The sequence below is a fragment of the Oreochromis aureus genome, linkage group 18 (genome assembly GCF_013358895.1).
Source record: "Oreochromis aureus strain Israel breed Guangdong linkage group 18, ZZ_aureus, whole genome shotgun sequence".
In the NCBI taxonomy this organism is placed as follows: domain Eukaryota; kingdom Metazoa; phylum Chordata; class Actinopteri; order Cichliformes; family Cichlidae; genus Oreochromis; species Oreochromis aureus.
The window spans coordinates 13,281,715-13,396,016 of record NC_052959.1 but is presented as its reverse complement, the minus strand read 5'-3'; the positions used below and the strand labels follow the sequence as shown (position 1 = coordinate 13,396,016).

Below are 114,302 nucleotides of genomic sequence, written 5' to 3'. Positions count from 1 at the left end.
GTCTTCACTTGCACTGCGTTGCCGCACAGTGATGTCTGTCCACCTTTTCATTTCCTGGCATACAGACGGATCGTAGTGGAGGAAAACGCACCAAAAAATGTGAAACCCAAAACTTTGTGCGTGACGTAAAGTCAAAGAGCTGTTTTGCAAAGAATTCTCCAAGTCCACACAGAAGTTAAGTTCAATCACAAGACCTGATTTTATTTTTACAGCCTGTCTTCTAAAAGGGTTTGACGTTTTATGAACGCCTGAGATGATGTTTGATTAATGCAGTGGTTTCCGAGCTGTGGTGCAGGCCTAACGGCCAGTCCTGGGGAAGCATGGACAAGCAGGGGGCAGGGGGGATGAGTGAAAATAAACCAGAAGAGTTTGTTAAAGCCACCATCCTGGAGTTTATTTCTCTATGATTCAACTTGGATTTGGGGTTTGTTTGTTTGTTTTTTTTTTACTTTAAATTATTGATTTTTAAAAAATATGTGGATATGAGAAGTTTTTCCATCTTCTGGAGCCGGTTGATCATCTAAAGGCTGGGATACGGTTTTGTTTTTCTTAATAGAATTTATCAGTTTTAAGCACCCAAACTGAAAAACTTTTAACTGAAAAATTGCAGTCCCACTGTATGAAGATAAATTTAATAGGTACCATCTTCTAGTTTACTTCTTGAGTAGGTTCAATAAACCTAACCATGATGGGTCACAGGTGACCTGAAGGTTAAGACATGCTTAACAGACAGACATGAATCTTACATTTGATTAATTTAAGGTTTAAGGTTATGATGTGAAAAACTACAGTATATGCATCCTTACGTAGGAGTGAGAACAGTGAATAGAAAATAGTCATTTCACATTAAACCTACTGCTGTACATAACCGCTGTATGTTTTAATAATATCTTTGCAGCACATGAAAAGTGTGAATGACATCAAGACCACAAGGGAAGTGAAGACCATCACCTGCTCAGACAAAAAGCCAACAAAAGGTCTCGTGTTTCAGGTGTGGTGAAAGCTGGGCACACTTTTAAAACCTCCTCATTTTGGTGAATGAGTTGCAGAAGATGTGAAAAGTGAAAATGTGTGCCTCAACATATACTCAAACCTCAGTACACAAAATTAAAAAGCTACATGGCCACTACTCAACACCTACAGCTCATCATTCACTCGGGATGATGAATTTGGAGCAGTTATTTTGAAAATCAGCCATCTGTCTTCTCTGCTGAGGTAAGACATGCATGTGAGGTAGGACATGAAGGCACACCGGGGGCAGAGGGAGACAGGGTTTTACTCTTCAGTGAGCAGCCAGCCTGCAGAGTCCTGCCACAGAGGGAGACAGACACACACATGCGCGCGCACGGTGGAGACTCCATTACATTTTTATCACCGTGATTACGCCAAACTTCATCTGCGTAACCTGATTAGAGAATAGGCAGTAATCATACACACGTTAGAAAGATCGTGTAACATCAGCGCAGTTTAAAATGTAAACTGGTGAGGACCCTACTAATGAAACCCCTAAAACATTGAAATGAACACTTAATTGGTGTCAGGCTGAGTTGGTTTAATAGATCAGTTTCTTATAGGTGGTTGTGTCAGATCGGCACGGCTGTAGACTCATTTTCCTCTTTACAGACGCTTAAATGGATTTTTACGCAAGTTGGAGAAAGGCCAGCAGGGTGGGAATCATGAATCCTTCAAAGCTTTTACAAATGAATTCACAGGAACAACAAACATCTGCGACTTGACTTTAAATTTATAACTTGTTTGATGTGAAAATGATCAAATAACTCCTTCTGTGCGCTAAATGTGTGCACGAATGTTAACTTGATGCGCAGTTGCCTTTGTCCGCGTTCAGAAAAAGCACGAAATTTCCACCCACGAACATGAGGTTAGGCAGCCTGACGCAGATACCGGCATTCATCGGAGACCCCCTTACGAAAGCTCATCTTTTCTCAATACATCATTTCTAATCAATCTGATCTCAGTACACCTACACCCACCCCCCTCTCTCCTTCTTTATTCCTTCGTGCACCGATGCCGCCGGGAGACTGTCTCCACCGGACGAGAAGGAGGAGGAGGTTACAGTGAGAAGTGAAAACTTTTGGGACGCTCTAGGTGTCTTGGACGTAGCTGCTGAAAGGAGCCATTTCCTGCCAAATAGTGAGCCCGCCTAATCGTGACTGCTGCTGCTACTTCCTGCATTGTTACAGTGCTTAATGAGGATTAAGTTGAAGCTGTCATGTCGTAACGGGCGGCCATTAGGCCTGCTCCACACGGAGAGAGGAGCTGCAGGCTGGCCTCGCCTCACTATGATTTCTGAGCTGAACCCTTTCCACCTGGACAGGACCTGTAAAAAAACCTGGCAGAGTGTACAATCCTAATCTTAATAAACACCATTTTACTAGCATATCAATTATATATATATACATATATATATATGTACACATATATATGTCAATAACATCTGGCTTGTTTAATAATCTTTATGAGCTATTTTGTTACTTAACAGGTCCAGCCTACTTAAACAAGCTATGTACACTTCTTACATAGATCACATGACAAGCATGTATGTAACCCAATACGCCTTATTAAGTCTCTGGCTTCACACTTTGTCGATAGTACTCACTTCAAGGTTGTGTTTGTTTGCTTAATTATCCACTTTGATTAAATGATGAATCAGCCAATTAGTGTGTGTGTGAGTGTGTGTGTGTGTGTAACACTGTCTACACGCTGCGAGAATAAAGCCCAACGACACCCAAAGTCTCCAAGATTTCACTCATTTATTGTCATAAAGCCCTCCTGTTGGAGGGGTAGTGAATCACTCATATATCTACCGGGATACAACGTTGTCATTAATATAAATGTACTGATTTGTTTGATGAAATCAGTCAGTCAGTCCAAGCCTGTCCCAAGTGAACTGTATTTTCTTTATTTTCTATATCCCAAAAGCAAATGTTCAGTAAATGTCAATAGCAGACATCTAATATCTTCAGTTTATGTATCCTAAAAAAAAAAAGAAAAAGTCTGGCAAGCCTTCCACCTTGTAGAAGTCTTCCAGAGGTGGACCGCTCCGCTTTGAAGTCTTTTCTTTCAAAGTGCTTTGACTTGTGGCTTGGAAAAACTTCCCCCAGGGGTTGCAGAAAGTGACCAGAAATAACACAGAAGAGATGACTTCAGTGTTCTCAAGTGCAACTCACAGCCCTGATTGTTTTTTAATAGAGCTGGGATAACGCAGTTCTTCTCCTTGGGTCTGCTGGAGGAGGAGGAGCAATATTTACAGAAAGATTCATCACAACCTGTAAACTCAAGACCGCCTTTTTCCCCCCTTCATCTTAATTTGATTTTTTTTTCTTTGTGCTGGGTGATTATGTGAAGATGGCTCCCTTGCTACAGATGTGATTGCTTTACACGAGACAATCTGTAGCCTCAGGAGATGGAACAGTGGGATGAGGGGACAGAAACAATCAGACCCGATGACACAGCAACATCTAGAGAGAGAGCTCTTTTTGTTGTCATTTAAAGAATGGGAGGGTGAGGCTGACAAAGCACTTCTAACCACCCCTCTCTCCACCCACCTGGAGGCTAGCACTCCCGCTCCCGCTCATTCTTTATGGACTTCTGTCGTACTTAGATCGCTGTATTCCAGGCACACACACGTTTACATATGGATGTCCATTTATATGCACGGTAGTGGACGAATGAGGATGAGTTCAGTTCACAGGGATGCTTTGAAGCGATGCAGGTCTTGTCATGAAAGAGCACGCCAGCTGGAGCTTTTACAGAAGGGACTCTGTCACTGGCATAGTATAACCCAGCTGACAGTGCTCTGGACTTGCATGTTTGGATCTGATTCTAACTGCAGGGCTGGCTGACCGCTCTTTAAAGCAACCCTCCTCTGTGCCCCCCCACCCACCACCACAACACACACACACCTTCTTCACTGTAAAGAGAGACACAAATAGCCTTAATGTTTGGGTTCAGGACTTGGATCTATTCTGAGTTGCATCACATGCTGCTGCACACAGTGACTCTGAATCAGGAGATAAGTGAGGATGGTTACCTTAGATCATAATTTGAGGTCAGGGAGACAAATGTGAAGCCGGATAATTACACGATGCTGAGGATGTGACGCTGATACACTTCTGCTGTAGAGACACTGAAGGTAAACATGGCGCTGACTTTGCTTGTGTAAGATCACAGTCTGAGCTCAGTAGATAACGTGTTTATGGAGTATTTATATGTATATTTACTGGAACTGCCCACATGGCAGGGAAAAAATTGCAGGTGCCGTCCCCTCATTAACCCCTGCAAACCATCATGTACAATGCAAACATTAAACTGCTGGGTTGCATGTTTACTATGCATCACTCACTGACTGTATGAATGTGAAAAATCTGAGCTTTAATCAGGCATGTAAAGACAACATGAACCACTAAGGTGATTAAACACGTGTCTATATGGACTACATCAGCACATCAGCACAACATAGCAAAAAAAATAAATAAAAAATAAGGGTTTGATAAATCGATTTAGTCACATTCGCCTCTGCCAGGCACAGATTCAACATTATGAAATAAAACAGGACCACCCCCATTAAGCTCATAACATACTTTAAGTAGAAATAAATCAGCATTTGCTTGCACTTTGGAGACCTTTAAGGGTCCGGACCCGGGTGCAGTTGAGCGGATTGTCTCCTCGCTCTTGCAGCTGCTGTCTGCCCTTTGTTTTGTGTGCAAATTGATTATTTGTCCACATGCTAAGTTTGAAGCGTTACTTGTGTCACCGTGCTCATCAGGCTGGCAATAAAGTGACTCTGGCATCTGAGAGCTGAGTCCTGACTTGGAGTTAGAGCCACAGTAGAAGCTGTGGTGATTCAAAGAGGATGCTAGTGAGTGTTTGGGATGAAATATGTGGTGTTTTACATATTCATGGGTCCCTACTGTAACAGTGTGTGTGCGTGTGTGAGTGTGTATTGGAGGGGATCGGTACACTTGCTGGTACACTCACGGGTCACTCCGGGACCCCGGGGGGGCCCTGACATTGTCGTCCCGCTTTGGCCCTCCGTGGTCAGTGACTTACATGATGTGATCCGGTCGCCCTGGTATGGCGAGGTGCGCATGCCCACTAAGAGGACGCAGCGGCTCCATGTGTGTTGAGGCGCATTATTTGGCAACAGACGCGGCAGCGGGGAGGGCCGAAAAAAGAGGATATCCCCTGGATTTCAAAAAAAGCAACGATTTATCGAGGTTAACTGCAGATTAAACATTCCTTGGTCGACCATCGGCGAAGAACGGGCGACAAAGCTACCGAGTAAGTTGACTTATGTGAAGCTGAAGTTTTTTTAGTGAGGGGATCGAGAGGAGCCTTTTATTCGGACTCGTCGAGAGGAGCCAGGTTTTCCTCCACCTATCTGTGACGATAAAGAAGCTGATGGGCTGTTGAAAAGTAACACTTCTCCGCAGAGCCAAAGGTTGAGCACTGGGGAGGAGAAGAGGGGGGGCTCGCTCAGCCAAAATTTCTTTTATTTAATGTTTCCTCGGGAGCACCGGCGAGTAAATGTGATGGCTGGACTTGATTTGGTGCGGTAGAAGTCGTTTAACGAGGTAAGGATTACAACGTTACATCGCCAGCGGCTCGACGGTCGTCGGCGGCGGCGGCGGCTCAGTCCGTGGGCCGGTCGATGAAATTTATGAGTTCCGACTCGAAGGTTTTTCCTCGGGAGGGGACAGACAGGTAAACCGTCCCGGTGAGCCTCCTAAAGCCGCACTTTTAGGGCAGTATCGCGAAAGTTTGGGGGTCCTTTTTGAGCTCGACGGCTGTCCCGCATCGGGGGTGCGAGCCAGGTCAACGATTCGGGCTCGGTTCTGGTTGTGTGTGGGGGTCATGTTGACGAGCGGCTTGCCCCGGCTCGGAGGACTTTCAGTAGTTTGGCTTGAAGTGTCCGGCAGCCGCTGGTGGTCACACACACCGAGTGCCTTTATCCGAGCTAAAAGTGGCTTCGTGTTTTTGTTTGTGCGATGTAGCTAATGTTAGCTCGCTAACTAATAACACGCACACCTCCTCCGAGGCGGTGTCAATAATAAAAAAGCCGGCTAGTTGCACATGTAAGTGTGGGCTGGGTTTAGTTTTTAAAGGGCTGAGTTTGGTTTTTTGGACTGTGTACTGGCGGCTGGAAACGTTAATGGTGGACGCCGCTGCCCGCTTTAAGCCCCGTGGCACCAGTATTGGTTCTGCTATCTGGTAGCTAATCTTCCTACTTCTCTCTGTGACAACCGTAGTCTTCCTCCTCTTAAAGCTGAACACACACACACACACACTCACTCTGACACACACCGCACACACTCCCCTCTCTGTCTCTTCCTCTCAGCCAGACAGGAGCACGCACGCACACACACAGGCGCGTGCACACATTTCCACAGCACGAGTTTTTGCAGCGCTTCGGGACAAAGCTGTGGGCTCAGGATTTCTGCCGTCACACCAGTTCGCCGCTAAATATGTGCCGTCCGTTCATGCGGACGCGCTGAGGTGGATTTAAAACGTGGGGATATCTAATGGCTGAACGTGACGGAAGCCGGCGTTGCTCATGGTGTGTGCAGCGAGCCACACGCGGACTGACGCCGTGTTGTGACGGCACTGGTTTCTCTTGCTGAGTCGTGATCGTGTAAGCCTTTAATTGGTTAATTAATTAATTAGTTTTGCAGTTAATTGATTTTCAGCGTCTTATTGCATACCGTCACCTGCAGAGGACATAGCTGTCTAATGTCTGCTGACTTGTATCAACTTGCTTTCCAAGTAGCATTAATGCCTGAAAGTGTGAGCCACAATCAGAGTTACTGCAGTGAAGTTCTTCTTGTTAAGCTAAATAATCGTCTATTATTCATTAAAAAATAATTATTATAAAATTAAGACGGCTTGTGAAAATGATCCAAAAAAACTACAAATATGTGGTTGATTGCTACTATTGTGAGACTAAGACAGCTGTAAAAAAAAAAAAAAAAAAATCTAGATTTTCTGTCCGATTCCTATCAGTTTTTGTTAGTTCGTACTTCTCATTGCAACACAATGCAGCCACTTAAAAGTCCCATGCGTGCCATGTAAGCTGGGGATGGCATTGTGGCAAAAGCGAGCTGCTACTTTTAGGAGACTTTTATTGCCTCTTTGTGGTGATCTGGAATGAACCCTCGCTTGTTTGTGTGAACAAAGGCCCTGTAAAGCGTTATTTACATGTCAACAGTGTGCAGGTTGCCTTTAGTGAAGGGGAGGTCAGAGGAGAGGGGAGCACTTTGGCTGTTGAGCTACCTGTCCTTCCTGATGGTGTAGAAACTGTGCATCTGCAGCGTGATGCAGTAGTAGTACTATCCACCCCAGAGTGATTGTGTTTTTTGTATTCAAATGACAAGACTGAGTGAGTCAGAAACAGCGCATGAATTTTCAGCCATTCCAGAAAGCACTGTTCCAGTGATGTCTCTCTCACACACACACAGACACACAAGGCTGGTTCAGGGCAGTTGTGCAATCAGCTACTGTTCTGTAAAGGGTCATCTGTTGGCCACATTTCGAGCTGCTCCACATAACTACTGGGGGTCACAGGGCGACCTGTTTGGTCAAGCATCAGAGACGTCATCAAATACATGTGGAGCAAGTTGCTCCCTAATTGCCTTTTCGGCCCGTTTCGTGTAGATGGTGACGCTGGCTGCCGTGTGAAGCTCTGAGCTCTCAAGAGCTGAAGTTATTTAACTGAGCAAGTCAGTGACCCACAAAAGTGAGCTTTGGCCATAACTAGCTCCAAAGCAACATTTTATTTAAGCATACACGCTCCGATGAAATTCTTCTATTGTGAGTGGCGCAGCGAAGGTTTTGCTTTTTAGTTAGTGCACGGAAACTATCATTGCTATCATTTGTTATTCTGACAGATGCAACCAGGTAATGGAAACGAATACTTTGCTGGTTCAGCAGTTTTCCAAGGCAGAGTGGCCGCATAGTTGCATGGTTTCCTGAAGCCCCCGTGTGATGTAGAAATATGTGTTCACAGGGTAAAAGGTCTCTCGGTGGGTAAATAAAGTGCTGAACACATACTGCATGTAAAGGTGGACATCAGTGATAATTGAGAGTGAGGCTGCTGGTGTGAGTGAAGGATGATTGACTGATAGCTGACAAGATCAATGTGATAAATAACTGCCTCATAGCAGGAGAAAAAGACAGAGAAGACAACACCCTGATAGTGGTAGGAACCTGATACGAGATTAAAGTATGTGTATTTTATGCTGGTGAAAGCCACACGTGCTAGAAAGTTAAGTACCTGCACTTTGCAACTTGATAATGTGGCAGTGATCACTGTGATTTAATTACACTGCAGTTGTTAATGAGATGATTGGGTTTGATTGGAGAAATGTCACAAAAGGAATCAAATGTTTATCAGGCATTTGAGACAGCTGACCAGAGTTGGATTGGGAACTTTCTGGACACTGAGTCAACTTGCATATGTGCCGTTCGTATTACTGTTGGACAGGCGTCTTACACGGATGTATGGGCCATGTCAATTCTCATTAATGGTCACGTCTTAAACAATATAGTGACAGGCGCAGGACTTGTTAGAGGACCAGTCTTGTGGTCATTCTCAGTGTGCACATGGAAACCTCCAAAACACAACTAAATGCTGGAAAGCACAGTGTGCACACGGCAACTTTATTGGAATAAAATCAAAATTGCCATCATTTTGGAAAATGTGTCTCTGAAAGCAGCAGTGATGCCGTGTTTTCCTACATTGTTGTGTCCCTGTAAAACTGGAAGACCAACTGAAGTCTAGTTTTACAATTACAGACTTGTGGCTTTAGAATGAAACTGCAAGACATTACATTTTGCAAAACCTACAGAATCTTCTTAACTTTGTTCTTCAATGTCATTAAATTACATCTATTCATGTTCCCCTTTTTTAAAAACACTGATAAAGAGTTTTAGTAATGCGACGACAGTGTTCATTCAGATGTTTTTGTGTAATATCTAATGGGCTTCAGTTGGGTGGCTCTTTTAGATTAGCACCTACTCTGCTCGACTCAAATCGGTTTCGGTCATTTTCCATTACAATTGAATGCCATCACACTGTGAGTATGCGACACAAAACAACACAACAATGGAGGACATGGTCTGCACCTCGTCGTTGGTGGACAGTGTCGGTTAATGTGGAGTCTTTTTCCTTGTAGCCGGGGTTCAAAAATGGCAAGCTTGATTCTTGTAAAGGAGTTTCTCTCATGACTCATCCAATGACATCACTTTCTGGCCAGTCAGTGGCATGCAGTCTGTTGACATTAACTTTTCAGCTCGCTTAGAACCCCGGCTAAGTAGATACTAACAAAGTACCAGGTACTACCACCTAAGTGTCGAGTAGAGTTGTGTCGAGTAGGTACTAGTGGGGGGGGAAAATGGTGTTATCATTCAAGGACAAATGTAGCTTCTATTCACCAGACACCAAAGGGACAGTGCAGCTTCTGGTCGAAGTCAAGTGAATGTTTCTACTTTGGGAAGAAATGCAGATGGTAAACTTTTGGTCTGGTGAAAATATGCTAAACAAGTGACAACCAACCAGTCAGCCCAGCCACCGTGAGAATTATGAGCGCTATCTCTCGCTGTGCTGTCGAGTCTTTGCAGTGTCGTTTAATGCTGTTCGAGGATTTCCATCTGATTTGAATATTTAACAGGATAATGTTGTATACAATGTGATTCAGATCATACCATGACACTAATCACTCCGCCTGCTGCTATAGCAAGTGTAATATTGAAGTGGGCAGTGTAGCTCTTCCTCTTAGTGTGTGTGTGTGTGTGTGTATGTGCGTGTGTGAAAAGTGAGCAGTTAAGTTTGGCTTTAAAGCCTGAATTTGTGAGACATGTAAAGTTCAGTTTTGCTTTCGGTTGCTTTCAGAGGTTTTGCACTGGTTGCATGTGATGTCAAGTTCTTGGGTGGGAGGTGGTATGCTCCACCGTGTGTGTGCGAAGAGGGTTTGAAGGAATTGTGTGTGTAAACTGCCATGGAGATGAAATGTGAAACCTGCCAGCCATTAAAGATCCCCCATTACAAAGATAGGGTCAGTGCCCGTGTAAGGTTGGGGTGGGTGTGGGGATGGGTGGCGTTCCCCATGTCTAATTCCTTCCAGCAGCATCATTTCACAGCTATATGCGCCAGAAATTAATAATGTCATCACAACACCCCACCCCCGCCACACCACACGTGCACACACACACATACGCACACACTGTATAATGGCCGTCAGTGTGGAAGCCCTGCGCCTGCTCCAGCACCTGAAGGGTTAAAACCAGCTTCAGCTTCTCTCTGTCATACACACACACTGACAGAGTCACACACACACACATACACACACATATACACACACACAAGCTAACCGGTTTAAACCGGTTCTCAGGAAAAGTGCTTTGTGTCCCCCACTGAATCCTGGGAAGGGTCATGTCATGTGTGTCTCAGTGATGTCAGAGTATTATAAAAACTTAGTCAGCTCTCTGCCATCAGATGATTGCACTGCATGCTGCATTGTCACCCTGCGTGCATTTTGTATGTGCGCATGATGGATACATTAAGTGCGCTTATTGCTCGCCGCCATAGCCGTTCTGAGAACAGGAAGGAGAGGAGGAGGGGGTGGAAGCGCATACGGTGTGTGTCACGGAGAAGTACTCCAGGTTGTAAGGGTTAATTGTAGCGAAACCCCCCCCCCCTCCTCCTTCCCACACCCTTCCAAAAAAACAAAACAAAAAAAAAGGAACGTAGCTTCCTGTGGCGCGTCGCTGGGCAGACTGAGGGCCTCCACAGTCCTGGGAGGACTGGCTCTCGATTCTGTAACATAAAGACATAAATATGCATAAGTACATAACTGCGGTGCGCTGCTGCTTCTTCATGCTCTTCCAGCAGAGAGCGAGATCTGTGTGCGTCTCTGAATGTGCTGTCTGTTTGAGATCCTGTGAACTTTGAGCACAGGTTGTCTCCTCTCTGTGTGTACCATGCCTTATGGATCAACATTTGCCTTTTTACACATTCAATAATAACCAATTCAATGAGTGTGTACACAGTGAACAATAGCGAGCCTTACCTGGCTTTTTGCTATTGCTCTGGATATAAAAATTTCTGAGTAAATCCTTCATGATCTTATCACCAGCATCATTCTTGTACCAAACTACAGTATGTAAGTCCGCGGCATAATCAGCACCACTAGTAATGGAAATTATGAGTCATATTCTGTCCTTATAATCTCACACTATACCTATATTTAGGCATATTGGTGTTCACTAGATAATACAGCATCATGTGTACTTGATGGGGCAGAAAACACCTCAGAGGCCAAATCCACAGAGTCATCAGTGGGATGATTGACCCTTTTGTAAGTCTTTTCTTAGTGCACAGGATGCTATTATGCATAAATGGGTCAATATCCACTGATATGGAAAGTGCATCAGAGATGTACAGCCAAACAGTTTGATAGGCCATTATCAAAACCATCAACATGTATTGACTGATGTGGAGTGTCTGCCGTCTTCCCGTGTGTCCGCTCTCGTTTCTGACCCGACTCCGAGCGATTCAGAAGAGCTACTGTAGGGATAATGTGTGACACTATGTACCATGTACTGGTGCACTTCTGTGAGGGCACAAGTGCACTCTGTAATGCTCGTCCGCCTGACAGAGCGAGCCGCTGTATGTCCTCATCTCCACTACCGCTGCCATGTCAACATCTGGTGGGGATTGAATCTGGTGTTCAGGGGATATTGGACAGTAATGGATCTGGTGCTCCACTCAGAGTTGTATACGCATCATGAGCTACTTGCAGCCAATGAAAAATCCCTCCATGTGAATACGTACATTTCTAAAATATGTGGATTCATGAGTTGTTATGAATATTTGAACAGAATTCATGCTCCAGTGACTTTTCGCGCTACCCCAAGTCCCTTTAACTCTGATTTGATTACGATGTTGTCATAGATGTTTTATCTCTCTGCAGCATTTTTTTCTTCTCTTTGCAGTCTTTCAAAAGACCTTTCTGCTTCACTCAAGTGCATATTTTGATTTTCTGTTTTGCCCTGAACACTTGAGCATTTTCTGAGTACGCCCATATTTTTCCTAGTGTCCCCCTTTCTCCTGGCTTTTAGTTTAGACTGAGATTTGGAGAATGGGATGTTTTGGAATTATACTTGAGTCAACATCTTGGCCATGTGACCGTGATAATCCAACATGTTTTGTCTGGGTGCCATTTTCAGAGCACGTCCCCTGCAGCTGGTTCAAGGTCAGTCTTGTCTGCGTCATTATTGAACGACACGAGGACGATCACAAATGCAGTTGGGGTAAAATAGACGCCTTAATTTATTATTGGGTAATAGACCTGCAAGTTTCTCCTACCGTGTTAGCCTTGCGAGAATGACATGTGACTCGGATTAGAGCCTAAATATAAGGGGCTCTGTTATTTTTCTTCTCACAGTTCATCATAACCTTTATCTGTCTTACTCTGTGCCTCAGTTCATCCACTGTCTGAAATAAGCTGTTTTATCACCTTTCCTTATAAGATGGCTTTCTTCTGATTGGCTGCCCCTCACTAACAGGAAGTTTGAAGAGCAGCTGGGTGAGGCTGCTGCGTACCTGAGATTACCACATTAGGGATATGCGATCAGAAGAAATTAAAGCTCCAGCAGCACTTATGTTGTTCAGAAAAACTTTATTAATTGGCCGACATATTTTACCTTATAGCTCGCATCAGGGTCACTGTAAAACATCAAACACTACACGCTCAATTGGATAAACACAGAGTAGACGAATTAGAAAACAACCAATCATGTACACTGACAGAACACTTTAATACAGCGGTCCCCAACCCCCGGGCCTCGGACCGGTACCGGTCCGTGACTCGTTTGGTACCGGGCCGCGAGAGTTGAGGCTCAGGTGTGAAATGTATGGTTTTCAGGGTTTTTATCGGTTTTCAGCGTTATTTTATTATAGTTTTTATCGTTAACTCGGTTTTCCTGGGTCTTTTCACGTGTGTTATGAATAAATCTTCTTTTTTTCGGTACCGGTACTAGTTTTATTTTGTTGTATTTATCCACGACACCTTAAAGGCCGGTCCGTGAAAATATTGTCGGGCATAAACCGGTCTGTGGCGCAAAAAAGGTTGGGGACCGCTGCTTTAATACAGCCAATTTGCTAGTATAGTCTGTCTGTCTTTTGCAAACATTGCTCAGAGATTTGGGGCCATACTGATGTGTCACACAGTTGCTGTAGATTTTTGTAGTTGCACATCCATGGTGTGTCCCTCCCGTTCAGTGAATTCATTGTCATGTTTAACCAGTCAGAAACCAGTTTGAGCTTTTATTTGAGCTTTATATAAGGGTACACTGATCATAAAATTAAGCGATGCTCAGCTAATACTGTGGGATCCAAAGCGTACCAAGAGAATATCCTCCACACCATTACTCTATGACCACTGTGAATCAGTGATATAAGGCAGGATGGTTCAATGCTTTCATGTTATTTAGTCTGATCCCACCATCTGATTGCTGCAACAGAAATCGAGGCTCATAGAACCAGGCAGTGTCCTGTTGTGCAGCCTCAGTTTACTGTTCTTAGATCCACCCGGTGTGGTCTTCTGCTGCTGTATCAAATCTGCTTGAAGGTTTGATATGTTGTGCATTCAGAGATCCTCTGCATACCTTGGTTGTAACAAGTGGTTATTTGAGTTAGTGTTGCTTTCCTGTCAGCTCAAAGCAGTCTGGCCATTCTCCTCTGACCTCTGGCATTAACAACGCATTTTTACTCCGAGAACTGCTGCCCACGGGATATTTTCTCTTTTTCGGACCATTCTCTGTAAACACTAGAAATGGTTGTGTAGGAAAATCCCAGCAGTTTCTGAAGTACTCAGGCCAACTCCTCTGGGAGCAACAGCAACGCTACGTTCAAAGTTACTTAAATCACCTTTCTTTCTCACTCTGAGTTTCAGTTTGAACTTCAGCAGATTGTCTTGACCATGTGTACATGCCTAAATAAACTGAGTCGCTGCCTCGTTGTTGAGTGATTAGATAACAGTGTTAATGAGAAGTTAAAAAGGTGTACCTAATAAAGTGGCTGGCAAGTGTAAAGCCACATCAAGATCTGCCAATGAGAAGGCAATATGGCTGTGCCTAATATCATACGATCATAGTCAGTCAAGGCAAAAAGGGAGTGTCCAGTGGAAAACAAGGTGGTATGTGACGCAGCCATGAGCTGGAAAAGTGCAGCCGAGGGGTGGTGTTTAAGTTTGCCTCACCCAACGTCAGACATATCCACTCAAAACACTTTTAGGTAGTTTATTCAGATTTTTTAAAGTTTTATTTTTAAAAATATATATTTATGTTGACCCTGATGTAGGCCATAAGCATGTGACTATAAATGGGTATTGTAAATTAAACACAAGGACTTTCATTTTCAGTTCTTTTAGAAATGGAAATATGATTTTAAAAGTTCTGTTTTTTCTTTTTTGAAAAGTTCTGTTTGTTTTTTTGAGTAGAATCTTAAGTATACCTAAGTGGTGTTTTCCAACTTCATACAATAAAAATGGACATTTCATTTTACTGGAGTTTTTATGCTCCCTATTTTCAATTTAAACTTTTTTTTGTTGTTGTTGTTCTTCGTGTCATTTTGGGATCCTGTTTGACTATTGAACACGTCACGTAACACTGTTATTCTTCTTCTTTCTATTTCCAGGGGATGTCTGAGGAGGCTGTCCGCCAGACACGCAGCCAGAAGAGGGCGCTGGAGAGGGAGGCTGCCCCACAGTCTGTAGAAACCTCCAATGCCGACAATGAAAGCAAAAAACCTAAACTGGACCCGTCTGAATCGCCAACACAGACACAAACTAAACCTAAGCCTGACCTTATTCTGGCACAGGATGGTCAGAGCCGGACTAGGCCCGGATTAGAGCATGACAAGGAGCAGGAGCAAGATCAGAGCCCTTTGCCATTATCTTTAGTGTTACCCTTGACCTCCCAGCCGGTGAAGGATGAACGAAATCGGTCCCAGAGACAGCAGGTGGTTGAACCCGGCTCAGACAATCGGACTGACTGCAATGACAAAGCAAGGGCAATGGACACAAGGAGCCGCGTCCGGCAGGCGGAGCCAAAGGCGTCCGGCGGCATGCTGGCCGCAGGGGAAGTAAAGGCCACTATTAAGGTTGAAGTTCAGACAGGAGAGCAGCCCGTGGACATGAGCACCTCCAAAGGGTGAGAAACGGTTCACAGTAAACTCTGTTCACTTCTGACAAGCACAAAAATAATAACGTGAAGGCGCCTTGTGGCTTTTCTGAGGGACTGCCGGCTCCTTGTCTAGACTTTTTGTTCTAAAAACCCACTTATGGGGTTTTAGAAAAGGACAAATGGCACCTTGTTTGAGTATGAACAGGCTAAAAATGTTTCAAAGTTACTTTTGTAATCCTGCTGCGTTAGAGGGAAGGGGAGCCGGGTGCGTGTGTGTGTGTGTGTGGCTCAGAGGTGATGCTGAACTTTTGCTCTACCTCCATTTTCCCCCCTCTCCACCACCTGAACCCTAAAAACTCCCCGAACACAAAATGAAGCCGTGTGTGTCACAAACTGGTTCCAGCCGGTTGTTGCCATGGTTTCCACAGTGGAAGGAACAGTGAGGGAGGGGGGGGGGGAGGGATGGGAGGAAAAGTGAACGTGTCACGTGATGATGACTTTGAGGTCACGTGACTTCTTTGGAAGAGAAGTGATTAATCCACAGGAAGTGATGATGGCGCTAAGCCCTCAGGAGAGACTAATACACACATGAATAAACACACAGACACACACACAAAAAGGACGGCGAGGAGAAGAGACGGGCCGCGTGTCGTCATTTGTTGACTTTACCAAATTCTTATGCTTCACAGAAATGCATAATCTGTGCAATCATAAGGCCTGTCTTATTTTAACAGGAGCATTCCTCCTGCCCTTCAGTTTTTGAGTGCCACTAGTCAAAGTATTTAGGTCATCTACTCTCACATATAGCCTGCAGCTCAACTAGTCACTTTGCAGTAGGAGCTATAAGTGTTTGGAGGGGAGGCCATGAGTAAAATGTGCATAACGATGTGGTTTTGTAGATAAAAGTGATGGCTGATCCCAAAATTCTCCAAGATTTCCTTAGTGTGCCTTGTGTGACGAGTTTACGCGAATGCAGGTCAACCCCAAATGCTTCAGACGCCTGCCCACAGTATCCTGTTTCAACAGGAAATGTGTGCTCTCAAGCAGCCGTTTCATTGTGACTTAAAGACCTTCACCGGAGCTTTAAGTCAGTCATACCTTGCCCCTCCTTGGCATTTAAGCCTGTTCCCCTTGTTGCTGGAAAAGCTTCGACATGAATAGAAGCTGTGCGGAGCGCTGTCTGGACTTGTTAGATTACAGCGAAGAGGATAAACCTGCGGTCATAAATTATATTTGTGGTTGAGGAGCAGACCTCCTTAAATACAGGCATTAGTAATGGCTGCCAATACTTGAAGCGGTCGAGTTGTGCTTTATCTTCCTTCAAACCGCCGTACATGTTTTGAAGCTTCTCAACCTAGCCGGATCTGCCACTGCAAACTCGAACGCCACAGCTAAATCCTGTCTGTAAACTCAAATCACATTTGTGATTTTTCACTGGGGATGCCGATGTTTCAAGAGTATACACATTCATGCACAACACATTCAAATGATGGATCTTTTGAATTTTGACTAGAATAGATGATATAGATGATAGAAAGAAGTAGTGAAATGGTCAAGCTGTGGAGTAGGATGATTATAACATCCCTCAAAGTACTGAAGGAACACACTGGATGTAATCCGTACAGAAACATCAATTTAAACACTGTTATTAACAGTTTTGTTTTGTTTTGTTTTGTCAAGGAGTATAAAAAGGGAGAAACGCCCTCCATCCCCTGAAGATGATGACGTCATCATTTTGTCAGATAATGACTCCCCTAGTCCACCGATGAACGGGCTGAGCCACTTTAAAGAGCTGGACACGGACTTGCTCATGGTGAGAGACCAAAGTCAGAAATCGTGCATTGGAAGAGAGAGCTCGAGACTCACTTAGCTGTGAGCTTTTATAGATTTTAGTACTGGGGATGCAAGCAAGTTCTGACCTCAGAGATGTTGCACTGTGTGGTTAGAGGTGGATTGAGGACTCAGAGGAATCAGGGGATGTTCAGTCACCTGAAGGGATTTCATTTTTTTTGTAACGTGCGTGGTGTAAGTGCCGCTGTGCTCTGTTGAATGTAGAAGAGCAGCCCAGCTGAGAGGGAGCGTATCATTAAGCAGCTGAAGGAGGAGCTGAGACTGGAGGAGGCCAAGCTCGTGCTGCTGAAGAAACTGCGGCAGAGCCAAATTCAGAGGGACACTCTGCAGAAGGTAACTAGCAGCTTTCGCCACATCAACACATCATTGCACTCTTCCACATGTAGGGATAGATATTGATGGGATAATATTACAAATCTGCCAACAGGTCATTGATCTTTAGTGATTCTCTTATAGTTCCTGCACAGTTTTCTATGGATTGTCAAGCATCCCAATGCTGTCACTAAAATCTCCCATAAATGTTACCATATTACAGTCAGTCTGTCTGCATTTGAATGGGTTCATGTTGGCAATTATATCTTTCTGATAATACAGCAATTAACAGTGATAAATCATTGAAAATCACATTTGTTGCCTGAGTTTAACTTACATTTGTGCTCAGCAGACTTCCTGTTCCTGAGTGTGCTCATTGACAAAACTTGTTCAGATTGATGCATGTATAAATCAGACAGCAGTTATTTGCCAACCTTCGACTCTCTGAGAGTTAGACTGCGACTGTTTGCAAAAAGGTTTGCCTCGTATCAGGTGACCTGTGCAATCACTTTGCGATCAAAAGTGGTCCTGGGTGTGCAACACAATCAAGCTCTTTTAATAACCCCAACTTGCAATTGGTAGCCTATGTGAAAATTCAATACACTCAGCAGAGGCAAGGGGGTTCCTGTCACTCATGTGACTGAGCCAGTTGGGAGGTCATAGGTGTGTTCAGTGTTGGATGATTTTTAGGTTGAGCCGATTTAATGTACGATCATTTGGCTAACACATATGAGATCAGCCCCCTAGTTCATTATATTCAGAGTATTTTAATTCATTAATTGAATGCTGTCAATTTGTGTTACACGCATCAGGTTAGAAAAATAAGTCAAATCTAAAAGACACCAACCCACAATGCAAGTTGGTAAGGGAGCAGCAGCAGCTACAAATTGGCCCTTAACATTAAAAGCCTCCCCTACAATCTCTCTCCTACAGCCTCAGATTATACGAGTCGTCTGCACATTTTCTTTTTTTATTTGATGATAATTTGTTGTAAATGACTAAAGTCAAACTCGTCAAAGGTGATGCACAGAAGGCAGAGAAAAGATGGGTTTAAAATGTGAAGCCAATGCAGAAGTGGCTAAAACCTGCATTCTTTCTAATGTCCAGCAGAGGGGCTGGGGGAGGAACACTGTGTTCGTTTTGTAATGTATACTTTAGGGTTGCTACTGCATGAGCGTGCAGTGTCTTTGATTTATGTGTTAAATCCATCCAAAATGAAATCGGATGAATCCAAAATGCTGAAAACAGCAGAGCACTGTCCAACGGCTCAAGTCACTGTGGTAGGAATCTGTTGTTTACATACAGGCTATGTGATTAAATACATTTATGAAAAACGTTGGTTACAGAAAAATGACACAACAAACCACACTAATCTGTGACTTCTATTAAGTAAAACTGACAGTAACCATGACAACAGCCTCATAATTATTACATAACAAAGTAAATAAACGATTTAAAAAAATGATAAGGACACTCGGTCAGTTTTTATTCAAATATATAGGTTAAAGCCATCATAACTGTTGAATAATGCAGGTGATGTCTTGATGGTGCAGATAAACCATGTGTTACATGCAGTTCATTTCGTTGACAGGGACGGCCGCTGTTTATATGTTGATTGATGGTGCGATTCAACATTTGGTTCATCTAAGCTTGTGCTGTTCAGCAGAGTGAAGCATCGTTTCTGTTTAATCTCTCTGTATGTTGTTTTTCAGCCCTCGGGTTTATCTGGCTCATCTGCTCCTCCTCCTCTAATTCGAGGAACAATTGCAAGCAGTAAAGGCTCTCCACAGGTTAGTACACTAATATCACACATGCACATTATTTGTTTGAAAGCACAGTCGCACTGTAGTTGATGCCACTTCTTATGGTGTGTTTTTTCTCCTTTTTTTTTTTTTTTTTTCCCTTCTTTAAACCAGATTTTGACAGGGAGGAGTTCGGGTACTGTCATCCCTCCACCCCTGGTGAGAGGAGGCCAGCAGGTATCGTCTAAACATGGCTCCCAGATCATCATGCCACCTCTGGTCAGAGGGGCACAGGTGAGTCATGGGAAAACTCATCCTTGTCAAGTTAATGATAGCCTGAAGGTGTTTCGTGGTAGTGTTGTCTTTTACTCTAAAGAGACAAACTTTCGGGAAAAGGTTATATTTAAACGTAGGACTTATGTTCTCTCTTTGCGCCTCTCTCTTTTTGTGTGTTCTTTGCTTTGGTGCTTTTTGATGTCCCTTCCTCGTCCTCCACTACCTTCGTGTCTGTGTTGCCCCTCTCATTGTCATGGTTAGCCCATCTCTGTGTCTCCACAGCAGATCCAGGCTCTCCGCCAGCAGCAGCAGCAACAGCTGGCTGCCTCTGGAGGCTCGGGGTCTGGTCCTCCTCCTCTGCTGTTGGGTCCCCGGAACTCTGACGCCCAGGGCCAGAGAGGAATGATCCAATCAGGCCTCATCAGAGTCGGCAGCACGCTGGTTAGTATGTCATCGGTCCCTCAATGTAAAAAAAAAAAACAATAAGAGTGGGCACAGATGTGATTCACTCTTCCAGGCTGGAAGCGTAGGATGTATTATACCATGAAGTTTTGTTACTTTGTCTAAATTTGATATGTGTAGAGTTCAAAATGCTCCTGATTATAACTGAGAAAGCTGTAGCCACTGCACGTTGGTGTATGTGTTGCCTTCAGCATTTAATATTACAAAGAATCCTAAATTTAACTGATGGGAATTCAGTCAAAAATCTTGAATGGTTCTGTCAATAACGACTTCTTTCACTGATTATCTATAATGCTGTGGTGCAATCAAGTGTGCAGAAAGCACAAAAAGTGATGTCTAAAATGTTGTTTAGCTCACATTTAGTTTTGAAAATAAAACCAATAAGAACCCTTATCTACCAGTCCATAGGAAGCCGGGCAGGTAATACAAACTGTTACTTGTAGGGGAAACGGGTTGACTAAGATGTACCGTCAGCCTGTAGATGTACAGTCATGTGAAAATGAAGTAGAATGTAGTAGCCTGATCAGATGCTCATCAGATGCACTTGGTTAATTGATCATCAGTAAACGTGAGCACCTTTATGAAAACGGGTTTTGGCAGTTTGCTGGTGTGGAGCATTCAGGTGTGTGTGAACACACACAATGTCACAATCTACTCAGGAGTGATCGTCCCAGCAAATTCAAGGTCAGACTGTGCAATGCTCAGAAACCTCAAAAAACAATAATGTCCTTTGGACAGACAAGGTCAAAGTGGAAATGTTTCACCACATTTAGTGAAAACCAAACACAGCATATCAGCATACCAACTGCGAAGCACGCTGGTGGAGGGGTGATGGTTTCCTGGTCACTGAGTGGATTGTGAACACCTCTGTATACCAAAGTATTCTACAGTTAAATGTGAGGCCGTCTATCTGACAGATAACGCTTGGTTCAAGTTGTGTCATGCAACAGAACAATGATCAAATCTACAACAGAATGAGTGAAAAAGAAAAGAATCAGGTGTTGCAATGGCCCAGTCAAAGTCCAGACCTCAGGCAGACTGTGAAATGCTGTGGTGGGACCTAAAGAGAGCTGTGCATAAATGAAAGTGTGGGACAGAATTCCTCCACAGCAATATGACAGACTGAGGAAGTCGTACAGAAAATGATTACTTCACGTTATTGCCGCTAAAGGAGGTTCTGCCAGCTTATTTTTCCACAGGGCTGCATTAGGTGGCAGACAGCAAGTTTTCCCAGTCCTCAAGTAAACTTTGAAGTAACTGATTAATGTATCGTTCCAATAAAACTCTGAAGCCTGTTGATGCTCAGGCTCACAAACTGTGCTCAGGCAGATGATGTGCTTCATCACTCGTTTGACTAGCTTAGCCTTGCTACTGAAGCAATAAATTTGAAACACAGATTAGGCTGAAATGTTCAGAATGTGTAGTAACTGCAATGGAGAGTTCATTTTGAGCCAGGCTAACCAATCGCAGAGAAGGGTCCTCTGGCCAGGACAGTTGGCCGTTATGTCGGTGCCTCTTAAACAGGACACTTCTGACTTCAGGAGAACATGGTACAGTCACCCATAACAGACTTTTTCTGGAGAACCGACAGGCAAAGAGTAAGCCTGGTAAAAGTCCTCATGGTCTTATTTTGGTAGCTGCTTTTATTGGGCTTTGTATTTGACATTGGCACAAATGTTAAATACATTGTCACAGAGCTTTAAGACAGTATTGTGGTCTGGGCTGAATATTTACACCATGTGTTTCTTCCTGTCTTTGCTTGTTTACGCAGGCCTCTTCATCCAGTTTGAAGGGCTCTTCCCTAGGAAGCGGTGTGTCTGTGGTGGGTCTGAATGACTCTCCAGCCAGCCGTCAGGCTGCAGCTAAACTCGCGCTGCGGAAGCAACTGGAGAAGACCCTCTTGGAGATCCCTCCACCCAAGCCACCTGCCCCAGAGTTCAACTTCCTGCCCTCTGCAGCCAATAATGAATTCATCTACCTGGTGGGACTGGAAGAAGTGGTGCAGAATCTGTTGGATACCATCCACAGAGGTATGTGTGGATTTTTAGCTTTTGGTGCTTTGCTTTGTTTTGTTGTTATAGGGGTGAACTGAGCTGTGGTTCAACAGAAAAATAATGAGACGTGATCACTAAAGGCATTCATAATCAGGAGTGCCAGTCGGTCTCCTTTTCCAGCAATTAGGTTGTAACAGTTTGTTCTTTTTATTTTGTATGGTAGTAAAACGAGTATCTCTGGCTACACAGCAATTTTGTGGCATCACGATCAGCTTTGGGAAATACTGATAGACATTTTGGGGCAAGCAACAGCAAGCAAGCAATTAACTGATTAATTAGGAAAATAACTGTCATGTTCCTCAGTAATGAAAATGAAAATGGCGATTAGTTGCTGTCCTCCCCCTGTTACTAATTGGCCTGCTTATTTTTGTTTCTATTGTTCCTTCCTAGTGAAGACATCTCCACTATTACCCAGGATTTAAATATCTGTCTGCTTGTGTCTGTTTTTCTTCAGTGCTTATTTGATGCCACACTGCTCTGTCTTTGCTCATTGCCTCTGGGCTTCCTGTCTCTGTTTCCAACCAGGAAAAACGGGTGTAGCCCTGCCCAAGCCCACCATCAGAGAACCTTTCATCTGCAGCCAGTGCAACACTGACTTCACCTGCCGTTGGAGGCAGGACAAGACGAAAGGCGGGGCGGTGCTCTGTGAAGACTGCATGTCATCCAACCAGAAAAAGGCTTTGAAAGCTGAGCATACCAATAGGCTGAAAGCCGCCTTTGTCAAAGCACTGCAGCAAGAGCAAGAAATAGAGCAGCGTATAATTCAGCAGACATCTTCACCAGTCTCCCACAGTACCTCATCCGCTTCATCTGCCTCTTCGTCACTGAAGGCAGAGCATCTGGTGGCTCAGCAGCTGAAGCAAGTTCAGGCCAGAGTGTCCTCCCTCCAGCACCACCACCAGGCCAGCCGAGGAAACCTCATTCATCATCACTCCATCAAGCAGGTTGGAATCAGGTTTTGTTCTCTCTTTTTCAGAGAACACCTGTAGAGTCAAAGCTTCCGTAGCTCAAACAGCCTTTTTGTGTCTCCCAACCTCCCTCAGAGCTCACAGGGCCACCTGTCCCACGGTGTCTCATCAGTGGGGGTGAGAGGCGTCCCCCACTCCTTTTCCTCCTCCTCCCAGCTGCAGAGCGCAGTGGCGGCGGCGGCTTTGGTCAGCCGGCCAGGTAAGCACGCCCATGTTTCCCACCGCTCTGTGCAGAGTTCAAAGGTGAGCAGCAGTGGAATCCGCGGCCACAGGATTATCAGCGGAGGTAGTGCCTCATCCACTGCATGGAAGAAGCAGAGCAGCAGCAACACAGGTAGACTCACATTAATACCAGCCCAACTCTGACGCCTGACATCTGCTCTCTCTCAAATTCCTGTCTGGTCCAAAAGCAATCCTTTGACACCCCAAATCCAACTTTTTTTTATTTTTATCATTAATTTATCTTCTTTCTAAAAAGAAAAAAATGTGATCACTGTAATCTTACACATTAGAAAGAAAATGATGAATAGGAAATGTTTTCGGACAAGGCACCCCCAACCCCACCCCACCCTCCACCCCTTCTGGAAATTAATCCGTTTTCCTGCTGTAATCCCTCAGTTTGGTGGTTTTAATACTTTTTCCTGGGTCTCACTACTGTGTGTTAGATTAGCGCATAACTCTCATTCGTTTTTCCTTGGTGTCTGTCCGTGCGTTATGGGGCCGTGGGTGGCTTTACATTCAGGTGTTACACAATCATACAGTGTTTTTCGAAATCATTAGACGTAACGCCGCAGTTCTTTTCCACGCCCTGACCTGACCTGCCGCTCTGCTGCATGTTCACAGGAGTGACCATGGCCTACGTGAACCCCAGCCTGACGGGTCACAAGACATCAGCCACAGTGGACGCTCGCCAGAGGGAGTACCTGCTGGACATGATCCCCTCTCGCTCGTCAATCTCGCAGACTGCAAACGCGTGGAAATAGTCGAAACCGTACTCCGCTACTCATTTACTAGTTTTTGTCCCAAGTTCCTCGGCTCCAATAATACGGTCCACAGCGCCCCCGCAGGACTTGTTAAGCAATTACAATCTCTCAAAGTGAAGAAACGTTCCTTAATTAATACCTTTGTATGATTCTTGTTTTAGTTTTCCTTATTTTCTAATGTTTTTTTTTCTTCTTTTGAGGTTCACTGTTATTTGATAATTGTGCAGAAACCTTTTTGATTTGACTAGGCAAAGAAGAAAATACTTGAAGGGCTTCCTCTGGGCTCTGTCCTCCAGACAGGGTCGTTTAAATGATGTGCGATAGGAGGTTATGTCTGCTGCGAGTACCTTTGATAAAAATAAGCGTTCTGTTTGAGGCTTGTGAGCCCTTTTCTGCCATGATGTGGGTGAAACGCACCCAATCTTTTGACACTTGAATAGTTGTATCACACCCAAGAGTTCACGTTTGACAAAATACACATTTATTTTAAGTAAAAGCAAAATAACCAAGTTGTAAAATTTTCATGACACCACCCATGTAGTTAAAGGTTTGAATTTATTTTGTATTTACCGTAAGTTATTTTTGTGTTTTTGTTTTTTTTTGTTGTTTTTTTTTTTTTTTCTTTATTTTTTTTTTGGACTGATGTTTAAGATCACTCAGTATAATGTGGTTTCCACAAATGAAGATTATTCTAGCTTTGTTTTTTCTTTTCTTTCTTTTTTTTCCTGTTTAACAGCATGCCTACCCTTAAGTCCATTTTGCACCTTAGCTGAAGAAGCGTGGTGTCATTGCTTAATTCATCTGTAATTACCATCTGTAATTTGCTTATTTTATATTGTCAACATTGTAAGATTATTTTGAGTGTTACATCATCACTGAGAAAATGCAAAACTCTGAAGGAGCTGAATTCGCCACACTGGAGCCAGAAATCTTGCCTCCGATATTTATCCATTGTCCACGTGAGACATAGGCTATACGTAGCCTTGACTCAGTCCTTAAAGGAAACATCTTCCAGCTTCCTGGATTACACAGTTACAGAGTTGTGTGATCACACAATTAAGATTAAGACTCTGGATTACACAAGACCATCGTTATCTTGTGCCCCTAACCATAATGCATAATTTCTCTGCTTTCCAGTAATCTTAATTGCAATGTACAAAGTTATGTTTAAATTTATTTGGTTTACTTTTTTCCTAGCTCCTGAAAGAAATAATAAAAAATATTACATTTTAAACTGCTGCTTTTGTTTGCTGTTTTGGGATATCACTGCCTCTGTGACATTTTTGCTCTTATGGATTTCAATTATAGGGCCATATGTAGGTTGTTAAAGTCACTGTGTCATCATGACATATCAGACACTTCATTAGGTCTGTTTAACTGGTTGTTAACAGATATCTAGTCATTCACATGGTAGCAACTATGCATGTAGATGTGGTCAGGATGACCTGCTGAAGTTTAATTTGAGCGTTAGAATGAGGAAGAAGGGTGATTTTAAGGGACTTTGAATGCAGCACAGTTGTTGGTGCCAAACTGGCTGATCTATTTCACAAACTGCTAATCTACTGGGATCCAGTGAGCCGCATTTCTGTTGAAGCAAATACTTTGATGTCAGATATCAGATGGAGTCCAGAGAATGGCCAGACGGCTTTAAGCACTCATTACAACAAAGGTCTACAGAAGAGCATCGCTGAACCACACCACTCCAACCTTGAAGCAGACAGGCTACAGCAGCAGGAGACCACATCAGGTATTATTCCTGTCAGATCAGAACAGGAAACTGAGGCTACAGGTTGCATGTGTCCATTAAAATTGGCCAATAGAAGATTAGAAAAATATTGCCTGGGCCGATGAGTCAAGATTTCTTAAGATGTTGGAGTCAGAACTTGGCATAAACACCATCAATTTATGAATCCATGCTACCTTGTATGAATACTTCAGGCTGATGTTGGTGCCTTGGTGTGGGGGGTGTATTCTCTGTGCTCTTTATGCTCCAATGTATCAACTGTGCATCATTTAAACACCACAGCCTACCTGAGTATTGCTGTTGACCATATCAGTACCTTTAAAACTACAGTGTGCCCGCCTTCTGATGGCTGCTTCCAACAGGGTAACACATCATGTCACAAAGCTCAGGTCATCTGTACTCAAATGACCTCTACAGTCACCAGATCTCAATCCAACAGAGCAGCTTTGGGATGTGGTGAAACACACCACATCCCATTTTATACTGTCATGTCAATATGGATCAAAATATCTGGGGAATGTTTCCAGCGCCTTGTTGAATCTGTGCCATGAAGAATTAAGGCAGTTCTTAAACTTGCTATGAGTGAGGTGTAGCTAATGGCCCCTCTGGTGTTTCAGTCCGAAATTAAACAGGTGAATCTAAAATCAAAGCCAGCAAGAAATCACATGATGAAATGGAAATATCAACAAGCAACAGTGATGCTTGTTGATATTTCAACATGATATTGATTTTTTTTTTTTTTTTTTTTTTTTTGCATTTTTTGCAACATGATGTTTTTAGGAAATCCATCTGTGCTTCTATACACTTTTACTCAGATTCAGGGCATTTCTTTGTTATAAAATATTTATGTATTTATTCTGTTATTTGCATTGTAGTTATAACTTTACCACATCAACAGAAAAAAATTAACAAGGCAAGGCAAGTTTATTTATATAGCACAATTCAACAACAAGGTGATTCAAAGTGCTTTACAGAGACATTAAAACAAAACAATAAAAAGCATGATTTAAATTTGATTAAAACAAGCAAACAAACAGACATACAAACAAACAAAACAGTATATAAAATCAAATATCAAAACAGTAGATAAAATCAGAACAGTAGATAAAATCAGTAGTTAAAAAGTAGGTTTTGAAATTTAAACTTAAGTGTGGATTTGGTGCTTTATTCAAATGCAGCTGAGAATAGGTGAGTCTTCAACCTGGATTTAAATAAACTGAGTGTTTCAGCTGATCTGAGGCTTTCTGGGAGTTTGTTCCAGATATATGGAGCATAAAAGCTGAATGCAGCTTCTCCGTGTCTGGTTCTGACTCTGGGGACTGATAACAGACCGGATCCAGATGACCTGAGGGATCTGGAAGGTTCATACTGGGTCAGGAGGTCACTGATGTATTTCGGTCCTAAACCATTCAGAGCTTTATAGACCAGCATCAGAACTTTAAAGTCTATCCTCTGACAGACAGGCAGCCAGTGTAAAGACCTCAGAGCTGGACTGATGTGGTCCACTTTTTGGTCTTAGTGAGGACTCTAGCAGCAGAGTTCTGAATGAGCTGTAGTTGTCTGACTGATTTTTTAGGTAGACCTGTAAAGATGCTGTTACAGTAATCAAGCCTACTAAAGATGAATGCATGGACTAGTTTTTCCAGGTCCTGTTGAGACATCAGATCTTTTATCCTTGAAATATTCTTGAGGTGATAGTAAGCTGATTTTGTTATTGTCTTAATGTGTGTTTTCTAAGTTTAGGTCTGCATCCATCACTACACCCAAATTTCTCGCCTGGTTTGTGGTTTTTAGGTGTATAGGTTGAAGTTCTCTGGTGACCTGTAATCGCTTTTTCTTTTGCACCAAAGACTATTACCTCAGTTTTATTTTTGTTTAGCTGGAGAAAATTGTGGCACAACCAGTCATTAATTTCCTCAATGCATTTACCAAGAGCCTGTACAGGGCCTCGGTCTCCTGGTGACATTGTGATATATATTTGTGTGTCATCTGCGTAGCTATGATAGTTTATTTTGTTGTTCTTTATAATCTGTGCCAGTGGGAGCATGTAAATGTTAAACAGAAGGGGTCCCAAGATGGAACCTTGGGGAACTCCACATGTGATACTTGTCTGCTCAGATGTGAAGTTACCTATTGATACAAAGTATTTCCTGTTTTCTAAGTATGTTTTGAACCAGTTTAGTACAGTTCCTGAAAGACCTGCCCAGTTCTCCAGTCGTTTGAGTAATATGTTGTGGTCAACTGTATCAAATGCTGCACTGAGATCCAGTAAAACTAAGACTGACTTTGTTCCACTGTCTGTGTTCAGACATATGTCATTAAACACTTTGGTCAGAGCGGTTTCAGTGCTGTGGTTCTGTCTAAAACCTGACTGGAAGGCATCATAGCAGTTATTCTGTTTTAAGAAGTAATTGAGCTGTTGAGAAACTGCTTTTTCAATAATCTTACTTAAAAATGGGAGATTTGAGATCGGCCTGTAGTTCTTCATTTGTGTCTTGTCAAGATTGTCCTTTTCAGTATAGGTTTAATTACAGCAGTTTTAGTGATTCTGGAAACACACCTGATATTAAAGAAAAGTTGACGATCTGTAACAGGTCTGACTCCAAAGTCTTTGTGACCTTTTTGAAAAACTTGTTGGCAGGACATCTAAACAGCAAGAGGAGGAGTTCAGTTGACCTAAGATGTCCTCCAGGTCTTTGCTGTTAATAGGGTGAAACTGTTTGATGGTGTTTAAACAGTTTTTCGGTGGACACAGTACATTTCCTGGATCTGCTGTTGATGTACCAATTGCTTGTCTAATCTTTTGGATTTTTTCTGTGAAGAATTTGGCAAAGTCATTGCAGGCCATGGTCGAATGAAGTTCAGCTGCCACTGACACAGGAGGGTTTGTTAGCCTGTCAACTGTAGAAAATAAGACCCGAGCGTTATGACTGTTTTTGGTGATGATGTCAGAGAAGTAGGACCTCCTTGCACTCCTCAGTTGTAAGTTATAATTGTGAAGTTTCTCTTTATAGAATGATACCTGGAGGTTTGTTTTTCTCCATCTGCGCTCAGCTTTCCTACACTCTCTTTTTTCATTTTTCACCAGTGTGGAGTTTCTCCATGGAGACTTTTTCCTTCCAGAGATAACCTTCACCTTAATGGGAGCAATAGTGTCCATTACATTTAACATTTTAGCTATGAAGCTATTGACGAGCTCATTGACTGAACCTCTGGACAGGTCAGGTGTTAATGGGAAGACCTGGTTAAAGATCTCACTACTGTGTTCAGTTATACACCGTTTTGTGATCACTGCTGTTGATATATTTGTGTGGGCTGAGATTTTACTTTCAAAGAAAACACAGTAATGATCAGACAGGCCCACATCAGACACAGTAACGTTTGAAATGCTCAGGCCCTTGGAGATCAGTAGGTCAAGAGTGTGTCCTCTATTATGTGTGGCCTCTGTTACATGCTGAGTCAGCCCAAAGTTGCCCAGAGTGTTACTCAGGTCTTTAGTCCCTTTGTCCTGAGGGTATGTAACATTTTATAAAATATAAATTAACATTACAGTTGGATACATTCAATATAATATAATATAATATAATATAATATAATATAATATAATATAATATAATATAATATAATATAATATAATATAATATAATATAATATAATATGTCCGAACATGTGGGGGCGCTGGAGCGCTGCTACAGTTTTTTTCTACCAGAGAAGAAGAGTGTCTTCAGGGACGTCACTGGCGTGTTTTGGAGGAGGTTGGAGGAAGATGGCGGGGTCCAAGGTGAAGCAGGACATGCCTCCTCCGGGAGGCTATGCTCCCTTTGATTATAAGAGGAATCTACCGAAACGAGGACTTTCGGGTACATACGCCACACGCTCACGTAGCCAGACATTTAGATTCATTCAGAAGTTGTTGAATTTTGGATAGTTTATGTGATATTTGCTGGTTATGCTAACCCGTTAGCATAAATACAAAGATCCAAGCTAGGATAAAATGTGTATGCGGGGTCTTACATTTATCCTTGTCATTAAAAGGAACATCTTCATTAGCAGCACGACAACAGCTGTACAAGTGTTTTTGCAGCAGAGCAACATTTTAATGTGAATTGTTATTGACAGGTTCAGAACGACATGCTAACTAGCTAACACAGGGAGTCGTTTAATTTGCAGGTTCAGTTCAACGTGATAATGCCTGCTGTTAAACGGAGGGTTATGTTTTATTTGACGAAACTATTCCAGCTGTTCTATCGTTTGCTGCTTGGTTAACAGTGTTAAAGTCTTAAAAACAACTAATTTAAATCAACTACTTGATTGTCTGCGCCTTGAAAAGTCAAACTAATGCTAATTTTGAGTTAATTGATTAAGATGATCTCCTAGGACAGCGTAGTTTGAAATGGTATTCAGGAATATTTCTCCAGACTTCTTGAAGGGCATTCAAAGCTCTTCTTTGGATGCTTCTGTCCCCTTTTGTTCTGTTCTCAGTCAACATGATCCCACACTGCTTCAGTAATGTTGAGGTCTGAGCTTTGGGGAGGCCAGTCCATGGCTGATAGTGTTCCACTGCTGTGTTTTTATATACAGGCATGCTTTTACAACACATACTAAAATACCAGATCGTGTTGCACGATGGATCAGAATCCAACCACACTTCTTTACTGTGTTCACAAGGTCCTTACCACTGGCTGAAATGCAGCTCCAAAACATGACAGAACCTATATCGTGTTTTACATATGGCTGTAGACACTCTAATGTACCTCTTTCATGGTCTCTTCTCTACACGTTGACTTGATTTGAAGCTAAAATTTCAAATCTGGATTTATCACTCCACAAGAGATGTTACCACTGATGATCAGTCCAGTTCTTGGGTAATCTGACATACCTGAGCCTTTCCTCCCGGTTTCCTTTCATTAGGAATGGCTTCTTGACAGCCAACCATTGAGACCTAACGTTTATGCCTCTGTTAACCTGTATTAAAAATGTCTGCTGACTCAATTTCTGATTAGGCTTCAGTAAACAGTAGATGGATTAGTCGAAGGGTCAGATCGATCTCTCAGATCCTGCATCAGGTCTTTGATTTCTTACAGGCGTGACTTTCAGATGTGGTTCATGAGCTGTAAATATTTTTTTTTTAGACTTGGCATCTCTGTTGTCCTCCACTTATCAAGTTTCCTGCATTTTTTTAGGGCACACTGCACATCATTCTACAATATGCCAAGCTTTCAGCTCTTTGGGAATTAGCTTGTTGGTGCAAAAATATTTGATGTTTATCAAACAGTGTTGTCTTTGGGAGTTTCTTGTACATTCAAGTAAAAGAATAGAAATGAAAAATTGGTTTTTGTTAAAGGATGCTAGTAACAAAATGCATAAAGATACAATTTAAAATGTGTTCTTTGGTAAGTTGTCTGTTATGTGCAGACACAGCACTGTTGCATCCCTTGAGTTAAGTGCATTTTTTTGTGTTTTGATTTATTCAAAAGCCAGTGTTAAGTGGCTTAACAAACACAAGAAACATTCCCTTGACAATGGTCAGGTACAAGGACTGAAAATGAGTGGAAAAAGCAGTCATGTCCAAAGAAAAACTTTGATAGACCTTCAGAAAGCCTGGAGAATGATCAGACTAGAATGGTCAGACTACTTTGCAAATTACAAGAAAGGCTTGGAAGAAAATATAAAGAGATCAGGTGTGCCTCAAAACTATTGCACAGCTCTTTATGTTGGGACACAATAATTGGTACAAAACTCTCTGCTGCCTCAGAAACTGTCACAGTAATCAGGTTGCGGACTGAGTGCAAGTTAGTGACAGTAACGTTATATAGACGATTTCAAATTAAGATGACTACGAATAAGTTATTTTAATGTGAACCCAAAAAGAGACTTTATGCCAACAAGACTACACAGCAGAATACAATGCAACTGAATAGCACTGCAAAGAGTTTCAGAGAGCAGCAGCTACAGAAACTGTGACATTTAGATGCTTTTATCTAAACTGTCCCACCTGCCTTTGAGTTGTAAAACCTTACTTGCTTGGCTTTTGGCTGGTAACTAAAAATATAAGGTGTAAAAAGTGTAAAAATGCATATAAACACTGTGTTAAAGTCCATGACTAGATAGTGGTTGCAGTAAGAATGCTATTCATATTAAGGTTAAGTGGTAAATTAAGTTTATTTCCTGTTTGTTACTCCAGCACCTGGATTAGTTTCGTCATGTGAATAATGAGTTAATCTGAAAAAACAGGAAAAGTGTTTTAATGGAACCTCATTAAGTCAGTATGTGAAATTTGCACACATTTTTCCTCCCTATACCAAAAAGTATGTGGTAATGCCCATTTTATGGTAAGATTATAAGGCTTTGTAGAGCAGTACAGGACACTGAGTTTTAGCACCACTTAATTGACAGTAACGAGAAAGACCTGAGTCTCAAAGAGGCATCAGTCAGCAGTAGCAGTCTGATGACTTTATATCACAGTGAAACTGCTTTAAAATGAAGAGTACTCAGGTTTTCCACATCTTCGACATGTAATGATGAATGATGGGAATTTATTCCCAAAGTTGTGGCCGAACGCAGGTGACACCGTATGTGAATGTCAGCTGCTCCAACAGGGTCTGATGTTGTTAAAAAGCAAATTCTCTGATGGATATTTCAATGAGTTCACCTGTATAATACCTTAGAACAGCATAAGCCTGTGCAGCTATTAATATAGTAAATGTTTTAATACATATGTAAACTTACTTAAGCTACTTAAAGATGTTAAAAATGTGCATTAATACTCAATAATGTTCTGTTACTTCATTCATTCTTTAACCTGCAGGATATAGTATGTTCGGCATTGGCATCGGCATCATGGTCTTTGGGTACTGGAGGCTATTCAAGTGGAACAGAGAGAGGAGGTAAGAAATGTCAAGGAATTGTGATGTGGTTTTGCTTACTGTCACACCTGTGTGCACTGCTCAGTCTCAAACTGTGTGTGTGTGTTTGTGTGTTGCAGGCGACTGCAGATTGAGGAGCTGGAAGCCAGGATAGCTCTGATGCCTCTGCTGCAGGCAGAGCATGACCGAAGGTGACAGAGCACTTTTGTGCATGCTTACTATGATTTTTTTTTTTCAGTGGTGTTTACAACAATAGACTGTATATAATAGTTAGCCAGCTAACCAACGTTTAGATCACCTAAATGTTGGTCTGTAACTTTCTGTTATGAAGCCTCAAACTGAGGTGTTTCTCTTTTCTGACTCCCAGATTGACTTTAATTTACAAAATGGCCTCAATGGTTTGTTTAGTACAAACACAAACTACAAACTGAGTCCCTAAACACATCAGGAAAGTGTTTAGAGGTCTCAGAGGAATTTGGGAATCCTTTGGTTTTTTTCAAGCACAGGAGTCGCCCCCTGCTGTCCATTAGAAAGAATGCAGATTGAAGGCCATTGACCTTTTCAGACACATGAACTATGTCCATCTTTTATACTGCCTAAGCTTGCAAACACAGGTCAGCTGTTTAATGCAGAGCTGAATGTTGTCTCTGTGCTAGAACCTTACGGATGCTGAGGGAAAACTTGGAAGAGGAGGCAATCATCATGAAGGATGTTCCAGGTTGGAAGGTAAGTTAAAAAAAAAAAAAGCATCTTTATGATATAATTATAGAGAAGAATTTTTCATGACCTGTCCAACATTATTTAATAGGTCTTTTCATTAGTTTTTAATATACTTGATGTTTTCATTTTTAAAACAGTTCAGAGACCAAAGAAGAATCATACTTTAAAATGTCATAAATATATAATTTGTTACACCAAATTTGGGGATGGGACTGAACACAATGGGATAAAAAAAAATTAATAGGGCTTTTCATGTGTGAAGAAGTGAATAAATGTAATTTACTCTTACTGCTATCAGCACCCTTTGTACATGTTACATTTAATTTAAAACATTTAATATTTTGCCCCCAAAATGTAAGAAAATTCCTTTGTACAAAAAGATTTATGCAATATACATTTTAAAACCTTCAAATGGTCTCTCTTATAGCAAACTACTATAAACTATTGCATTTTGTACAAATATTAGCCGAGGTATGTTCATACAGTCCAACAATTGACTTCTCCTCTTAAACACACTGACCGACTATTATTTTCAGCTTTGTTGTGTAAGCATAACACTTATCTAGATTTCCCACCTGCCTTACCTGCTGCGAGCCTGCTGAGATGCAAACGTTAACCTGAGACACAATTTAAACAACCCCGTACTACTGTAGCTGAAAGTAAAAAATAAACAAAGGAAACTGCAAAATTCTAAGTATTTTTTGTGTAAAAATGCAAAGAAAAAATACATAAAACTCAGTAAACAGGATAACAAAAAATATATATTTTAGTTCAGGTCTGTCACATTGATCAGCCCCAGATGTTGGTGAACTTCAGCGTTCCTGTGTTGATGCTGTGTATCTCTTTAACCCGTGCAGGTTGGCCAGAACGTCTTTCACACAGACCGCTGGGTCACCCCTCTGTCAGAGGAGCTGTTCAACCTCAGGCCCCGCGAAGAGCTTTTGCACAAGCGTTTCGGCTTCCTGTGGTACGTGTGAGCACCACCGAGACCACCAGCATCCCGAGCTCCTCCACCTTCCACAGGCGGTACCACCTGGACCTGTGTGGTTGTTCACTTCAGCTTGTAAATGTTCCAAATTAAAGTATGTTTTTCTGTACCTGATCTTTGCTTCTGTGTCAGTACTGTTTCAGATATTTATGGTCATACTTTTACTCCACTGCCTTTTACAGCCATGTAGTGTACTTTATTTCATGAAGTTTACTGGTTTTTTTTCCTACATGAACTAGCACATTACTTAACACACCTCAACCAGCTGTAACATCCAAATGCTTGATATTTATTTAAATTTATAGTTAAATATGAATATTGTTTTGTATTTTATTACATATAACTCAGTGCTCAAGCACAAAATCTACTAGTCTGAAGTTCTGCCTTTGTAAAATGTAACACCACACGTGTGCTGAGTACAGGAAGATGAGTTTGGTGAACCACAGTGTGGAGGTCAGTGCACACAGTAGATTCAGGTAGCTTTTATTTCACAGATCAAATTACTCTGAAGACAAAGTTGTCTGATTACCTTTTTAGATGAAGCCATTATTCCCCAACTCATCTTCATAATGAAACACCCGCAGAAAAAGTACAGCGGTGCATCCTGTTAAACTTGTTTGTCCTAATTTACAAGACAAACCAGAAGCCTTCATGTTATTTGCATAGTAAACAAACCTGTTGGCTGCATTTGCCACGTACGAGTCAGAAGTCAAAAGATTTGCATCTTATACTTTTCCCACGTCTGATGCATTGATCATATTTCAACTTCATATCACATTAAAAATGTTAACTTCTAATGATGTAATCCTTCAAATCTTACAAAGACCAAGTATTAGTTATTACCTCTACCAAGTAATAGCTTGGTAGCATCAGTGTGTCTAAACAATAGCTTGACAAGAGTGAGGTCATATTAATTAATTAAAATTGGCTTACATACACCAGAGTACTGTAAAGAGGAGGAGCTGGGTAATTAGTATGTTACACTTATTTACATAATTGTACCAGTGAGCCATTACCTTCCTACTCCTACAGGCTTAGACAGGAATGTCTCTGGCCCTTGTACATCTTCTTCCTTAAGATGACAATTAAACTTAAGGACACAATGTTTCCCCAACTACATTCCTTTCCCTCCTACTTTTCAACCATTCTGGCATTTCTCTTAATAAAAAGCCAATGTGAGTTTCAAAGTAAGCAATACCTCAGGCATGTGTTTACAAAGGATGAAAAACAGCAGCAAGGTCTTTTGTTTCAGATTTTATTCTGGTTTCGATCCAAAACAAAACTACATAGGTTTCTTGTCTATCAACTGCAGCTCTGTAATGCAGTTTTCCCAGTTTGCGACATTTACTGTAACATCAGGAAACGTGCTTCTCAGGAATTTGGAAGGTTCCTTCATGTTGACAGTCACCCCACTGCTCATTGGACCTGGAACAAAGAAGTGTTATTTAGCTTGACAATTTCAGTTTTGAGCCCAAAACAAAACAAAAAAAGCTTTGCGTAACAACATGTGCTTTACAACTTACCTGATACAACAAGTGCGTGAGATCTTGCAGCCTAAAAATCCAGCTACTTCAGCTGTGACGAGATCCACTGAAGCATCCAGTCAGTTTTCAGTCTAGAGGAGGAGAAATGAATGGATTAAACCTGCCAACTGATGCTTTAAGTCAAACTGCATGCAGTATTAATGACTCACCACTTATAAAGGTACAAAGGAAAAGTGAATGCAGTCTAGACACCTTACACATGAATTGGGGCTTGTGGACATTACAGGAGCAAATTTGTGGACTAGTGAACAAAGTGGACTGAGCACAAAACTACCCGACTTAAGGACCAATGCATTTTTTGGTGGACTCGAGGTGGAGCACTAATATCCCGGACAGAAACCCCACCTCCCAATGGACTTTAGAATCAGGTAAGTGGACTTGTGATGTTTGTAGGAGACATCTGAAGCAGAGGACTAAACAGCGGCTAACTTGAAGGTATTCATGGCAACAATGAGAACTTAGTTTCAAGGATGTGAGCAAAGCAAAAGGAGATTTTTACCTCACGTGCACTGGCCTACTTTCTTCACATTTGACTAGGCAAGAGCAGCTTTCATCTCTGAGGAGCACTTGTTGGTAGGCGCAACACTTCACTCTCCAAGGACTTGTAGGATATTGAAGGAGCTCTTGACCTCTCTTGAACGTAATGAAGCATGAACATGACCAGGCACCAACTTCCCCATATGCCACTTTGTTTGATCAGCACACTTAGTAGGTACAACATTCGGCTCATGGATCGTTTAACATGTACAGGATTCACTTGACTTAGCTGTGCTTTTCTCCCCCCTTAAACTATTGTTGACCTTTACAGAAACCCAACAACAGCTTTCCCTCCCCTCCCAGCTTGGAGAACTTTGACTAGCCTGCCAAATTGTTGATTTCAGTCCAGAGATGGGCACCATCTGATTGCATCAAGCAGATGATTTAGTTCTCAGGCAGCATTACATTAAATTGAGCCTACAGCGCTCAGCTTTAGTCCCCATGCGGTTGTTTTAAGAGGCAACAATCATGATCATTTTCCACAATTTGTTTAATAGGCTCCATGAAGCCAAACTGACAAAAAAAAAAAAGTTGATCATACAAAGAACAAAAAGTACAAAACTGTTCCCGGTTTGAGATATATATAGCTTTAGGGAAACAAAGTTACATTTCTCGATCACTTTAAACAAGATTAGTCCATTTTACAGCACATTAAAAATGCAGATGTTGAGCAGAGCACAGAAGATACCTTGGACAGACTGTAGCATGCTGCAATTTGCAACTTCATGAACAGCCGGCCACTTCGGATGTGTAGTTCACCAGTCTGAAAGGAATTCACTCTTTTGGGAAATTGAACAAACAGGAGCCTCAGTTAAACTAAGGTTTTTTTTCTTCTTGTTTAATATTAATTTGAATTTAGCATCAAGTCTCCCAAAAGTCTGTTTATGAGCATATATCTTTCCTCTCAGTTTAAAACCTGGCAGGAGGGTAGGTCAGTCAGAGACTGAGGGGGAAAATAAGGAACACAAACAAGCCCCAGATATTGCAATATATAAGAAAAGGAATCAAATCAGGAAGCACTTCAAGTGCTGGACAAAGTTTAGAGCAATGGTAGTGGCTGTTCAATGAAAAGCCATGTTGAGAACTGTTTTGATCCCCAAAATGGGACTTTACAGTATCAGATTACAGATGCCTTTTGTTGCACGATCTTTGAGAAATGAGTCCAATTAAGCATGGTTAAGATTCTTGAACTGTAATTTGTAACAGGTTTTGTAAGGAATGACCAGAACCCATTGCTACATTTTTCTTCTTTTTAAAGATGCTGAACTATTACAACAAAACTACAGAACTAAGGTCAGCAAACACGTGGACATTTTTCTTGAGGAGCGCATCTTTGAAAAACAGCCAGCCAAGTGAAGATCTTGAATCAGGGAGATGTTTACTCATGTGTAGCTGAGGATAAGAAGTGGGCACAGAGGTAAAGACACTGCAAGTTCGAACACTGGAGTTTTACAAATATTCCCCTTTCAACCCGCATGTCTAACAACCCTCCCTCTTTTTGCATAACGGGGTCCTTGCCTTCCTCGCAATTTGAGAACACGTGACATTCGGGGTTTGCTTTAAGTGGTTCTAATGGTTTCCAGCCTCTTTGTCAGAGAGGGGCACAAAAGAAATCTGGCAACCGTTTGGAAAGAGGCATCAAGTTGGGCACAAAACTGAGGGGCATACATGGTGATAGGCTTCACATGTTGGGGCTGTGAAATCTCAATTTACAGTGTTGATGAGTGTACAGCATCTCAACCTGCCACTTAAAGCAGGTATTCAAAAACTAGAGGGGTGCTGCGCAGAGTTTGTCTATGCCAAGTTACTGAGATGTGCTTTCAATGTTCCTTTAGATTTTGTACAGACAGCCCCAACATAAATGCACCCAAATACCTGAAATACATATTATTGATGCTTACCATAGCTGTCGTATCCATCGCGGTAGGATCCAGATCCTGAACGCTCACCATATCCACCCTGCCCCCTATACAAACAAGAAACTTTCATTTAGAACTCATTCGAAACAAATTGCATTCAAACAAACTTAAGCTCTGATTATTTACCTGTTTTCCCTGTAGCCGCCTGAGGAATATCCTCCACTCCTGTATCCACTGCCACCAAAGCTCCTGTCTCCACCACCAAAGCTTCTGTCACCATAACTCCTGTCTCCATACCCTCTGTCTCCACCATATCCACCTATTAAAGTCAAATCAGTTTTAATTTCGATATAGTTAGAATAAACCTTTGATTTCAACTTTTTAAAAATATTCCCACGTCGCACCTCGGGAATAACCACGCCCACCTCTCCCTCTGGAGCCGCTAAATCTGCCTCCTCGTGGGCCAGAGCCAAAACCTCCTCTGGAGCGCCCTCCCTTTCCAGCTTCATCCACCCGAATAGCACGTCCATCCAGCGTCTGCAATACAACAGGAAATGTAAGAACGTATAAATAAAATCAAAATTATTTTAAAAAAATTAAAATTCGATTATAAATGAAGCAGCATGATTTCTACCTTTCCATTCATGGCGTCCAGCGCGTCTTTAGCGTCCTCTGCATTGTCGTATTTCACGAAGCCAAACCCGCGAGATCTTCCGGTTTCTTTGTCTCTGATCACGTCCACTAATCAGAGAGAAATTCCGATTAGGCCACATATTTCGTAAAATACTGATGTCTAAAGTCATTTTAATCTATATACACTCAAGAGGAATAAAGAGTTTTAATTACCCTTTTCGATGGTTCCGTATTTGCCGAAGGCCGCAGCCAGGGAGTCCTCGTTGGTCTCGAAGCTCAGACCTCCGATGAATAATTTTCCCTCGTCCGACATTTTTGTTATAGCTACAAAAAATAAAATAAAATAAATAAATAAAGGCAATAAAAAAAAAAAAAGTCTCTCATAAAGTCCTTAAAACTAAGAAAGGGACCTTGATCGTCGAAAACCCGTCGACACACACGATCGCTAAACAGCCGCAATGAGAAAGTAGGTCACCGGAGCAGTTTCATAAAATGGCGATCATTGCTTGCGCAGTTATGACCTACATACCTCCCGACGTTTAACAGAGCATTAAATCTGAATTTATCATAAAACTACATCATATTTGACCGATAATCGTTGCTAAAACTCAAAAATGAGTCAGACTAGGCCTTGGGCCTGAAAACGTGACGCAGTTTCGTTAGCGGATTAGCTGGCGGTTTTTCTTCCAGCGCCATTTTGTAGCACCACGCTACACGCTTTTGTTTCAATGACCTACTTTGCGCCAGCTCGAGGGGCGGCCAACTGCCTTATTTTTCAGCTTATATAACTGCCCCAATTAATACAGAAAAAACACAATATATTAACATATTTCTGCAAATTGAAACGATTTACCATTTTAACATCGAAAAAACCCCCAATTCTAATACGATCAAATAAAAAAAGCGACAAAACGTATGCTAATTTTTTTTCAATTAATAGAAAAGGTCAACTTGGATAAAAAAAAATGCTTTTCATACTTTACAAAGACAGATGCACATGAATAAGATTATATTTCACAACCTGCACCGTGTAGAAACAACACCTAACAAAGAAAAAGCATTTACCTTTGTCTCTCACGGAGATTTAAGGGAAGTTGCTGGGAGCTGCGATGTAGGTCGAATGAGGGGGAAGAACGAGCGCGATCCGCTTTTCACTGCAATGCGCACTCACTTCTTCTTCTACTGCTGTTTGGGCGGCAGACCGTTAGAACAGCCGCAAACAGCGCCATCTTTTGTTTAGGGTGACGCAGCATAGTGCTGTTAGGTTGGGCCGCATTTAGATGTCTTTAATTCCTCTTCGTTTTCGGCTGATGCCTTTAGGGGTCGCCACAACGGATTATTTGCCTCCGCCTCACCTTATCTTTAGCATTCTCCACCATTACACAACCTATCTGCATTTCCTCTTTCACGAAGCTGCTCTGTCCTCCTGCCTGGTATCTCAGTATTCCCCGCAAAAAACGAGGTCCTCAGAGCCGATCCCTGATGCAATCTCAACCCTCACCTTGAACCCATCAGTCACTTCTGGGCCTTTTCATCTCCAAGTAGTTTCCCCAGCAGCACAGAATAACGTACTCTGATTTGAATAATAATTTGTATCTGATTTGACTTTGCAACCAAAAATATAAATTTAAAAATGTGCTCTTACCAGTGGCCTTCAAAGACATTAAACTGAAAGTATGCGTATATTTGTGTCTTAAACAGAAACCAGATTAATAATTAATCCAGAGATGCTTTGTTTTCAAGTACAATAAAATAACAGCGTGCTAGCACAATTACACAAACAATGAGTGTAATCAGATGAATGCCAGTCATAACTGCAAGTCGCTTTCATATGTAGTTAACGGAGAAAATGATTCAACTGTGTTTATTTTGCAAGCCTCTAGTGCTTTGTTTGCGTGAGTCACGATGGCGGTAAGGTGTGTGGGGCCGAAGTCCTGTTTGTCTGTGTGGGAGGAAGATTTATCTGCACATGGACGTCTAAGCGATGCAGTGTGTTTTAATGGTGTGTGTGGGGGAGGCAAAGAGAGAGAAAAGAACGACTGTGTAGGAGGCTCAAAAACCCATAGCTGTCATCTGCAGCGTCCTTGCAGCGCTTAAAGGAATAGATCAGCGTGCAGGGAAAGGGTTTCATCCTCTTTCTTGTAAATGATCGGATTGATACCGCCAAAACGAATTCATCCGGGCAGGCAGCAGTGTGTAGGCTACACTATCATGGCCGACTGTGCCTGCAGCGCCGAATCTGCAGCACAGGCGGTCTTTAGGATTCAGGACGAGCAGCCGTTGTGCTGTCTGATCTGTGGCGCTGGGCGTGCTGCTGCAGCTGCACACTCAGTGATCACAATCAACAGAGCTGCACCGAAAACAACGCCAGCATTCGTGCTGCAGTACCCAGCTGTGTGCTGATCGTCGTTTGATAGCCGAACGAGAGAGCTTCCACTCGCCTGTTTCTGCTCTCAGCTTGCAGATCACACAGGCTACACCTGAGCAAGGCTTCGTGTTTGTCTGCACGTCAGCAGCGAAAGCAGGCACAGATGTTTCAGCTCATCCCGAACAGTTTCATGTTGTGCCGCTGTGATTTGCATCCTGTGAGCTCAGCTTCAGACGCTGGCTACAGGGAGGCGAATGCTTTAGTTTATGGCATTTTTCACAGAGTACTCATTGGAGTGCCTCTAAAGAGTCATAGCATTAATAATACACATAGTTATACATGCAAATTCTGGTATCTCAAGCAAGGGATGGTGTCAGGTACAAGGCCAAACTGATCAGCATTAATAATGTTCCAGAGGTTCGACAAGATGTGCCAGGATTCCATGATGAAACTTAAGGGTAGGCATGCAAATTCTGGTATCTCAAGCATCACGTTTTAGACCCTTTGCTTGTCTTTAAAGGCCCACCGAAACAATCTGAAGTGTTCAGCTGTTGTCATGGAAGAAGTGTAAAGAATGCTGGTTGGCTGCACATCAGTGCTTCTACTTCCTGTGCTTTTACTGTCGAGGAGAACCAACATTTCATTATATCTTAGATCGTAACGCTCAGCTTTACTGCACCACTTAGATTTTCTTGAAACCTCTGCTCCACTAAGAGAGATGGCAACACCTCTCTGAAACTCATATGGCTCTTAATAATGAAAAGCAACAAAGCACAGAGGTTACAGAGTAACCTAGAAAGCTGCTTCTGTTGATCCAGACTCTGTTTTTTCAGTGGGAGAAACATTTCACCACTCATCCATTCAATGTGCTGACTGCAGGTGTTCCTAGCCTTATGGATGATTGAGCACATAGTATTTGAAAGGATCTAAGCATTTAATATTGAAATAGATCATTCATCTTCACCACATATATCTCCTGATCATAGATAAAAGATTAGCTGTGACAAACAAACAGAAAGGATGTTCAGTAAAATAAGGCTGAGACATTTTCATCTACAAAACGACAAAGACAACATTATATTCTTCATGTAAAAAGAAAAGGCTCCATTCATAAACGCTTTCAGATTTTTTATTGTTTCCCTTTATTATTTGCATATTTTTTTGCTTCTTTGTATTTCATAAATAAGATATTTTCAAGAAACATTGCTTGCATGGAACGAAACACAGTCTTACATTCAAAACATGTACAATTAAGGCATCAGAGTACATAGAGTAAAACACCAACAGGGAAATCTATGTGACACGTGCTACATACTGCAACAGCCGCAGCTGCCGTCACTGAAGGACAGACTCAGATTACACATCACACAGAGAAAGCCACAACATTTAGACGTATAGTTTCAGATAGTAGAAAAATACTAACAAAGGCTCATTTTTTTATAGCCCTGTACGGCAAGGTCAGCTCTGGTATCTATCATAGTGAGCGGGTCTTTTTACATTCAGAGACTAGGGGTGATGGTGGCGCTTCTGGTACGGATGAGAGCTTTGTGAGATGTGCGAGGTCTTGCGAGCCCTCCTGCGTAGACGCCTCTCGTGCATCAGGAGCTGGAGGTGCTCTAGCTTACAGTGCAGTGTTTGATTCTCCTCTGTGGACGAGTGTATGACGGGACCCTCGTGGCCTATGTCACCTACAGAGAAGAAGAAAGAAATCGATCAGGCACAGAAAACTAAGGTCTCCATGGGTGTTTATGGTGTGCTCTGCCATTAATTACTGCATAAGAAATACACTCAAAAGCCACTTTCTCAGGCTTAATTTGTATGTCTGCTCATTAATGCAAATATCCAATCAGCCAATAACATACAGACGTGGTCAAGACGACCTCCCGAAGCTCCGACCCAGAATCAGTTTGTTTCTCTGACGCAGTAAAAATACGACCAGTCGAATTTTCTAAAGCTGCAGCTGTCAAATGCTTCGTCTTGTTCTTCCACCTGTCAAAACCCTCAAAGTTAACTACGTAGAAGCGATTGACAGACAAGCTGTGAAGCAATTGTTCTGCTTGATTTCCTCATATTTTCAGCTCTAATCCAAACATAGAAATCCACAGGAAACCCCGTCAGCACGAGACAATCGGAGCCTAATAAAGAAGCGTAAACACTCGTGGATGAGCTGTCATTAACACTGCCTGTAAAGACTGTAATAGTCTTTATACTGACAAAGGCCTGTGTAACTGCTGCACAAGTGCTGCGTGACTAAATATGACACAGCAGAGAAACTCGTTTTATTTCAGCTGGGAGGAAACACGAGCGTGTTTTATTCTCTGGGGGCCTCAAACAGTCTCTTTTTTATTGTTTTTGTTTTCATTTCCCTGTCCTGATTTCTAAAATGCACACTATCCCAGGATTTGCATGCATTTACATGCACGTTATGATGACATGCTCTCCAAGTTTCCAAAATAATATTCGCTTGAGCTGACCTGGAGCTCCGCAGAGGGCCTCTGTCCTCTGCATCGCTGGTGGTCTGGGCTCTTCTGCTGTGAGCAGCGGGCTGACTTCAGCGCCTGGAGCAGGACAGCGGTGTAGAGGAAGAGGAACTGGAGCCCCCTGGTGGTGGTAGGCGGCTTTGAGGAGGTCGTTGAGGATCTGGAGAATAATGGCGACACCACGTCGAGGATGACTGAAACCGCTCTGACTGCAAGGGGCCAGGGTGCCTGAGAGGAATAAAGGAGTTATTATTACTTTTTTCTCTCCTTATCCTAAAAAAAGCTATTCAAAAGAGAAAGTTCATTAGATGTTGGAACACTAGGAAACATCACTGGTTTATGTTAATCAGACCAAACAAAAACTGCTGAGCAGTCTCCAGAGCAGACGTACCAGAGAAAGTCCCAGAGAAGATGCCAGGTGAGTGTCTCACGAAACTCTCTATGACAGCTCCTGGAGGATTGGGCAGCTGTGCAGTGGATGAAGCATTAGCATTACTCTGTAAGGGACAAATATCCACCTTAAGGAATAAGTCTGAGTAATAAAATATTCTTTTCTCACTAATTTAAATTCAAAAAGACTATTGTGAAAATTTGGTTACACGTTAACTAGATGGCACTGACTTCTGTGTTAGAGTGTGTGTGGCTAACCTCTGTGAAGGTCGAGGCTGCTGTGGGGCTCAGGGGTGCTGGGCTGGAGCTGATGAGACCGGCTGAACAGACCGGTGCAGTTGCTCGCAGAGGAGAGCCTGGATGCGGAGAACCACAGGGCAAAGGAGGAGAAGGAGTGTGCGGAGATCCGTGCTCAGAGTGGGAATTAAGCAGAGAAGAGGGATTACAGCAGTTTGTGGCAGGAATGCTACTGGATGGAACCGAAGGGTTTTGTGAGTTCAGTGAAGTTCTGGGTCCCTGAGTGTTAAACTGAAACGAGGATAAAGAGTCAACAGAGAATGGAGTTGCAGATGAGGCCTGTGAAGCTGATGAGGTAGCAGGTCCAGTGGTGGAGGTCCACGCCGAGGCAGAGTGAGGATGGTTCGTGCTGCTGGCCATCTGCGCGCTGCTGCCGCGAGCCTTTGAGTCCAGCTGCAGCTCCTTCACGTCCTGCGCCGAGAGCTGGAGCTCCACACACATCACGTGGGCACCGATTCCAAGGTTAATGTTCAGAGGTGAGCGCCCAGACAGGAAGTCATTAATCTGCAGGGACAGACAGGAAAGTTTCACTCTTCTTCTCCTGCTGGTATGACTTTACAGCACAGTTATCTGAAACCACAATACACTGATAACAAAGAAAACCTATCATTGATATTTCCCATGAATTTCTCATGTGGGTCAATTTGAATGGCTTCAATGACGTAACCTCCGATTACAGAGGAATCTCCTACACAGAGATATAAATTTAAATAGTAAATTTGCCGCTTTGCTTCACCACACTTTTATTAAAGCTTTAAAGTCTGTGTAGTGTGTGTGTCTGTGTGGATTATTGCCTTTGGTAACTACAAAAATTATGAAGGTTACCTCACCTATGTATGTTTTAATGTCATTAATTGAATCCGATGTTTGTTTTTATGCATCTATGTTGCAAAGTCTCCCTTGTAAAATGGATCTTTGACCTCAGTGGGCCTAACCTGGTTAAATAAAGGATACATAAAAATATATATCTTTATTGAACAATCACTCACAGCACAGGCTGGGAAAAGTAAGTGAACTCTTGTCTCACAAAGATGATATATAGAGCAGGACAGCGCAGGATGTGGAAAAAGAGAAGCGTGAGAAATTATCTGAAGAGGTGGACGGGTGCAAGATGAAGGCCAGATATGCTGTCTAAAGTTATTTATTTTTTTAAAACTTCATATTAAAGGCTTGTTGGAAGTGGCTCAAAGTTTACTAGAATGTAAAATATACTGCTGCAACGCAGAGGATCCGGAAAAGATGGAAAAGAAAGTTCAAAAGGAGAAAGAGGAAGAGAAAATGATAAATAAAGAGAAAGAGAAGAAGCAACATGTCATGAACAAGAAGGAAGAGAAAGAACAGATGGACAAAGATATCAGCATATTGTGAGAAAAGACAGTAAGTATGAGAAACAGAGGTGTGATGAGAAAGACATAAAAAAAAAAAAAAGGGAAGTAAAGAAGGGACTGGGGGGTAGAAAGAGGAACAGGTGACTGCTCCAGCATTCCTCCCCCTGAAGTCTCACCCCCACCCCTTCTTTCCCAAACTCTAATATTGCAAAAAAAATGGACAGATATGATTACATTTCTCCACCCTGACTGTCTGTGAATGTTTGCTGCTTGTGTTCAGTACAGACAAGAAAAGTGCAGTTGTTTTTGTGCTATTATTAGGACTCTATGTGTGTACAGGTCAGACCTCTTTTTACGAGTACAGTAATAATGAAATAAAAAGTAAAAGTAAGACGGAGATCCTGATAATTACAGAGTCCACAAACCTTTTCTCTTGCAGCTGTAACGACTGAATGACGTGTGTCTAACCAAAACTATGCACATCCAAACTTGGTCTTTAGACGAGTATTTATTGATTGATTGATTTTTTAATAGGGTGAGTAATGTATCTTAAACAGCATCACTTAAATCTGACTTAACTTAAATATGAACTGGAAAAAAATACACTAGCGCACAGTTTGAATTCCTAAAAGGGAAAATTATTTCTCCGCCTCATTCATGCATTCAACTGGTTTCTACCACAGACTGTACACCCACCACCCACTTTGTTAGGCACACCTGTCTGTGACTTGTTAATGCAAGTATGTAATCAGACAATCACTCAACAGCGACTTAACACATTTAGGCATGTAGGCATGGTCAAGACGAGCATCAGTGCGGAAGAAAGGAAAAGCAAAAAAAGACTTGTTTACTGCGTCAAGCTGATAGGAAGGCAACAGGAACTCAAATAACCACTTGTTACAACCAAGGTATGCAGAAGATAGGCTCTGAAAGCACAACACGTCGAACCTTGAAGTAGATGGGCTATGGTAACAGAAAACCACACTGGGTGGCTCTCCTGTCAGCTAAAAACAGGAAACTGAGGCTACAGATCTCACGGGCTCACCAAGACTGGACAACAGAAGAATGGAGAAACGTTGCCTCGATTTCAGCTGTTAGAGAAGGAATTAGGTGCAAACTACAGGAAAACATGGATCCATCCTGCTTTGTATCAATAGTTCAGGCTGCTGGTGATGCAATGGTGTGAGGGGCAAACCCTTATTAGCACCCTTAAAACCCTGAGTATTGTTGCTGACCACGTCAATCCCTTTATAACTACCAGTGTAGCACGTTCTGATGGCTGCTTCCAGCAGGATAACACATCAAAGCTTAAATTATCTCATTCTGGTTTTTTGAACTGCTCTCTAATGGCCTCCACAGGCACCTGATTACAATCCAGTAGACCACCTTTAGGATGTGGTGGCACAGGAGATTCAGTTCATGGATGTATCTGTGTGGTGCTATCATGTTAATATAAACCAAAGTCTCTGAGTTTCCTGCCATGAAGAATAAAGGCAGGTCGGAAGGCAAGATGGAGTTCAACTGAGAACTAATAGGCTGTATTTAACGAAATGAGTGCATGAAATAATACAATAGCAATATTATTACATGCAAACTGTAGTTTCTAGTGTTTACTTAAAGCATACAGTGAGACAGAGAATTAAAATGCTCACCTGGACTTCTGTTAAACTTTCCAACACATCCATCACAGTCCTTTCAGCCCTGGCAGTCGAGCACTGTGCAGCACAATATAGTAAACAGTGTGATTACATGTGTGCGGCAAAGTTACAGAGCAGCCAGGCTAAGATGTGCATTAGTTTACGTACCAGTAAACCAGCTTCAATGACTGGGACCAGGGTCAGTTTGCTGCCATCTGTTACACCCTGGTCCAGGAGCGTCCCTGCAGTCAGGTGCCTAATTCATAATACATAAATCAGCTTTAATGGGTCAAACCAGCAAAAAACAACAACAACCCACATACGCATAAAATACGCGGATTAAACGTAATTGCTTTACCTAAACTCCCGGAAGTGCACAGGATGCAGGGTAAAGCAACAACTCACCTGTCTTTATGCAGGAGTACGATCCTGTCCGTGTGCAGTCTGAGTTTCTGGGAGATGCGCGCTTTCAGGGCCTCCACGGTCTCCCCCCGGGGGACGGTCAGCTCCACCGGGCTGCCGGCCGTGGAGGTGATGCACAGACGCATGGAGGGCTGGCCGCTGGAGACCCCGGCCCCGCGGCTTGCACACTGGAAGGCGGTGACGCTACAGAGACCCCGCTGCTGCTGCTCCATTCACGAACACTGGCTGCTTTGAATTCGGGCTCTGGCCGTTGGGATCACCTGAAGCGAGGCGCTGCGGGGCTCCTGTGCTCAGGTCGTCACTGCTCCTCGATGTGAAGCATCCCTGAAACCACGACAAGCCGCAGACTTCACACCAGTTCCTCTTTCTGTCTCTGACAAGCGCAGCTCCACTCCTCCAGCGTGAAAATACACCCCGACCCCTGGCAGGCCGAGCCCCGCCCACTTCGCATCACAACCAATCGGAGAGGGACACAAGACTACGAAGGCTGTACTGCCCAATCTGAAGGAGCTCTGCTTCACGTGGCTCCACCCTGCTTTTTTTCACCCAACTCGCCATTCATAAATGATGCAATCCGCACTGCACATTTTGTACAGAATCACAAAAAAACATCCGACTGTAGTAATTCCTAAGATTTAAACTCTGGGGATTATTCACGTTATTAAAAGATTATACCAGAGATGCTTCTGTACCGGCAGGGGGGTTAGTTTTGACCCCCCGCGATGACACTGCATCCCTCTAAGGAGGTGACATTATTATGTTAAACACCCACTCCTTGGCATGAAAGCAGCGTCGCCTATTTTTATGCAAAACCTTTAATGAGCTGGAAGCTCCTACAGCATGAAAGGCACAGAAAATCCTCACGGACATGCAGTGGAGTCAAACATGTGGATTCATGAAAAGCTGTGAACTTTAATGAAACTCTTAGCTGATTAAAACATGAGCATAATCAAAAGTATCCCTAACAACTTTTCTAAAGTTTTAAAAATATATATTTTTCTGAGAATAGAAAGCTTTGAGAGAAATGGTAAGCAGACTGGTTCTTACGTAGTGCTTTTCTACTCTGCAGAAGCACTCGAGACATTTTATACAACATGCCTCATTCACCCATTCATACAGGGACTTTTTCTACACCGAAGTGTTTTCTATCTGACATTCATTTCACACATCTATAGTCTGATGAGCACATCAGAGATCTACTTGGGTTCGGTATGTTGCGTAGGGATACTTTGGCACATAGTCTGGAGCAGTCAGGGATCAAACCACCAACCTTTCAATTAGTGGATGACCTGCTCTACCTCCTGAGGTATGTCAGACTATAGAGTAAGAGCCTCCAAGAATCTGATCTTAGGTTAAGAACATACATCATACAGGGATAATCAGCCATTTATTTTTCTGTTTCTCCACCTGCCATCAGCACATGGTGTTCCCTAGCATCATGCATTTAACAATGATGTAGAATTTCACAGTTCAGTCAGTGGGATGGGGCCCTCACAGAGAATACCCGACCTGTTTAATATTCGGGTCTCATGTCTGGTCTGGTCAGGAGGAGTATTTGAGGCTGCACCTGTCATGTGATGCACAGCCGAGTGGACTGGCTTGGAGTAAAGTGACGTATGAGGCCGAGGAGTGAAGAGAAATGGAGCTCATATGTGTCTCCTCACGGTGGCTAAAAATAGCCATACCCACAGCACCCCCGTTTTACAGCCTGCGTCACTGCAGTTCCACATGACCTGCATCACCTCACACCCTCACTCACCTCTCTCCCAAACGCAGACATGCAGAGCTTGTTTCATCATGTCTTTTCTGCCTGAAAAACCTCAGCATCCCTTGCTGTTCTCCTCTGGTTTCCTTTGCATAGCTGTTTCAGCAGTTACCGAGCTCTCTCTGTGCCTTATATGACTGATACGAGAAGTTTATGCACAGGAAAACCAGTTTTTTAACCGCTGCTGACTTCACTGGAATTTAGAAGGAATCCCATGCTGACCTCTCCCTGATCTTTTCTCCTTTAAATAACTCCCTGAACTTCATGTTCCAGTGATATTTTCATGAAGGATCTGACCTCCCTTTGGAGATTGTGTTCTCCTCCTCCTTCTCTTTTTCTTCCTCGTTTATCTCTCCGTTCGCTCCAGCACTTTGCTGAGAGGAGTGAGATGAGAGAGGCCGCTGCTTTACATTCTTCAGGCCTCACAGAAAACAATTCCACAGGATGTCCTGCTCTTCGGAGCATGCACAGACGCAGCTCTGACGTCAGCCCTCCAGGAACACACACACACACACACACACAAGCGCACACACACACGCACACACACTGCGTCCATCCTCTCTTTCTCATTCCTCCCACCCCAACACAGCCTCTCCTGGCATCATTTCCCAGATGTTTCAGTTCCCTGGCAGGCTGTTTTACCCCTTGTAGTTCCTGGAATTGTTTTTTTTATTTATTTTTTTTGATAAAACAGTCCTATATGAAGAATTTTATCTGTAATATTTTAACAAAGACCTCACCAATCAGCTGAGAAAATCTAGATGGAATGTAGCTTTTAGACGCCACTAATAAGAACGCAATAAAGAAAGAGGGCACTACTGTTTGTTTCATTTATATGTTGTTGCCGTTTTATGACACAGCAAAATAAGATCAAGGAGTTCAGCCGATTAAGATGCTAAGAAATAACTATTAAAACTACAAGAACAAAAGTGACAAGCAGAATCATAAAACACCATCCACTGAGCAGACCTGGTTTAAAACCATTGAGTCTTTGTTGATTTGTAGCTCCACCTTTCCAAAGCATTTATTAACATATGCCTTAGTTTCCTTTAAGCACACCCACGCTTACTGAGAGGCAAGTCAGTTCCAGTGTACTGTGATCATGTGTAAATGGTGACAGTGTAACCTTTGAAATGAGACGTAATACAGATTAGAGATAGAACTAAAAAAGCTATAAAATCCAAAGTTGTCTAACACATTTTACTCAAAGGCCAGTGTTACAGATCTGGCACTGAGCCACTTTGCTATATTCAGTTTTCTTCCCTACTTGTGCAACTTTAATACAGTTCATTAATTATTATCCAAAACAATCACCATGTTACAAAGATAGCACTCCACATGTGCCATTTCCTCTGAGATCTGTCACGTCCTCTGAGTAATACTTTAACAGCTTTGATATGTGGAAAACATCTAAAAAAAAAAAGTAGAATTTCCTCTTTTGTGCAATAATTTTAGATGCTGTTCCAACTGTGGAACTGCTTTAAAATGTCTGCTGTCTTATTCTTTATTTATCAGGATACTCTCATATCCAGCAGAGAAAGTTATACATTTTTCTTATTTTAATAAGAAAAACTCATAATTCATGCCCATGATAAGTCTCTCCATATAATTAGGGTTATCTGGCCTTATCCACTGTGCCTCATTGTATATAATGAAAAGTGTATTTACATTTCAAGGGAAGAGCTCTCTCTGGCTTTTTGAGTAATTAGGTTCTTGTTAATGGAAAAAGGGATTGAGGCGATTAATATATTCCAAAAAAGTGACCTGGAGCAAAAGAGAGAACATGTTTAAGACCGTAGCAGCTTAGTCACCAGTGGCAGAGGACATCGTCACAGTTTCCTGTGCCCAACACATTAATGCGTACCTCCACTGAATAAATACATTTTGGTGATTTCAGTCACCCTGAACTGATTTCCCAAGTTGAATTAAATCACTTGTCACGTGTGGTTATTTTTGTCGCTCAGCTTTGAGCCAGTTCTCTAAAGTTTTCGGAGAGGCGGGTGAAACAAACCCAACAACAACCCAAAAATAGCTCTTCGGATGTCTAAGTGCCCCCCTGTTTCCTGTTTTCATAGAGGCACAGATTACACGTCTATTCATTTTGGTGCTGAGGCATTTTCTGTTTGTGCAAAACATCATGCAGGAGTGCACACTGCAGAGGTTAGAGCTGCAAACTGTGGATTCCATTGTGGGTGCAGATGCAATACGCAGTTTGTAGCCTGTATGATGCGAAAACAGAGACAAACACAACAATAAAAATAAGTGTCATGTAAACAACAAAACCTTAAACTAGCAGAAGGATTTAAAGCATTTGCAAGCACTCTTACGGAGGTGGGTTAACTTAGCCATATTTAGCAAAATGCACCCAAACAATAAACATCACAGATTAAGAGCAACATGAAAAGGAGGGCAGAGAAATTCTTTCTGCAGAAAAGCATCCTCACTAGAATCCAAATGTGCAGCAGCTTTCACTGGCAAATAATTTTAGATGGACTAACTCTATTGAATTAGTGAAGCTTTATTTAGCTGTTTTTTTCCCTGGACCATCTGGATAAAACCTGCAAGCAGATCTTCCAGTTTTTATTTCTGCAAACCAAAAAAACAAAAACAAAACAAACCCCCCAAAACAACAACAACAAAACCCAAACAGAAACAAACAAAACAAATTAAAATGAATTAAGTCAAACAAAACATTGAAAAAACAGCAGTGCAACGCTGCCACCACGTGGCCAAACATGAGATTACAAAAAAACGTTTTAAGGAGATCCGTCTGCTCCTGCTATAGGACACAGACTCAAACACTGCAAAAAGGGAAACTTGGGCATATTTCAGTGACTTATATAAATATCTGCATCGATATATATATGGCTCCGATAATCACTGCCCCCCTCCTCCCTCCCTCCCTTCCCCTCTCAGTAGATACCATTCATGAGCAGCTGGTGTGAATGAGGACGGGTTTTCTCCTCCATCTCGCATCATCACCACCATCACCACCACCGTCGTCGTCAGTGCCAGTCACGTGGTGCGTCGGGAGCGGGCGGTGGGTGTGTCTAATCGAGTGTGGCTTCATTCATAACTAGTCTTTATTTGAAGCCCAAATTAAAGTATGCAGACGGGGCAGGCTGCCGGTGGACCGCTTCAAACGGAGTCTACAGCCGGGTGAGTCCGATCCTTGCGCCTCACACACACACACACACACACACACTGATCAGGTTACACGGACCTACAGCAGTGCTCACGGTTTAATGTGGTACTATTTCATTATGTAATAGGTGGGATAGGTGACACAGCCGACTCTAGATAATCGCAGCATCTGATTTATTGGGGCATGTCTGAGGCGCGGGCGGGGGTCCTCAGCTGAGCCCCCCACACTCCAGCGTGTCCGGCACATGAAGGCTCCTGGGTGACTAATCGTGATTTATTCCCCGCAGGCTGAGATCAGACGTCGCAGAGATATGGGGCTGTCCTGATTCGCGGGTTTTCGGAGGAGAGGGGAAGATGCTGCCCAGGCTGCTGCTGCTGCTGCTGATGCTGAGGCTGCTGAGCGCCGCCGGCTGCAGCGGATCGCTGTAGTCGGGCCCCACAGAGCGGAGGGAAGCACCGTCAACAACGCCTGTATAGACCGTAAGATGCATCACATCTGGAGCACATCATCGTGCAGTCACACGTCAGACTGACATCCATTACCCGCCCCCCTTCCTCCTTAGTCTGGACAGTATTTATAAAAGTGACACCATCCGCTCCATTACCGTGACATAAAGTACACCAAGACGTCGTCAGAGATGATTTTAGATTCTAACATGACTTCAGACCCTGGGACTAACACGCGCGCGCACGCACGCACGCACGCGTTGGATTAGGCTATATTTTTTGCCACCAGTCGGGGTCAGTGTTTTAAACTTCAGCTTCAGTATTTACCGACAAAATGATGGTGAAGCTGATGCACTGCTACTAGGTTACAATTAGGTTACAATTACCAGTACTATAGTACTGAAAATTATTTTTTAAAAGATCATGATAATAATAACAATAATGACATTTTCCAAGCCTGACTGGAGATTCACGGTCTGTCCAGCTTCTAAAACTCAAGCAGTCCAGTATTTTAATAAATATGTTAATAACTAGACTTGACTTAATTTGTGAAATTAGTTTAAAAGAGCCCCCGTGGCTTTGTCTGGATGTAATAACTGAATACACAGAGAATGTAAGAGTGCCTTCAAGGATACATTTTAAAACCATCATCCAAAGTTTATGACTGCCTGTTACGTGATCAGCAGAAAGAAGACAGATGGTTTCCAAAAAAACATCTGGAGTTATAATTAATCTAATTAATTATCTGTTCTGGTTTTGCCTGATCCCAGCGTGGTGGAAACCCTCCAAGACACACACACACACACACACACACACACACACACACACACACACACACACAGCACACACACACACACACACACACACACACACACACACACACACACACACACACACACACACACACACACACACACACACACACACACACACACACACACACACACACACACCATTAAATGCCCACTTTAACCTCATTCCATCTCAAAATTGTGTTTTCCTGAGATGATATCCTCACGTCTGATATGGGGATCTGCTTTTTTGGCCACACCAGTTATTAAGGTCCCCACAGCATACCCCGACCGCTCTCACGCACATTTTGACAAATGCCAAGCGTTCACTGAAGATAATTCGACAGCAGAAGAATGGGCCGTGTGTGTCTCTGTGTGGTTCTCGCCTCAATTCAGAGCTGCGCTCACATCATAGTTACCTTGAGCTTGTTGGTTTGTATGAGCTCTTACATAAAATATGGCTCTCACATGGTGAGGGAATGTGCGGCGGTGTTATCAGCATGTGTGAAGAATGCGGTCTTGAGCCGATGTTACACAAGCTGAACTCTGTGTAAATATTAATGGGGTGTCAGCTCCTCTCCCTTTGCTCGCACCTTTCTGCAGGAGAGGTTAGTTACCCAGATGTGAGCAGATGTTTGGGAGCTTTAGCTGAGAGACAGTTGTGAGGGGTTTTGTGCCATTTCGGTGGATGTCAGCAAATCTCAGCAAAGCAGTCGACCCAGTCAACTGTCAGGCTTACATTCTTGGGGATGTTAAAGGGGAATTACTCCAGTTTTGCAATATCCAGCTCAGCTGACTTGTTTTTGGAGGTTATTAAAGTCTGATGAATTCATGTTATCTCCATGATCTGTGGCTGCTGGTATGCAGACAGCCTTCATTACTAACCAGTGTATTTCAAGTTTGAGGGGTGTGGATGAGCTCCAGGAGGAATTCAAAAGAAGATTCTGCTGGAGTGCATTTTCTAGCCTAAAAGTCTGCAGCATCAAGCACCGGAGCCAGGGTTTTTAGCAATATTGAACTCTGTAGATTTCCATATTTTTCATCTTTTCAGTTTCCTCAGAAACCTCACTTTTGGATTCCTTTGCCGCCTTAAAACCCCACCGTGTGCCATTTATCTATAATTACCACAAAGTCCGGCTCAAATTCTTAAAATGCCAGCTTTCAGAAACAGCTCTGATGGCGTGACACACCACAAATGCACTGTAGCCGTGGTGTGCATCTTCATCTTATAAAGACATTAAAGCAGGACTATCAGGTTCTCTGCCAAACCATCAGCCCGCACACGCATCCCCAAATTATTTCCAGGCAATGAGTAACAATCATCACCCTAATGATATGAAGATGTAGCTGCACATTGCTGCTGTGTCATTCTCAAATTGTCTTTCATTTGATGTGGACATGACAACAAATAACATCCTGTGGTAAAAGTACGGCTGCGAGTACATCTGTGCGTGCAAGTGAGATGTGATGACACATAAGTTGTGAGTTCCGCGAGACAGAATTACAATAGTGGTTTTAAATGGTCCATTTGTCGGGTACTATTTTCAGTTGTGCATTAATACTCTCTGGGTATTCTCATTAATATTTTACAGCACTGATGTATGTGGTATTTAAAATAAACTCTGCCATATGCTGACTGTAAAACATGAGCACGTCACACCGTACAATGCTGTGGCTCTCTCAGGTGTTTTTGATGGTTATAAAGTAGAGTTATGTGGCTCAGAGGCTTGTCCTACTGTGTAAAAGTCTTGAGTCACCCTTCATTTCTTTTGGTTTTGGTATGAAAATGGGAAATAGGTGCAGCAATATACTGAAACAGACTGAAGCAGTAGCTGGTGTAGGATCCGACCCCCTACTTGCTTTACCCATCTCCTGACCTCCTCCACACTAAGTGACAACAGTTTCCATTCTGATGAAGCTTCAGTGAACAGTTGATGGATCAACTGAAGGATCAGATGCATCTTTGAGGTCCTGTGTCATGTGTTTGCTGGATTTTGTTTTCTCATTTCTTAAGGACATGACTTTCAGACATTGTTTATCTGCTGTAGATAGTTTTGCAGTCCTGCAACTTCTTCGTTTGTCCTCCAATTGTCCAGTTTCCTCACATGTTTTAATGACACTCTGCAGACCATGCTGAGATATGGCAAGTTTTCAGCTGAAATGGGAACAAACAATGTGCAAAGAAATAAGGCGTTACTCAAGACTTTATGCACTGTTTATTTGTAAATGTTATGATTAGTGAGTGCTTTGACATTTTCATATCCTTAGCATATCTTTAAAACTCCTTGGCCGACAGGCTAGCCAGTCCCAAATATTTTTATTTTGCAGTCTCGATAACTAACCCGTTTCAGTGTTCGGGGTGTATACCAGTATTATAAAAGTTGCGTGATCAGAGCACCCTGCAATGGAGTTAAATTCCCAGCCTAAATGATTGTTTCAGTCCAGTCTTGTGGGATCTTTCCACACCGGCTTAGTTCTGGATTCGATGACCACGAGAAAACGACTGTGCATCTTACCAGTGATCACACTGTTTGCACTTAAGACTTTTCAGCATAACATAACAGGAATTGTGTTGCTGTCTAGTAAGAAGCGTCAGCTCAGTGTGTGACATTCTTCACTTTCTCATCCTCTGCAGGGTTCACTCACACCGACCTTTACCATGAGCAATGATCTGCCTGTTCTGACAACTCTGACTGAGAGCTCCACTGTGAGTACTGTCAACACCTTTGACACAAACTGGTCAGTGCGTCCACTGGTGCTGTGCTCGGCAAATTTCAGTATCGATCTAATACCAAACAAACCACAGGGGCAATATTACTGACACCAATGCTTTCAACTTATAAAGACAGCTTATGTAGGGGAGAGCAGTGTGTCATGATTTGATGAATCACTAAAGCATGTTGTGCTAGTATTGATCCGATACCAACACCAGCACTGGTATCGATACTATCATATTTATCGATCCGCCCACCTCAATGAGCTAGTATCTGAAACCTGGTGTATGATGAACGCACCTTGTTTGAACATATCAAACTGCACGTTTAAAAAAAAGGACAATGAGAAAGGCAAACAGAAGCTTAAAGACACACACACACACACACACACACACACACACACACACACACACACACACACACACACACACACACACACACACACACACACACACACACACACACACACACAGACAGACAGACAGACACACAGACACACACACACACACACACACACACACACACACACACACAGAAACAGTTCCAGGAATAGGTATTATATCCCAGGTGGCGCATTAGTGGAAGGCAGCCTGATCTGTAGCCAAAAACGATCAGAATAGGACTGTGCTGCTGGCTTTGTTTTCCATGTAGTCTCAGGAGGACAGGAGGGGATATCTGAGCTGGTGGCGATTATTGGACAGTTAAAACTGACTGGCGAGAGAGCGCGCTGGAAACGAGGCCCGAAGACTTACGTGAGGCCTCGGGCTGATTGATTGTGTTGCTCCTGCTGTTTGGCTGAGCCTGTAAAAAAAAAAAAAAAAAAAAACCCATCAGGTTTCAATAACCTACAGAAGCTCTGACAAATTCTCTCTGAGTTGTCAAGGTGTGCACTTATCAAATACACTGCAGTGGAGCTGCAGATACGCACGCAGCTTCGGACATGATGTAGGCTACTATATTCCTCCAAAGGCTTCGGCTGCAGCGTGTCGTGAATGTAAACATGTGCTGTTACGTAACAGAGCTTTAAGATCATCGTGTTTTGACCTGTGGCGGTATTGAGGTTGAGTAGAAAAAGAAAAAAGTGGGGAGAAAGCAGGGGCGAACCTAGGTCCAAAGTTTCAGTCATAATGTCAGTGCCTCAGTTATCAATCCTCAGTCAAAGGCTCAATCATGTTGACCAGAACTTTCCAAAGTAAAGAGCAACTTGTGAAGAGAAAGGAGAAACATTCACAGCATTTCTTCAGTATCTTAACCACGTGGAGGTAGTCAACCAAACCATTAAGCACTTAAAGTAGCATTATTAGACAAAGAGAGTACATCCGGACAACAAGCAAACTGGTAAGAGAGCTGCCTTTACGTTAAAGTTTTTAATTCATACACACCCTCCCTTTATTATGCAGATTCAGCACAGAGCATGATCGTGTATCCCAAATCCAAGAGCCGAGAACAGATGTGAAGTCTGTGACATCAATGCAGTTTACATCCTGTTTACTTCATGTTTACAGTGGTACGAATCCCGTCAGGCCCTACAGTTCATATCAATGAATCTGTTATTTTTCAGTGTGCTGCTGGAAAGCACTGGTTCTTCCTGCTCATGTACAATCGCGCTGTCCTCTCTCTCCTTCATTCCACAATCACACACAAACATTGTATTCAACTACAAAATAATCTGATGATGATTATTATAAGTGCAGGTTGGGGATCCATTTTTGATGTCATTATAGCACACTGTAACACACTGCTTAGTTATGTGAAACCATCATCACTGATAACGGCGAAACAGAAGCTACAGCTGCATCATTTTTGCTGACCTTGACTACACGTCCACTCTTACCGGTTTCTTTTTGCTCTCTCTCTCTCTCTCTGCTGTCTTCATACTGCTCTCTCTCCCTCTCTGTCCTCCTCTCTCAGATTTTGTCATCCAGAAGTTAAATGTTACAGTAAATAAAAGGCATAAACTGATCCGTATCAATTTAAAGCAATATTTGAACTGAATACAGGCTGCTGCTGGACATAGACAGGTAACATCCTCTTGACTTCCTGTCACCTGGATCTGGAGCTGTACTGTTAATAAACACTGAAGCCGAATTTGATCAGAATAGGAACTGAAATCTTTAACAAACTGAAAAATAAAGTAGCTTTTGTTCTTTCCTGGCAACTAGCGAGATACTGGCAGACAGGTCGAGCCTCTGTGTGACATAAAAGATAGTTTTCACTCTCTCCTGTCTGCAGTGGACGAGTTGGCAAATATAACATTAGAAGACATTAGAAAATATCACTAAAATACATTATTATTACTACTTTATTACTATAGTTATTTTTAGGAGTTTGGACCCTAAAAGGGTCTAAACTCACTGATGGGAGAAAGAGTGTTTTGCCCTGCTCTGACACATCAGCCCTTTCTGGTTTAATAAGCAGATAATGACGTTAGACTGAGCCTGTGATTAAAGCTGACTGAGACTGATTGAGGCTCGCACAGAAGAACCTCTGCGATCATAGTGGAGGCAGTGAAAATCAGCTGTTTTTGCTCTTTTCAAACGTGCACACGCCGTTTTCTAACAGGCCGCTGCTTTTCTTTGCCTCATGTTCAGAGTAAACTGGATATATTTGGGGTTTGGCTCGCTCTTCTGACAACAACTTTAAATAGGCAGCAGCAGGCTTCGGGTTTGCTTTAATAACCTTGCTGCTGCTCCTATTAAGGTCATCATCTAAAAGTTGGAGCCTCTCCACCTCACAGTTAACTCTAAAGCTCCATAATGGCTGCCTGTCACACTTTCATGCTGAATTAAAAAACACAAAGTCTTGCAGCAGATGAATATTCTGCATGTGATGCGGGGGGGAAAGAGAAACCAATTATTTTCCCTGCTTTTTGAAGCTGACATCGGAAGAAGAGCCAGGAAAGTCTTAGTGCGGTGTGGGGATTGCTCATGTGCGTTGGCATCCTCCTCCTCTTCCTCCTCCGATTTCCATTTTTAGCCTGCAGAGGCCTCATTTCCCCTTCATTGAGAAGAGCTGGGAAATTGAATTAAGGGTCTCGCTGACGTTTCGATTAGCATCCACGGGCTCTCTCAGCCAAGACAGAGAGTATTAATCAGAAGAAAGCGGATGTACACGACCGTGCGTCTGGATAAGAATCACTGTGAGGGACTTAAGAGAGTCTTTCAGTGTTAATTCCACTCATTAAATATTACAGCGCTTAGCTGACCGCCTAATGCCACAGAGAGAGAGAGAGATCCCTCAGTGCTGTGAAGCTCAAGGGGAGAAAAATCAATTACTGAACTGTGCAGCCACCAGTTCACTGCAACACAACGTAACAACAGAGATACTGCATGTAAGCTTGTGCCTTTATTGTGCTTCTGAAGGAAGGAGTTATGAGCTCCAGCTATGCCATGTGAATACAAGCGGTGCAGATTAATTTGATGTTGCGCAACCCAAATGGGAGAAGAGTACAGAGAGTACCAGTTTGACAGGTTTTTAGTGAGACATTTTGTATTCTTAAAAAGGGAGAAATTCAGATTTTTAAACTTGTTACTGTCAGCAGTAACACTTTTTTTTCTTGAAGTACAAAAATAGCTTTGTGTTACTGTTTCATTGGTATTTGATTAACACTGCTTTTCCATTTGCACTTGTCTTTAATATTTGTTAATAAACAATGAGGTGAATTAAACAGGTCACTGGATTAAACCAGGAGTCGGTAAAGTGACCCCAGCCTTCCTGTGTGCTTTGTCATCTTCTTCAGTCTCAGCTGTAATAGACATGCACACTACTGATGAGTTTCAGTTCAGATTGAGACTAAGAAATCAATGGCATGCTAAAAAATAAAAAAAAAATGACCCTTTCATTATGGTGTCATAAGTTTGTTGTTACACTGCCTCCAAAAACTCTTATGATCAGAAATATCACAAGGAAATTGTCTTAGGTTTCAAATGTAAAGCTATTCATTATGTGGAATGGTCCTTTTAAATATTACACTGTGATGTATATAAAGTGGGTCCATGGTGTAAATGTTAACACATTTGCCATACACATGTTAAAGATCCCTCTGAGTCTTTGTGACATGGTGTGTTATCCTGCTGGAAGAAGCCATCAGAAGATGGAAACACTGTGGTCATGAAGAGATGGACTTGATCAGCAACACTCAGGTGCTCATTGGATAAAAATATCCCCCACAGTATTACATCACCAGCAACATGAGCTGTTGATAAAAGGCTTATGCTTTCATGTGGTTTGCACCAAATTCTGACCCTACCATCAGGAAGTCCATGTGAGCTGTAGCTTTAGTTTCCCATTCTCAGCAGACAGGAGGGGAACCTGCTGTGGTCTTCTGCTGCTATGACGTGTTTAGAGATGCTCTTGTGCACAGCTTGGTTGTAATGAGGGGGTATTTGAGTATTTCCTGCCAGTTCAAATCAATCTGGCCATGCTCGTTGGATATTTTCTCTTTTTAGAAACATTTTCTGTAAACTCTAGATCATGTGGGAAAAAAAAAAAAAAATCAGTAGATCAGCAGTCTGGCCCCAGCAGCTACGACGGCCACTTAAATCGCCCTGCTTCTTTATTCTGATGTTCAGTTTGAACTTCATCAGATCATTTTGACAACAGCCGCATGCCTAAGAGTTGCTTCCATGTGATTGATAATGCAAATATCTAGTCGTCCAAGCAGTTGAACAGGTGTAATTTTATTTATATAAATAAAATTTTTTATACAAAGCTTAATTTATTGATTAAAAAAATATTTTTCACTATTTGATTAATATAAGCAAGATGTTATGGCTGAATTCACCTCTGAAATGAATAAAGGTTTGACCAAACGTGCCAACCTCTTTTCACGATTGCCTCCCATCAGGATGTGCCGGTGTCGGCCGGTCAGGTAGAGAACTATGTCCTGCTGTTGGTGCTGCTGAGCGTTTTCGCCGGGGGGATGCTGGTCCTGCTCTCCCTCCTGCTCCTCTTCTGTCACCGCTGCTGCATGGGTGGGCGACGCTACTCCAGGTGAGCACTACCTTGCAAAGTGACACACTGTGTGGGGACTAGCAGGTCAGGCTCGCCTCAACGGCACTCGGGGATTACAGGGGCCAATGTGATTATGACCGCCGTGGATTAAAGCTGAAAATGAAATGGAAAGCTGCGAGGTGACGCTGCGTTTTTGCTTCTACGAGAGAGATCTGAGTAAAACTCATCTGCCTCTTTCAGAGCGAGCGATGACCCTGAGAAGACAAACACCACTTATGCTGAGGATTCTCAGCCCACGCAAGGTCAGAGCTGTGTACATTTTTCACGTTCTTGTTTTTTCTTTCGGTCTGCTGTCGTCAATAACTCCATTATTCCTCTCCCTTGCTGCGTCCTTGTTGTCTTTGTCACTCAGAAATCACTATTCGTCTAGATGAATCAGATGCCCTCTCAGCATCGAGCTGTCACGATGGAGAGTCAGAACGATTCATCTCCACCGGGTCTACGGGCCGCAGAGTCTCCTTCAATGAGTCTGCACTTTATGAACAGGAGAAGACGACTCAGGACAAAGGACGCAGGTACAGCTCAACTGAGCTTGGGATTTTTTTATCATTCAGATAAGCCATTTGATGCCATGAGCTCAGGTGCTTAATCTTTACGTTCAGGTACACCCTGACCGAAGGAGACTTCCACCACCTGAAAAAGGCCCGGCTGACTCACCTTCACCTGCCTCCGGCACCATGTGACTTAAAAATACTCACCATCATGGAGTGCGACTCAACAGAGAGCAGCACCATAAACATCAGTGAGACAGCAGCTCCCAAGCTACCCCTCACCATCTACCAGGTATGCTTGAAATCACACATTGTTCAGTCACTGGAGCAGACTCTCTCAAGGATAACATGCGATTCAATTCTTTCTCCCAAGCCCGCTAAGAAGAGAGTCTCTGACTGGATGGGCCAGAGCCTCAGCGGGGGTCTGCCAGGAGACCGACACCACTCCGTCATCCTGGACGAGGGGCCCAGGCAGTCCTTATCAGCCATGAAACCACAGCACACGCGCTCTCAGACAGTGAGTTGACTTTTATTCACCTCCCACTGAGAACAAAAGTCTTAAAATTTCCTATTAAGCCTGCATTCAGTAAAAGGCAGGAATACAGTGTACAATTCAGTGCAGATTCATCTGCTTTCATCAAACATTAACAGAGCTGTGAAAATCAGCTGCCACGGGCGCTGAAAGCTGCTGATGCGCTTTGACATCAGTCATCACTGCTACTCAGTGACAAAATGACAAACTGCTGTCCCCCGAGGACTTTGCCTCTGCCTATCACAATCCATCTTAGCTCGCCCGCTTCAGCTCCTCCTTAATGTGTCACCACCACCCTCCCCGTCCTCCATTCCCCCCTCCTCGTCTCTTCTGCCAGATGGAGGCTATTGGCGACAGGGGAGAGGCCGAGAGCGAGACGAGTCAAACTGTGGGCCAAGCTTCAGTTCTGCATTTCTTCTCCAAACTGCGGCGTCACGCCAGTCTGGAGGGGGCGGGGCCTTACTTCAGGAGGTGGAAGTTTGACACCACGCATCGCGCTGCAAGTCTCGATGCCAAAGGTTTGTGTGGATGCCAGAAATGGTTAGTTCAGCCAGGGCACAAAATCAGTCACAGTTACAATCCTGACAAATACGCTGGACTCAGTTATGATGACTAAGGTTGGTGGTTTGACCCCTGGTTGCTCCATTCTCCAAGCCAAAGATAGTGAAGCCTGTGTAGCTACAAATGTTATCATTTTAGATAGAAAGGATCTGTTGTCACTGATGCTCTGCTCCATCTGGGAATCTTGCTCTCATGCATGCATGTGGATGGGCAGAAAAGTCCCAGATCAGAGCCATGCTACCAAATATGTATTACTGCTGATGGGAATATCACGCTTCTTTTGACTTTAGTGGTCCTGACTGAAATAAGACTGAAAGCGTGGGTAAGGTCTAACCTTTTTATCATATGAATTTCTCACAGGGTCCCCCAAGAGAAGGCCCTTTCAGAGACAGAGAGCAGCCAGTGAAACCACTGATCATGCTGAAGATGACTCCTCTCCTCTCCGGGATGAGGCCATTGAATCTTTTCCACATACACCCATCCAGACCGGTGGCCTCCAGTCACTCTCTGCAGAGTCTCTCTCTCATCCCCAAACTGCACCCACATCTTCAGTCTTCCTTAGCAGGTACACCCCTGCCCATAATACCATGACTTAACACCATGCAATTAACCAAATCGTCTGACAGTTTTCCCATCTGTGCAGGCTTAAACTGGAGGCCATGGTGGAGGTAGGTGGTAGCAGCACCAGGAGAGAAGAGTTCAGTTTGCCACCAGATCGTTGCCTCGCCCAGAGGCAAGAGGAGGTTACAGTTAATGGAACAGGAACACTGAAAGACGCAGTCGTAGGAACAGCAGCAGGATCGGGAGGAGACGGGCTGGAGTCAGCGGACGAAGATGAGTTGTTTGGGGCGCAACAAGAAGCTGTCATTCAGGAAAGGTTTGAAGACATGTTGAGGAAAGACGCAAAAACAGATGGTGCGATGGCAGACGTGAGGAAAAAGAACGAGGTAGAGCCAGATGATGGAGACGAGGTGGTCTTGGGAGCAGAAGCCAGACGAAGGACCGACTCGGGCTCATCGCTCTCCTTCATGCTTCGCCAGGAGAGCCTGGAGGCGCCTCCTTCCTTGTACAGAGACATTTGGAGCTTGCGAGCCTCTCTTGAACTGTATGCCTCCTCAGACCAGAGCAGCACAGACCGGGAGTCCATCCGCAGTGATGCGGACAGCGTCTCATCCCTTGGCGGTGCAGGAGCTCGTTCTGGCCTCGACAGCTGCTTGTCCCAAGACCTGGATGATGAGCCTGAAGGAGACGGGGAGGGAGAGGGGTTGGAAGGGGGAACCAGAGGGGCATTGGGTTTAGACAGTGAGATGGGAAGTGGACCTGGGGGAGAGGGTGAGGGGGGGAACAGAAAGCTCCTTCAGATGGACAGTGGTTACGCCTCTATCGAAGCTCCATCCAGGGCCCCTGAGGAGATGCGACTGTTTGGGACTCCCGGAGCCCCACGAGGGAAAACGGCATCAGAGAGGAGGTTGTTTTTCACCAACTCTGGTAGAAAGGGTTCAGTATGCGAGAGCATTGAGGCCAGGCTGTTTCAGGAGGAGCTGGAGGATGAGATGGCAAACAGCACAGAGCCAGAGGAGAAACTAAAGGAGAAACCACAGAGCGGCAGCCAAACTCTCACCCTCCAAGATTCACATCAACCTCTGAAATCTCTTCACCCTCAGAAATCTCCAGAATCGCAAACACAGCTGATGTCTCCACTTGTGAAAACAATCCCACAGCCCACCAGTCCACACCGAACACGTCTCCGCCGCCGTGACTACAGCATAGATGAGAAGACGGATGCCCTATTCAACGAGTTCCTTCGCCACGACCCACGGTTCGACCAGCAGGACTCCCCGTTACGTTCCAGGCACCGATCCAGAGTTCACCTCCGGAAACAGTGGCAAAGACATAAGCAATACAGCGATCCTGGCTCGAGCTCTGGGGGAAGATACTCCCCGTCTTTGGAGAGGCAGAGGTTCACGCCGCTGAGGAGAGGGGACAGTGCTGGTTACCCTCTGGACACCAGATACCACAGCACCCTCTCGCGCATCGCAAGTGCTGCTGATGAAGAAGCCAGCGAGGTCGCGGCTTCTGAGGAGGCAGCAAAGGAAAGAGCAGAGAGCGCAGATCCATCACACGAAGGCGCGGCAGAGGATTCCCCACAAAGAGCTGCCAACAAAACATCCGAAGGAGACGATGCAACAACAAAGAGCAGCTCTTGTTGTGCAGCTTCAGCTGGCGACACCGATGGCTGCCAAGCCTCCGCAGAGAGACAGACAGCAGAAAGCACAACTTGCCAGTCTGTAACCACTGTGCCTGCACAAACGAGCTTCATGGACCCAAGAGTTGACAACAAGAACAACAACAGCAGTCAGGCTATCCTATCAGAGGTCTCCCTGCAGGCACAGAGCAGTCTGACAGACAAGCTGGCTGTGTCAGTGGAAGAGAGGCTATACAGCGGCCTGCGCAGCACAGAGATCAGCCAGGGGGAACCGGAGCGTGTGCTCACAGTGACTCGCACAGCCTCACCTGGATTCAGTCCCATGTAACTTGTTAACGTCTGTTTTCCATCACTTTATTTCCAGTCTGTTGTCTATAGAGCGCACACCCAGATAATCGGGTCCACAACAGTTCAAACATCCTCGTGTTTCAGATGTCTTCAAAAAAAAAAAAAAAAAAAAAAAAAGGAAGTACCTGAAGTACCTTCTCGCTCAAGCATTTTCATTCACACCTTAACTGTCACTGTGATGCCCATGTGACACGTGATAGTCCCTTCCATTGGTAATCATGGGGGAAAAAAAAAGACCGTTCCACTCAACCCATCATAAGAAAACCTACATATTCTACCTACATAGACTTAACTGTGAATTTTTTGGCATGCTACCGTAGGTCCGAACATCATCATATGTGAATACTGTACAGTTTACAAAAAAGCACTTTGATGGGAAGAAAGACAATGATGGTATTTGTTCTCCCTCATTTTAAAAACCATATCCTCCTCAAGTGTCCTTCTTGTCTCGACCATCATGAGGTTAAATGTCTGTGTGAGCTGTTGTATCAGAGCAATGCTGACCATGTTTAAAAAAAAAAAAAGAAACAGCGTAACAATTCTTCAGTGCTTGCAGCCCTCTTTCATGAACATGTCTTAAAAGTAAAAACAGATGGGAAGCACAATCCAGTCAGCAGGCGTTTTTCCATCCTCATATTTTACCTGTTTTTATTCTTGTTAGCCATCTGTCCCCTGTGCATCAATCAGGTTGTGTCCGGGAGGAGTGGAGTGAGTGCTGCTGAGGGAAGACTGACAGATGATGCTTAAATAGTGACACAGTAGCCTCTCAGGCTTTTAGACAGATGGTTTGGTGATGGGAGAGCCGATGCTGTGAGGCACGGGAGGTTGGAATAGCTCCTGCGACATTGTCTGTCAGAAAAGCAGTGTGGCAGTGGGAGTGTGTGCTTCCAAATAAAAGTTTGGTGATTTACTGCATTTCTCAAAATCAGCAATGGAAGTAATCTTACTAAAAAAAAAAAAAATGAAGGCCGGGTAGGCGAAGTCAGATTCTTTTATGCCACAGAGCTCCATATTTGTTGTCTAAACATTATTACATAAACATCAGTGAGTCACACTGTTGGACTGTTCTGTCATTACAATGAGAGCAGCTACCGAGCCCTGCAGACATCATCCCGCTGCCATAAATACAACGCCGAGCACCAAATGCATCATTCTCCAGCTGAACGCTGCCCTGCCAACGCTCGGGAAAAAAAAGCACTGTTTACACTTGTTTGAGAGATACTTGCTTCTTTGCCAGAAAAATCTCAGCCCAATGACTTTAACCTGCATTGCACAACCACCGTAAATCTAAGCAACCCATCCAGCTGGGTAGAAAGTGACGTGCGACTTAATTATGCAGTCCAGAAAGTCTCAGAGGCGTCTTGTGGTGGAAATGGTTTAATACTTAGGGCAAAATTTAACAGCTAATCTTAAGATGAGTCCATGGGAACAAGCGTAATTATCCTCAAAGCTTTAAGAATATTAAATGCTCGCTTATGAACTGTACAGCAAACTCTCTTAGCTGATAACTGGTTTTTATGAGCTCTTCATCCAGCTAAGGGATTTTAAACTAGTTGCACAATCCTGATGTTTGGTTTAAATAATCTTTTTTTGTGTTGTTGTACTAAATAACTCCTGGGAGTTTTTTTTTTTTTTTAAATTTCCTGTGAAACTACAATTCGCATCTTTAAGGACATGTTCGTTGTCAATATATCACACTTTGTTTCGTTCCGTCCATGAGTACATCACCTCCCTTAGGAGAACCAGAAGAGACGCTACAGCAAGGAATTGATCCAATATGGAAAACTAATTATCAGCTTTTCCTCTCCTGCTTTTAGTTTGTACTCTGTTTTTCATTCACGTGAAAAATGCTTCATTTTCTAATGCGTGATGAAGACCGTCAACCGGGAAATGCAACGGTAGGTACACAGTTCTCTGTTTTTTTTTTAAAAAAATTCTGTTTGAGCTCCAATGTGCATCTCATGAAATTTTTAACCCTCGTTCAGGGTGAAGCGTCTGCTGTAGTGTGCAGAAAATTCAAAACGTCTCACAGCCTCAACAAAAGCTCGACCTTGTGAGGCGAAAAATCGATTTGCACTGAAAGTTTTTCAGATTTTCTTTTTTAATAAATTAATTTTTGCTGCTGATCTGTCGGCTGACACAAGAGTGAGACCAGTGACCTTAAGTGCGCCCTCGCGTACTAATCACCCTCCCGTCTTCGGTCTGTTAGCGCGACATCTCTCTTCTTCATTTGTCTCGTCGTACGGAGAGCCTCTCCATCGACCTTGCTGACGTGGGAAGCGCTGCTCTCTCCCTCCCTCACAGTGGTGACTCACCTGCTCTCTGATCTATTCCCAGTGAGGAGCTGATGATGGGCCTGCCTGCGTAAGAGGGGGAGGGAGGGAAGGACACCCGCTGAAGTGATCGGCACAGCAAAGAACATCTCTGCACGCCGCCCGCAGCCGCAGCATCACCCTGACTACCTAATTGCTGCAGACGCGAGAGGAAGATGAGTCTAATATTCCTGTCAGAGCTGTGCGCTCTTTAAAGGACACGGGAAATAAAGGAGGGGGGAAAATAAAAAAGGTCATAAACCAATGAGTTGTGTTTATGAAAATATGCTGAACTTAAACTCAAACAGAAAGGATCATCCAACAAAACAGCCTGTTTGGGACATGTTTTATATAAATAATAATTAAAAAATATTCATAGGAAAAGAAAAGAAAAAGAAACCTAAAAGGGGAGGGAAAAAAATACAAATCTCAAGGCTTCAGTCCATCAGTGCATCCACATAAAACCAAGAGCTTTCCCTTTCTTCCAGCTCTGTACAGCATGCAGATTCTATGTCGGTGGTAGCACTACCATAATTATGCTCAGCAGAGGTTTAAATATAGAATTATTCATAACATGTGTGGGTTTTTTTTTCCTCTTTAATTTTTTTACACATCACAATGTGTCTTAAAAACTGCCATTAGGGTTCTGTAAAAACAAAAGGTAGTCAAAGAAACAAGGTGGGTTAAGGAGGAGTGGGTGGGGTAGGTGGAGAGGAGGGGTGGGTAGGTGGGTGGTGGAGTCTGTAACGTCCGGTGCAACACTTGGCTCTCTGAGGAGGATGACAGGATTGGAGAGGAGGGGGGAGGGTTGGGAGGGGGAAAATGATAAGAGAGAACTGGATGAGTTTAGTTGAAAAGGAGCTGAAAATTTTGGAGAAAATAAACACCATCTTCACAGCCTCAGTCTCAGAGCAGAAAGAACATTTCATGCTGTCCTCCTCCTCGTCGCTAATACCGCATCTTCAAACGACTCTGCAGGCCAGTGGTCCAAGGAGGTTCGGGGAGGGGGGCAGGTGAAGGTGTTTGGGGGGGGGCTTAATGTCAGCAGGTTTCTCTCACAACTGTGAGGACTCTGGACACAGGAGGACGAGGACAGATCACCCTGAGGGGGACACAGACAACAGAATATTAACGGAAGTCTGATGATGGTATTGAAAGCCCCCCCCCCCCCTCCCCCGACGTAAAACTAAACGCTGTGACAGAATTTTTTACAAGACAAGTACTAATTGGCGCCGTTAACGCGGAAAAGACTCAACCCACAGAGTGAGAAAGAGAGAGACACAAACATCCCACAGCCCACTTTTATCTCATCCAAGGATGAGTCATCGCCTGAACAAATTAATACACAGCATCTCTCCTGCACTGCACCCGTGACAAACAGCCTCGCTCCGTGACTGGTTCTGTATGTGCCGAAGACAGAAAGAGCAGCTGTGGGCGGTAACTGGAAAAAGAGAGGAGGACAACTTGTTAAATTTATGTGTACGCTTGTAGCAAAAATCTGCCTCACTCCACGTGAATGAGGGTGACTGATGAACCCTTCAAAGGCAACAGATCCGAACAGAAACAGGAGATGCATCACCGTGGGATAGGTCCAGATGTGTTTTTTTGTCACTGTATAGGAAAGTGCCCGTGTGTTTGCCAGGGGAATGGTGGTGATCCAGAGTGCTGCTCGCTGAATATCAACACAGACTCTCTTCACTCACTGATCTCCTCCTCCTCCTCCTGTCATTCCTCCTACCTTTTATCTGGATCTGCAGCACCTGCTTTCCATAAGGGCTTCTTTATCTTTTTCCACCTTCTACTGTATAAAAAGTTGTCCTTCAGAAGCACAAATTGAGCTACAATTTTTGTGAAGCAGTCTGCACACTCACCAGATGGGTTGCTGCTGAGGCAGAAAGAGGGAGGAGGGTCATTGCTGTTTGCAGGTGGAGAGCTTGCGGATTTTGCTGGCTGTGGAGACTCCTTTACGTGAGGGGTTGGACGAGGATGAGGATCGGCGTTCGGCTTTGGCCTTGCTGTTCAGAGACCCCCCTTCTGTCCCATTCACACAAACTGGCTTGGCTACAGCTGGACTGTGGTCTGCGTTCCCCTGATCCTGATCTTCTTCGGCCACTTGTCCTAAAGACACAAACACACACATACGAGGCTCAAAACAAACCCAATACACCAGTGTTGAGTGCTGCTTCGCTAACCAGCTGTGAGTTTGTAGTATGAGCAGACCCCTGTAGACATTTACCTTGTTTTATCCAACATCAAAGCACCAAGAACAACACTCTCCAACATTCATGTGCGACAAAAACCTTTGTGTTGCATCAGGCACAAGGAAAGGTCCAGGCTTTATACTTTCAAGTATTCAAGGAACCAGGAAGTCAAAAGATTCACTTAATTCCAACAGTGACCTTCCTACAAAAACAGGAAAACCACTGATGGTTTAATACACCCATCACAATAAAGCTTATAACACAGTACTAATTTTTGTTTTAAGACGACCGTTCAAAGTATGGAAAAGCGACCCTAATGCCGTCCATTAAGGACAATAAAAACCAACCTTTACTTTTAAACCAGTTTCTAGTTTCTTCTTCTCTTTAGGCCTAAAGACACGATTTTGTAACAGAAGGCATCGAATGTGAACGAAGAGTTTATCAGAGAAGTCCGTTTTGAGATTTTGGCTATATTCACATGTAAAATCAACACTCTTGCTTGTTGTTAGCAGATATACTGCTAGTTTGAATGTGCTATGCTGAGTATATACTGAACTAACCTTGCTTTGTTTTCAAACTGCCTGAGAGAAAGAAGCTAAAATGGACACAAAGCATGGAAGACCTGCAGATGCACAATGTAGAATATAAAATTCTGTTTCTTGAACAGAAAAGCTTGCAAACATATTATAGTTGACCCATAGAAGAATTTATGAGTTTGCAAAGAGCCAGTTCACTAGAAGATGTCAAAAATAGAAAACAGCCTACTGCATTTTGTCATGTATGACTTGTTTTATCCATTAAAAACCAAACAAAACCAGACCCCGCCCCACACAAATAAAAAAAGTAATGCATAGATTTCTATCAAATAACACATATTTTTATGACCTGTAACTGCGTGCTGCACAGTCATCAGAAACCCTCACCAAAACCCCCATGATAACACAAGAAACCTGAAGCTGTGAGAACTGAAGGGGACTTAGGCTCATTTCTAATCAATATTTCTATTCTTAGATTCTACTGAAACACTCGCATGACTCACAGCTCACAAATGATCTGTATTTATCGTATACTGGATCATACTGCAAGTGTGTATATATTTTGAGAGGGGAACGCTGAAAATCTAATTTACCAACAGCACCATCAAAATGTCAGGTCAGGTAATGGTGAGATGTGTGTGACAAACCGAAACCTACAACAACAGGAAATCCACCGGCTGAAAAATAGAAATTAACCTCTGTGTGACCCAGTTTATTTCAGTACAGACATGTGTGAGTATCTGTGAGTGCAGCAGGCACCAAGATAAACTTACAGGTTCCCACACAGCACAAACTGCAGGTCTGACGAGAACATTAAGAGCAGGGACATATATTTACTGATTACGAGAGAAGAGGTCAAACGAGTGATTTAATTTACCAAACACACCATCATTTTATTCCTGTGAAGCTTCCTGTGAGTGAGAGAGCTTGTGTGTGGTGTGTGTGTGTGGGAGTGAATCCTGGAAACCCATTCAGACTCCCACACTGAAACCATTTCGGCAGGATTATTTTTAGATCGCTTCATTCACATTCTGCAGCTCCATTTGGTTTTTTAATGTGGGGCACCAATTCTAGATATCCGACACCGACTACTGCTTTTATTATTACTGACTGTTGCCTAGCAACAGATACAGGATTTTAATTCTGGGGATGGGGGGGGGAAGTTAAAGCAAGAGTCGGGGTGCAAATTAAATCAAATGAAAAGATGCAGTTAATATCTGCTCTTACCAGAGCCTGTCAACAGTGGGTTAAAGTTTGTACACATATCATTTAAGTGCACCTTGCTCCAGCCCTGTGAACCTCTAACAGACCTTATTTAATGGCAGACATTATGACTTGGCACAGCATGGAGGGGAAATGGGGAATTTAAGATGCCTCAGGTTCATACTGTGTCCCAGGAAACAAAAAAAAGGGGGGTAAACAAGCAGACGAGCAATGAACCCTCACATTTAAGTCCTTTCATATGGAGGTATTTTGGTAAACTCAGCTTTCGTTAAAAAAAAAAAAAAAAAAAAAAAAGGTGCTTGAGGTCACTTAAGACAGAGCTTTGGGAAAACTCGCTCCTACTGGCTCGCAAAATCAACATTTTGTCTTACAGCATAGAAGGTGTGCTCCTATATTTGTTTTGTTTTTGGCAAACTGGACACCATGATATCATTTGTAGACCTGGCACACATTTCTACATGCGTAAGTGTGGATGTAGGCTTACAGGAAATCAGAGAATTGCAAGTCTATTAATTTAGGACTTTTTTTAACTGCTGCTTTCCTAACTTTGTTAACTTTATGACTAAAATAAGTTAAAAGGATACCAATGAATTACTTCTTCCTCCACTCTACTCAGGATCCTTTAATAAGCAGTTTGTCTACTGAGTTCCTCTGAATGATAATAATAATAACAACAACAATAACAATAACTCTTAACGAGTATTTAACATGTTTTGTCTTCATCAAGATCGTGTCAGGTAATTTGTAGTCAAGTGTGGTCCCATTCATAGGGTTAAGGGTTAGCATTACCATTTTAAAACCACATGAACTCACACTGCACTGCAGCTGCACAGGGCCACAACCACGAGACACGATAGAAAATGTTATAAAACAATGCACAGAAATAAAAACCCTGAGACTCACACAATTCCTAAATCGGTGTGGAAATCCTAGGAAATGACAGCAGCTTCCACGATTTGAGTTCACTGATTTGCACAGCCACTCCCAATAGGAAATCACCAAACATGAGCATGATGTCAGGCTGAATGATTGAAGTGAAATAAATGATGTGTGATTACTGAGCTACACTAAACACCACATTTCTGGTCATTTGTGCGCTGACCTTCACACTTTTAGTAACATTAAGATGTGACTGTTTTATTCTTTGCAAAATGGGACGGAAAGATTAGCAGTAAGGCCTTTATCAAAACCAACAGTATCTGATAATTGCAAACTGCTGTAACATACTGAATACTTTAAAAGGGCAAGTACTTAATGTGAACTTCGATTTCTATGTCAATGGGATGGAAACAGCAGCGATGAAGTATCAATTATTTAGTCACAGGACATCACCTAATATATTTTATCCATACCATACCATTTCCACACAAGTCTTTAAAACAACCCATTCTTTCTGAATATTTGTAAAGGCACATTGAAAAGCTAGGTGCTTGATTTTATACATTTTATACACGTGACTATAGGACTGAAAACCCCTGAATGCAAGGAGTAAGAGCTCCGGCCCAATACCATTTTCCACATATTGCATTAGCTACTCTGCACACTTAGCCTCTGGAGGAAACATCCAATTTCTTGTGTATCCTCCTGGATATCGACATTAGAGAGAAAGTTCAAGACTTCCAATTTTATGCAGTTGTTTGAAAATACAAATTTGGAAAAAAGCAAACAAAAAAAATGTTATCAGGTGGCTACCCATGGTTTTGATACTGCAGTGTTTCCGTTTTCATTAACTGACCTTCGAAGCCAAAGGAAAGAAGGAAGGAAAACTCATTTCTTTCATTAATCATTCACTTTGTGTTATTTATGTGCATTTCTTTAATTTCAGTTCAATGTGAAAGTATTTATTACATTTTGGAGTTTCCTGATTTCTCTTTGCTGCTCTGTGTGTGTGTGTGTGTGTGTGTGTGTGTGTGTGAGTGAGAGAGAGAGAGGGAGGAAGGAGTGGTGGAGCACAACACAGAACCCAGCAGCAGAGGAAAGAGGAAGAACAGAAGCATCAATTGGGCTGAAGACAACTCTTCATTACCGTACAGCAAGTGCAATAAAAGCTTCCCACCAAGTGCTCCAAAGATAGACAGACGCTAACAAACCCCAGATATCTGTAAGCCTGAGTACCGGCTGACACTCTGTCCTCATGTAAATTTTCAGTAGTTCGGCTGTAATTTTGTGTCAGAGTTTAAATGACAGCTCGTAGAGGCAGAGTAACTATTATGAAATGTCCAGTTTTCTTCAATACAACAAACTAAAACAATGACACAAAACTAAATGGAGGACTAAAGCAGTGAACCTAGGGCAAACTGTCTCGGATTTCTGCAAATGCATTTCCCCTTTTTGCTCTTCACATTGACCGTATCCCTGCATGCAACCAAAGCCTGCTCAGACCTGACTGTAAACCGAACTAAGACAACCAAAAACCTTTCCGTGCCGACAGATTCTGCATATAGCATATCTGTTTATGGAGAGTACCCAACTCAAATTGTAAGAATTATCTAAGCCCACTCTTACCTGGCACTGTGAAGTCCTGAGTGTATATGATCTCATCCTCTCCATCATAGAGCTCGTCATCATCCTCCTCTGTGTAGCCATGCAGATCTTCTAGATAGGGCACCACCGTCATACTCCGCCAAGGGTCCCTGCTCTCTGCGCTGGCAGGGATGGGTACAGGAGGCTCAGATGGAGGGTGTTTCTTCCGCACCCAGCTGGTAGGGTTATAAGGAGGACGGGATGGTGGGGGGAAAGGGCATGTAGATAAAAGATCAGTCTTTTATTTTTAGTGTAGAGTATAATGTCCCAAACACCTGATAATTCTTATGCTTAGTCACAGAAATACAATCAAAATACTCACTTGTGTTGCCTTATGTTTTGTATGGAAAACCTCTTCACAGGATCGTACTCAAGCATGCCTAGAAAAAAAAATTAAAAAAAAGAACAAAAACACAATGTCAAGGTGAATTTAATCACGATGATCCTGAACAATTTCCTCCACTCACATCTGTTTCCATGGAGCATTTAACAAACTGCTGGGAGGCCACAGCAATCAGCAATATGGGGAAGGTGAACAGCAGCCAGACGGCAGCCTCATTCAAGAACATCAATTAATGAAAGTGATAATCTCATTAATCATTGTATGTCAAAGCATCCTGCATAGCTGAAGAAGTCAATGAAGTACAGTAGAGAGAGGGGGGAAGGACTGAGCAACAGCTGTAACAATGTAATAAAGATTTTGTATCTCAATTATCATAATGTGGGCTGAATCTGTGGGAAAAGCGCAGTGTCAGTGTGATAAGGTAGAAGTGATGCAGTGCCTCTCCTACTAATGTAATTGTTTCCTAGTAGGCAGAAAACAGGAGTATGCAGAGTGCTGATAGTAGTGCTGCGCTGGCTGAAAGACACCTTTTTGTGGCTTATTTTAGGCGATGTAATTATGGACCGACTATTTCTCAGGTGCTGCGTCATCACACACACAGACGTCATACCGAAGACGGGGGACAGAAGCCCAGTTTGTTTTTCAGAAGAAACAAAAATCAGGGAGTTATTTTTTCTCTTCATCGTTAAACATTTGATTCCTTTTGACAGAAAAAAAAAAAAAATGTTTAAAATGCCTTCGTTTGACCCAGAGTCATTTTACAGGTATAAGCCCCAGCGCTTATTCTGGTACCCGGCGCTTTTATTTCCATAAAAGGACAAAGAGAGCAAAGCTGGATAATGCTGAAATACTACTTAGCATTCAGCCTTCATTGAAGGATTTCATTAGTTAGTACAAACATAATCTTCCCAACATTGTTCTTGGATTTTATAGGCAGTGGGTTTGGGCTCTTGTAATCGATTCTTTTTCTGTTCCTTCTTTTTTTCCCTCCTTTCTTTCTTCTTTTTTTAAATTTTTTTTTTTTTTTTTTTTTTTTTAACTGAAGGACTCTTGACTTTTTTTTTTTTTTTTTTTTTAAACAAGGGGCAAAAGCATTGCAGTATTTCACTCGGGAAAAGCAATGCCCAACTGTGAAGTGCTTAGTATTCTGCGGCTGGCTCCAGATCAATGGAAACTACGTCAACAGCTGGAGGGATTTCTACAGTTTGGTGGAAGCCTGGCATGCTGAGAAGCCACAGTGACTTCCAGTGTCACAGCACCACCTACTGGGTGCACACAGAAAAGATCACAGTTAAACTGCTTGACATTTGAGTGATTTATTACCCACTAGACTGTTGGTTTTTCTATCCTATATTCTCCTGTTCACCAATCCTAGCAGTCTAGAGGATGTTTTCATATATGATTAATAAGCATGACAAAGACATCTACTGTTAACGCTATGATCTTTAATAGAGTCATTGTGCCCTGAACTATAAATCCACTGCCTTTTATTTCGGCCTACACCTAAAGACTGACAGGACTGAAAATAAATGTCAGTTTTTTAAAGTGTGACTCATTTTGCATTTCATGAAAATGGAGCTAAATCTAAGATAATGTATAGAAAACAAACAATGTAGTTTTGTATAAGGAGGGAAGCAACCTAAGAAACAAAATAATATATAAACCTGATGCATGCCTCATCTTGCAAACCATCTGGTGTACCGTCCTCAGTGGACAGCGGTTACAGCAAAACACCTGACTGCTAGGTGGTTAGTTTCGGTTTTGTGATGATGTGAGCTGTCCTAAAAACATGATATATCAATTCTCTACTGTTCAACAGCTGCAAGTAATTTTAATTTTATCTGAGATTTTAAACAAACATCTATAGCAAACTTAATGTGTCACAAGTAACAGCCAGTTTTGTACCTTTACTTTGCAGCTCCTCCTACATGTCTCAAATGGTCAAAAATGGATGGATCCATGCATTTGATATGGCACCGTTTTTACACTGAATACTCTTCCTAAAGCAATCCTATTTATCCGGGCTTGGGTCTGGCACAGAGAGTACACTGGTCTGCGTCTCCTCCTGAGCTCAAATCAGGGATCTTTCATGTGTCAAACAGGGTACATCAAAAAAGGTTATATACATTTTTTTAAAGTACATGTACATAGAAGCTTCCCGTGCACTCGGCATATATACATATGATGGTCAAACTCGTCTCATACTTTTGCGAGATTGTTGGAGTCAATGCAGCCACTGTTGCCGTTATGCTACCTGCAGGTGAACAAGTGAAACTTACAAATCCAAATCTTTCTAACAGTACACGTTTCGATTGTTACCGGTGAAAAGCTGCAGAATTAAAGCACTTCGAAATCAATTATTCTTTTTGATAGGCACTGTATATTGGCACCTCTAAAATACTAAGAACACCTATCAATAGCTGTGAATATGCTAATATTTCCAGTCCAACAAACACTCAATGCTGACTTTTCTTTTTTTTTTTAAAAATCTGTGTGCACACAGGGAATGAAACACCACTCTCGGGTGCTGTTCAGCATTTGCAAGGAGGCAGCAGACCACTGCCAACTGGCAAAACAAAATGCCAAAATTCATGGAGAAAATATAATCACTTTGGCTGCGAACAACACCAACCTCGCAGCAGGTCCGACAGGAGAGGTCCACACTCCTCAGGAATAGTGTATTCTCCTTTTCCAATGTTCTCAAATAGCTTATAGATGTTGTCCCCCTCAAATGGATACAGACTTGTTGTAATGTTGTATCTGATTGAAAAGAAGCAAGAGTCAAAAAGAGTCTAAGACAGAATTTAGAGCTTTATGTGGACAAATGCATGACAAGTACGCAGAGTGCTGCTTACAGTGTTACTCCAGCAGACCAAATGTCCACTTTAAACCCTGAAAAGGTGTCCAGTCCATTGGCAATTTCTGGAGGCTGAAAGGCTGGAGAGCCCTGACTGGTACGACACGTGTCATCCTCTGCAAATGGGTGAAGGGCCTGAGGAAAAACAGCAAGTAATAAATAGATTATTTTTTGTGTTCCTGTATGCATTTCCATGCAAATAATTATAAACTTAACACCTTTAAAGCACCAACATAAGGAACAAATACAAGCACAAGGAATTAAAGTCATACACAAAGTCTATGCAAAGAAATGCCAGCCCTTTTCTTATAATCAAGAGTAAAAATTCAGAGATTTTACAGAACTCTGGCAGGCGATGCTTACCTCTGCTACTCCCAGGTCGGAGATTTTAAGCGAGCCGTCTGTGGTCAGCAGCAGATTCCCTGGTTTAATGTCTTTGTGAACTATTCCCTGGCTGTGCAAATATTCAAGGCCATCTAAGAGTTGGCAAAAGTACCTACAAGAAGCATCAACCACAGGGGATTTATGGACACATTTAAAACCAGCCAAAGTCAATCACAGTAGAAGAAACTTAAAAAATAAAATATTTAACATTTTCTCTGTGGTTAGATAAATCTGCATCTCATTTTGCTTCAGCAGCTTTCCAGCAGTGACCCGACATTCACACAGTCTACGGTCAGTAATTTTAACGGTAGGGGCCCTGCAGTCTCTGATCTAAACTTAGGTTTGGAGCAGCGGCTGCAGAGAGGCTCAGACTAAATATAGCAGAGAGACTCAGGGATAGAGGGGGCAGAGAGGAGAAGTGAAAGGAAGACTTACCCGTGAGCTTGAAATACTGGAAACCTTTTCTCTGGGACGCTATCCAGCATTTCTTGCATCCCACAAACGCAATACTCCATCACCATATACGTAAGTCAGGAGTCAAGAGAATTTACCAAACCAAACACATTCTTTACATTTATGAACCAACTATAAATCAGGAAAAGTGCAGAACATAAATAGAACTTGGGTACAGAAATAACCAACGGTAAAATAGACCGTCTATAATAATTAATGTCAAAAATCAATATATGCTTATTCAGTAGGTAAAAGATATATTTTCTGCTTCTCTTCATTGTAGAGAACGTCCACCAACTGAATCACATTCTTGTGTTGGAGTCTTCTTAGCAGCTGAATCTCCCTATAAATGAACATACAGAGAAAAGACATGAAAATGCATCCACTTGCTTACTTAATGAGAGAAATTTTCTACTAGTATCATTTTCTACTGGGCCATGTTAGCTGCATAATGTAGGTTAAAGGCTGGGTACCGTACATCTGCACACTGGCTTCAGTAAGTGACTGTACAGCATGGCCACAAGTGTATTATTAGTTTCATTACTTTCTAATAACCTGCTAAACAATGCGAGAACTGGTGAAAAATCTAGTTGTTTCACTACATAATGCATAACAGGTTTATGAGTTACTCTATAAAGACAGTCAAATTCAAATTTATCATGTGATTTAGTTCTTAATGACAAACAAAGTCAGTACATTGAATTAAGAGAAAACACATTTAAGACCGACTAATAGAAGAGGATGAGCAGAGCTGCAAGGAGACTATATTAACAGACTTCATGTTATCAGCTGAAACTGGCTTCTGACGGTCATGGGTAACAGTGCTGTCTGACATTTGCTGCTACCAACTTTAACAGAACATCATGCAGAAAAGGACACTTGGTGAAATATAGAGCTGCTGTCATCACAGTTTGCCCAGCAGAGCAGCTAAAGCCCTGACATTTACAATGCTCAGTATAGGCTGAAGCACCAGCAGCAGAGCAGATACAGTTTGGCGTTTTATTTGGACAGTGGCACATTTTTCTTTGTAGCTATGACTATGTAATTGTGATTATGAATAAAATGAATAATAAAAATAATGAAAATTTCTATAATTTCCAAACTATTAGTGCCTGCTAAACAATAGATTGTTAAATTCTGACATGTGTCATACTGTTTGATTGTTTGTTAATGAGACCCTAACAAATATGCACCCACCAAAAACAGTGCAGCGGTAGCAACTCCATTCTTACTATAAAGACAGATAACCTGACAGTTTACTTCACTGCCCAAAGAGGAGATGTTTAAATCACCAGCATGGCAAAACCCCTGGAGACTGAACATTAATCAGCGAGTCGTGAAAGTGAACGCTAATGAATCTGGATCGTAAGAGGAGAAAAGCACAAACCACAGACATTTCAGGGCTAATATCCAGATGCTCACACAGGAAATATTGAGGGCTTGCTTTACAACTACAGGAAGGAATCTAAAATCAAGTATCATTTTGTATTTTTGCATATTTAGCTGAGCATCAGGATATATTATTGTAACAAGACAACTTATATTGGTTATAATTCGAAGCAATTATCATAACTATGAATGAAATGCTGCTTACTTCGCTGTAATGTTTTTTCATATATAGTGAAGACCGGTTAGTTTAACTGCCATTTATGTTTCATAACGCAGTAGAGGTAAACAGGGTAAAAAAATAATAATTCTTGATTGTTGAATAAGATTCTCCGCCTGCTTCTCTTGATATTAAATGTGATTTACTGCATCACACAATAAAAAGTCAAAGCCATAAAGGAGGGCTGCCTAAAATAAATAAAACTCTTCAGTCCCTTCAGAGCTGAGACATCATCTGTGCTCTCACAAAATACACACTTCAGAGCTTTTCTGGCCCTCATCACCCTGCAGTGTATGAGCTGCGTCAGTCCTTCGTCTTAAACACAACCCCTCCTACTGACAAATGGATATTCAGGGGCTAGTCGGCCTCTCGCTTTCACACACAGACACACAAGCGGTTACTGCTGCATCACTGCACTGGCAGAAAGACTAAAAAGCTCACGCACATGTAGAACAGAGCAACTTTAAAAAAATCGAGTCTGAAACTGGCTACTAAATGATGTACAGATGATGTGTGAACTGTAGGAAATCACAGTGCATTAATAACACAGCTCATTTCCATAAAAAGTGAATCATGAAATGGAGGCAGGGCTGTTGCTTAAGGCACAATGACTGCTGCAGTCCATCTACAGTCTGAGTTCAAATGTGCACCGATGGACCTCTTGCATTCGAGGCCTGCAATCCGCAGAGCTTAGTGATATGGCAGCGACTCAGGCACACAGCACCAACATAAACAGCTGATCAAAATCTGTATCTCCACTGTGCATGCCCGTGTGTGTGTGTGATCCTGTCATTCCAAACGTGGGAAGGGCATTCTTGGTGTGTTACCATAGGAACAGAAGTAGCATTGCTCAATCAAAGCAAGCATAAGCATGCTTGTCCCTATAGCGACACTTTAAAAGCAGGAAGTGTTAGGCACACAGGAATGCTCAACAGTGGCTGAATAGAGAGGCTGGGGGCTACTATGACACCCAAGCACAGACAGGCTTTCACAGGCTCAGGAATACAGCTTCCTCAGGCTGGAAAACGTAAGGCAAACACCAAGTGGGAGGGTGTACAAGAAGAAAAAGTACAAGGGGGAAAAGCAAAGGGAAACCAATTTCACACATCAAGAGACACTGCTATGGCCCCATTAACAAAGTGACAGAACCATCTACTCTTGCAGCCTATAAATATAACCAAAGAAATCTAAAAGAAGAAAGTGAGAACTGGCTTTAGATGAGCTACCTTGTAACTCAGGAAAAGATACACAGCAGCATGCAAAGAAAGCAGTTGAGACTGATGAAGACCTGCTTCGTGAAGCTGTGTGATATTCTAACACATCTGTTCAATCTGAAGCTCTCAAGGCTGTGGAAAATGCCTTGCTTGGTTCCCGTTCCAAAAAGTCATCTCACCAACCACAATGACTATGGACCTGTAATGCTTCCCTCACATGTCATTAAGGGTGTTTTCACACCTATAGTTTGTTTACTCTGGTCTCAAACAGTTGATGAGTTTGTAAACTGTAGCTTTCCCTGTGGTTTGGTTTCACACAGAGAAAAATTCTGTGTGAACCAAACTGCGTAACTACAAACCCTGAGAATTCAAGTTCACTTCACTGCTAGTTGCCACCACGTACAGACCTTTGCACATCTACTGTACCTTCATGCACTGAGAAAACAAAGCATACATTGCTACGGGATGCTTTTTAGATCAAACTTATACTACATACCACAGTATGTGCATCTGACCCATTCTTAATTACCATCTATACAGGTTCTAGCACAACACTGACAACTGTTTCAATTTTCTGAGGATACAGCAGTTCTCGGCTTAATCAGAGGTGAGGAGGACGACTACAGAAGAACAATTAAGGACATTGTCAATCTGACTTAATGCAATCATCTCCATCTTAATATTGCAAAAAACCAAGGAGATGATTGCAGACTTCAGGAGAGGTAGGAGAAGGCCAAACCAACACCAATAGCCATTCGGGGCAGTGATATGGGAGAGGTCTGGACAAAGACAACTAAGGAGGCTAAATTCATTCAACATTTGCCAAACTTTGCTGCGTAGTGTCTACAATATGGTAGTGGGCAGTGCTGTTTTGTTTTTTTTTTTTCCTCCCTGTGGTCTGCTGGGGATTAGGTGTCCATACAACAGAAAGCATCCGAGTAGACAAGGCCTGCTCTGTGGTCAGGTCTGGACTTGAAACAGTCCAGTCTCTCTCATTTCAGTCAGTTTTATTGTTGGAGGCAGTGGCTGTATTTTTAGTCCAACTGAATGCAACCATCTGGTACAATTATAGCTATTCTGCAATTTTTAAAATACTATTATGTACGTTTATAAGAAATTCATATCGTTTAGCTGTTGGATGTATAGTCTTAGGTTTGTGTTGAAGCTGCTGTGTAATTTCCTGCAAAGAATTAATAAAGGATTTAACTATTTATAAAAAAGTTAAACACATTTGGAAAAGGAATGTGATTCTTGCTGCTGATCAACAGCTTGAAGTCAGGCATGTTTAACAGATCTGCTAGCTGTATCGATACATTGGATACTACACAGTATCGATTTTTTACCTAAGGTCTGTTGAGCTGTAATTCCTGCATGCCAACGGATCTAACTATTTATCTTACAAGAGTTTGCATTTTAACAGATCATGGATCAGGTCCAGAATATATTCAGGTCCAGAATATACTCTATTGCGGACACAGACAGCTGAAAACCTGACGGCTGATGGCTCATACTTCCTTTTAAGTTTCCTTTAAGTCCATTGCCTGGGGTGTATGTGTAGTCTGTGCATTGTAAGGAAAATTCCCAGCTAACAAGTCTGCATGGTCACAAAACAAACACCTCAGAAAGAAGAAAGATATGAAAGACCAAGAAAACGCTTAAAAACAACTTATTGTAGGATTGCTAGTTAGGCTAATCAAAAGCTGCGTTAGACCTTCAAAAAACCTAGATAAAGTAGTGGTGTACTTGAACAAATGTGACCTTCATGGAAGAATCATCAAAAGAAAACATTTCCTGTGACCTCAACATGAAACTCAGCACAAGTTTGCAAATGAAATAAACAAGTCTGATGTATTTTGGAAACAAGACCTGTGAACTGATGAAGTTAAACCAAACCGTTAGTAGTGCAAAGGGCAAAGGTACATGAGGAGGAAAAGGGCTGAAGATTTTTATGAAACGAACCCTTCACCCACTGCTTAGTTTGGTGGCAGACGATGGCCATGGAGAATATTTTTCTGGCAGTGAAAACAATGAATTCTATGAAATACCTCCAAACTTCTAGAAGCAAACAACACACCATGTATAAGGCAGCTGAAGATAAATAGGGGAGACCAGCATTCTAAACACTCAAAAAAAAAAAAAAAAAAAAAAACCCTTTAAGTTGTAATACTAGCCTGAGAAGATGTTACCAAGTACTAACTGTGTATCTATTTTTACAAGATTTGCACATGTGGACACATCGGTTTTCCCCATTCTGCTGTGAACAAACTTTTCAAAGTTTATCAGGGGAGACAGGCCACAGACTTGGGACTGGACTCAGGCCTGGACGTAACCACTCAAAAAAACAAACAAAAAAACAACAACAACAAAAAAAACACTTAAAAAAGGAAAATAAGTCAGTTTCTTAGTAGAAAATAAATGTCTCACCAGTTGCATTTATTTAGTCAACAATTGGTTTTCTCAGGATTTCTCATTTTGCATTTTCATTTTAACCTCTACTGTCACTTCTGGTCAGTTTGTGTGTTTTGTTTTGTTTTTTTTCCCCCCAGCCATCATTGACTTAGTGACCTTTACACAAGGACTTCTTTTTTATCCCTTACCCTAGTGAGATACTGAAACTCTAAAACGCTCTTGTAACATTTTCCTTGTCGGGACTTTTACGTAACACTGAAGATTTGCACACAATACTTTTTTATGATGATTTTCTTCCACCAGAAAATCAACACCAGTAACTGGACTTTGCATTTGTAGGTGTATTTAATTTGTTGCACTTTGATTACAAGTCTCAAGTGCTAATTACCAACACTACACCCCAGAGCCAGTAATGGGGTAGGAATGCAAATTTATTGTTTTGTGGTTCTCTGCTGACATTAAAACAGACTTTGTCTTAGTGGCGTTGTCAAATATTCCCACTCATACCATCGAAGACTCAACAGTGCAAAATAATAAATAAAAATCGAGCAGAAATAAATAAATATTAACAACACTGAGATGAACAGTGATAGATGGTGAATTGAGCTGATTGTATTCTCAAACTGCATCTCAGTGCAAAGGCAGCAGTATGGGTGAACAGTGCCAGTGAAGATACTAACAGCTGAGATTACAGCTGCTAAAAGGCTCTTTTATTCCCAGCAAACTAAAATGCAGTTTTAGATTATAAAGCATAGTTTTCTAGGACAAAATTTGTTTAAGTTAGATAAAACACGCCATTGCAATCCCAACAAAATGATTCTAACTGAGCTTACGGGCTTTTCATTGCTCTGCTGCTGTTGTGACTGCGGCCTAAAAAAAAACAAAAACAACAAAAAAAACCCCACAAAAAAACCCCACATTATCTTGCAGCTTCTTTCTGTCTGGGTGAACTTGCTCTGACAGTTTTCTAAGGCTTACTCTATAATTAGCCCAGGCCCAAGGCGAAAGGCTGGAGTGATATTTAATAATACTGCTGTGATTAAAACTACTGATGCTCATCAAGAAATGTGGGATGCAAAAAAAGAAAAAAGGAAAAGAAGAAAAAAAAGAATACACAGAAATGACAGCTAAATCACAGAGGCAGTGACACAAAGGAAACGGAGCCCAAAGAACAGAAAACAATTACACAGTTACTAGAAAACCATCTACTACTCACAAACAAAAACAAAACAAAACACGTTAGTGGTTTGTATAATAATATTTGATGGCATATTTTTTTCTCTGTGCATGTTGTGTAGATGCACTGGAATTAAATAACCGCTTTATTAAATGGATAAATGAAGATCTGAGCTGAAGAGACAGTTTTTTTTCCCCATCACAGGGGGGATTGCGAATAAAAAACTAAGTGTTAACAGAGTATGTTGATGAAAGTAATCAGGTTTCATGTTTATGTGACTACTGCAAAAAGCTGACAATGACCTATTGACGTGCATCTAAAAATTGCTGAATGCAGCATCCTCATGCAGCCTTTCGATGTCTCCTTCACATTTTAGCAAAAATACACAACCTTTTCCTGTGTTTTTTTCCCCCTATCAAATAAAAACAAAACCACACATTTGTGCGTCGCTAATCAATCACTCTTCTCTTTTTTATGGCTAGGTGTCGAAAGTCATCTCTTAGGCCAGATCTGCAAGTTGGCCTTGCATTTACGCATGGTGTTTGGCATATGTGTGTGTGCCAGCTTTGACTGGGAGGTACCATTAGTGCAGCGACACAAACGCTATTGATATAACTGATATAATTCTACTCTTATTGACTTTGTTCATATAAATGACAGACGGATTACCCACTGCAATGATCAACTTCTCTTACATTTTAATGGCTGCACAAGCAGCACCTCACTCTCAGGACTCGAGAGTGATGCTGACTATGTAAAATTATCTTCGCTATGTCAATTGCTGGACAGGTTTGGCTTTGTTACGTGAGAAAAATAACAGTGTGTATTGAAATTAAATGTCTCAAACATATTACAGTATTCTGGTGTTTGGATTGAAACTAAGGCTTTGTGTCTGCCTTTTCCCCTTATCAGTTATGATTGGTAGGTTTCAAGTACAGTATCAGGTTTCTCATTTTAAAAATACAAATTAGGAGTTGTACATGTTCCGGAGAGGGAGCTGCATTTTTTAAAGGCTGTGGCACACATTAAAACTCATAAGAAACTGATTTTACTGTTGGCAGGTTAAATAAATTTTCTGTGTAGTGACTAAAATTAATTATATTTTGATCATACACTGCAGGCATGCCACCTAGTTTTACCTAGTACAACCAACTAAAAAGACCTTCCAAGACGCATGTGTGAAACAAGATAAAACAAATCGGGAAACACTCACTTTTTCACATTGGCTTCTCCATTAGGAATCCTCCTAAGCTTCTTCTTCTTCAGTATCTTGACAGCCCTGCGACAAAGAGTCTCTGAGTCCAGCATTTCTTTCACCTTGCCATAAGATCCTTCCCCGAGTAGATCCCCCATCAAGTACTTTCCTATCAGCTTTGCCCTCTTCCTCCGAGGCTGGTAGATCACCTCTGTAGAGTCAATGCGGTGAATAAAAGTATCCATCTCCATCAGTTCATTTTCATTTAGATAGTCAGACAGGTGAGGCAACTCGCCGGCACTCATGATTGACAGCTTGTACTTCCAGTGAAGGAAAAGGTTTGCGAATAGCTATGACTGCTGCTGTTAAGTAACCCACTGGTAACCTTTCAGCACCGAGGTGAGTATTTTAATTCTGCAGGATGAGTTACAAAATACTGAACATTGGAGAGGGAGTAATCAGGCCTGAGAGTTAAGGGGAGGAGGTGGGTGATCAAGCCCAATTTGTAAACTTTTTCACTCAAGAGGGGCGAAAAGGGGCTAAAAACCCTTGGAGTCCAGTACCGAGTTAGTGCTTTATACTGTGCATTTTTAACTAGATCTACAACAAGTGCGGTTGAACAGAAAACTGAAAAAAAAAAAAGCGATACTACAACGTTTTTCTTCTCTTCACCAATTACCTCAGAATTAATACCCTACAGTCTTAAGCAGAGGCAACCAGTCTTGATTCAAGGCCACGCAGCACGGCATTTCTGTCAAGGGTCCATGCTGGATATCAGAGTTTTCTCAGGGTACATAAGTGTTTACAGCTGGATTGGATCCAAGCACAGATCTACAGCCAGAGCATGCAGCAGTATCAATCCAATCTCTGCTATCAGTGGGGCTCCTGGAGGTCGACTCCAGTGTCCAATGTGTTGAACTGTCCTCAGGTGTCCTCCATGTCACCCCGGTTTTTACTGCCCGGTGCCTGAAAATATGAGTAATTTAAACATTAATAAAAACACACACTTAAGTTAGCCATCTTTGGTAAACAATCGACAACACATCAACACCTAACCACCTTGAAATCCCGTGGTCAAAAAACAAAACAAAACTCGCCAGGTTATTCTTTCTATATGCAAACATAACAACCTCATATATATGTAAGGATTGTAGTTTACAAGTTCTTAGGCCGGAATAAATATTTTAAGTGTCAACTGTTGGCTAGCTGGTAAGCTAGTGCAGCAAGTCTGCTTGAATGAACTAGCCTGAAATGCCACTTTGCGGTCCGTCGGTAAGCACATATTCAGCAAGCACAGTAGGTTTCATCTCAGAGACATGCTTAAAAACAACAAACAGCAACTTAATTTGACAGTGAACTGACAGAGAACAGCTGGTAGGTGGGGGGATAACCGAAACGTCGTCATCCAGCTGGAGCTAACGGTGGCTGTGCACCTCCAGTACTAGCTAGCCAACTTTGCCTGACGTTTGGATTTAGCGTTAGCCAACTTCACCTCCTTTACCGGTGGAAGCGGAGGCAATAATGGGGACACACATTGTTCTCTAAAGACAAAGCATTACGCTGAGCCGACAGCAGAGACACCATCTTCAACATCTTCTACACTCAGAAGAAACGCACCAGATAAATTCAGCTAACGCAAGCTAACCGGAGTTGCGTTGGTTAGCATGCCTCTCAGATGCCAATGTAAATAGCGAGCTAGCTGATTAACAAGCTAACTAACTCCCGGTACCGGGTCTCACCTAGATCCAAATGAACCTCCTTTTCGCTGCAAGGTTTATCCTCTGTTGTGAGTCCGTCCCAGTGAATAAATTATTTAACTTTAGTCTGACAAAATCTCAGTGATATATTTTTTTCCCCTGACTCTTCGTGTTACTCTTGCTTCTCAGGTTGTCGCCATCTTGTTTACCTACCCCCCCCTACTCGCAGGGACAGCCCATAGGTTAATGCGTCAAATCAAAGTTTTTTCCCCTCCAAACAATGTAGAGGAATGTCAACAACAGGGGAGTTTAATACAACAGCTGTAATCTTTCTCATTTCACTTTTATTAAGTGATTTTACCCCATTGTTATCTATGATCATTCATATTTCCCAGGAGGAGAGAGTATATTCTTGGCAAATGTAGTTCATTTTTCTCAAGCACTGATTACAAGAAAGAGAAATTGTTACCTGAGACAATGAATTAACCAATTAATCATTTATTCCAACTAAAAAATGTCAATCATTACTTGTTTCATCTTCTCAAATGTCAGGATTTATTTGCCTTCAAGATAAATAATTTTTTAACTATATTGTCAAAAGCTATTTTACATCCCTTTCACAATTCTCATAAATTTTAAGAGATTAATGGATTATAATAATTGCACCCACTAATATCTGCCTTAAGAAATTTAATCCATCAAGAAAGCCTCATGCCATTAACCAGCAACTCTCGATTTACTTTCTACTTTCACTTAAGTTGCCTCTGATTGATTGTTTGGCTGAGGAGCAGCTCTTGCTTAGCTGGGATTTCTGAGTTATATTTATCCTGTCTAAACCTCTCTGGGGAATGGCAAACTGGAGGTCTGGTTTCACTGATTTGTCACTCCTCACCACTGGCTGCTTGAGCCTGGTCAAGCCTGCTTAATGACTCACTGCTGTACAGAGCCATGGCAGAATGATTACCGATCAAACTATCAAATACGATTACACGACTGCCTACACTTGGCACACAGGTATGTCATAAACTGAAAGTAAGATACTCTTGGCCCCTGCATGTCCACTAATAAATAGATTATAAACAAATAGGTATAAGTAGGTGAAAAGATAACTGCACATTTCAGGAAGTGGGTGTTTTATTGCAGAAACTGTAGCATATAGTGAAAATAATCGAAATTGTTACAGAACACAGTAAGCAAAATTATACAGAAAATTGTGTGCTAAAGCAGAAGTGAGTTTATTAGATGGTAAAGCAAAAAAATGTAATGAGTTTACTCATTATAGAAGTCGGGTGAGGACAGTATTTGTTACAGTCTTGAATTGAAATATAACACAGATGATCAAATACTGAAAGACGGTGTGTAATTACACCAAACAAACTAGAGAATCTACAGATCTTTATTCCATTTTCAAACTTCGTCATCCTCTTGGGCGCACACACACACACACACACACACACACACACACACACACACACACACACACACACACACACACACACACACACACACACACACACACACACACACACACACACACACACACACACACACAGTATTTCAAAATTTCTACTGTGCAACAGTGTTCATTTTGTAATGAAGCGGAGCTGTGGCAACTGGAGAAAAAAAGCTTTTAAGTTACAATAAAGAAGAACAACTATAAACATAAACAGCTGTCTACATTAGTAATATGGTCTCCGTGGATTATTCTGAAAAAAGACAAAAGAAAAAGCAGATTAAATTCAAGCACAACAAAAGACTGTGTGTGGATGTGCAGCAGAAATCTTCTTTAAAAAGTCAATAGATCATAACACGGAAACAATGTGTGGCTTTCTTTACGCAAATCCAAATTATATAAACAGTTTACATAAATTGGTGAAATTTTATAGATTACTTTTATAATGATAGAAAACATAAAAGAGATGTTACCAGTGGGTTGGGCCTGAAGCGGTAGGCGAGCATCATCCTTTTTCTAAAAGCGTCATATTCATCATCACCTTTTGTGAGCTCAGCTGGGCGGTCAATTCCAAATCCTGCTCCATTCATAGCCGTAGTTCCCCTGGAGTGAGACAGAGAGATCATAAAATAAGCCTTTTTTGTGTCTCTCTGATACGAGTGTTACAGTCTCTAATAATAACAACTGCTCTTCCAAATCAGAGGCGTAAATAATGAAAGTATTAATGAATGGCTACTGTGCATGTTGGCTCACTGTCAAACTCATGGCCTCCTGAGACAGCTGAATATAAACAGAGCCAGTGGTAATAGTGGCTCTGTTTATATTCAGCTATTTATACCTAAATAGGTCTACTAATTCCTATTTAGGTAAAAACGCCTACAAGATTTACAAGCACACACTGTAAACTGACTGCTAAGTAATACATTCCTGACCCTGTCATTACAGGGTCATTTAACGACACCAAATTATACTTTTATATACTTACTGCACTAAATGTTGAACTAATAATTCCTGCAATTTATGTATCAAAGTACCCTGTGACTGAAGTAGTAAATCAGGTGTAGTTTACATACACTCATCATGGGCATGAATTTCATGGTTATTTAGAATTTTTTCAACCATTAGTCTTCCAGGATGGAGTGATTGTACAGCATATATTACTCTCTATCGACTTAAAAAACAAAACAAACAAAAAACAAAACAAGAAATGGTGCACAAGTTGGAATCTTTTTTATAACTGCCAAAGCTCAAGAACTGGAAACTGCTGGAACACCAGTGTCACTGTCCACACTGTTTTACATTGACATGGAGTGAGAGGGTACTGACCAATAAAGACGATCCTGCTCTAAAAAAACCAACACCTTCAAGGTTATCCAAACCAAATTTCAGTCAAAGCAGGTTAACATTAAGCCGATGGAATGGCCTGCCCAAAGCCCCGACCTCAACCTTTTTGAAAATCTGTAGACTATGTTTAAAAGCTGGGTTGTGGTAGAAAACCAGGCAATTTAAATGAACTGGTTTGACAATACCAAAAGTGTCTGGTTGAGGTGCAACTTGATAAGAGACATTTAACCAAATACAATTACAATCAATCCATCCTGAAAATTCACAGTTAAAAGAAATCATTTAAAGCATTCATGCCCATGATTAGCATATGCAAACTTTTGCTCACAACAGCACTGAGTTCAGTTTAGTTTAAATATTAGAAGGATGATATTATAAGTAGAAATGCTCACTTGTTGACAGGAGCCTTTATTCCCTGTCCTTCACTGCCGAGGCCTTCGCCTTCTTTCCAGCCCATCTTCATGAGCATTCGGAAACCGAGATTCTCCACCGTCAACTTAAACTCTTTGTATTCTGAGTAGTCAGGGTCCCGACCCTCCTGTGAATCCAGGAGAAAAAGTTGAGCATTCACAACAAACAGAAGCAGCATTGTGTTTTGATTCAACACATTATTTTTTTATGACTGTAGGAATCATAATTCAGTTTTATTAGAAACACTCAAAAAAATCCTAAAGATGTCACATAAACATGAAGCAAATGGGACATGGAGACGGCTAAAATAAAGCAACAATGTTTATCATCCTTGGGAAGTGCACATGTACAGAAACAGGGAGTGTATATAGTTGATTATTAGTTCTGCACAGGTAAGTCATAGGTGTCTTCTATTGTTTAGTTGTTTTAAATGTTTAGAACATTATAGATGATGTATCTCAATAACACTCAGCTTTCAGGCCTTCATCAAATACAGCCTGCAAAAACATACGTACTATAATAACCCAACAGTTATATTACATTTTCCTCAAAGACACTTGTCTTTGTTTATACGTGCTTAGACTCAAACTGTATTCTGTTTGCCATTTAAAAAGCCACATCCTGGAGCTGACTTTCTAACAACTTCCCATGCCTCTGGCAGACAAATTACGTTCATAGTGTTCATTTTTTCAGCTTTGATACTTTTTGATGAGATAATAACAGTGCCAAATCACACAGATTTCTTTTTAAAGTAGCAATTATAGTCTGTTCCTAGGGGACTTTCAGAAAGGGATGAGGAATGTGCTGGGAAATGGGCAGTCTGGGTTTAACTGCTGAGGCATTTCAGAAAAACCTCAGCTCTACTAATAGATATGCATGCCTTTCTTGGTCAAAAAGCCACTAAAATTATACTTATATATATATACTTATATATATATATATATATATATATATATATATATATATACCCAACAAGATGGCGCCGAGTATGGCAGCCTCGTCATGAAAGCTCCCCAAGCAACAGCTGTTTTTGTGTTTAATTTTACTTTTTCTTTATTTTTTCACGAGTAGCACATGTCTCCTTGTGTACGACCGACAAACCTTACTGGACATAAAAGACGGACTTTCTCATCACTTTCCGGAGTTCAAGTTTTGCAACACGGACCTCCGTTTGCAGACCCCCATTCATCTCACCTGAGACGCGCCTTTGTTCTGGGCCGTGGAGGCCGCAAGCGCGCCGACGCAGAGGAAGAAGATCTGGCGTTCTGGTTCGACTGAGACGGCGCACTAACAGACCACCGTTACCCAGCTTATTACTGGCTAATGTGCAGTCTCTGGAGAACAAGCTGTGCGAGCTTCGGGCACGGATCTCATTCCAGCGAGAGATGCGGGACTGCTGCGTGATCTGCCTCACAGAAACCTGGCTATCGGACAAGGTACCGGACTCGCAGTACAACTACCGGGGTTCTCTGTGCACCGCGCGGACAGGTCACAGGAGCTTACTGGGAAAAGCAGAGGCGGTGGTGTGTGTTTCATGATCAACAACAGCTGGTGTGATTATGCGAACGTGCACCGGTCAAATCCTTCTGCTCACCGGACCTGGAGTACCTGATGGTTATGCCGCCATTCTGGCTACCGAGGGAATTTACAGCAGTGATTATTACGGCTGTTTATATACTGACCGAGCACTCAGGGAACTGTACAGCGATCAGCAGTGAGGAAACCTCACACCCAGAGGCGGCGTTTATCACGACCGGGGACTTTAATAAGGGTAACCTGAAGAAAGTCTCACCAAAACTCCACCAACACATCCATTTCAACACTCGTGGAGACCGGCTATGACCACTGCTACACCTCTTTCCGGGATGCGTACAAAGCCCTCCCCGCGCCCCATTCGGCCAATCAGATCACCGCTCCATCCTGCTTCTACCCGCCTACAGGCAGAAGCTGAAACAGGAAGCTCCAATGAGGGCGGTGCATCGTTGGTCGGACCAATCGGAGTCTACGCTGCGGGACTGTTTTGATCACGCGGACTGGGAAATGTTTCACGTGGCTGCTAAAGACATCGATGAATACACAGACTCAGTCTGTGGATTTATCAGAAAATGCGTGGAAGATGTCGTCCCATCCGGAACAGTTAAATCCTTCCCAAATCAAAAACCCTGGATTATCGGAGATGTTCGCACGGCGCTAGCGGCACGGAGCACCGCTTTTGCCTCCGCGAACACATCGGACTACAAACACGCACATTACCAACTCCGGAAGACGATCAAAGCAGCCAAACGTGAGTACAGGGACAGGGTGGAGCAACAGTTTGACAACCCTCGGAGTATATGGCAGGGACTAAACACGATCACAGACTTTAGAGGAAAACCAGCACACCGCAGACCACGGCTCTCTGTGTGAGGATCTAAACGTATTCTACGCTAGATTCGACACAGCGAACACCAGGAGACCGGACAGTGTGCGCACCGCGGATGACGTCAGTGCGCACACTGTATGCGGAGGTACTTCAGGAGAGTGAACCCACGCAAAGCTACTGGTCCGGACGGGATTCCCGGCCGCGTCCTCAAGTCATGCGCGGCTCAGCTGGCTGGAGTGTTCACACATATCTTCAACCTTTCCTCTCTCTGTCTGTAGTCCCAGCCTGCTTCAAAATGGCCACCATCGTCCCTGTACCCAAATCCTCCACCATCTCATCATTGAACGACTGGCGACCTGTAGCCCTGACCCCATCGTGAGCAAATGCTTCGAGAAGCTGGTCAGGGACTTCATCTGCTCCGCACTACCCGACTCACTGGACCCTCTACAGTTCGCATACCGCCACAACAGGTCCACTGATGATGCCATAGCCCTGACACTCCATGCTGCCCTGTCACACCTGGAGAAGAGAACACGTATGTGAGAATGCTGTTTGTAGATTACAGCTCAGCATTCAACACCATCGTTCCCTCGAAGCTGGACAGGAAACTGCAGGATCTAGGACTGAGCAGCTCCCTCTGCAGCTGGATCCTTAACTTCCTGTCTAGTGGTCAGACTGGGCAGCACCACCTCATCCCCATCACACTGAACACTGGTGCTCCACAGGGGTGTGTACTGAGCCCTCTCCTGTACTCACTCTACACTCACGACTGCACGGCCACTAACAACTCCAACATCATTGTGAAGTTTATGGACGACACTACAGTGGTGGGTCTTATCACCAACGGTGATGAGACAGCCTACAGGGAGGAGGTCAGCGCCTGACCCACTGGTGTCAAGACAACCATCTCACCCTCAACGTCGCAAAGACAAAGGAGCTGATAGTGGACCGGAGGTGCAGAGGAGTACACACCCCCATCACCATATACGCCGCTGTAGTGATCCGCTTCCTTGGTGTACATCTGGCTGAGGATCTTACGTGGTCAGTACACATAAACAAGACAGTGAAGAAGGCAGCAGCGCCTCTTCTTTCTCAGGAGACTGAAAAGATTTATATCCTCAGGACCTTCTATCGCTGTGCCATTGAGAGCATCCTCACTGGATGCATCACCACCTGGTATGGCAACACCATATACAACCGCAAAGCTCTCCAGAGAGTATACGGATAATTGAGGTGAGCTTCCTCCTAGCGGTGCCTGAGGAAAGCGGGAGGATCATCAAGGACTCCAGTCACCCCAGCCATAAACTCTTCAGACTACTTCCATCAGGAAGGAGGTTCTGCAGCATCCGGTCCCGTACCAGCAGACTGAGAGACAGCTTTTTCCACCAGGCCATCAGACTGCTGAACATATATAGACACCTCACCCTCACTACTGGAACTTCAACATTATGCACTCCATACTGTATATTAATGCCACTGTTTTGCACATACCTACCTCTGTATATTTTATATTTTATATATCTTATTTTATTGTTTACTCTATTTCATTTGTAAAACATGTATATACACACTCACACACACACACACACACACACACATATATTTAGTACATCAGTATATATACCTTTATATATGGTATATATTTATTACTTTTAGATTAACCATTTTTATATTTTGCTTGTTACGTTATTGTATTTTGCACAACTCTGTTGCTTGTGAAGCTTGCACACAAGAATTTCACTGCATGTACTGTACCAGTGTACCTGCACATGTGATGTGACAATAAAGGTGATTTGATTTGATTTGATTTGATTTGATATATGAACTGATTTACAAGGGCCTAATTTAGCAATCCTTTCTTTTCCCCGGAAATAACATGCATGATGCATTAAGCAAATCCTGATATTTCCTTCCCAACTTGGGGAAGTGTTGAATTCAAATGAAAACTGACCTTTAGTGCCTTGAAAGTCTCCATAAACTTCTCCAGCTCCTCTGGGGGCAGGAAGTCACCAATAAAGTGCTTCCCTTTACCCATTTCTGTCAGAGATTCAGCCCATTCTGGAACAGACATTTAATTTTTTTTTTAAATCAGAAAGGATCACATACTAAGTCTTCAAAAGCCTATAGAGTTAAAGTGTATATGAATGATTTTCCAGGCTGCTGGTAAAACTCACCGCGAGTCTTCTCCATTTCCATCTTTCGGAGCCGATGTTCCCAGGTCCCCGCTTGCTGGTCCACCTCTTCATCGCTGTCATACTCGTGCTGATGCTCTCTTATGGCCTTCTCCCACATCACCTGCATGTCTGCCATCGCACGCTTGTGCTTCATAATCATGTCATACATCTCTTGCATCTGCAAAAAAACAATGCCTGCTCAGTTAGCAACACGTACGTTGTTAGGAACTTCCAGGAAATTATAATATTGTTTGATTTGAAAGAAATTTAAAAGACTAAAGCAACAACACTATGTATTCTTTTTTAATACTTCCATACCTCTTGTTGTTCTTTCAATTGTCTCTTCTGGTCCTCAGATAATTCTGTCACTCCAACCAGACCAAGAGGCTTCCCTTTTTTATAACCCAGACCTCTCAGCTCCTGGGCTAAAACGGGGAATATCCATTAGTATGTATAATGCTAGCAATCTCAATTTTTCATTAATCGTCAAACTATCTTGCTGGGCTCAATGTTCAGATGACTTTATGAAATATGGCTATGAGCATTAGCATGCATAAGTTGGAAAATATTTAACAATATTTGTTGTCAGCTGCAAAGCACATAACACTGTCTTCTGAAAGAATTGCAGAAGAAAAAGGTTTGGGATTAAATTAATATTAATCCCCTACAAATAAACACATGAACAGTACTTGCACATTTGTAGAGTAAATACCAGAAAGTGATGGTGCGTTAGGGTCTGGAAGACTGTTCTCATGAGGAACAACAATTGGAGGAATAGGCAGGTCGACTTTGTCATCTTCAGACCCCCATCTGCTCTTCCTCTTTCGTTTCACAGGTGGGGTTTCTGACTCCTTAAAGTTAAGTGCAGATGGCTGGCTCTGCTGTGGAGAGATTTCTGGTACTGGAAAAGCAGCTGGTGGCTTAACAGCTGTCCTAGAATCTCCTGTTAAATCTGCAGAGTTCTGAGAGTTTGCAGCACGATACTCCTTTACTTTCTCTTTGTAGAAACGGTGGGCTGGACTTTGTTCATCATATAAAAAACTGAAGGACAGAAGATACATACAGTTCAGACGAACTATTAAAAAAGAAAATGTGAGACATGCAGGACACAGAAACAGATATGACCACTTACCTGAAGGCTGGGTTGTCTCGGTTGCGCTCAGCAGCGATGGCTTCCACCTCTGGGCCACCCTCCGCCACAAACTTGGCCAGCTTCTCAGCCACCTGCTGGGTTTCCGCGTCCACTGGGGGGGAGACTTTAAGCAGCCTATTAGTACTGGGAGTCAATTCACACTCTACTACTGTACCGTACTCAACTGGCCCTCATACACCACCAGTCTAGAGCCAATAGGGGATAAGAAAAGGAAAAGGGAAGGAGGAGCAAGGGGGACAGGGGTGGTGAAAGGGGAACTGTATGGATTTGAGGCTTTTACTGTAACAAATGAAGAATGAAGCCCTGAGAGACTCCAACAACATACAGTATGACTATAATTTAAAACTTACATCTGCATTCATTACACTGTCCAAGTCAAAATCTAATGCTGTATTTATTCAAGACTTATCAAAAAATAAAACACTATAGCACAGTCATTGTGCCAGAAAACAGATTGAGAGTCTGAAAGCAAAATCTGCAACATATTTAGCACAGTTAAAAGCAAAGGCTAGTTGTGACGTGTTGGCTTGAAGTTGGAAAAAGACCCAATCAGAAGCAGAAAGTGGGTGTTGAAAAGTGTCAATCCAGATCAGAACTTTAAAATACATAATACATGGTTCAGCTGCTTTCCAAATATCTCAGTTTTAGATATGCTAGGAGTGGACACAGTAAAAGTTACACATTTAAAATGAAAAAATATTGGTGTAGTTGGTGAGCTGGACTAACACTACTGAAAAATGTGAGCCTTCTGCTATGCAGTTTTCAAAACTGATCAAGTTATGATGAACTTCACTGCAATAGTACATTAGTTACAGGCTTCTGTGGTCACTATTTTAGCCATCACTATCAAGCTCTGAGTATCTCAGTAGTCAGATTATAATACCTGAAAATTGTGAGTGTATCTGAGAATGCGGTACTGGCATCCATTCCTGTGCAATAACAGTAACTCTGAGAGGAAAGATTAAAGAAAAAGAGCAGAAAAGGAATTGTGTGAAATAAAAATGCCATTTACCATTATCTGAGAGTTTCTCTGGTCTTTGCAAATCCTTTTTCAATTCTGCAATCTTTTTCTTGTAGTAGAGATATTCCACGCTGCTCTTATCATACAAAAAACTAAAAGGCAAGGACAAAAATTGTAAACAGATACGTCTGAAAAAAACTTTCAGAGTAAAATAAGTCTCAATAAGTTAAGTGACAATGTCCTTCAAACTTACGAGAAAACAGGATTGTCCTTGTAGTCTTCCTTAGCCTTCTTCTCCAACTCAGGTCCCCCCTCGGCCACAAAAGAAGCCATCTTGTCGATAATGAGTCTGGTGTCTGAATCCTCTGGGGGAGAGACTTTAAGCACGCTATGAGTACATTTACTCAAAGGGCACAAATGACAAAATGCCAGTCACAAGGCAACTGTTCCACTGGAGTACGCAGAGGATGCACTGAAATGTCCAAGCCATGGAGGTGTCCCCTGACACAATGAAAAACACAGGCCAGGAATTACCTTTCATCTCTAAGAATTTGGAGTAATCGGCCTCTTCTTCCTCATCTTCGCCATCTGGAGAACAAAAGACACTTGGCCTCTGGCTGAGAATAGGATTCTTCTTGGACTGTGAGAAGCTCTTGAACTGATTTAGCATGCTGCTGACTCCAAGGCCAGGTCGCTGGCCAACGAAAATGCTCTTTTTCTGTAGCGCATTTCCTCCTGGTGATAAAGTTGGGGTTGATGGGATCTTGGCATCATTGATGGAACCTAGAAAGAAAAGGAGACACTTCAGGAAAACCCTTCTACTAAATTCTATTATATTTAGATTCTAATTAATTAGGTTATGCATACTAATGCAAACTGTCCCATCTAAAGCTCTGCTAAATTTCATTCAATATTTTGAGTAAGCTGTGCAGAATCAGGTACTAACCAGACACATGTGCCTTTTCCTTCTGCATCTTCATGAACTGCTGTAAGAAGCTCCCATCATTTGCGAACTTATTTGTGGAAGCCCCTTGGACACTGGTAGAACTACAGGGATAAAAGTATTTTTAAAAACATGTTTTCAAATCTAAGGTCACTGTTGGCATCAAAGAAAACATTCACGTGTACAAGTATCAGATTGTTGTTGGTATTGAAACTGAATGTGGGCCATAATAGGATGTGTATAATTACCTTTCAGACAGAGGCTTGCTAGTGGTTTGCACATTCATTTTTGCTTGCTCTGCCATTCTTTCTTCAATCTCTTTTTTCTTCTGAGCTATCAGTTTTTCTTGACGGAGAATAGTCATGTTCATCTTGCTTTTCTGTGGTTGGATGGGTCTGGACTTCCACCCTCCTCGACCTCAAATACATGATAAAATACAATGTATGTGACAACAAACCTAAACCTCTAACAAAAGATAGTGCCACCCTCTGAAACAACTAGCACATCAGGAAATCTGACACTTATTTTATAAGCTGGCGAAGAGTAGTGCTAGCCTTTTAAAAAAAAACTTATTCGAGCAACAAAACAATTTTCAGTAGCTATGTGACGAACTCTGAACTGGGTTAAAGAGGCAGTTGTGTCTTTAAATATGATCATTAAAGACTGCAGTTGAAAGTGTGTATTTATCGAACTGTATTTAAAACCCGACCTTTACCTAGTCTAGCTAACCCAACAGCTAGTTAACTTAGCTGGCGTTGTACACTGGTTCAAACAAGCTAAATTAGCTTGTGAGATTTAACGGATAAACGATCGACCTTAAAGTGCAGTTTGCACGTATTTGGTGTAAATCTCACTGTAAACGTTTACCTGCATCGCCAGACTCCATGGTCGCAGCAGGAAGAAAAATGCACTTCTAAAAAAGACGAGCAGGGACGACAAAAAAGGCCTGCAGTAGTTACGGTAGAAGCGGGGCGACTTCAGGCTGAATTTCCCCACAAAATTTCCGGTTTCCACTCACCAGAATAAAAGCATTATTTTTTACCTCGAGCCTTAACCACATTTACTTTACAGTCTATGTAGTAAATAGGTATATCATAATTTTAAAACCATGCTTTCTTAAATTCCCAATCGTAAACAATGTAAATAATCATCCTTCATCTTCAAACCCCCAAAGGAAAACAGACAAACAAATAAACAAACAACAACAAAACAACCTGTGGTAAGATTTTTTTCTTCACATCTCCCAGCCCTATTGAAATTGTTTGGACTTGTAAAGAGGAAGGATAGTGAATATATTGTTACCACAAACTCTGACTATTGAGCTGTCAGGCAGGAAGAAGATGGATGCAGTGAAGGAGGATATGCCGAGGATTCGTGTGACAGAGGAGTAGGCAGATGATCAGTCGAAAGAAGAATAAAAATACAGTAATTATAGTGCAATATTTTAATCATTTATTTATTGTTATCATTTAGCTTCTTTTCAGGTTCATTTTTATTGTTTAAAAAGGGTTAGTTCTCTTTCTTCTTTGCCTTCTTCCTCTTATTATTATAAAAATGATCAGGTTTAAAAAGTTCTGAAAAGGTAGTACAATATACAGATAGACAAAACACTTTGTCTTACAGCCATACCAGGGTAGGTCAAAAATGCACCAATAGGGCCTCCTCAAATTTGACAAAACTGACAAAAAATAAAACTAAAGACTTGCTTCTATATTATATATTCGTTTAGTTCGTTTTATGATAAGATAGAAGAACAGAAATTATAATTTGGAGGTAAATACACCGGAAGTCATTTTCTGCCTGTCGTGTCAGGTGCGCGTTAGTTTCCGTTTCCTGTTGCAAGAGCTGTTGCCGTTGTCCCTTGTTGCTACCCGTCCGTACTGTGCGAACTGCTCTCCTGCTCAGAAATGGCTGAAGCTCCCCAACGGCCCTGCCGGTTTTTTTGTCACCGGTGTTCAGCAGAGATTAGTCCGCGTTTACCGGTAAGGGCCGTAGAGACACCTTTTGTCCGCGTGAAGGATGATGAGTAATATCCGAGCTTGTCTGATTTTATGTGCGTGTGGCACTCAGAGAGTCTCTCGAGTCATTTGCTGCTGTTTAGCTGCGCTAGTTCGGCTAGCCCTGTAGTAAAGGACGGGGTGGTAGTCAGGTGTCACTAATCAGGCTGGCGGATACGCTCGGGTTGAGATGTCATGTTTTACCGTTATTATATTGAACGTAACTAAATGACAACCAGGTAGAGCTGACGTTAAGGGCTTGACAAGTTCAGCCGCGGTAGCCTTTTGACGTTAACGGGCAAGCTAACGGAAGACCGCGGGCTCACTTTCGATTTAGGGGAGTTCTTTTTTTTTTACTCAGGAGACACCTCTTAGCGGGGAATGCTTTCCAGTAAAGACTGTTGTTGGCTGATTGTAGTTGTTAAATCATTACAAAGTCACTCTCTGTCGGCTCTGCTGTTGTGGCACCAACCAACCTCCCAGCACTTTGTTGTCAAAGCCTTTCACATGAAGCTTCTTGAATGTTGCAGTAACGGTTTCTCTTTAGTCAGTCTGCTGCTCAGCTTTGTGACACAGTGCCCTTTAAATGTAGGAAACTTCTAAGCCCTGCTCAGTAAAGTTGCACTCCATAAACGCTCCTAAAGACAATTTAAATTTAAAAAAAAAAAAAAAATATTATTATGGGTTGCCCAAGTATATAATGTTGGTGTTTGACCTAATAAATAGACAATTGTGTTTGTGTCAGGGATTCAAATTTATATTTTCATTGTAGGACTACACGTGTCCACGCTGTGAATCTGGTTTTATTGAGGAACTGCCTGAAGAAAGAAGGTAAGGAGGATCAGTCTGAAGAAGTCCACTGAAACAAAGTTTAGCTCTTCATCACACTCTCTTTGAACATTTAGTCAGTGCATCAGAACATCAGTGCAAAATTTGTGCCACCAGTAACCATAGGCAGAAGGTACTTGTGTACTGATGCTCCGATGATAAATCGGTGTATCGCTACTTAGTTTAATATTTCAGTACATTTCTACCTCTTAACGTTTCACTTTCTGTGTTTATGCAGTGCTGAAAATGGGTCTGCCTCTACTTCCTCTTCCAGTGATCAGTTCCGCCCAGTCTTGGAGGTCAGTGTGATGTGATAAATCAGCTGGTCCTGAAAAACATTTTTTATTTTTTTTTGCACCCTACACTATATTTTGACATTGCCTCTGTCTCTACCACTAGAACATGGATCACCAGCACTTATTCACATTTCCCCCGGGTTATGGTCCGTTCGCCCTTGGGATTTTTGATGAAAACTTTGACCTTCGGTTGCGGCTACCCACAGAGGACAACCGAGAGACGGAAAACAGGAGAGAGCGGGAAATGGCATCGCGGCAAAGATACGGTGCACGGCAACCACGGGGTCGGCATGTTCCTCGGCGACAGGGTACGCGACACGAAGGAGTGCCCACATTAGAGGGGTGAGACATTTTCAGCAGTAGAGCGTGACTGAGAAGAAGTGACAGGGGAAACAGCTTGGCTTGTTACTGTGTTATGTGCAAATATTATATGTCACATGTTCTGGTAACAGTATTAATCCCACTGTTTCTCAGTTTGAACCCTGTTGCTTGTTGTAAGTAGTTTGTTTTTGTGATGTTTCTTTTTTCCTGACTAGAATTATCCAGCAGCTAGTAAATGGAATTATAGCACCTACAGCCATGCCAAATATTGGGATGGGACCTTGGTAAGTTTAAGAATGTATGATAGAGACATTGCTTACTTATTTCAGGAGACTTTTTACTTTGTTAACATCCTTCTTAATTTGCAGGGGTATGCTACATTCCAATCCAATGGACTATGCCTGGGGTGCCAATGGGCTCGATGCTATCATTACGCAGGTATGTACAATGTTTTTCTTTCACATGGAAATAGAGATAAACAAAATTTTATACTTGGCTTTTGAGTCCAACAAATCTATTCAACAGAGTTGCAGGGATACTGTGTTTTAGTAAATACAAGACCTGAGCCCTGGATTTCAGGCCGGGGTCATTTTAGCAAGTTTAGCACTTAAAAATACAATGAACCAATATAAAAGTGTTCAGCACAACATTTGGAACCTCCCTCTGGTGTTCCAGGAAGTCTCACTAACATACACAGAGAGGCTTCAGAGATTTGACCTTGAAGGCTTTCAAATTTAGATGACTAGCTAAAATGTAAATCTGCATCAGCTGATGAGAATACACTAAAAAACAAACAAACAAACAAAAATTACTCTGTGGGAGATGGGAGGGGGGGCTGATTACAACAAAGAGCGAGGACCTAGGAGGGAAAAAACTCCCAGCATTTTTTTTTTTCTATCTGCTGGCACTAGATATGAAACATCAGGACATAACCGCATGGTAATTAACACGTAATGCACCAGCGCGACCCTAAATGTGGGCAACGACATTGGCTACTTACACAGGTTGCGTAGAAAACTCAAAGATTCTTTGCAGAAGTCCAAATCAGACATTACTGTAATGTTATTAAGGTGAAGTTCAAAGACAAAGCTCTAGGCTAACTGGCTCAGAATGTATCTGTGACTTGAACATAATTTAGTGAAATGTGCAGCTTGTTTTTTAATTCATAGTGTTTAATGTAACAGAGGACAGGATAAGAACACAGAGGCGCATGGAGGCAAAATAAGAGAGCCACCACAACAAACACAGAAATAGCAGAAATTACACCAGTGTTGTATCTTAAGGAAATGACAAAGCACAATGCAGGCCTGAAGTTAAGGTCACAAGCAGTATCCCCCTGGAATTGTATAAAACCGTCAGTCTGAAGGAGCATCTTCTTGTGCAACCCAGCATCACTTCTAACCTTCCTGCAACTTTCACATCCATCCCTTCCCCAGACCACATGTTTATGCACATTTTTGATGAATGCTGGGTCTCTAATAATGTAAAAAATATTAATTTAAGCAAAGGAGAAAGTCAAAGGAACCAAATGATGGAAGAATTATCTTTTCATGATGCCCTGAAACTCCTCAGGATGTTAGTAGTTCTCTGTGTTGACCCTGATGAGTTCAGTGTACAAGTGTGTGACTATAAAAAAATTCTCCAGGTCCCATTCCTGACCTGATATGCTGCCTTCAGGCTTGGACACTGTGGACTCATTCACTGAAACTTGCGGTTTGGTCCCTGGGTCATAGCTTTCATTGACCCGTCTCCCATCAATATTAATGATCCTCAACATGAGGGTCTGGTCAGAACAGGAATTTCAGGGTTCACTCTAAAAATAGCAGCAACCGTGGGAGGGGATTCGAAAAAAGGAGAATGTCCAAATTAACATTTTTCTTTTTTTGTGTCTAGAGTCAAAGAATGCATGTTTGCAAGTGCCTAATGAAGCACTGATGATCAGGCATATAGAAATATGAAGAGAAGTTTCCTTTGATTTGATCGGCCTTGTTGTCATTCTGATTTGGTCACAGCTGGTCATTGTGAGCCTGTCTGTTTTTCATTTGTAGTTATTAAACCAGTTTGAAAACACGGGTCCCCCTCCTGCAGACAGAGAGAGGATAAAGAATTTACCCACGATTTCCATCACCGAGGAGCACGTCAGTAAGTCCTCTTCTCATTTTCAGTGTGGTTCTTTGTACATTTCACTGCAACCTGCTCAGCTATGCACTCTACTTAAAACCAAATAAATAAAACATCTGTGTAGACATTTCTACTGATTCAACAACAGTGTGTTTTTTTTTTTTTTTTTTTGTTTTTTTTTTTTAAAATAATGAGAAAACAGCCTTTGAAAAATGTCTCTTTTTTTGGGACATTTGGCTTTGAGTCACAATTGCTCAACACTACCTAAACTCAAATAAACTATATCAGTGTGATCTCAGTTCTCCGTGGGGCTGATGTGTGTGTGAGCACAGACAGATGGTGTGTCGTTTGCTGTTTGCACAGGTGCTGGTTTAGAGTGTCCCGTGTGCAAAGAAGACTACAGTGTTGACGAGAGTGTTAGGCAGCTACCCTGCAATCATTTGTTTCACAATGACTGTATAGTACCGTGGCTGGAACAGGTATGTATATTTAATGGATGATGCAAACAGAACTATAGAGCTGATTGAAACATTAATTGTGTTATTTCATTTATACCAACCACTTACATATGAAGCCAGGTTTGTTTTGGATCATTTGATTTGTATATAACCTATGTACTTCCTAAACTACTAATGTGGTTGCAGAAGATGGCTGCCCCTCCCCGAATCTGGTTCTGCTGAAAGGTTTTCTTCCTGTTAAAAGGGAGTTTTCCCTCTCAATGTTGCCAAGTTCTTGCTCATAATGGGTTGTGTGATAGTTGGGTTTTTTCTAATGTTGTGGGTTATTTTCCTTAAAGTATAAAGTGCTTTAGGTGAGTGCTGTTATGAATTGATATTATATAAATACAATTGAATTGTTTCTGATTATACTGTAAACAAGTTAACTGCTAAATCATAGCTTTACAGTTTTAATAAAGACTTTCAAAAGCAGCACTGATTCTCAATATTCTCTGGTGGCTCTCTTAAATCTTGTTGCTTTGAAACTTTAGTGGTTTTCTGTATTCCAGGAGTAAAGAAAAACACTCTAATCCCTGCAGTTTTACACATACTGCATCATTGCCCGGTAGTTTGGAAAAACAAACAATATTTCCCCGTCTTACACTTATTTGCAGGTCATATTATAAATGGGTTGCATTTTTTTTCCCTTAGTGCATATCATATGTCTCTTCTGATACTTTCAGCAATCTTCCAGGAATTTGCTGACATTTGTGAGCCAATCTTCACCCTGGAAAGTTTTTTTTTTTTTTTTTCAAAAGCTCTCTATTGCTAAAAGGGCAAAACAGATAAAGCAGTGTTTACCAAAGTACCCGTGTACGAGTGGGCACGGCTTACGTCTTATTTAAGAGCTGTCATTCATCCTGCTGTTGTGTTGATGTCAGATGTTTTCTAGTTGGTGGGGGTTATTTAGTTTTATTTTGCTCTAACATGAGTAGCTTATGACGTGTGAGTCCTGAAGAAATCACCTTGTCACTGAAGCTGTGGCTAGAGGCAGTTGAATTACATTGTTTACAGAAATATGTCAAATTGAATTTACAATAACAAATTCCAACACTAACTCTTTGGTTGCACTGAACACAGAGGGTTTTCAGACTGTTTGCGGTGATTTTCTCTCTTTTTACTGGCCACATGCAGAGCTTATTCAATTCAATTCAATTTTATTTATATAGCACCAAATCACAACAACAGTGGCCTCAAGGCGCTTTATATTGTAAGGTAGCCCCTAAAATAATACATACAAAGAAAAACCCAACAATCATATGACCCCCTATGAGCAAACACTTTGGCAACAGTGGGAAGGAAAAACTCCCTTTTAACAGGAAGAACCAGGCTCAGGGAGGGGCGGCCATCTGCTGCGACCGGTTGGGGTGAGAGAAGGAAAACAGGATAAAAGACATGCTGTGGAAGAGAGAGAGAGAGATTAATAACAAGTATGATTCAATGCAGAGAGGTCTATTAACACATAGTGAGTTAGAAAGATGACTGAAGAATAAATACTCAGTGCATCATGGGAATCCCCCAGCAGTCTACACCTATTGCAACATAACTAAGGGAGGATTCAGGGTCACCTGATCCAGCCCTAACTATATGCTTTAGCAAAAAGGAAAGTTTTAAGTCTAATCTTAAAAGTAGAGATAGTGTCTGTCTCCCAAAGTGGAAGCTGGTTCCATAGAAGAGGGGCCTGAAAACTGAAGGCCCTCTTTTGCATGTTCAGGGTAGGGCAGTTTGACTGAGTTTGTGGGATGGCCAGACTACACTGGCTAAATAAATGTTGGCATCAAAGGTCATTTATGTAGTTAAAAAAAGATTTCCATCCATCCATCCATTCGCTTCCGCTTATCCTTTTCAGGGTCGCGAGGGGCGCTGGAGCCTAAAAAAAGATTTCCCAACCCAATAGCATCATCTATTTTTACATTTGTGGAGTGGGTCTTTGTGGCGCACTCAGTTTACTCATTGCTGTCACGCCTAATGTAGGCATTTTCATTGATTACAGTGGAAGCATACACCCAGTGAAGAGTCTGCATTATGTCTACAGTGTAGCCACAAGGCTGTTGTCTGGAACCAGGCTTCTTTCAGTTGTTTAAATGCTTTATTCAAGTGTCCATTTTACTGAATTATTAAGATTGTGGGTGGGAATAAAACTGCTGTGTTCATGTATTGAAGCTGATCACAGTGTTAACTTCCTGTTCCCTGTTTCTTACAGCATGATACGTGTCCCGTGTGCAGGAAGAGTCTTAGTGGACAAAACACAGCCACAGACCCGCCGGGGTTATCGAGAATGAACTTCTCCCCCTCTTCCTCCTCCTCTTCCTCCCCAAGCTCACCTAGCAATGAAAATGCTGCCAGTAACTCCTAGATTTTCACTGTTTCACAAGAGAAAACATGAAACCGTTCTTAGACCCAGCAGCGCCTCTCTGCAGCTGAAACCAGGACATTTTTCTGTCTCAGGTGAACGGGACAGTGAGACGAGGTGAACTCAAATTTTAGGATTTTTTTTGTTTTGTTTTTTTTCTCCCTCCTTCTGTGCTGAAGGGATATTGGGACCAGCTCCCGCTGCTACTGTTACAGAGTGTTTGAGGAGGTGGGACTCGATGGTGAATATGATGACGATAATAATAACAGTCCACTTATGAGTGGGATTCTTACAAGACCCGGAGCAGAATTGAAGCCAGATTGGACTGCTTTTTGATGAAAACATGTCCTTGCGGCAGTGCTTGGACACATTTTATATTTAAAAGACAAGATGCTCTTTTTTTAAAAACATTGCCTGTGGTGGTGGAGACCGTAGATGTGTAGATAGAGAATTCATTTTTGAACTATGAGCCACTGTACAGTGAATGGATCAAACTAAGACCTTGTGGGAAGGAGACTGAGTGTGCATCTGATTTTTATTTATTTGCACAGTTTTTCTTTTTTTTTTTTTTTTTTTTTTGGCACAAAATCTCATGTTGGGATGTGAATGTGAGTAAACTACTGAACAAAAACAAGCAACATTTCAACCTTTTGAATTGAATAAATCTTTGAAGATGTGTTTTTCCTTTTTATTAAATTTTTTTTTAGAGTTTGATTCAGTGTATTTGGTGCATCTTGGCAAGTTGAACATTGTTACAACTTAGGAGGGGATATGTAGTGAAAATGTTCACAACTGTGTGTTTATTGGACCCCTGCAAAGTAAAAAAAAGAAAAGGCAAACAGGCATGGGATCATCTTACCTCTGTGGAACTGGCCAAATGTGTTTATTATTTTATTTACTGAGTTTTTGTACAGTCACAATAAAGTGATTAAAAACAAATTTAAAGGTTTTTGCTGACATTGTAAAGAAATATGAGAGCTGACAAAGTTACTCTGAGGTTCAACTATACAGTATACGTTAAACTATAGGTATAGGGAAAAAAAGGATGTTAAAAAATGTAAATTCCCTCATTCCCTTTTTCAGGATGAAGTGGTTTGAGGTTTGATTTCTTTAATGGGTCATAACAAATGTTAACGTGTTTTCTCACCATGTGAGATTTGAAACTTTTGGATAAACTGATGTCTTACATATGTCTTGAAACCTTTTTTTGATCATGTAGTAAAGTGATGGTTGTAAATCAGTGTCTTGTTTGCTGCAGCAACGCTGGTTTTCAGCCACGTCCAGTATCTGACCTTATATGTGATTGTTATACAACACTGAATCAGTGTAGATGACGTGTGGCTTAATAGAAACTGATCAATGGCTTAAAAAAACAAAAACTTGATATGATGATGCAACAAATTCTAAACTATAATATTTCACTCTCTATATTACGGCACAAGTCAAAGCCTTTCAGTTATGGTAAACAACCAAAGGAAACTTTATAAGGTACACCTTCTTAGGGCTGCCTTAATTATTTGTGGCACAGATTGAAGAAGGTGCTGGAAGTGGTCCTCAGATTTTGGTCCATACTGACATGATAGCATCATGCAGCTGCTCCAGGTTTGTCAACTGTGAATCTCACAGGTGCTCTATAGGACTGAGATCTGGTGACTGTGGAGGACATTTGAGTAGTGTGGACTTGGTTCATGTTCAAGAAACCAGTTTGAGATGATATGAGCTTTGTGACATGGTGCGTTGTCCTGCTGGAAGCACCTATCAGAAGATGGTACACTGGTGATAAAGGAAAGGACATGGTCAGCAACAATATTCTGTTTTTTTTAAAAAGAAGTCCTTTTGGTACAGGGGGTCCAGATTGTTCCAAGAAAATATCCCCCACAGCAGACTGAAGAATGAATCCATGATTTCATGTTGTTTTCACCAAATTCTGACTAATATCTGGATGTTGCAGCAGAAATGGAGATACGGCAGACCAGGAATCACTTTGTCAATCTTCATTTTACCAATTTTGTTGAGCATATATGAATTGTAGCTTCCTCTTCTTAGCTCACAGGAGTGACACCCAGTGTGGTCTTCTGTGGCTGTAGCCTTTCTGTCTCAAGTTTTGACGTGTGTTCAGAGATGCTCTTCTGCATACCCTGGTTTTAACAAGTGGTTTTTTGAGTGTGGCAGGATGTGGTCTGCTGCTCAGCTGCAGGGAACAGATGGTGCAGTGGGTTTGGGGCCAGTGCCAGGGAAGGCTGGCTAACACAGGTGGTGCCCATGTTCTAATCGTGCGTCCAGCATTTAGCACCTTGGATAGCACCTTGGGACCCATAGAACAGAGTACGAGTAGCTGGGAAAACGAGCTGAGGGAGCTGACAGCATCAAAGAGCAAGCATTTAATAAAGCACTAAAAACTATCCACCAACCCATCTTTATTATTACATTGAGTTACTGTGACCTTCCTATCAGTTCAAAGCATTCTGGCTATTTTCCTCTGACATCACCCAGAAAACTAATGCTCACTGGATATTTGCTCTTTTTCTGGCCATTCTCTGTAAACCCAGGATATGGTTGTGTGAGAACATCTCAGCAGATCAGCAGTTTCTGAAATACTCAGACCTGTCCATCTGGCACTAACAACCATGCCACATTCAGAGATACTTAAATCACCTTTCTTCTCTGTTCTGATGCTTGGTTTGAACTTCAGCAGGCAGTCCTGACCACGTCTACATGCCTAAACACACTCAGTTGCTGCCATGTGATTGGCTGATTAGATATTTATGTTAAGGAAGACTATAGCAGGTGTACCTGATGAAGTAGCTGATGAGTGTATTTATACAGGAGTGCAGAATTATTCAGCAATTTTGAGAATAATTTTGTTGAACAATACATGTTCTCAATGAATCCAAAAACTCATTAATATCAAAGCTGAATGTTTTGGAAGTAGTTTTAGTTTGTTTTAGTTTTAGCTATTTTAGGGGATATCTGTGTGTGCAGGGACTATTTGTGCATAATTGTTAGGCAACTTAACAAAAGCAAATATATACCCATTTCAATTATTTTTTTACCAGGAAACCAATATAACATCTCCACATTCACAAATATACATTTCTGACATTCAAAAAAAAAAAACAAATCAGCTCAATATGCACCTTTCTTTGCAAGGACACTCAAAAGCCTGCCATCCATGGATTCTGTCAGTGTTTTGATTGTTCACCATCAACATTGTGCTGCAGCAGCAACCACAGCCTCCCAGACACTGTTAGAGGTGTACTGTTTTCCTCCTTGTAAATCTCACATTTGATGATGGACCACAGGTGTCTCCGTGCTGTTCAGGGATCAGGTGAACCAGGAGGCCATGTGTCTGTAGTTTTTCTTCTTTTATACCCTTTCGAGCTGTCACGGAGCAAAGTACTTGGGGTGTGATGGAGCATTGTCCTGCATGATAATCATGTTTTTCTTGAAGGATGCAGACTTCTTCAAGTACCACTGCTTGAAGAAGGCGTCTTCCAGTTGGCAGTAGGACTGGGAGTTATTGACTCCATCCTCAACTGAACAGGCCCCACAAGTCATCTTTGTTTACCCTCCAAACCAGTACTCCACCTCCACCTTGCTGGCGTCAGTGGGACTGGAGCTCTCTGCCTCTTACCAATCCAGCCACGGGCCCATCAAGACTCACTCTCATTTCATCAGTCCAAAAAAGAAAAATCAGTCTTGAGATATTTCTTGGCCCAGTCTTGACGTTTCAGCTTGTGTGTCTTGTTCGTGGTCGTCTTTCAGCCTTTCTTAGAGGCCATGTCTCTGAGTATTGCACACCTTGTGCTTTTGGGCACCAGTGATGTTGCAGCTCAGTAATAAATGGCCAAACAGCAAGTGGCACATTGGCAGCTGTGAGTTTTCTCAGTTCATGGGCATTATATTGCGCCTTGGTTTTTCCAAAGTATTCACCCTGTTGACTATTTTGAATGAAACGCTGATTGTTCGATGATCACGCTTCAGAAGCGTTGCAATTTTAAGACTGCTGCATCCTCTGCAAGATATCTCACTTTTTTGACTTTTCTGAGCCTGTCAAGTCCTTCTTTTGACCCATTTTGCCAAAAAAGTTGCCTAAAATTATGCCCAACACTGATATAGGGTGTTGATGTCTGACCACCCCTCTCATTACAGAGACACACATCACCTAATATGCTTAATTGGTAGTAGGCTTTCGAGATTATACATTTAGTTAAGACAACATGCATGAAGAGGATGATGTGGACAAAATACTCAGTTGCCTAATAATTCTGCACTCCCTGTACATATCATGAGTGACCGTGAAGGCAAAATGAAGAGCATGAAGATGACTCTGATAGATAATTTGCAACAGTACAAGTTCATTTGAGGCCTGGTGTTGATAAAACCTAAATCTACACTGATAAAACCTTCAAGCCTTGAACTACTTCCCTGAAAGGCCATGCCATTCTTGGATTTCTGTCAATGTGTGAGAAAGACATCAGACATTCCCATTGAATTAAGCAGCCATTAATAAGCAGGTGGCGTCTGAGTCACTGCAGCGTCCTGTGAGGTTTTCAGATTCAAATAAATGAATATAAGATTGCTGAAGGTTGGTACAAAGTTGTTGGTACAAAGAAATGAGGTGGCAGCACGTCAGTGCAATTACGGAAATCTTTTGGTGACTTATTTACACAAGCTCGACAGAACTGCTGTAGTGGAGAGATTTTGTATCACTAAGCCTTAGAACTTTTGGGAAGACTTACAGATGATGTGATTCCTCTTTAGTTTTTAGAACTCTTACCTTATGGGCCACACAAATAAGGCCATCGCTTAGTCTTCTCAATATGGGCTAACACATGTGGTTTGATTAATGGATAAACCTTTATAGCATGTGCGTTCTGCTCTTGTGTTCACCAACATGTTTCTGGGCCACTCACATTACCCACCTACTTGTTGAGAGTTTGTTTTCTGCTACTTCATTTATTTTCCTGCATCCCTTTGGTCTGGACTTTGCTGAAAACCATTTGAGAATGTCAGACCACTACATCACCACTACCAGGAAATTAAACTGAACCTCTGTGCAGCTGCACATTTTTGACTAATGATGCAAAGGGAGGACGACAGAAAGAGGGAGACAGAGAGAAAGACTATGGGGGGGGGACAGAGAGGACTTCCGAGCACTGATGGCAAAAGATAAGAGATTTCTGAGATGTCACAGAACAGATCTACTAAGTGGGATTAGTTACTGTATATTCTTGTGTTAGTGCCAGATTCTGTAAAGCACCTCAACCATTTTTTTTAATATATGTGGCCGAAATTGCAATCAACCAAAACTAGAACAAAGAAAAGAGGCTAGCTACTTTATCTCTCCTCTGGTGGCAGAACACTCGATTATCGTGGCCTAAATCTGTAGAGATGAAGCTATACCTCTGTGGCTTCGGCTGGTGTTACATGTGTGTTCAGACTATCTGCTAGTCTGGAAGCTGGTGATGCCAGTGGATATTCATTTACTTGTTCACTATGTGGAAGCAGCTGGTGTTGTGCTCATACTTTGCAGGTGAAACCACAACACAGTCGTTGCAGTACATGACATCTGCTGTGTGCTCTTGCCGACCTTTGTCACAGGTAGTCTCTGCCAGATTATGCAGTAGCTGACTCCACTTCTGAGTGTTAAGTTGTTCTGTTTTTGGGGTCAGCTGTTGGAGGAGGACAGGAATAACTAATTGATTATTCCTTGGTATTTCCTTTTCATATAAGAATAAGCATTTAAAAACAAAAAAAGGCCAAATGTGGACAGCACCAGAACAGATGTTTTTGTTTCATGAGCTGTATACTTGGCAGTGGTTAGCACCTCACAGCTAAAAAGTCCTGGGTTTGAATACAGCTTGTAGCCAGAGACTTTCTGTGTGGAGTTCCCCCCGTGTCTGCGTGGGTTCTCTCTGGGTACCCCGGCTTCCTCCCACAATCCAAAGACATTCAGTTAGTGGGGTTAGGTTAATTGGTGATTCTAAATAGGTGTGAATATGAGTGTGAATGGTTGTCTTCTCTCTGTGTTAGCCCTGTGACAGACTGGTGACCTGTCCAGGGTGTAGCCTGCCTCTTGCTCTATGGCAGAAGAGAATGATGGATTGTATGCTTTGAATAGTTGGATATCTTGAGACCGGTCTCGAGACCACTTTTATGTGGTCTTGGTCTTGTTTTGGTCTCGACGGACTTTGGTCTTGGTCTTGGTCTCAGATCCCTCGGTCTTGTCTCGGTCTTGCTGTCTCAGATCGACATAGTGGTCGGGAGATTTGGAGTCAACAGTATCCATGACACACAATGTAACGTTCGATAATGTGTTATGCGCAAAAGCATCAGCTCTAAGAGCCGTGCTTAGAGAGTGCTTTGTAGTGAATCAGAAGAGTCGACTCCCATTGAGCGAGAGCCGGCTCCTCGCTTAATTTCCTTTCGCTGCTCAGCTCTCACACAGTGGCTCAGCTATGCTCCAATCCCTCCATATTGTGGCCAATCACATGCAAGGATATAGGATAATATCATTATGTGAAAAACAGAGAGGGTGAGAGACGTGACAGTCAACTGAAGCGTGCGTCTGTCCTCTCAGTAAGTGAGTGAGACAGTAGACAGCGGTGTGGAGGGCTGTGCAAGAGCATCGCAAAAACATATAAATATGCCTGACACCCGTAAACGAAGCAGCATCTGGCTGCAGTTTAAAGAGTTTTTTGTCTCGGTCTCGGTCTGTCTTGGTCTTGGTCTTGTCTTGGTCTCGATACCTTCTGGTCTTGGTATTGTCTTGGTTTAGGCGGTCTTGACTACAAGTCTAGCTTTCAATGTAAGAAACTTTATACTGGACCCATTCATATTTTGGATATTTTTTACTAGACTCAAATGTGTAGGAAAAAGTAAGTTGAATGACAAAGAAGAAAAAGCTTTTAGGACATAAATCAATATTGTGAGTTTCAGTATGTCCCCTTGGGATCATCAATGCACTTTGTTTTTGTAGAGAAATGAGTCCAGACTGTAGATCTGTTGCTGGTTTTGAACATGTGCCATGGATAACATTTGAGAGCTTTGCCAGAATCATAAAATTAATTATGGCCACTAGAGGGTGCTAAACACCAGCCAAGGCACCAACATGCTTAAAGGAAGATTGTCATTGTCAACGTCTTACAGAACACATGAATTAATTTCAGTTTGCATTGACATTTAGGGAAACACATTCAGTAATTGGCAGCATGTCAGGTATTTTTTTAACATTTAAACATGACGCTTAATTCATGTTTAAGGTAATGACTGAGAGGCC

General features: G+C 42.2%; 8 protein-coding genes across 19 annotated transcripts; 4 read left to right on the top strand and 4 right to left on the bottom strand.

Moving 5' to 3' along the window:
• Positions 1–5,095: 5,095 nt before the first annotated feature.
• LOC116318856 (transcriptional repressor p66 alpha-like) lies at positions 5,096–25,083 on the top strand. Of its 6 annotated transcripts, none has more exons than XM_031738035.2 (11): positions 5,096–5,301; positions 14,714–15,228; positions 16,882–17,014; positions 17,257–17,385; positions 19,077–19,154; positions 19,281–19,400; positions 19,665–19,823; positions 21,616–21,874; positions 22,424–22,842; positions 22,942–23,065; positions 23,710–25,083. In XM_031738035.2, exons 2-11 carry the CDS (start codon positions 14,717–14,719, stop codon positions 23,847–23,849), a joined length of 2,073 nt encoding a protein of 690 aa, XP_031593895.2. In that variant the 5' UTR covers positions 5,096–5,301; positions 14,714–14,716; the 3' UTR covers positions 23,850–25,083. The 6 variants fall into 6 exon arrangements, with proteins under 6 accessions (XP_031593895.2, XP_031593887.2, XP_031593878.2 ...); XM_031738027.2 differs by having other exon boundaries at positions 5,098–5,301; positions 19,668–19,823; positions 22,942–23,200; XM_031738018.2 differs by having other exon boundaries at positions 5,100–5,301; positions 22,942–23,200.
• A 4,213-nt stretch (positions 25,084–29,296) lies between these two features.
• ndufa13 (NADH:ubiquinone oxidoreductase subunit A13) lies at positions 29,297–34,281 on the top strand. Its single transcript, XM_031737749.2, has 5 exons — positions 29,297–29,453; positions 32,402–32,480; positions 32,579–32,650; positions 33,116–33,185; positions 34,037–34,281. Exons 1-5 carry the CDS (start codon positions 29,360–29,362, stop codon positions 34,154–34,156), a joined length of 435 nt encoding a protein of 144 aa, XP_031593609.1. The 5' UTR covers positions 29,297–29,359; the 3' UTR covers positions 34,157–34,281.
• Positions 34,282–35,405: 1,124 nt separating this feature from the next.
• On the bottom strand, positions 35,406–39,962 carry cirbpa (cold inducible RNA binding protein a). 5 transcript variants are annotated; one of them, XR_005609045.1, is made up of 8 exons: positions 39,806–39,962; positions 38,954–39,064; positions 38,742–38,848; positions 38,512–38,644; positions 38,294–38,426; positions 38,150–38,214; positions 35,691–35,782; positions 35,406–35,592 (listed from the first exon to the last, which is right to left on the bottom strand). XR_005609045.1 is itself a non-coding variant. In XM_031738045.2 (7 exons), exons 2-7 carry the CDS (start codon positions 39,051–39,053, stop codon positions 37,627–37,629), a joined length of 552 nt encoding a protein of 183 aa, XP_031593905.1. In that variant the 5' UTR covers positions 39,054–39,064; positions 39,806–39,962; the 3' UTR covers positions 36,721–37,626. The 5 variants fall into 5 exon arrangements, 4 of the variants coding, with proteins under 4 accessions (XP_031593905.1, XP_031593913.1, XP_039458060.1 ...); XM_031738045.2 differs by lacking the exons at positions 35,406–35,592; positions 35,691–35,782 and adding an exon at positions 36,721–37,640; XM_031738053.2 differs by lacking the exons at positions 35,406–35,592; positions 35,691–35,782 and adding an exon at positions 36,721–37,027.
• A 2,259-nt stretch (positions 39,963–42,221) lies between these two features.
• LOC116318910 (midnolin-like) lies at positions 42,222–48,105 on the bottom strand. 2 transcript variants are annotated; one of them, XM_031738091.2, is made up of 7 exons: positions 47,646–48,105; positions 47,409–47,496; positions 47,256–47,318; positions 44,237–44,779; positions 43,980–44,055; positions 43,583–43,816; positions 42,222–42,796 (listed from the first exon to the last, which is right to left on the bottom strand). In XM_031738091.2, exons 1-7 carry the CDS (start codon positions 47,873–47,875, stop codon positions 42,615–42,617), a joined length of 1,416 nt encoding a protein of 471 aa, XP_031593951.2. In that variant the 5' UTR covers positions 47,876–48,105; the 3' UTR covers positions 42,222–42,614. The 2 variants fall into 2 exon arrangements, with proteins under 2 accessions (XP_031593951.2, XP_031593942.2); XM_031738082.2 differs by having other exon boundaries at positions 43,980–44,085; positions 47,646–48,104.
• Positions 48,106–52,423: 4,318 nt separating this feature from the next.
• Positions 52,424–68,680, top strand: LOC116319208 (voltage-dependent calcium channel beta subunit-associated regulatory protein). Of its 2 annotated transcripts, XR_005609020.1 has the most exons (12): positions 52,424–52,587; positions 52,860–53,052; positions 56,446–56,517; positions 61,371–61,516; positions 61,718–61,779; positions 61,890–62,052; positions 62,140–62,320; positions 62,402–62,545; positions 62,898–63,078; positions 63,482–63,686; positions 63,765–67,573; positions 68,013–68,680. XR_005609020.1 is itself a non-coding variant. In XM_031738476.2 (11 exons), exons 3-11 carry the CDS (start codon positions 56,470–56,472, stop codon positions 65,653–65,655), a joined length of 3,021 nt encoding a protein of 1,006 aa, XP_031594336.2. In that variant the 5' UTR covers positions 52,424–52,587; positions 52,860–53,052; positions 56,446–56,469; the 3' UTR covers positions 65,656–68,680. The 2 variants fall into 2 exon arrangements, 1 of the variants encoding a protein (XP_031594336.2); XM_031738476.2 differs by having other exon boundaries at positions 63,765–68,680.
• Positions 67,608–88,074, bottom strand: stk11 (serine/threonine kinase 11). The gene is made up of 11 exons (XM_031738104.2): positions 87,849–88,074; positions 86,128–87,075; positions 78,768–78,851; positions 78,491–78,580; positions 78,035–78,167; positions 77,670–77,806; positions 77,447–77,574; positions 74,794–74,851; positions 74,454–74,647; positions 69,859–70,105; positions 67,608–69,089 (listed from the first exon to the last, which is right to left on the bottom strand). Exons 2-10 carry the CDS (start codon positions 86,412–86,414, stop codon positions 69,897–69,899), a joined length of 1,320 nt encoding a protein of 439 aa, XP_031593964.1. The 5' UTR covers positions 86,415–87,075; positions 87,849–88,074; the 3' UTR covers positions 67,608–69,089; positions 69,859–69,896.
• Positions 88,075–88,922: 848 nt separating this feature from the next.
• Positions 88,923–99,619, bottom strand: sugp1 (SURP and G patch domain containing 1). The gene is made up of 14 exons (XM_031738115.2): positions 99,475–99,619; positions 98,856–99,024; positions 98,611–98,711; positions 98,199–98,447; positions 97,918–98,041; positions 97,716–97,816; positions 96,683–96,806; positions 96,263–96,591; positions 95,869–95,975; positions 95,551–95,728; positions 95,328–95,434; positions 90,996–91,141; positions 89,733–89,862; positions 88,923–89,512 (listed from the first exon to the last, which is right to left on the bottom strand). The coding sequence occupies exons 1-14, from the start codon at positions 99,491–99,493 to the stop codon at positions 89,486–89,488; spliced, it is 1,911 nt and encodes a 636-aa protein (XP_031593975.1). The 5' UTR covers positions 99,494–99,619; the 3' UTR covers positions 88,923–89,485.
• Positions 99,620–100,433: 814 nt separating this feature from the next.
• Positions 100,434–107,697, top strand: rnf126 (ring finger protein 126). Its single transcript, XM_031738127.2, has 9 exons — positions 100,434–100,589; positions 101,377–101,435; positions 101,671–101,731; positions 101,832–102,070; positions 102,265–102,333; positions 102,418–102,487; positions 104,098–104,191; positions 104,534–104,649; positions 106,871–107,697. Exons 1-9 carry the CDS (start codon positions 100,515–100,517, stop codon positions 107,021–107,023), a joined length of 936 nt encoding a protein of 311 aa, XP_031593987.1. The 5' UTR covers positions 100,434–100,514; the 3' UTR covers positions 107,024–107,697.
• The last annotated feature ends 6,605 nt before the right edge of the window (positions 107,698–114,302 follow it).

Excerpts from the sequence above, each read along its gene's own strand:
- LOC116318856 (XM_031738018.2), top strand. The coding sequence starts at position 14,717 with ATGTCTGAGGAGGCTGTCCGCCAGACACGCAGCCAGAAGAGGGCGCTG. Across the intron at positions 19,401-19,664 it reads CTCTGGTCAGAGGGGCACAG|CAGATCCAGGCTCTCCGCCA; the intron begins GTGAGTCATGGG and ends GTGTCTCCACAG. Across the intron at positions 19,824-21,615 it reads TCAGAGTCGGCAGCACGCTG|GCCTCTTCATCCAGTTTGAA; the intron begins GTTAGTATGTCA and ends TTGTTTACGCAG.
- ndufa13 (XM_031737749.2), top strand. The coding sequence starts at position 29,360 with ATGGCGGGGTCCAAGGTGAAGCAGGACATGCCTCCTCCGGGAGGCTAT. Across the intron at positions 32,481-32,578 it reads AAGTGGAACAGAGAGAGGAG|GCGACTGCAGATTGAGGAGC; the intron begins GTAAGAAATGTC and ends TGTGTGTTGCAG. Across the intron at positions 33,186-34,036 it reads AGGATGTTCCAGGTTGGAAG|GTTGGCCAGAACGTCTTTCA; the intron begins GTAAGTTAAAAA and ends TAACCCGTGCAG.
- cirbpa (XM_031738045.2), bottom strand. The coding sequence starts at position 39,053 with ATGTCGGACGAGGGAAAATTATTCATCGGAGGTCTGAGCTTCGAGACC. Across the intron at positions 38,427-38,511 it reads TGGGCGTGGTTATTCCCGAG|GTGGATATGGTGGAGACAGA; the intron begins GTGCGACGTGGG and ends TGACTTTAATAG. Across the intron at positions 38,215-38,293 it reads GGCGGCTACAGGGAAAACAG|GGGGCAGGGTGGATATGGTG; the intron begins GTAAATAATCAG and ends TTGTTTGTATAG.
- LOC116318910 (XM_031738082.2), bottom strand. The coding sequence starts at position 47,875 with ATGGAGCAGCAGCAGCGGGGTCTCTGTAGCGTCACCGCCTTCCAGTGT. Across the intron at positions 44,780-47,255 it reads AAAGTTTAACAGAAGTCCAG|ATTAATGACTTCCTGTCTGG; the intron begins GTGAGCATTTTA and ends CTGTCCCTGCAG. Across the intron at positions 44,086-44,236 it reads CAGCCTCGACCTTCACAGAG|AGTAATGCTAATGCTTCATC; the intron begins GTTAGCCACACA and ends TGTCCCTTACAG.
- LOC116319208 (XM_031738476.2), top strand. The coding sequence starts at position 56,470 with ATGAGCAATGATCTGCCTGTTCTGACAACTCTGACTGAGAGCTCCACT. Across the intron at positions 62,321-62,401 it reads TACCCCTCACCATCTACCAG|CCCGCTAAGAAGAGAGTCTC; the intron begins GTATGCTTGAAA and ends CTTTCTCCCAAG. Across the intron at positions 63,079-63,481 it reads TGCAAGTCTCGATGCCAAAG|GGTCCCCCAAGAGAAGGCCC; the intron begins GTTTGTGTGGAT and ends AATTTCTCACAG.
- stk11 (XM_031738104.2), bottom strand. The coding sequence starts at position 86,414 with ATGAGTGCCGGCGAGTTGCCTCACCTGTCTGACTATCTAAATGAAAAT. Across the intron at positions 78,852-86,127 it reads GGAGAAGCCAATGTGAAAAA|GGAGATTCAGCTGCTAAGAA; the intron begins GTGAGTGTTTCC and ends GTTCATTTATAG. Across the intron at positions 78,168-78,490 it reads CCAGTATTTCAAGCTCACGG|GTACTTTTGCCAACTCTTAG; the intron begins GTAAGTCTTCCT and ends TGCTTCTTGTAG.
- sugp1 (XM_031738115.2), bottom strand. Across the intron at positions 98,448-98,610 it reads GGAAAAGGCACATGTGTCTG|GTTCCATCAATGATGCCAAG; the intron begins GTTAGTACCTGA and ends TTTTCTTTCTAG. Across the intron at positions 89,863-90,995 it reads ATAAAGGCTCCTGTCAACAA|GGGAACTACGGCTATGAATG; the intron begins GTGAGCATTTCT and ends GTCTCACTCCAG.
- rnf126 (XM_031738127.2), top strand. The coding sequence starts at position 100,515 with ATGGCTGAAGCTCCCCAACGGCCCTGCCGGTTTTTTTGTCACCGGTGT. Across the intron at positions 102,334-102,417 it reads AATATTGGGATGGGACCTTG|GGGTATGCTACATTCCAATC; the intron begins GTAAGTTTAAGA and ends CTTAATTTGCAG. Across the intron at positions 104,650-106,870 it reads TAGTACCGTGGCTGGAACAG|CATGATACGTGTCCCGTGTG; the intron begins GTATGTATATTT and ends TGTTTCTTACAG.